This window comes from Bos taurus, chromosome 12 (assembly GCF_002263795.3).
Source record: "Bos taurus isolate L1 Dominette 01449 registration number 42190680 breed Hereford chromosome 12, ARS-UCD2.0, whole genome shotgun sequence".
NCBI lineage: Eukaryota > Metazoa > Chordata > Mammalia > Artiodactyla > Bovidae > Bos > Bos taurus.
Genome location: NC_037339.1, coordinates 15,079,675 through 15,223,853, shown reverse-complemented (window position 1 = coordinate 15,223,853; position 144,179 = coordinate 15,079,675). Strand labels below are relative to the sequence as shown.

Sequence of the window (144,179 nt, the reverse complement as noted above, 5' to 3'; positions counted from 1 at the left end):
GGAAAATTGGCGTGGGAAAAGAACTTAGACCTTTGGTGTCAGAATTGTGAGTCCAGAAATTCTTTTTCTCCTTTTAGATGCTCAGGAGATATCTAAGGGGAGATACTGTAGGTAACTGTAAATTAGCCTGAAGCTCAGAAAATAGATTTAGGCTAAATAGTTAAATTATAATTTGCTAATATTTCAATGCAAAGATGGGCTCGATAAAGGACAGAAATGGTATGGACCTAACAGAAGCAGAAGATATTAAGAAGAGGTGGCAAGAATACACAGAAGAATTGCACAAAAAAGATCTTCATGACCCAGATAATCATGATGGTGTGATCAATCACCTAGAGCCAGACATCCTGAAATGTGAAGTCAAGTGGGCCTTAGAAAGCATCAATACGAACTAAGCTAGTGGAGATGATGGAATTCCAGTTGAGCTATTTCAAATCCTGAAAGATGATGCTGTGAAAGTGCTGCGCTCAATATGCCAGCAAATTTGGAAAACTCAGCAGCGGCCACAGGACTGGAAAAGGTCAATTTTCATTCTAATCCCAAAGAAAGGCAACGCCAAAGAATGTTCAAACTACCGCCCAATTGCACTCATCTCACACGCTAGTAAAAGAATGCTCAAAATTCTCCAAGCCAGGCTTCAACAATACGTGAACCGTGAACTTCCAGATGTTCAAGCTGGTTTTAGAAAAGGCAGAGGAACCAGAGAGCAAATTGCCAACATCCTCTGGATCATCGAAAAAGCAAGAGAGTTCCAGAAAAACATCTATTTCTGCTTTATTGACTATGTCAAAGCCTTTGACTGTGCGGATCACAATAAACTATGGACAATTCTGAAAGAGATGGGGATCCCAGACCACCTGACTTGCCTCTTGAGAAACCTGTATGCAGGTCAGGAAGCAACAGTTAGAACTGGACATGGAACAACAGACTGGTTCCAAATAGGAAAAGGAGTCCGTCAAGGCTGTATATTGTCACCCTGTTTATTTAACTTCTATGCAGAGTTCATCATGAGAAACGCTGGGCTGGAAGAAGCACAAGCTGGAATCAAAATTGCCGGGAGAAATATCAATAACTTCACATATGCAGATGACATCACCCTTACAGCAGAAAGTGAAGAGGAACTAAAAAGCCTCTTGATGAAAGTGAAAGTGGAGAGTGAAAAAGTTGGCTTAAAGCTCAACATTCAGAAAACCAAGATCATGGCATCTGGTCCCATCACTTCATGGGAAATAGATGGGGAAACAGTGGAAACAGTGTCAGACTTTATTTTTTTGGGCTCCAAAATCACTGCAGATGGTGATTGCAGCCATGAAATTAAAAGACGCTTACTCTTTGGAAGGAAAGTTATGACCAACCCAGATAGCATATTGAAAAGCAGAGACATTACTTTGCCAACAAAGGTCCGTCTAGTCAAGGCTATGGTTTTTCCAGTGGTCATGTATGGATATGAGAGTTGGGCTGTGAAGAAGGCTGAGCGCCAAAGAATTGATGCTTTTGAACTGTGGTGTTGGAGAAGACTCTTGAGAGTCCCATGGACTGCAAGGAGATCCAACTGGTCCATTCTAAAGGAGATCAGTCCTGGGATTTCTTTGGAAGGTATGATGCTAAAGCTGAAACTCCAGTACTTTGGCCACCTCATGGGAAGAGTTGCCTCATTGGAAAAGACTCTGATGCTGGGAGGGGTTGGGGGCAGGAGGAGAAGGGGACGACAAAGGATGAGATGGCTGGATGGCATCACTGACTCGATGGACGTGAGTCTGAGTGAACTCCTGGTGTTGGTAATGGACAGGGAGGCCTGGTGTGCTGCAGTTCATGGGGTCGCAAAGAGTCAGACATGACTGAGGGACTGAACTGAACTGAAAATTTCAATAAAAATTTATTAAAATTATATTAATAGTAACTGAAAAAAATCACTGGTGGGTATTGAGAAATTAATTACCCACATTTTGTGTCTACTCTAACCAGGGGGGAAAATATCTGAGTGTGCCTTTAATTTAGTCTTATTTTCCTTAAAAAAACAAAGCTTATTCTAGTGATTAACATTCTTAAAGCCTCCAGGAGTCCCAGCTGGCAGCCATAGTAGCTGTTTCAAAGCCAAACAGGAGAAGTGTTTGTGTCTGCTTAAAAATGGAGCAATTAATGATGTGGGAAAAATATTTTTCCTTTATTTGCTTTTCAACATGATGGCTTTGCATGATAAAGGATAGAGGAGTGTTAAGATTGAATACGAATGCCGCAGGGGGAAAAATATGTGAGCTGATAGGTCTGTATTATATAAAGAATGCTCAGATGTTTAGCAGATATGCTGCAAAGACCAAGATGGCATCTTAAAGCATTAGAGAATTCTCGAATTAAAACTCCTGGAAAATGATAACATTCACGAGGAGCTTTGGACATCTCAACAATACTATTAATAATAAGAATTGGGAAACTAGGTTGTTGCAAGGTGATGTGCTGGAAAAATTTTCCTGGTAACAAAGCAATGGTGAGATTTTTTTTTTTCCTAGGTAGGGAACATGGGAATATGGGGTCTAGCAGGATTGAAGATAAGAAGTGCTTGACCCATATCCATTTTACTTTTTAAATTTATTAAAAAAATTTTTTTTTCACATCCTCTTTAAATACTTCCTATTCAATCTTGAGCTCTCAGCTAAACTTCAAGGAAACCTAACTTGATCACCAGCCATCCCCTTTCCCTCATTCAGATGAGGCCTCTGTCATAGGTGTTCAAAGAACCCAGTCGTTCTTTCACAGCATGTGATACCATTGTAATTAAATCTTCCATTGTGGGGACTTCCTTGGTGGTCCAGTGGTTAAAACCCCACCTTGCAATATAGGGGACTGCGGACGGATCCCTGGTCTGAAAACTAAGGGCCCCGCACAGGCGCAACTAGAGAAGCCTCTGCACTGCGACTAGAGAAAATCCTGCACGCCGAAACAAAGAACCAGGGCAGCCACAGTTGTAAAAATAGATAAATTTAAAAAAATTAATCATTCATTGTGTATAGGTGTAGAGATAGTCCACGGCTCAAGTGAGCCAGAAATATGACTTAATGTCTATTTCAAGATCCCATTCAACCATGGTGGTAGAAATACAGTTGCAGTCAACTTGGGGGTCCCCAAAGTTTCAGTAGTTCTGAAGGGCTAAAGGGCTATAGGGCTTCCTTGCTGGCTCAGCGATAAAGAATCTGCCTGCAATGCAGGAGCTGTGAGTATGATCATCGGGTTGGGAAGATCTCTTGGAGAATGAAATGGCAACCCACTCCAGTATTCTTGGCTGGAGAGTCCCATGGACAGAGGAGCCTGATGGGTTTCAGTCCATGGGGTCACAAAGAGTCTGACACAACTGAGCACATGCAAAGGCCTATAGTTGGAGAGAGGAGGGCGGGGAAAGGAAGTGCTGAGGGTGGTTATTTTGCCTTGAGTTTCATCTGTCCCTGAAGCTCTCTGCTAAGATACCCAGAGTCCTGCCTGGTTCTGTTTCCTTAGGCCCCTCGGTGTTGAACAATAGCCATCAGAGAGAGCCTTGGAAATGTGGTGTCCAGGGGCAATGAATACAGCCTGACCTTTTCAAACAGAGAAAACAAGGAGAGGCAAGGAAATCACTAGAGAGAGAAAACATTGGTAAATATTTTAAAAACAGTAGTTCAAACATATATTTACTCTTTGGGAATGTGTAGTGAAAGTTATGTGGGAGATATAATTTGCCAGTCCTTACTGGCTCTGTAAGTCTAGTGTGGGAGCTTAAATTTCTTTAAAAAAAAAAAGTCAAGAAGTCAAGGGAAACAAATTTAAAAATATTATCCCAAAGGTGGAAGCAGCCCAAGGGTCCACTGGGGAATAAATAAAATATTTACACATACAATAAGGTATTGTTTGGCCTTCTGAAGGAAGGAAATTCTATCACACGATACAATATGGATGGACCCTGAGGACATTATGATCAGTCAAATGTCACTCATAAAAACACTTACTGTACCATTTCACTTACAGTGTTTGAATTTGAGTGTAGTAAAATTCATAGAAACAGACAGCAGAGTGGTGGTTTCCAGGGGTTGGGGGAGAAGGGAGTGGGAAGTCGTTTAATGGGTATGGATTTGCAGTTCTGCAAGATAAAAAGCCTCTTGATGAAAGTGACAGTGGAGAGTGAAAAAGTTGGCATAAAGCTCAACATTCAGAAAATGAAGATCATGGCATCTGGTCCCATCACTTCATGGGAAATAGATGGGGAAACAGTGGAAACAGTGTCAAACTTGATTTTGGGGCTCCAAAATCACTGCAGATGGTGACTGCAGCCATGAAATTTAAAGACGCTTACTCCTTGGAAGGAAAGTTATGACCAACCTAGATAGCATATTGAAAAGTAGACATTACTTTGCCAACAAAGGTCCATCTAGTCAAGGCTATGGTTTTTCCTGTGGTCATGTATGGATGTGAGAGTTGGACTGTGAAGAAGGCTGAGCGCCGAAGAATTGAATGCCTTTGAACTATGGTGTTGAAGAAGACTCTTGAGAGTCCCATGGACTGCAAGGAGATCCAACCAGTCCATTCTGAAGGAGATCAGCCCTGGGATTTCTTTGGAAGGAATGATGCTAAAGCTGAAACTCCAGTACTTTGGCCACCTCATGCAAAGAGTTGACTCACTGGAAAAGACTCTGATGCTGGGAGGGATTGGGGGCAGGAGGAGAAGGGGCCGACAGAGGATGAGATGGCTGGATGGCATCACTGACTCGATGGACGTGAGTCTGAGTGAACTCCGGGAGTTGGTGATGGACAGGGAGGCCTGGCGTGCTGCGATTCGTGGGGTGGCAAAGAGTCGGACACGACTGAGCGACTGAACTGAACTGAACTGAATAGAAGAGTTATGAAGATGGATGTTGTTGATAGTTAAACCACATTGTGGATGTACATAATACCACTGAATTGTACACTTAGAAATGGTTAACTACACTCCTGCATACAGGCTGCTTCATTAAGACACACAAGGCAGTGGCTTAAACAAGTTTTACATTATATGTATTTTAATCACAATAAAAAAAAAAGCCCAAACACACCTGTAATTAGTTGTTAATATCTTTCCCTAGAGCTAGAGTGGTTTCTCCTCCGTCTTGTTTACCACTGTGTGTTCACCATCTAGAATGGTGCGTAGCATACTGGAGTCACTCCATAAATATTTGCCAAGTGAATAAATGGTCTTGGGAGTGGGATTTGGGGGCAGAGTATGCCTCAGGAAAGCAGTATTCCATATAATGAGCCACCTAGAAAAAACTGACAGGGGACTGAGAAATTTGCTACTGATACTATTCAGTTGCCATAGTGCCTGGTGTTTGTGAACATGTATCTTGATTAAAAATATTACATATTAAAAAGAAGAGACATTACTTTTACAGACAGAGATCTGTCGAGTCAAAGCTATGGTTTTTCCAGTAGTCATATACGGATGTGGGAATTGGACTGTAAAGAAAGCTGAGCGCCAAAGAATTGATGCTTTTGAACTGTGGTGTTGGAGAAGACTCTTGAGAGTCCCTTGTACTGCAAGGAGGTCCAACCAGTCCATCCTAAAGGAGATCAGTCCTGGGTGTTCATTGGAAAGACTAATGCCAAAGATGAAACTCCAATACTTTGATGACTTGATGCGAAGAACTGACTCATCAGGGAAAAGACCCTGATGCTGGGAAAGATTGAAGGCAGGAGGAGAAGGGGATGACAGAGGATGCGATGGTTGGATGGCGTCACTGACTCGATGGACATGAGTTTGAGCAAGCTGGTGTTGGTGATGGACAGGGAGGCCTGGTGTGCTGTGGTCCATGGGTTCTCAAAGAGTTGGGCACGACTGAGCGACTGAACTGACTGATTGATCTTGATTAAATATAGAAATAGGAAAAAACAAGTATGTTACATTCCTGTAGTCACATTCTTAATCATTTGGTCCCTTGCAGAATAGGGCTTCTTTCTCATGAAACTTTTAAATTGACTATGATTTTTCCCCCCAGTTTTGTACTACTTATTTTATTTTCACAGCTAAGTACAAATGACTGACATTTTAGCACGTCAGACCTAAAATGATCACCCGTGTGTGTACGCTCCATTGTGTCCGACTCTTTGTGACCCCATGGACTGTAGCCCACCAGGCTCCTCTGGTAAAATGTAGTCTGGACTGCAGGGAGATGGGGTGTTGCAACGAGAGGAGAAGGACTTGCCCTCTGTGTTTGCTCCCTTTTCCCGTCAGTATCAGTATCAGTATCGGGCTTCCCTGGTGGCTCAGACGGTAAAGCATCTGCCTACAATGCGGAGGACCCAGGTTTGATATCTGGGTAGGAAAGATGCCCTGGAGAAGGAAATGGCAACCCACTCCAGTATTCTTGCCTGGAAAATCCCATGGACCGAGGAGCCTGGTAGGCTACATACAGTCCATGGGGTTGCAAAGAGTCGGACACGACTAAGCGACTTCACTTCACCCCATGACAAAACCCCTCCAAATCTCTGTATGTGATTCTGTGAGCATGGAGGAAAATGTGGGAGGATGGGTACTTGGTTGGTGATCTGTTTTGTGTGTGTCTTAGTGAAGGAATGGCTGGTGTTACAAGGGAGGGAGAAAAAGGGGAAAGGAAGGCGGAAACCAGGTAGAAAAGAAAAAAGAGCATTGTACCAAAATACTAATAATAGCACATGATACACATTGATGTAAAATTATATGCGCTATAGACTAAATTAAGTTTAAAAAATTGTGCGGGGACTTCCCTGGTGGTCCAGTGGTTAAGATTCCTGGCTTCCACCACAGGGGGCACGGACGGGCTGGATTCCTGGTCAGGGAGCTAAGATCCTGAGTGCCAAACAGCGTGGCCAAAAAAAATTATGCATGTCTTTCCCCAGGTCAAGTGCTGCTCTTTAGCTTTGAGCCATCATTTCTGAAATGTTCATATTAGTGACAGATGGAAAGACAACCTTAAGCTATCTCTAAGAGAAGTCAAGACTCTTGATCATGCCTGGCTTTCCCCTCTCCCAGCTGTGATGGGGGAAGGGCCTGCTGCCTGGCATGGGGAAAGTCAAATTACTTATTTATAATAATAGAAATTAAGGTGGTCCTGAGGACCTTACAAGAAGCTCCCAGAGGTAAAAACATGAAAATGGAGTGAGAGGAAGAAGTATGAAAAAAAAAAACAAACCAAACTCCTGGAGGGTACTATCTTTTATTTACTCTGAGATCTAACACAGATCCAGGGAGTATGACACTTTCATCGGTGTTCCTCTACATGATCTGTGATATACGATGTAAGGGGTATAGAGAAGAGGTGGATGGTGTGAGCAAACATCATGGGGTGGTGTTTCCAGGCTTGCAACCTGGGGTCACAGAACCTTGGGTTCAAATCTGCATTTGCTGGATAGAGGCTGCTTTCAAAAGAAACACAGCACAGTGGCTTAAGCAAGCACATAGCGTCAGTGTTTCTGAAGTAATGGTCCTGATCACTGGTGAGGGCTGATCTGGTGGTTCTGGGGGCAATGCTTGCCATTTTCATCCTGCTTCCATCCTTTTCATCCCTGCACCAGTAAAGACCGTTCATCATTATGTTTGCCTTCCAGTTTGCCAGAGGGAGGAAGAAGAATGGGGAAAGTGTGCTCCATTCCTTCTAAGGGCTACACTCAGGCCGAACACATCCCATTGGTCACACTCAGGTCGTATGGTCACACCTAGCGGCAAGGGAGCCTGGAAGATGTGGTCTCTGGCTGACATGCACACAGCCAAAACTTTCGAAAGACCACAGGGAGACAGACGTGAAGCCCAAACCCACACAGCTATGGACTTATAAAGCCTACGAAGGAATGGTAGAGTGGACTCTGAGGATAAGAAAGGAGTCCTGCTCTAGTCTCGGGCATCACGGAATTGACATTTTCCAGCAGAAATCTAAAGGACTTGATTAGATGGAACAAGGAAGAATGTTCTATGAGTAGAGAATTGCGTGTACTAAGGACAGGCACAAGGCATATCTGAGGAACTGAAAAAAGGCATAATTGAAGCAAATATATCAATCAGTTCTCTTCCCAAGGATCGGAGTGAAATATATTCTAACATGCATGCCTAATGGCCTAAAAGACACTGTTTATTTTCTGTGGTTTGGAAATGTCCCACTGTGGTTTGTCTGGCAGCCCAGAGAAATCTGATGCTGGTTTGGGAAGGTCTAATTATTTCTCACAGACGACCGAAGCTAATGAGTGAAGTCTTTGTGTGTGTTCCCTAGAAAAATTTGACAAAATTGTGTGCCTGGTTTGTGTTATTTAGGACTTTAAGTAACATTAGGACATGGTATAATAGGACATGTCTATAGTGTATTGAAATTCGGTGCTTTGAAAATCATTTGCCTTTTTTCATGAAGGGAACACATTGGCATTTGGGTAACGAATCCACCTTGCCACGTGGGAGGTGAGAGCAGCAATAATCTTTGACTCACAGAAACTCATTTCCATACACTGCTCAGGAAAATCGGTTTCATTTACTTTATAATTTCACCTCCAATGAAAGCCTTGTTAAGTGTGAGTCATAGTAAACGCAAGGTCCTAGAATTTCAGAGAGCCCAGTATAAAAAATTCATGGAATCTTTCTGCACTGTTTACTCCACTTCTTCTTATTGCAACCGGGTAATTGGTCTTTTTTTTTTTTTTTCCAGTTTTAATGTGCTTTCTATCCTTTGCTTTCCAAAGGACATAACCTTCCCCTTGCAAAGGTGTGTATCTGATTTGGAGGAGATGAAAATCTGTTATGGGAGGAAAGCTGAGAGAAAGACAGGATAGTTTCCAGTTTTGGGAATTCAAAACAAGGATTGGGATTTGCCTGGTGGTCCAGTGGTTAAGACTCCATGCTTTCAATGCAGGGGATGCAGGTGTGATGCCTGGTCAGGCAACTAAGATCCCACATGCCCTGAGGTGAGGCTAGACACACACACACACACACACACAAACACACAGGGAAAAATCCAGGATTTGTCAGCTAAAACTATTGTTTTAAATATGGATTTTGTATGTTAGCATGTTTAGCAAACCTAGGAAGCAGGCCTTGGTATAGTGTAGAAGAGTGTGAAAAGTGAGAGTGTTAGTCACTCACTCGTGTCTGACTCTCTGTGATCCCATGGACTGTAGCCTGCCAGGCTCCTCTGTCCATGGAATTCTCCAGGAAAGAGTACTGGAGTGGGTAGCCACTCCCTTCTTCAGAGGATCTTCCTGACCCAGGGGTTGAACCCAGGTCTCCTGCATTGCAGGCAGATTTACCATCAGAGCCACTAGGGAAGCCAGAAAATATAAAAAAGATATCCCTAGGGAGAATCACTGGATAAGACACAGTACATTTAATTTAAATTTCCTATTAAATTTGAATTTCGGATAAACAACGAATACTTATTTTAGTATAAAGTATGTGCCAAATATTGCATGGGACATACTTATACTAAAAGATTATTCACTGTTATTCTGAAATTCAGATTTGACTGGGGATCTTGTATTTTTATTTGCTAAAACTGACAATTGTACCTCTAAGGTTAGGACAGCAAGGCAAGTACTGCTCTACAGTTCAGTTCAGTTCAGTTCAGTCGCCCAGTTGTGTCTGATTCTTTGCGACCCCATGAATCGCAGCACGCCAGGCCTCCCTGTCCATCACCAACTCCCGGAGTTCACTCAGACTCACGTCCATCGAGTCAGTGATGCCATCCAGCCATCTCATCCTCTGTCGGCCCCTTCTCCTCCTGCCCCCAATCCCTCCCAGCATCAAAGTCTTTTCCAATGAGTCAACTCTTCGCGTGAGGTGGCCAAAGTACTGGAGTTTCAGCTTCAGCATCATTCCCTTCAAAGAAATCCCAGGGCTGATCTCCTTCAGAATGGACTGGTTGGATCTCCTTGCAGTCCAAGGGACTCTCAAGAGTCTTCTCCAACACCATAGTTCAAAGGCATTCAATTCTTCGGCGCTCAGCCTTCTTCACAGTCCAACTCTCACATCCATACATGACCACAGGAAAAACCATAGCCTTGACTAGATGGACCTTTGTTGGCAAAGTAATGTCTCTGCTTTTGAATATGCTATCTAGGTTGGTCATAACTTTCCTTCCAAGGAGGAAGCGTCTTTTAATTTCATGGCTGCAGTCACCATCTGCTGTGATTTTGGAGCCCCCAAAAATAAAGTCTGACACTGTTTCCACTGTTTCTCCATCTATTTCCTATGAAGTGATGGGACCGGATGCCATGATCTTCGTTTTCTGAATGTTGAGTTTTAAGCCAACTTTTTGACTCTCCACTTTCACTTTCATCAAGAGGCTTTTTCGTTCCTCTTCACTTTCTGCCATAAGAGTGGTGCTCTACAGAAACAGAAAAATAAGAGGTGAGGGAAATTCAGGGCATGCCATTCATACTGACCATCCAAACTTTGCAGCCCTTTTCTCTGAGCAGAGCATGTACTCCGTGTAGAATCAGAAAGCACGAGAGGCTTGATTTCACAGGCTTCCTTAAATATATATGAGGGCACTTGCCAGGGAGCTACATCTACCCTGACTCTGATTTGAAAGCTGGTATTCAGAAGTAGCAGGCGCTACGCAGAGTCCGTTCTGGTGTTGGGTGATAACAGTGACCTTGGCTGCTCCCAATGGCCAGTGTTGTCAGTGGAGGAAGCTGTGGTGTCCAGCGTCCATAGCAACAGCAGAGTCTCTAAGGCCTTATCCTGAGCACCATCCCTGGCTCCAGAGCCTTCGGTGCCTGGTGCAGAGTTCTGGTGCCCCCTGGGGCCCTGCAAGGTGCCAACATTCTTCTGATGAGTGCTTTCTGCTCCTTAACTATGTCAGAGTCAGTTCTGTCCCTTGCATGTAAAAAGCATGCATGCATAGTCCATGCAGGGTGAAATATAAGCCTTTTCAGAACTGAGAAATTGTGGAGAGAAGAATAAAGAGGAGCGAGAAGAGAATGGCCTGAGAGAGAACAGAGTGGGCAGAACTGTGTCTGGAGATGAGACGGCACATAGTAAGTTGGGGCGGGTGGAGGCCTGGGAGGGTACTCTTGTGCCAGTCTTCACTTGGGGAGCTGTCCTGGGTGTTTGCAGCCAGTTCTGACAGCCGTATGGGGATTGTGAGGATGGGTGTCCATTTGGACTGCATCGTGCCTGCGCTCTTTAAGCATTCAAATATTTTCGTTTTATTTTTCCTTTCTAAAACTGTAGTTAAAAAAACACATAACATAAAAGCTGCCATGTTAACCATGATTAGGTTGAAAGTGAAAGTCGCCCAGACTTTTTGGGATCTGTACAGTCCATGGAATTCTCCAGGCCAGAATACTGGAGTGGGTAGCCTTTCCCTTCTCCAGGGGATCTTCCCAACCCAGGGATCAAACCCAGGTCTACCCACTTTGCAGGCGGATTCTTTACAAGCTGAGCCACAAGGGAAGCCCATTATTATTAGGTTGAGTTCAGCAGTATCCAGAGCCTTCACACTGTTGTAAAGCAGATCTCCAAAACTTAGTGGTCTTGGAAATCTGAAACTCTCCCCATGAGACAAAACTCCTCCCACCCTCCAGCCCCTTTCTGTTTCTATGAATTTGACTCACACACTATTTGTCCTTTCGTGTCTGGCTTATTTCACTCAACATAAACTCCTCAAAGTTCATCCACATTTGTAGCCTGTGACGGGATCTCCTTCTTTTGAAGCCTAAATAATCTCCCCTTGCACGTGCAGACCACATTTTCTTCCCTCATTCACCCATCAGTGGACACTTGGGTTGCTTCCATCTCTTGGCCACTGCGTATGAACAGGACAGTGCAGACAGCTCTTCGAGGGCTCGTAAATATCTTGAAATTGCTCTTGAGTGCCAGCGTTTCATCTTGGTGAGGCAGAAGGAGTTGTGGAGGTTGAGCTGTCCAAAGCCTCCCTCGACTCCCGGGTGGCCCAGATATCATCTAGAGTGTAGCTGAGGAGCTTGATGAGTGGAAAAGAGGTGGTTTTGCAGCTAAGACGTGTGCAGGGAAGAGCACCCAAGCCTGGGTTGATGGAGAGTCACAGAACGACCTCAGAACAATGGGTCAGTGAGGGCTCATCATCCAGGGCTTGCTGCTGGGCTGGGTTCACCTGAGTTAGACTAGAGTCAGCATGGATTTCCAGACTCAGATACCAGCATGGCAGGCAGCACCCCAGGGAAAAGAGCTGCTGTGCCAGGTTCCTGAAGTCCCCTGCTCTTCCTGATCGTGACAAGTTTGCAAAAACCGTGGAACTCAACACTCTTTGAGGAAGAGAAGGAGAGAGCAAGAGGAGCTATCTGGGAACCACAGGTTACCTACATGGATGGTCAAATTGTTGCATTAGCTATAGAGTTACGTCTGTATCTGACAAAGGTGTGGATAAGGCAGAGAAGGAAGGCTGGATCAGTGGTAGTTGTTGTTCAGTCGCTAAGTCGTGTCTGACTCTTTGTGACCCCATGGACTGCAGCACGCCAGGCTCCTCTGTCCTCAACTATTACCCAGAATTTGCTCAGATTCATGTCCATTGAGTCAGTGATGCTATCTAACCATCTCATCCTCTGCCTTCCCCTTCTTCTGCCCTCAATCTTTCCCAGCATCAGGGTCTTTTCCAACGAGTTGGCTCTTCGCATCAGGTGGCCAAAGTATGGGAGCTTCAGCTTCAATATTAGTCCTTCCAATGAATATTCATGGTTGGTTTCCTTTAGGATTGACTGGTTTGATCTCCTTGCTGTCCCAAGGGGCTCTCAAGAGTCTTCACCAGCACCGCAATTCAAAAACATCAATTCTTGGGCACTCAGCTTTCCTTGTGGTCCAGCTCTTAAACAGTTAACTTTTTGTTACCTTGCTCTATTTCCCTACCTCCTGACTCACATGGTGTGCTTCAGCCCCAGGGCACTGCTCATCACTCCCCCAAGCCACCCACGCATCATCCCTCAGGCTCTGGAATGCCCCATGTTGTTCTGAGCAAGCAGCTCGGCTGTTGCTGTCTGTGTCCTGGAGAAAAATCAATGGTTTCCAAGGTGCCTCAGCCTCAAACCCTGAGGGTTTCTGTTCATTCAGTTCCCTTGGTGTGGATCTCTCCCATCGCCACTTGAAAAAACACATTTGCCCCTCGAAAGCCAGACCAAATGCCACATCTGGGATATTTATTGAGACCTGTGTTCCCTCTCCAGGCAGAATCAATCACAGCAGTTTCTCCCTGCCTGATGGTTACATGTCTGTCTGCCTCGCTGGGCCATGAGCAAGCTGACGGCAGAGAACACGCGATTCCATCGCTATACCCCAGCTCCTGACACGAAACTGAGCAGAGCACTCTGGGGCCTTCCTGGGAACAGACTCTCCCAACTCCCCCGGGCCATATCCCCCATCTCTTGTTTGTAGAAAAGCTTTAGTCTCCTAGGCTTTCACTGAGTTCCAAAGAGCAAATTTAACTAGAGAAGGGAGAAAATGCAGAAACAAAGGGAAAGAGACAAGCAAGACAAAACGGGAGTTTAGCCATAAAACAAAGTCAAGGACCTTCAGTTCCTCTTCCAGGGAAATAGATAATATTCTGAACCATACCCTTGAATTGTTGTGTAGATATTAAAACCCCCACCAGGTGGAAGAAGTTAACTGCATGTTGACCACAAGCAAGAAGGCCCCAGATCAGATCAGATCAGATCAGTCACTCAGTCGTGTCCGACTCTTTGCGACCCCATGAATCGCAGCACGCCAGGCCTCCCTGTCCATCACCAACTCCCAGAGTTCACTCAAATTCATGTCCATCGAGTCAGTGATGCCATCCAGCCATCTCATCCTCTGTCGGCCCCTTCTCCTCCTGCCCCCAATCCCTCCCAGCATCAGAGTCTTTTCCAATCGGTCAACTCTTCGCATGAGGTAGCCAAAGTACTGGAGTTTCAGCTTTAGCATCATTCCTTCCAAAGAAATCCCAGGGCTGATCTCCTTCAGAATGGACTGGTTGGATCTCCTTGCAGTCCAAGGAACTCTCAAGAGTCTTCTTCAACACCACAGTTCAAAAACATCAATTCTTCAGCGCTCAGCCTTCACAGTCCAACTCTCACATCCATACATGACCACAGGAAAAACCATAGCCTTGACTAGACGAACCTTTGTTGGCAAAGTAATGTCTCTACTTTTGAATATGCTATCTAGGTTGGTCATAACTTTCCTTCCAAGGAGTAAGCATCTTTTAATTTCATGGCTGCAGTCACCATCTGCAGTGATTTTGGAGCCCAAAAAAATAAAGTTTGACACTGTTTCCACTGTTTCCCCATCTATTTCCCATGAAGTGATGGGACTGGATGCCATGATCTTTGTTTTCTGAATGTTGAGCTTTAAGCCAACTTTTTCACTTTCCACTTTCACCTTCATCAAGAGGCTTTTTAGTTCCTCTTCACTTTCTGCCGTAAGGGTGGTGTCATCTGCATATCTGAGGTTATTGATATTTCTCCCGGCAATCTTGATTCCAGCTTGTGCTTCTTCCAGTCCAGAGTTTCTCATGATGTACTCTGCATATAAGTTAAATAAGCTGGGTGACAATATACAGCCTTGACGTACTCCTTTTCTTATTTGGAACCAGTCTCTTGTTCCATGTCCAGTTCTAACTATTGCTTCCTGACCTGCATACAAATTTCTCAAGAGGCAGATCAGGTGGTCTGGTATTCCCATCTCTTTCAGAATTTTCCACAGTTTATTGTGATCCACACAGTCAAAGGCTTTGGCATAGTCAATAAAGCAGAAATAGATGTTTTTCTGGAACTCTCTTGCTTTTTCCATGATCCAGCAGATGTTGGCAATTTGATCTCTGGTTCCTCTGCCTTTTCTAAAACCAGCTTGAAAATCAGGAAGTTCACGGTTCACATATTGCTGAAGCCTGGCTTGGAGAATTTTAACCGACAAGAATCAGAAGACTGATGAAGTTAACACCGGACATACGACCTTTTCCCCTTTACCACCAGCCAGTCAGAAGAATGTCCAGAAGCTGACTGTGTACGGAACCCTCTCCCTCATCTGCTGTGGAGGAGAGTCAGGAAGCCCAAGGACAAAGGTAGAAGACTTTTTCTAGGAACTGGGTTGTGAAAAGGAAAGAGAAGAAGATGATCAGAGAGAGTATTAAAAAAAAAATTTCAGGGACTTCCCTGATGATCCAGTGGTTAAGACTCCATGCTCCCAACGCGGGGCAGTAGGGGAGCGGGGGGCACAGGTTTGATCGATCACTGGTCAAGAAACTAAGATTCCACACGCTATGCAGCCAGAAAAAAAAAACCCAAAACTTATTTTCTAAATAGTTATTTTTTGGCTGTGCCACATGGCAAGTGGGATCTTCCTCAACTAGGGATTGAACCCACGGCCCCTGCTGCATTGGGAGCGCAGAGTCTTAACCACTGGACCACCAGGAAGCAAAAAATTAAAAAAAAAATTTTTTTAAATAAGAGAAAATAGACTTGGACCTGCTTGTGTGTTGAGAGGAAAATGCCAACTGAGAGGGTGGACTGAGGATCAAGAAAGAAGACGGGAAGATGAAGCTTGCCAGCTGTGTAAATCTTCCCAGCTGTGCAAAGTTATCACTGAAGACCCTGTAATAGGGGCTTCCCAGATGGTGCAGGTGGTTAAGAACCCGCCTGCCAATGCAGGAGAGACTTAAGAGATCTGGGTTTGATTCCTGCATTGGGAAGATGCCCTGGAGGAGGGCATGGCAACCCACTCCAGTATTCTTGCCTGGAGAATCCCACTGACAGAGGAGCCTTGTAGGCTACTGTCTGTAGGGTCGCAAAGAGTTGGACACGACTGAAGCGACTTAGCACATACACACAACCTGTAAGACGGGGTTTACTTCCCTTTTCTAGAGGCAAACTTGTGGTTTAGAAAGTTTCAGGCATTTGCTGGTGAGTGGCAGACACGAGGGGTGTGACTCCAGCGGTCCACCTTTTAACCCCCTGGTGTAAAAAATACGCTACAAAGCAGCTCACAAACCAAACCGTCATCAGGCCTTCGAAGCTGTGGTTGCAGGGGTGCTAATGGGGTTGTGACACACACAGGGAAAGAACAGAAGAGACGGATAAACAGAATGTTTATGAACTGTGCGAAGCGTGGCTATGACACTGACTAGTGACAGTTTCCTCCAACATGAAAATAGGCTAGTTCACAACTCACTTCCTGGAAACACAAAAGTCCAATTCTGTGGCTCAGATGGCAAAGAGTCTGCCTGCAATGCAAGGGACTAAAGCTTTTGATTCCAGGATCGGGACGACCCCCCGGGAAAAGCAAATGGCAACCCACTTGAGGATTCTTGCCTGGAGAATCCCATGGACAGAGGAGCCTTGTGAGCTACAGTCCTTGGGTCACAAAGAGTCGGACACGACTGAACGACTAACACTGGTGTGTCTGTGTGTGTTAGTCGCTCAGTCGTGTCCGACTCCGTGATTCCATGGACTGTAGCCCGCCAGGCTCCTTTGTCCATGGGATTCTCCAGGCAAGAATCCTGGAGTGGGTTGCCATTTCCTTCTCCAACAATGGTATCGGAGCTCTTTGGTAAATGCATCCTTTATTCAAGGACTTGGCTCAACGTTAAGGCAGATGTGACAGATCCTCTGGGATACATACATGGTGGGTCCAGCAGTGCCTGGCACACCAAGGTGATTAATGTTTGCTTGCTGATAAAGTGATGGCTCAGGAGGGTGAGGGAAAAATATTTGGGAGACCCATCAGAAATTGGCGTAGGGACTTCCCTGATGGGCCAGTGGTTAAGACTCCACACGTCCACTGAAGTGGGCACGAGTTTGAAAAAAGTAAGAAAACCTAACAGAGGAAAATCTCTCAAAAAGCCACATTTGAGGGAGAGTGACAGGGGCTCCCTGTTACTCTCCTTATACCTAATTGTCCCCTCCCTATACCCAGATTTCCACTTCTGTGAAGGAAATAGTATTTATTTCTTATTAGTGTTATTCTGGGGCCTAGCTGAAATATAATAGGTAGATGGTAAAGTTTGTAGGAGAGAGAGGGTTGGGTGGAAGGATGGATGGATGCACGGATGGATGGATACATTAATAGATGGAAAAAGAGTACCCAGAAATTACTTAAATGTCTGTAAAACACTCACCTAAACTGAAATCATCCAACCATATTAACTGTCCTTCTAACAGTCAAAGCCCTACCAGCTTCTAGACGGTAATGGCCCAGCTGGCTTAAATGGGTCTCCATGGTTACAGGCATGCTCTGGTTTCCATGGTTACGTTTCCCAGTCCCTCACAGGAGTTAGAGATATATACTTGAAATTTAAAAGGATTTTTTTTTTCTTTTCTTTTGTCAGCCTACACAGAAATCCAGGGTTCTACAGTCTGGGGTGAACATCTCAGTGACCTCTTAGGAAGAAAAGGGGGGAAATGGCGATAATATTTGTGACAGTTCTATTTTCCTCATTCGCACTGAGTGAGGAAGAGAGGATTCAACAGGGAAATATCATGGCAGTAGAATGAAATTGCTGTATCACGAGCCTGAGTGTTTTGCTTAATTAGTGGAGGAGGAAAATGGGAGAGGCAAGAACATCTGATACGGCTTCAGGGGGAGGAGGGGGATGTTTTCCAAAGGTGGAGGGGAGTCCTTCTGTGTCAGAGTCCGTTTAACGTGATCATCCCTCTTTGCTATAGCTGTGCTGTAATCACTTTGCATTAATTTCCCCCACAGTCCTCATTTCAAGCAACCCCTCCTGGCCCATTTTGGCTTCATCAGACATCTGTCAGAAGGCATCAGCCCGGGTCAAGATCCTTGGTTGGATCTGGCTTTTCTTGGCAGAAGGAACCCATGTGGAACTCTAGTGCCTCCTTGTGGTAGGTCTAACATTTCCATCTCTACTTCACTCCGGAAAAAGCTGTTTTTACTTGCTATCATTTAGGAAGCAAAAATATTCTTTTCCCATGTATTAATGTATCTATCCATCTATCCTTCCACCCAACCCTCTCTTTCTCACAAACTTTACTGTGTATCTATTATATTTAAGCTAGACCCTAGCAATAATACTAATAAGAAATATAGGCTATTTCCTTCACAGAATTCACAATCTGCGTATAGTTATTCAGTCGCTCAGTTGTGTCTGACTCTTTGCGACCCCATGGACTGCAGCAGCCAGGCTTCCCTGTCCTTCACTCCCTTTGGAATCTGCTCAAACTCATGTCCATTGCGTCAATGATGCCATCCAACTATCTCATCCTCTGTCACCCCCCTTTTCCTCCTGCCTTCAATCTTTTCCCAGCATAAGAGTCTTTTCAATGAGTCAGTTCTTCACCTCAGGGGCCAAAGTATTGAGCTTCAATCTCAGCATCAGTACTTCTAATGAACATCCAGGACTGGTCTCCTTTAGGATGGACTGGTTGGATCTCCTTGCAGTCTAAGGGACTCTCAAGAGGCTTCTCCAACACCACAGTTCAAAAGCATCAATTGTTCGGCACTCACCCTTCTTTATGGTCCAACTCTCACATCCCTCTGGAAAAACCATAGCCTTGACTATCTGGACCTTTGTCGGCAAAGTGATGGGTAGGGAGGGGACCAAATAATCGAACAGCTCCTAAGAGTACAAAGAACTATGGGAGAAAGACAGAGGGAGGGACCCGCTGGCTGGGGAAGCTGTGTCAGCTATGGGGCTAGAAGACATTGTAAAGCTGGATGTTCAAGGTTGCAAGATTTTAAAAAATGACAGTGTTTCATCCAAGAGGGGTTTCTGTCATCAAAATAAACCGGAGTATAAATCATAGTAACAGCTGTCTTTATCCGAGTTCATGTATTTGCTACCTCAAAGCAGCTCTGTTGACAGAGGCAGGTACAAAGACTCAGTGCTGTTGAAAAAGAGGTGAGAAGAAGCTGCCAATATCAGACCCAGCGCAACACAGCATCAGCACAGCATCAGTTATGGGGCATCCGGGGCAGAGGCGACAGGTGCCTCCTGGAGGGTCCAGGCTGTTCACTGGGCAGAAGGTGCTGTGTGTGCCCGTGTGCGTGTGTGTGCATGGGTGTGCGCGTGAGCATGTGCTTGTGCGTGCGCATGTGTGTGAGAAGAGTGGCACAAACGCAGGTGAGGAGGAAGGCACAGATAACCCTTGTCTTCCCCTCAACAATGAGCCCATCAGAAGAGATGGCGCCTTAATCTGAAGGCTGTGGAGTCATTGAAAGATTTAAGTAGGGCAGGGATAGAATCAAGCTTGCATATTATAGAGGTCATTTCTATGGCATTATATTCATAACCGAGCTCAAGAATGACTCTCAGGCTCTGGGTTGGGTGACTTCATTGATGGTGGTGCCGTCCACAGAGAGGGATAACGGTCTAGGAGAGGAGGTTGGAACACAGCAACCGCAGACGGGTTTCTCGTGTGTTCTCTCAAAGACTTCAAGTGGATAATGAAATTCTGTGTTGGTATGGGTTTGAGGCACCTGTGGAACTTCTAAGTGGAGACGGCTGGCAAGCAGGGGACAGAAAGTGGAAGTGTTAGTTGCTCAGTCGTGTCTGACTTTTTGCGACACCACAGACCGTAGCCCACCAGGCTCCTCTGTCCATGGGATTCTCCAGGCAAGAATACTGTAGTGGGTAGCCATTTCCTTCTCCAGGGATCTTCCCGACCCAAGGATCAAACCTGGGTCTCCTGCATTAGCGGTCAGCTTCTTTACCATCTGAGCCACTAGGGAAGCCTGGTGGGCCCCCTGCAAACCAGAACAAGAGTGCCCCTTCTGTTCCAGCTTCAGTTCATTGACCCAGGCGTGGGCGGCTGAGCTGGCCCAAGCCAAGCCTGTCTTCTGTTCCAGCTTCAGTTCATTGACCCAGGCGTGGGCGGCTGAGCTGACCCAAGCCAAGCCTGAGTTCTCCCAAGGAGTTTTTTTAACAAAACACTCAATACACAGCTGGAGCACTCACACACCCTGACCTGGGGACGGAGCAGGGTGTACCTAGCTTGCCCTGTCCCCATGGAGGGGGTGAAGAGCTGACTCACCCCTTCATTCCCAGCACAGACTCTCAGAAGGACAGATGCTGAGTTCCAAATATCAGGATCCAGATACCAGGGCTCACCCTGCCCCAAAGAAGCTCAAATGACCTGCTGCCAGGAAGGCAAGCCTTCTGCTCCTTTATCTTCCCTGAGACAAGAAGCCCTCTCTCTGGCCACGGCTGGCAGTCTGCTGGTGAACCCCAGGAGAAAGCAGTCATCTTTCCATGTGGAGCCACTGTGCTGACACCCCATTTTTGAGCACCCCTGTGGTCAGTGTCTGGGGTGCTGTTGATGCCCAGGGGACATCTGGGGACAAGCTCAGAGCCCTGTGGGAGGGTGGAGTTAAGGAGTTAATACTGGATGAGGGGTGATATCCTGCCCTCCTGAAGCCCAGCGCCCTGCAGCACGCTCCAACAGGCTGCTGGCTCAGGTCTTGGAGTCCTGGGAGGGGAAGGGGTTGACAAGCGCGAGGGCCATAGCACAGAGCATGGGTCACCAGCGTGGATGGAGCACGCAGTAATCAGGGCCCGGGGAGAGCCGAAAGAGGGCCAGGTTGAACTCCCCGGGAATTTTCATGCCCAAATGAAAAAAGAGCCAGTCTCCCTGGTGTGGTTGAAACTGTAAAAGTCAAGTTCAGCAGCTGCGCTCTCCAGCACGTGGAGAAGATTAACCTGCAGGGACTGAGACTGATGACACAGAAACTCAAAGGGGAGCAGACTGAGAACACAACCAGTCTTGGGACTTTACTGGTGGTCCAGGGGTTACGACTCCATGCGTCCAAAGCAGCGGGCGTGTGTTTGACCCCTGGTCAGGGAACTAAGATTCCATATTCCACACAGGGTGCTCCCCTGCTCCCAAAGAAGAACAAAACCAGTCCTAAGGGCTGGAGTTTCAGGTTCCAGTGACCCAGGAAGCCCAGAGCCTCCTTGTCTTTCCTGAGCTCTGTGTTTACCATCTTCCAGCCTACAAATGGCTCAGGGTTTCCCCAACAAAACTCTCGTAGTCCGACTTGGATTTCTGCCCTTTGCTAACAAGACTATTGACTAATACTATAAAGAGACTTAAACCAAGCGTAACCTGTAAGACAAATCTACAGAGTGGGGTCACAGAAGGGAAAGGGGTTCAAGAAGGGAGTCATCACTCCGAAACTGCAGAAAAGTTGAAAAAGACCATTAGATTTAGTTTCAAAAAGGTCACTGAAAATCTTAATGACAACAGTTTTAATGGACTAATTAGGGATGGCAAATTGAAGCAGGTTTATTAGAACATTATGAAAGTTTCATGAGAGTACAGGGCTCATCCACTAAGATATATGAGTTTCTATTTTTATTATAATTAAAAAATTATAAAATTGAAAAGTACAAAAAATATGTAGTGAAAAATAAATCTCTCATTTTAGTACCCTGGTTATTAAAGTTTCTTCTCTACAGGCCCAGAAGCAACACTATATGGGTTCCTTGATTACCCTTACAGAGGTATTCTAAGTAACATACACACACACACACACACACACACACACACACACACACACATATGGACATTGTTTTTCCTCCCTTCTTTCCTTTTTTTTTTTTTTTTTGTAGTCTACCATTATGCTCTTTAGTATTTTCACTTAATACCTCTTGGAGATGGTTCCATGTCAGAATATACAGAACTGACTGAATCTTTTAAACAACAGCCTCATGCTCCATAGAATGAAGGTAACAATTTATTTATAAGCAGTCCTCCATGGACATTAATTTCTTGCTATTAGAAACAATGCTCAATTGAAAATGACTTGCCATTCTACACTTATGTGAGCATACTTGTAGAATTAAATTTCTAACAGTGGAATTAAGGTTCTGTTGTATGCAATTTTCACGAATATTGACAAATTACAAAAAGGCCACATTAAATTCCATTCTTCCCAAGGATGTATGACAGAATGAATTTCCCACCCCCCTTGCCAACACAGGGTATTTTAACTTTTGCTAATCAGTTGAAAAATGATTTCTCATTGTAGTTTTAATTTGCATTTCTTTTTTATGAGTAAGGTTGAATTTCTTTTCATGTATTTAAGAACTATTTTATTTCTTAGGCTTAGATCAAGCATAACCCATAGGTTATGGGTAGGTTTTGAACTCATGGGTTCATATCCTTTGCTAGCTGATAATTTTTTCTTGTTTGAACTTTTCTTATGGACTTTTGTCAGTTATTCAAATGCTAAAATAAGGCTTTTGTGATGTGAGTTGCAAAGATTCATTTGTCTTCTGACTGAGTCTTCTATGCAGAAATTTTCTTTAATATAGTCCAATTTATCAATGTTTTATTTTAGGGCTTCTGGATGTTATGTTATCCTTAAGCAATCTTTGCCCATTCTGAGAGTACCAAAATAAATCATCTCACATTTTCTTCTGGTGTGTTTAAGGTTTCATTTTTTTACATATAAATATTTGATATTTCTGGGATTCGTTTTGATCTACAGTGTGAAAGGTCCAACTTATCTTTTCTCCCACATGTCTACCCAGGAATCTAGACATCTTTTATTGAGTAATCTATTCACCCACCCAGGTGATTTGAAAAGCTTTCTATGCATTTGTGTCTGTTTCAAAACTTTCTATGACAGGTGAGCTTGAATTCTATTTGAGACCTTGTCCTTGAAGGAAGAATTCTTTTGTTGTTGTTGTTGTTTTAACTTTTTGTCTGCAACCCACAGCATATGGGATCTTAGTCTCACCTCCCCCACCCCAACCAGGGATTGAACCCACTCCCCCAGCACTGGAAGGCAGAGTCTTAACCAGTAGACCTCCAGGAAATCCTCATTGCTGTTGTTTTGCTTTCAATTATGGGAGAGGCTTGAGCAAGTTTGTATGTGGAGGGAGAAGCAGGCGGTGCAGACGTTCAGTGGAATCACAAGCGGGCCGAGAGGGGATCAGGGCAATTCAGAGCAGCTCCAAAGAGCTGGCGGTGCCCACTTCTGGCAGGGAGTGCGTGCTGGGAACTTTCCCAGCACGACTGGAGGCAGCTTCCTTTCCAGCTCACAGAGCACCCCCTCCAGCTTGTCAGTCTCCTTATGGCCTCTCTTCCTTCCCACTCAGTCTGGAATGTGTTTTTCAAGATTTATTTTATTTATTTTTGGCTGCACGGGGTCTTCATTGCTGCACAAGGGCTTGCTCTAGTTGTGGTGAGGAGGTTGTGTTGCTTGGTCTCATTGCGGAGGTTTCTCTGGTTGTGGAGCACAGGCTCTAAGCGCGCGGGCTTCCGTAGTTGCGGCACACGGGCTTAGTTGCTTCTCAGCGTGTGCGATCTTCCAGGACCAGGGATCGAACCCACATCCCCTGCATTGACAGGCAGATTCTTAACCATTAGACCACCAGGGAAGCCCTGAAATGTGTATTCATTGCTTATGTTTCCTCCTGGGATTCCACTTCTCTTAACCTAATCCCAACCTGGATCAAGGCTACAACTCATCTTTTGCTGGTTTCTGAGTAGGGCTATCTCCCTTGCCCTCAGGGTTGATTCCAAATCTGCAAGCCCCTGACCCCTTCCTCTCAGCAAATGACCGGTCTCTTCTGGGTGGAGTGCAGCTTCTCTCTCCAGAGCTCGTGGTTGGAATTCGAAGGCTGGGAAACTAAAATTCTAGGTAAGAATCTGGGTAATGTGCATTTTTAAGAGATAAAACGTCCAGAGTGTTCATCACATTCTCAACAGAGCCCAAGGTTAAAAAAACAAATTTCAATTTCAGCAAATTGAGTATGCCAGGAATAATCTTCCTTATCCTTCTGAACTTTACCTAAAACCTATTGATACCCACCCTCGTTTCCTCCTCCCCACTTTCAGAGGGTGTGGATTTCTCTTCCTCTTCATCCCCGGCTAATCCCTGTTCATCATCCTTTTATTAATTTATTTGGCTGTGCTGGGTCCTAGCTGCAGCATGTGGGACCTAGTTCCCGGACCAGGGATCAAACCCGGGCCCCCAGCACCAGGCAAGTCCCCACCATCCTCCAGCTCCAGCCTTTCAGCGAGATCATTTCCCCTTAGTTCCGCATGTCTCCCCTCCACTGTCTTGCCTTTCAGACCGGGCCCTCTCGCTCCTGAACACACGCAGCAGCACCATCACTGCCTGAGCGCCCGTGTTGCCCTCTGTCTGCTTTGCTCTCAGCTCCGCCCTGTGGGTCCAGCTGGCCTCCTCTGTGATCTCCTGGTGTTCTCCGTGTATCTCTGTCTTGTATTTGGCGAGCTGTGTTATCACGGCTATTTCTGTCTCTCTCTCCTTTAGGCTGTGAAGTTGAGGACCACGTCTTAATCATTTTTGCATCCTAAGAACAGGGGCTCCAACATTGTGGGAGCTCAAAAAATATTTGTTAACAGGACTTCATCAATACAATTCTCCTTCTGTAGACTTCCTGCTTCTCTATTATGTCTTTCCTTGAGTTATAGAAACTAGAACAGGGAGCAGTACAACTATTTCCCTCGTATTTCTTTTATTTCTTATATGATCCAATACTCTACTAGCTTTGGGGGCTATAACTACGCACTGAGTTGGTCTGAATGAGTCCTGAACCCTTTTCTGCCTTATAACTGAGAACTCAAAGCTCATATTCTAATAACTATAATCTGTATTATTATCGCCTAAATTAACGTCATTACTGCCCACACTGAAGCTTAACTGCTTGTGAGGCAGTACAAACAAAACTATTTAGAAATAGTTACCCATGTAAGGAAAAATACTCCACCTTTTGTCTCTTTAGAGTGACACATTTACACATGATCTAACTGCCATGTATGGGAGGCCAGCAGCACTATGGCAACATATCCGATTGCTAATTTTAAACAGCAATTTATTAACGAACTACCTTCGTTTGACAACACTTATTTTTAAAAAAATCCATATTTAACTATTTCATATCAGGCCTTTTATTAACTGTGGCGCTTTTCATTTTTTCAAATTTTTACCTGCCCAGAATTCATTTTCTTTTCTAACAGTCCCTCCAGTTTCTCTTAGGGAGCCATCAATATCAGAGGCCAGCATCTTTAGTGCAACTGACAAATCTACTGACCACCAGGCCCTCAACCAATGAGGGCTGCTGAGAAGTTGCTAACACTAGGCTTCACCTTGGGCTTGAGGATGTGAAGGCAAATTTGTTTCTCCTTTTTTTTTTTAATTTATTTAGCTGTGTCAGGTCTTAGCTGTGGCTCGTGGGATCTTTCATTGCCTCACATGACTCTTTAGTTGTGGCACATGGGGTTAGTTGATCCAACATACCCAGCAGGTTGGATCTTAGTTCCCCAACCAGGGATCAAACCCATGTCCCCTGCACTGCAAGGTGGATTCTTAACCACTGGACCACCAGCGAAGCCCCCTATCTTGTTATATTAGTTTCCTAGTTGCTGCTGCCAAAAAACTACCAGACTTGGCAACTTAGAATTCGTCTCCCCAAATTGCATAGGCCAGAAGTCTAAAATCAAGGAGTCAGAAGGCTCCAGGGGACAGTTTTTCTTGGCCTCTTCCAGCTTCTAGCAGCTTGTAGAGCTCCTTGGCTTGTGGCAACATAACTTCAGTCTCTGTCTCCATCTTCTCGTAACCTTCCTCTCAATGTGTCTTGCTGTCTTAAATCACTCTTTCTCTTCTAAGGACACTGGTCATTGGATGTAGGGACCATCTGATCTCATCTTGAGATCCTTCATGTAATTATATCCACAAAGACCCTTCTTCTAAATAAGGTCACACTCTGAGGTGACACTCCAGACACAGCTCTCCAGGTGCTCAAGAGAGAAATCTGAGCATCTCCTATTTCCCTTCCTGCTTTCCTCTAGTTTGGTGATTTGGAAGTCTGGGGCCCCAGCTTTGGCTAACCTCTTTCAAGGGCTGCCTCAGATATTGGATGCCTTCTATCAAGATACATGATAAATTGGCAACGTCAGGCAAGCTTTCTCACTTGGGTTGAGGGTGGCAATTCCTCACATTTTTTCATTGCCTTCTCATCTTTTTTCTTGCCTTGTTTGTAAATGGAAGGGCTAGATCAATCATTTGGAATTGTACTGGGGTTTATATGCAGCAGCAAAATGTGGTGAATAAACTGTGACAGCCATATATTTCTTATCTTCTTTGTGCTAAATGTACTTCTTGATGCCAGATTTCACGGATGCCAATAAAGAGGGGATAAGCAGTGCTGACTGACTGGGCAGAACCTACCCAGGCTAAGTCATCTCTGAAGCAGGTCAGTGTGTGCTTGCTCTTACTCTTTAGCCCCCACAAAAAACTCATAACCACTGGAACTGAAAAAAACAGACACCTAATGAAGAGGGATTCACGATGGTGAACACAGGTGAATAGATGGGTAGATGAGTGATATCCCATTTTGGTAAACAGAAAATTGATCTTCTTATTAATGAATCAGTGAGAATAAAAAATAAGATGGCTATTGCAAGCATCAGTTTTTTAAAAAAACTGGAGTATAATTGCTATACAAGGTTGTGTTGGTTGCCACTGTACAAGGAAATGAATCAATATGGATACTGTGCTCTGTGGCATGGGTTATCTCGTCGCCAGTTATAGCACTTTCACTTTCTTTTAGGGAACTACCCTCACACGTTCTCAGAAGTTCTCAGCCTCTGTGGTTTAGATCAGGTTTAACTCACCCTTTGGTTTCATAGGTGGAAATGTGAACCAGCCTGGGCTACTGGGTGACTGACCTCCTGACAATATATGATTGATTCAGGGGTAAACAAGTGACCAAAATTGATCCCTAGAGCCAATTAGCATCAGTCCTTGGGAATTATTGGCTGGAACTAGTAGGAAAGAGGATTTTTTTTTATTCGTTGCTAAGCTGGCAGGTGATGGACAGGGAAGCCTGGTGTGCGCGGTCCATGGGATCGCAAAGAGCTGGACATGACTGAGCGACGGAACTGAACTGAGGTTGCCAGTTTAGAGGGGGTGCTATCTGTGTCAACACCTCAGCCCACCTAAAGATGAAGTCCACGCAAGGGAAGCAGGCTGAGGGACAGGGACAGAATCCTGCTGACGTGACCTGGGTGTCCATATCCAGTCGTACCTCAAGCCCAGCTACCTTCTGAACTTTTCATTACATGACTGAATAAATTGTTTATTTATTTTTTGCCTAAGCCAGTTTGAATTAAAGTTTCTCTCACTTGCTGCCAAGACTCCTGATAAATGTAGGAATTTTCTGAGGTCCTAAGGAATGACTAGGGCTATTACCCAGGAATAATGATAACCATCATTTATCGTTGGATTTTGTGCTAATTGTTTAGATCTGTCTTCTCATGTAATTCTCATAACACTCTGTGAGGTGTGCGTGTGTGTGCTAAGTCGCTTCAGTCGTGTCCAACTCTGCAACCCTATAGACTGTAGCCCACCAGGCTCCTCTGTCCTTGGGGATTCTCCAGGCAAGAATACTGGGGTGGATTGCCATGCCCTCCTCCAGGAGATCTTCCCGACCTAGGGATTGAACCCATGTCTCTTATGTATCCTGCATTGGCAGAGGGTTCTTTACACTAGCGACACCTGTGAGGTTATCAGTGCAGTTGAGTTCAGTCGCTCAGTTGCGTCCGACTCTCTGCGACTCCATGGACTGCAGCACGCCAGGCTTCCCTGCCCATCACCAACTCCTGGAGCTTGCTCAAACCCATGTCCATTGAATCGGTGATGCCATCCAACCATCTCATCCTCTGTTGTCCCCTTCTCCTCCTGCCTTCAATCTTTCCCAGCATCAGGGTCTTTTCCAATGAGTCAGTTCTTCACATCAGGTGGCTGAAGTATTGGAGTTATCAGTGTCCCCTATTTTAAGACAAATTACAGCTGAGATAGTTTAAGAAACTTTCTCAAGTTTACAGTTAAACTTTCTCAAGTTACAAGGCCAGGATTTGATTTCAAGTTGTTTCCAAAATTTATGCTCTTAACTAGCAGAGCATAATGCCCTTGTGTTACTCAGAGCTCTTAGTTGCAAACAAAATAATATATCTGGCCAGTTTATGTAGGTCCAGACGCTATATAACCAGGGATATGTCCAATCTCACTGCGACGCTCCAGTGTCTCCACCGCTTCATACCACATCACAGGCCTCCAACATGTCAGGCTATCTAGCCCCCACCAGCATAAGATCATTCTGGGAACACGTGCTTCTTTACTTTTGACTTTTCTCTTCTTGGAGTCCGGATCCTACGTGGGTGCCCCTAATTGGCAGAGCCCAAGACACACACACACTTGTGCTCCAGCAGCAGGGGAGGCTGGGAAATGAGTCCTGCCTTCTACCTCTCTCCTCCTCATCATCACTATTCATTTATTTGGCTTAGTTGCTCCACAGCCTGTGGGGTCCTAGTTCCCTGACCAGGGATCAAACTTGCATTCCCCACATGGCAAGATGGATTCTTAACCACTGGACCACCAGGGAAGTCCTGTTGTCTATCCTTTGAATCAAGAGGCTCAGTGGCCACAGCATGACAGCAAGCTGACGTTTTTGATTCTAGAAATCTTAATGTGCCATCTTTGGACCAAACCAGTCTTTGAAGTGCGTTAGAACTGCTTGGGAAGCTTGTCAAAAACAGATGCCTGAGCTCCAACCAAAATCTCCGACAATGATGCTAGGGCGTCTATATTTTTAATGAGCTCTCAGGGGATTCTGATGAACGCTGAAGCTTCAAACACATGGACCCAGAGGTTTTTGTTGTCTAAATTGGTCCACATCATGCTTGTTCAACTACCACCCCTCATTCCCCTAAACGCAGGTATTACTCAGTTCTGATAAATGCTGAACTGAAGATGCAGTCCTTCTGGGTATTGATATGCACTAATTAACAAGAATATAAATGTGATTTTTTTTTTAAAAAAAAAGCTCTTTATGATTAGCTGGTAAAAGGAAATTCTCTGAACCCATCTTTTCACATTATTATCTTAGAAGCACCACCGTATAACGAGTGGGTCAACTAACACAAGCTGATGGGGTTGACAAAACGTTTGTCAACATTTGTCTTTATTGACAAACACGTTTGACTGGCAAACATTTTTAACTCTAAGAGTCTCATTTTCCAACTATGACAATTTTTATTACCAGTGTATAAGGCTGTTGGAAAGAAAAAAAGATTAATTTAAAAGACCATAAAATATCTAGTTAACATGAAGACTGAAAAATGGCCACAATTTCTAGATTGATTTTTTGGGCCAGTTTCATAGAACCTGCTGTCAGAAGTAGCAAGCTTAGGTTAATGAATTGCTTTCTTAGAGCGTGTTGTGTGTGGCTGAGGTATTAGAGTATTATGTACTCTCAGGGGAGCAAGACACGTTGCTTTCAGCCATTACTCAAAAAGATAAAAATCATCTTAAGTTATATACATTGGCAGCTCCATTTCTGCTTTTGTGTCCAGTGATAAAAGGAACAAGCTAATTTTTATCTCAGAGGGCTGATTATATAAAAGGAAAATTTTAGTACTGAATACCTGATCATATGACCTGATCAGCCAACATCAACCCATCCTGAGGAAACGGAATGGAAGTTCTATAAAAGGTCGCACAGTGGAAAGGAGGTGATTAGAGAGACTTGAAAATGAGCTTCAGAATGCTTTCCAATATTCTAGCATAGGTTCTTGACATTTTTCAGGCTTAAAGTAATCACGTACCTTTGCTGGTTGCCATTCTTTTATCTATAGCTCTCTTTTATTAGCAAAGCAGAAATTGATAGCTAAATGTAACCTGGCTAGCTTAGTTAAAATAATACTTAAGTTGCCAAAGCAGTTACCTAAGACCTCAAAGTACTTCAATAACATTCACTAATTCCCCTGAGGAAAATAGTCACAAGGCACCCACTCTGAATTTCATCCTTAGCATCCTGCTGAGCCCACTTACCCTCTCAACGTTCTGTACTGCCAGGGTGTTCAGTGATCTCCTGGGCCCCCTAGGCAGCCAAGGACAGAGTTCTTATAACCTAACTATTGCTCCCAGGGACTTTCTCATTTTCAAAGGTGCCCAAGATTACACAAAATCTAATGAAACTGAATTCCCATTGATAGTATAATCTTAAACCCTGCAGCAGCTGGCTGGTAAAGATATTTGAAGAATGAAAATGTTTAAGCATCAATTTACTCAGTCGAAATGATATTCCACTCTTCATAATGCAAGTATTATCAGTACTGGTGATTATAGCCATGTAACATAAAATGACTGTGTTTTAAAGAATATTTAATATAGGAAAGTGACTGTATCAGGGAGAGGGGAAGGTTTACAGGGACATACATAATAAGTGCAGTGATTCTCAAACTTGACAAAGAATCATTAGAGATAATTGTTAAAAACAGAGACTTCTGACTTTAACCTCAGGTTCCCCTTCAGTAGAGGTGGCTTTGGGAATATGCATTTAAACAAGCTCCCTAGGTGACTCTGATGGAGGTGGTTCAAGGATTACAAATTAAGGCACAGATCTAACTGTATTCTCCAGTGCTTAAATGAAAACATTCTGTCATGTCCTGGAATTCTAAAGATTAATTGCTATCAACTGATATCTGTTGAATTAATCTAGTGCTATTTAGCTCTTAAAAAGGATGCATATAATCCTCAATAATTAGGCCTAAGAGGAGGAAAGGAACAATAATTTATAACAAATTCTGAGAAAACAAAAACAAAAATCCCAGACAGCTCTATTTAAATAATGGCAATTTTGGTAATATAGACAGGAGTTCAATGGACTAATATTCTGATAACTGATGACCATTATTAGCGAAGTTTCATACAGGTTTTCTTAGACCATACAGAGCAAGGTCTTAAACTCACCATACAGCGCAAGGGTCTAAGGCATGAACACAGACATGTTTATAGAGAATTCTCGAAGGCCAGTACGGTAGACCTTTGGTGTCAGGATCCATCAGGCCAATTCCTATGTGATGTTTATGACATGACCAAGAGCCACTCTCTTCTGTAAGGCTCCATTTAGCTTCTAAAACCGGGGTAAGTGCAGTTCCCTGGACTTCCTAGTATCTACTGATTCAGGGACCAATCCTGATTATATTTCTCACTGTACACCACCATGCTGGTGCGATTCTTCAAACACCACGTAACTAATGCTTCAGGGTTTTGGAATGTGTGGTCAGGCTGTAAGCAGCTTTAGACAGGAAAGAACTCTCTGCAGGAGGCCTCTTTTGTCTTGTCACTAACCTTAAACCAGGCACCCCTATGCTCTGCTCATCTCTGCCCCTAGCACATCTTTCAAATCTTTTGATCACACAGTACTCTGCCTAACCTGTTCTTCCCATAGGTCAAAGTAGTAGAAATGAAAACTAAGCAATTAACAAGATGACCTGATCTCTTCCCTAGCTTCCCCTTCAGTAATCTCAAGAACCAACTGGGTGAACAAGATAACATCGACAAGCCTGCACACAGTCTGTACGCAGTGGGGGATGGCAACAACCCTGACTCCCAGTCTAAATCATCAACTGAGGTTACTTCCCTTTTTCCTTTTAAAAACTTTCATGACTGAGTAGAATATTCAGAGGTGGTTTTAGAGGGGCACTGATTCCACTGTCTGCTCAGATCACCAGCATTCTGAGTCAAAGCAACTTTCCTGAGTATTTATTTTTGACTGATGAGCAGCCAGACTTGATTTAGTAACAGGTCATTTTTTGAACTGCTAGCTTGAAACGACCCTGATGCTGGGAAAGATTGAAGGCAGGAGGAGAAGGGAACGACAGAGGATAAGATGGTTGGACGGCATCATCGACTCGATGGACAGGAGTTTGGGTAAACTCCAGGAGTTGGTGATGGACAGGGAGGCCTGGTGTGCTGTGGTCCATGGGGTCACAGAGAGTCGGACACAACTGAGCAACTGAACTGAACTGAGCTTGTCATTTTTTTAGGTTTCAGCTTAAATAACATCTCTTCAGACTTCCCTTCTCTTTACTCAGGTAGGATTTTCATCCTCAGTTACCTGTTGGGAGTGTCCCACAGCCTGTCTTTATAACACTTACTACAGTATGTGACTCCCCCACCCAGTTTTATTGAGTAGTTGACATATGTCACCGTATGCGTTTATGGTGGACAGCACGATGCTTTGATTTACGTATTGTGAAATGACACAATATGATCAGCTAACACCCATCTTCTCATATAGGCACAATAACATGAAAACAAGGATTCTCCTTGTGAAGATAACATCTAGGATTTACTCTCTTTACTTTCCTATCTACCACACAGCAGTTGTTAGCAATCGGCACCTGTCATCTACCTCTACAAAGATTAGATCAGGTGCTGCTGCAGCTGCTGACCTTCAACACCCCCTGGAAGCTCAGGGTGAAGAGCAGAAATGAGGCCCTCTGTGCTCTGGGAAAAACTGCCAGAACAGGTCTTCAGATAGTTATTTTTAGGAGCTGGTTTTATGAACCCAATTCTTTTATCTCCTCATATCTAGAAAAGCACAAAAATACTTCATGGTTTTTTCCTTCATCCTCCACTGCTGCTCATGACTGGAAGTAACCTTCATTAGACTTGCAGAAACCTGCTGCAAAAATATGTGCTTTAGTTGCATGTACTCCCCCATCATCAAAATCACCTACGTACTGACCTTCCCCTCTACCTTATTGGAGCAGTTTCTCAGAGCTATCTGAAATACTGTCTCCCGGGCTATAGTCCTCATTTTGCCCCAAATAAAACTTAACTCAAAACTCTCATGTTATGCTTTTTTTTTTAAGTCGATATCATGTGCACTTATTTTTTAAATGACATCTTCTGCTCTCCCACTTATCACGAGGCAGGGAATCTGGGTTACGTACCTGTGAACACTCTGTAGTGACTAGCACAGAACCTCCTTTCATGGACAAGGGCTACGAATGTCTGGTTCACCACTGTGTTCTTAGCACCTAGAATACACCCGGGTATTTAACAAATGTTTACTGAATGAACAAGTGCAGTATTTCCTCAAGAAATATTTACTATAGGAAAATGATCTGAAAATTCAAAGGCTCTCTTTCCTTGATACTCTATGTCCAGATTCCTATCATTTAATGCTTAGCTTTTGTATTGCCAAGTATCTCCTTTGGTCACTTCCCCAGTTAAGGAAGAGAGAAATCCTGAGTCCTGTCTCCCTAGTCATTTAGTTTCTGACACTGTGTAATACAAAATTAGAACTTAAAAACAAAAAACTCATTTCTCCCTGGGACTATAAAAGAATATATGCTTTCTGGAACAATCTGAAAACTAGAAAAGCCAAACAAAACAAAGCAAAAAACTCCCTCAAAACAAAAAGCAAAACCCAAAGAATCTCATAATCAACCAACCCAGGAAAAACCCACCACTGTCATATAATCTTTCAATATGTAGAACAATGAAATTTTGGTTATAAAGCTAGTGTCAGCCCTTCTTGTGCCATGGTGCTCTTAAGAGCATTTCCAAATTGTCTTTCTTATGTTTTTAAATAAATAGTTAATTTTTTATTTAAGGCTAAGCTATGTGGCATGAGGAATATTATTTCCCCAATCAGGGCTCAAACCAATGCCCCTTGCATTGGGAGTATGAGTCTTAACCACTGAACCACCAGGGAAGTCCCAAATACTTAATATTTGCAGTTATATTGGGATAATGAAAATCTGGCAAGTGAGTTGGGTTGAAAGACTTTACCCCCACAATGATCTGACTGGTTAGAATAAATCTTTACAGGACATTCTCTTTAAAAACATTGCCTGCTTCAGATAAGCTAATTAACATTAAAATAAAGCAAAAATAAAAGGCCACAACTTCAGATATAGATGCATCTTTATTTATACATAAAAAATAACACCTCAGAAATTCTTCTTTTCTAAAAACAGTCTTTTAATCATAAAATCAAAATGAAAAGATTGAAAGACAGTGTATAGCTTTTTAATTTTGCACACACTATAGTCACGGTAAATATTTAAGCTGCAAAAAAATATACCTCTCCAAGAACAGGAAATGCATGACCTTCTGAAGCTGTAGACCAAACTTACATGATGGTTTCAGAAGTCAAACAACAACAACAAAAAATTAACATTCTCAAGTAGAAGACTTGGCGTTGCTGTTTTATGGGTGACTCTCTCTAGCGACTTTCCCCATGTTGATTCTTCCTTTTAGGTATACAACTCAAGAGAGAATTTTCCTTTCCCTAATAATACCTATCACTGCCACGGAAAACAGGGAAGTGAAGTGATATGGGCTCCTGTAAATAGTCTAAAAACTATCTCCCATGATCATATGTTTCTAAGCAATAATGTTAACATTATCCACCCTATATAAGAGACAGAAGGTACCAAGATGTTTCAGGATCAATTAATTTATATATAATGACTGATTATCTCTTCTGGAGCATGGAGCATGTAGGCCTTGGTACCATGTAAAGATCAACCTTATTTCTAAAAAATATCATTACTTCAAAGAACCATAAAACGTTCAAGTGACAAATGTCAAGAAGCTGCTACACCCAAACAAGATAAAAACTTCTTAGTAAAACTGTAGCTTTTCTTTTTCTTTGGGCATAGAGATAATAATTTATGATATTTTTCCCAATACAAAAAAAAAATGTTATCTGATGAGACAGCTTTATTATGGGTGTAGCTACCACCTCTCACCTTTTGTTTCTTCTGCCAATTCCCCCACTTGCTAGAGCCATTGATTTACTGGTAATGTTGGTATTATTTGAAGCATCAAAATCTGAGATGACAATTTAGAGAGTGGAACAAAAATCGTATAATTTCAGGGACAATGAACTTAAAACATCACCTTCACCAAACAGTAAAAAATGTTAAAAGTGTCTGCTTCACTCTTTGAACTTGAGTTGTTCTTTTTTCTTATTTTTAGGTTTCAAAAGAGGTCACAGTTCTACAAAATTGGGCCAAGAAGTAAAGAAAATTAAAAGTTCTTAGAAAATGTCAACAATCCCAATTTTCTGCCAGGTGGAGCACAGACTTGATTTTTCAGGCCTTGGGCAGCTTTGAAGAGGGGAGGAGATGAAATGAAGACCACTTTTCCATCCTGTGCAAACAGCTGTTTTGTTCTTTTATTGTCAGTGTTGTTATATTGGGTTTAGTGTCTCCACAGGGCAAAAAAACTCTGGTTTGGCCTCACATTTTGTAAAACTGTCCTCAGGGCGGTGTGAAATAGCATTAGACCTGTGGAGAAATCTGTATGCAGGTCAGGAAGCAACAGAACTGGACATGGAACAACAGACTGGTTCCAAATAGGAAAAGGAGTACGTCAAAGCTGTATATTATCACCCTGCTTGTTTAACTTATATGCAGAGTACATCATGAGAAACGCTGGACTGGAAGAAACACAAGCTGGAATCAAGATTGCCGGGAGAAATATCAATAACCTCAGATACGCAGATGACACCACCCTTATGGCAGAAAGTGAAGAGGAACTCAAAAGCCTCTTGATGAAAGTGAAAGAGGAGAGTCAAAAAGTTGGCTTGAAGCTCAACATTCAGAAAACCAAGATCATGGCATCCGGTCCCATCACTTTATGGGAAATAGATGGGGAAATAGTGGAAACAGTGTCAGACTTTACTTTTTTGGGCTCCAAAATCACAGCAGATGGTGACTGCAGCCATGAAATTAAAAGACGCTTACTCCTTGGAAGGAAAGTTATGTCCAACCTAGATAGCATATTCAAAAGCAGAGACATTACTTTGCCAACAAAGGTCCGGCTAGTCAAGGCTATGGTTTTTCCTGTGGTCATGTACGGATGTGAGAGTTGGACTGTGAAGAAGGCTGAGCGCCGAAGAATTGATGCTTTTGAACTGTGGTGTTGGAGAAGACTCTTGAGAGTCCCCTGAACTGCAAGGAGATCCAACTGGTCCATTCTGAAGGAGATCAGCCCTGGGATTTCTTTGGAAGGAATGATGCTGAAGCTGAAACTCTAGTACTTTGGCCACCTCACGCGAAGAGTTGACTCATTGGAAAAGACTCTGATGCTGGGAGGGATTGGGGGCAGGAGGAGAAGGGGATGATAGAGGATGAGATGGCTGGATGGCATCACTGACTCGATGGACGTGAGTCTGAGTGAACTCCGGGAGTTGGTGATGGACAGAGAGGCCTGGCATGCTGCGACTCATGGGGTCGCGAAGAGTCGGACATGACTGAGCGACTGAACTGAACTGAACCAGTGATGTGGTCACTCATGGAAAGTATCAGTATTTTCTCCCTGTTGGTGAGGTTACAGACATTCCAAGCATTATGGGAGAAACAATAAATACATACTATAGGAATATCTCTCTATTTTACAGTGAGGAAAGCAAAGCAAAAATAAGTATTCAAAGACCACATTTTTATCTTAAAAATGCCAAAAGCTTCTCAAAAAATATATATATTAGGAATTTACATGAGGATGAGGAACTAGAAAACATCTCATCAGAAGAAAAAACATTATAACAAAATCAGTGAAAGTAATAGATACTCTTCTACAAAGTTTTGTGTTCAGAAAATATCACCCACTAAAAATGACATCTTCAATCAAAAGGCAGCTCTGTTCAATTCTGCTTAGACTAGGAACCTTTCCAATTTGCTCAGGAGAAAAAAATTCATCTTTTAAACAGGAACATTCTTGAGTGGGTTACTCTTATGGAAGGTATCATTGTATTTGTATAGTCTAAGAAGTCTAAGAAGAAGAATCTGGCTCATAATCTGACTGAACACTCAGTTTTATACTCAATTTTCATGAAGCCTAAATGAACTAGGACTCAGAATCTTTCCCCATTAAAACCATGTGCATCAAAACTAGAACACAGAACTAGCAGAACAATTGGGATTAATCTGTAAGAAAGTGTAACTTCCAGAATTTGAATTTAGGCCTAACTGTTGAGAATTTTCTGTTTAACATCTTCAGAGGCAATGCTTGAAGCATCACAGACTTACCATCCTCCATCACGGTGGCTTTGATTACTTTCCATTTTTATATCTGGGGAATATGAGTTTGATTTTTTTAAAAAAAGTTATTCATGGTTGATTGCAGAGATCTGTCCACAATGAATTAGCTAAAACATGTTACATATAAAAATGGGCCAAGTCAGATCATCCCAAAGCAGTTTAAAGACTTACAAAGCTTTGGTGAAGAACACAGAGCCCAGGTCTCAGACTTCACACCATTAAAAGTTAATGGTGTGACCTCTGAAGGCATCCTCTAGGATTACTTACTAAGGTTCGAAAAATCAAAATGGTTTTTCCTTAGCACACGAAATAATGCACAGGTCCCACTTCGTGACACCAACCAACCAAAAAACCCAAACCACAAAGAAAAAGCTCTGATAGCCCAAACAAGCAAACTGCTAACAAAATAGAAAAAACCTTCACACCCTCTGTTTTCAAGTAAATGTTGTCTGTTCACTGACTGCAGTTTAGAGGGAAACCAAAATAGCTTCAAATTCATGGATTTACTGGGAGGATCCCACTCAGTCTCTCAGGGCAGGCTGGTGACATCTGATGGTGGGTTCGGGCTGTGGGAGAGACGCCCTGGATCGGCCTGAGCAGATCTTATGGAGCACTTGTGAAGGTGGGTGGAAGGATCCTAAAAATGATTATTTGAAGAAAAGCCCACACGTCCTCAGAAGCCAAAGACACATAAATAAAATTCTCCTCTAAAAGACACACCAATTTTATGTTTTCACGTGACTTTAAAGGATGCACAGAACAAGGTAAATCTTTTTGGTTTTTTTAGACTAAAGTCATCCTCTAATCTTAAGAAACTCAAAAGAAAGGAATAAAGTTGGACAGACAGAAAAAAAGAGTATTCTTCAACTCTTCTTCATTGCACAGGGAAATCCCCCTGAAGTAAGAATAAGAAAATTCAGTAAGTCGGAAAATAATTCTCATCTGAACAGTATTTTCCCTTAAAGCCACACTTTAATACTGATGTAGGTTTCATCCAATTAAAAATCACAAAGATTTTACGAAGCAACCTTAGCTTTTATGCAATCACAATTATGAACCCTTGTCAGTTTGGGCTATGTACGAGTGATGTAATGGCTTTGAACCTTAACTTGCACAGAATTTCTCAAAAGCAATGAACATCTTCTGTGATCTTATTTAATAACATAAGAAAATTGCTAAGAAACCTCATTCTTTAATAAAGCATGCATATTTACTCAAGCTTCAAATCACACTTTTCTTTGCTGCTTCTGACAAATGAAAAGCTTTTATTTTAGCATTCTGAATAGTAATGCCCCGTTAGGTTATTATCAGGACAAGTCTACTTTCCCAGGATAACATATTTTTTATTCCACAAGGCTGAATTTTCAAAATTCACACTTATTTAGAAAAAAAAAAATCTGCAGGTTTATAATCTACTTTATTATAAAAGGAAATCAATTTTTACAGTTATAGGTAACTATTGAGAAAAAAAGTTCAAAATTTATCAATATGAAAATATGCCTTACTGACAGATACTTACTTATAAAAACATATTGCCTTTGCCATGTGAAAACCTGCTGTTTAGTTCTCTAGATTTCTTTATCAAGGCTTTTTTCTGAGCTTCATCAAACCGATGAACTTTGAGATCTGTATCACGGTCAAATGGTATTCTCTCTTGGGGCTTATTTTTATCTTCAGCAGCCTTATTCTTTAATTTTTTATGATGAATGTCCATAAGAGATTCTGACCTTTTTGATTCCTGGGGAGAGCAAGACAGCAGAAATAAAAATCTTAGTTGGGATACGTCACTGGCAGAATATAATAATCAGGAAACAAAGGAATGAAGTGGTAATGGTGAACATTAAGGGAGGCTATTTACAAACCCCAACTGTTTTTCTTCTTTTTTAAAAAAAATTTTATTACTTTTATTTATTTGGCTGTGCTGGGTATTAGTTGCGGCATGTGGGATCTGGTTTCCTGATCAGGGACTGAAGCCAGGCCCCCTGCATTGGGAGCATAGAGTCTTAGCCCTGGGACCACCAGGGAAGTCCCCTTCTTTTTTTTAATACTTAAAAAAATTTTATTTATTTTGGCTGTGCCGGGTCTTCTTCACTGCACGAGGACTTTCTCTAGTTCTGGCGAGCGGGGGGCTACTCCCGACTTGCAGTGTGAGGGCTTCTGAAGTGGCCTCTCCTGCTGCAGAGCACAGGCTGCAGTATAGGCTTCAGGAGTTGCGGCTCTCGGGCTCTAAAACATGGGTTCAGCAGCTGTGGTGCACAGGCTTAGCTGCTCTGCGGCTTGCAGCATCTTCCTGGGCCACGGACTGAACCCATGTCCCCTGCATTGGCAGGTGGATTCTTAACCCCTGGACCACCAGGGAAGTCCCTCAATGGTTTTTCTAAATCTGAGACAGCATCTCTGAAGAAAATATGTATCAGAGGCAAATTCAATTCAACCAAAATAAAGGTATCTATGAACTCATGCCACGTGATCAAAAAAGAACAAGATGGACATGAAACTAATGTTTAAATAACCATCATGCAAAGCATCGTATGATGAGTCAGTGTTAATGGGAGAGAAAGGAGCAATTACTTTCTCTCTTGGGAGCCTGATTAAAGCTTCATGGACGCGCTGGTCCACGAAGCCTTTGTAGGTGGAATGGAAAAGACAGGCACCGCCAGGCTGAAGCGAAAGCACATTCAAAGCAGAAAAACAACGGCACAGAGAAGACAAAATCCAAGGCTGGTGCAGGTCACGTCTGCATGGTCCTGGCATAGACTGTGTGCCAAGAGGATTTCTGTCCCTTTCAGCTTTCCTTATTGCCCTCATTCTCTTTCTTTTCAGCTGGGGAAGGTGCTCACATTTTCTTTTTTAAAAAAATCGAAGTATAGCTGATTTATAGTATGATATTAGTTTCACATTTTCAAATATATCTAGGAGGATGAGGTTCGAGCAGAGGCAACTGGTTTTTATAAATTAGAGATTCATCACAGACCTTTCAGTATTAGTTAAAGGATAAGACAGAATAGGATAAGACAGAATAGCCCTGGTTTGGAGGAGCAGGGCGTGAGATGCAGGAGTACGTGCGGGCAGTACAGACCAGCAGCCATCCAACTGCTGTGTGTGTGTGTGTGTGTGTGTGTGTGTGTGTGAGAGAGAGAGAGAGAGAGAGAGAGAGCAGGGTGTGAGATGTGGGAGTAGGTGCAGGCAGTACAGACCAGCTGTGTGTGTATCCATCCCTGGGGGCCACACAGAGTGGATTCCAAGGGGTATTGAAGGCACAGGGAATTTCAACATTCTCTACCCGTGATTCTCAGCTTCTTCATGTAGCCTCACTTAAAATGGACTCGCCTGATAATGCATCTTGTGAGGATATCTACCCTTTTATTACAGCCCTTTTCCATTTAATGAAGAAGAGGCCTTTCAGAATCTTATTAGAGAACACTGTCTTGGGGAGCAAGGCTCCAGAGCATCAAATAAAAAAACCTGCAATACTGGTATGAACGAAACTTCTAATCAAGGAACGGTAAACCTAGGAGGCTTTGAGCTATTATTCTGTGTCTCAAACATAATTTCTCTTAAAGAGTGTAATATCCTTTTGGAATGGTATTTCTGCTGCTGTTGGAATGTTTCTGAATTCAGATACACTGCAGAATGGGACAATGAAAGACGGTAAGTTTTGCTTAACAACCACATCTCTTCCACACCCTGTCTCCTGTCAGAGAACATATTTGAGAGCAAAGACATGAAGAGAGCTCAGTGAAAGCAAAATAACTGGTAAGAAATGTTGAAGGCGGCAGCATCTTATTTCATTAGAAGACAAATTCATGGCACCTACCCACCTACGGTACAATTCAGAAGTGTCATAGAAATGATCATAATCATATTTATTTGAACAGAGAAATGAAGTCAGACTTTTTCACAGAAAGCCAGCCTCACCTGTCTGATGTGACAATGAGATCTGACTTTGTCAACTAGGTTATGTGGTTATTTCCTATAAACTTAGCTCTAGCTGGATGCTGTAATAGTTAAGAATTTATTTAAATTAGCACTATTTCCAACTTCTCAATCCCTCTCATTTCATACACTGATCATTTCATACATCTTTAGGAAACAAATTGATTTGCAAGTTAAGTGCTTTCTAAATCTTTATTTTTAATGAAAGTGGAGGTAAAAAGAATCAAATATTGTTAAGAAAAAATAACCTATCAATACACAGGGCATGGAGAAACAGTTAAGAACATAAGCGCTGAATTTGGAGAAACCAGAGTAGCAATGATGGTGCTGACATTTTCAACACTTGCTGATCACAGGCAAGTAATTTATGCCTACGTTTCTCAGCTGTAAAATAATAAACCCTAGTAGCAGTAATGTCCAAATATTTGGATGAGGTAGGAGTTAGGTCATCTAAAGAATACAAAGGATTTAGTACCATATCGGGGTACATAAGAATCAGTCAATAAATGTTAAGTATTCAATTTACTGAGCATTTACTATGTTGTAATCTGGACAACATCTAAATTTATAATCAATATAAATTAAATGTTATTATTGCCATTATGCGGATTTGGAAAGTGAGACTGAGAAATACACGCTGTTCAGGGGGCTGGAATCGGGGCACTACAGTCCTTCCTGTCCCTGTTCGCCCCGCCCTTCAGTAGCCAGTAGGGGGCAATGCTGCCAACTTGTACCCTTTGGAAAAAGATGGAAACAGCCCTCAGCTGAGAAGTTACTAAATGTCAAGCTGTTCTAATTGCAAAACAAAAAACAGAGACTGATGTGAAAGAAAAAATCAAAGTTGAGACAGAGTGAAAGTTGGGATATCATTAATAATAGTAATTTTTTGTTAATAGATCATTCTGAGGTTTAAGTACATAAATAGAAACTGTTTAAAGAACTGAATGACATCATGATAATGAACCATGTTCCTTTCTTACCCACTGCTGTATGTGAACATGGTTTCCTAACTCTTAACCATATGACTCTTAACTATACAAATGAACTAAATAAAGAACATATTTGATGCTGAAATCTGTCTTATTCTAGCAGTAACATTCATTGAAAGACCAGAAAGTAACTGGAGAAAAGGTCTTTCATTAAGATATAAGGTTTACATTTTACTTTTGACATTTAATAATTATCAAAATCTGAGACATGTTTATATTGTTTTTATCAACTGATTTTACAACTTAATCCAAAAGGAAGAAAAGTGTAAACATTTAGACTTTAGATACAGGAAATTAAAACCTTTTGGTTTCAATTTATGTGCATAGATTTGCTGAAGTGAAATATGACTTTTCAAATATAATCATAAAAGACTTTCAAGCGTAAAAGTGGATTCCATTAAGATAAAATTTGTGGCATAAGAGAAATGAAATTATGTATTCAAGGAGAAAAAAGGATGAAATAAAATTTCCAACTGTTAAGGAAGAGCTTGTTCATACATATTTTTAAAGGATAATAATAGATAATATGTTGCTAAGGCATTTAGATTCCATCTGAAACACTGAAAAGAATAATAAAACAAGCTATAAATTGTATCTCTGCAAACTATTGAAACTTATAATGACATGTCCAGGAGAAGTTTTCTGAGGGGACAATACTCAGTAAATACTGAGTAAAAACACTTGAAAGGCCATCTCTCTCCACCCTTGACTGGTTGAAAAGAAAAACAGCTTCCTGAGCCCCATGACAGATGCAGTGAATCAAAGCTGCCACCATGGATCTCAGGAACCTGTGCTGTGAAGATCCACCCAGGTTCTCACACAGGTGTCCCGTAAAACAGATGGTTCTGTCTGGTAGTTTGGTATAAACAGAGGGGGAAAGAGAATGGAAAGCACAGGAGTAGGGTTAATCTGGGATGGAGAACTATAATGGAGAATATAATTATATGTGTACATATAAATGTAAAACATTTATACTGTAAAATTTAACCTTTTAGTGCAATTTCTCCACATTTTCCCTCCCTTCTTCCACTAATGAGATAATAATTCACTAATGAGACAATAAGGATGAAGGCAGACAGGCTATCAAGAGTTGGATGGGAAAGGCTGAAGATTTAAGAAAGAGCTGGAGGAAACAGAGAGCAGAGTTTGGAGAAACTGTGAGAAGCGGTAGAAGTCCTGCTTGCACTTCCTAGATCTGGTGCTGAGGAAGACGGTCTACGCTGATGGGCCAAACTGCAGAAGGTAACAAAAAGTGAGCACCAGTGGACAAAGAAAAATGGTCAGTTTCCACTGACTGACCCCCTGAAGTAGTAAACTGAACACCAAGAAAGACAGAGGAATACGTTAAACCAGTAGACTATTATAGTCAATCCACACAATTCAAGTGGACTGTTGTTATGATAAAAGAAATGAGCTGTTGTATCAGTTTGTTTCAGGTGTGCCGTCTACCTGGTTTAGCACATTTGCATTCTGTGACTGACACAGAGGACCAAACTTATAAGTGAGTAATAAAAACATCTAGAAGCAGTTAGTTCACAGAAAATCACACCAAAAGCCAACTCATGTGAGATCAATTTGCTAAACGACCAGTTTGTTGATTTACCAAATTTAATAATTTAACAAAACGTGTATGTTTTATACTAATTTGTAAAAAACAAGGGCAATTAATTTTGAATGTGATAGTTTCTCAGAAGCTTTAGAAAATTCATGCTAAGATTCTAATTGTTTGGTTTTTCTTTTGCCTTCCTGTGCTTAGTCGCTCAGTCGTGTCCAACTCTTTTGCCTTCATGGTCATATTTTATAAAGATTGTTCAATTTATCAATACTAGGAGGTGGTTCAGTCTGAAAACAACATTAATATTTTGAAAAGTAGGTCTCATAAGTAACCAAAATTTCACCATAAGACTCAAACCCTAATTTTTTGGAAGCATTTTAAAGTAAATTGCAGACATCATTACATGTTCTATATTTGTTTACACTGTTTTCTTTTAAAGTAATTTACATAGAATGAAATGTGCAAATCTTAACACTGCATCCACTGAGCTTTGCAACTTGAACTCCCAGCAATATGTGGGATGTACTTCCATCACTGCAGAAGCTCTGCATGTTCCTTTCTTGTCCATCTCCACACTCCTGCTCCAACAACGACTATTCTGATTTTTTCCCACCACAGACACATTTTGCTTACTGTGGAGCTTCATATAAATGGAATCATACAGTGGTACATGTGTATGAAATCTTGGGTACGACTTCCTGCACTCAGCATAATGACTTTGAGATTAATCCACAATGTTGCATGTATTTGCAATTTGTTCCTGTTTATTGCCAAGTAGTATTTCATCATATATATACTCCCCCTTGGCCCCCTGCTTACTGATAGATACCTGGGCTTATCAAAGAAATTAGCTGTTATGAATAAAGCTCCTATGAAGATTCCTACAGAAGTCTTTTTAAGGCTGTTGTGAGTGAAGCACTCTCAAGTCTGTGAAAACTTTGCTAACTATATTTTTAATGCTTATAGAACTTTTTATAAACTAATACACTGGGAATAGAAGGTAGTTTTCCTGAACACCTAAATACCTTTCAGGAGCTGAAGGGTTCAGTGGTTTATTTATTCTTTGAGTGAAATACTAGGTTTTTTTTGCTGTTTTTTTTTCTTTTTTTAATGAGTAAGAGACAATTACAAAAATAATAGTTTGCCCAATGAATCCTGACTGTTTTCAAATTTAAATTGAACTGTATTTTAAAGTTTCATACTTTTATTTAAATCTTTACATCAAAATTCCATATTGGCTTATATTTAGAAATGTTTGAATTGGGATCTCTAGGAGTTAATAGGGCTCTTTACTTTCTGATCATGTGCTACCCATCTCCAGGAATTGAATTTCTGATATATGATTCAAGTAAAAAATGAACTGGGGTGGGATGATTTGGGAGAATGGCATTGAAACATGTATATTATCATCTGTGTAATGAATCGCCAGTACAGGTTCAATGCATGAGACAGGGTGCTTGGGGCTGGTGCACTGGGATGACCTAGAGGGATGGGATGGGGAGGGAGATGGGAGGGGGGTTCAGGATGGGGAACACATGTACACCCATGGTGGATTCATGTCAGTGTATGGCAAAACTAATACAATATTGTAAAGTAATTAGCCTCCAATTAAAATAAATTAATTAAAAAAAAATAAAAAAACAAAACTAAAAAACCCCCCAAAACCTGAAAATATTATGAGATGCATTAAAAAAGCCCACAACATGAGGATTATACACATATGTTTGTATACATATATGTACACACGAGAGTATTTTTCAGAACAGATGTATAGAAAAAGACTGAGATGAAAAGAAAAACATAAAAGAAAGAGAAACAAGAAAAAGAGAAAAAATGAGAAGAGCATTAAAAGATGTAAAAAAAAAAAAAAAAGCAAGGTCATGCATTTTACTCTCTGACTTACATTGTATGAGGATACTTGCTCAGCCAATCTCTTATCCCTTCCTGATGGTATATATTCTTCATCCTTCTTACTGAATGACTTTCTTGCTTCTTGCATCTCCTGAGGAATGAACAGATAACACATTACGGAACCACATTATCAGGAAAAAATGAACAAGAAATACTATCATTTTAATTCAGATTAACAGGAGACTAGACAAAGCCAGGCCTGTTGATTCTCTTCCCACTAGAAATGGTAATATTCTTGGTAAGGGATCTGTTAGTCTCCTACTCTAACATTTTCCTGAAAACAAGAAAAAAAGCCCACAAAACCTCCATCCAATCAACTAACTGGATTTTATCAAACTCAGAGATGAGTCTGACAAACGGTAATAAAATGCAGTTGAGAAAATAAGGCTTAAGAAGAAATCTTACATTACTGTTTTCAAAACCAGGAAAAGCACTTTTGAGGGAAAAAAATTAAGAGAAAGAAACAAAAGGGGTATAGAAAAATAAAAATAAAACTATCTTTATTCACAGAAGACATATGAGTGTCAATGTAGAAAACTCCACGATCTATTAAACAACTCTTAGCATTAATAAGCAAGTATAGCAAAGCTGGGGCTTCCCAGGCGGCTCAGTGGTAAAGAATCCGCCTGCTATGCTGGAGACAGAGAAGTGTGGATTTGATCCCTGGGTCAGGAAGATTCCCTGGAGAAGGAAAGGGCAACCCACTCTAGTATTCTTGCCTGGAAAATCCCATGGACAGAGGAGCCCAATGGGCTACTGACCATGGGGTTGCAAAGAGTTGGACACGACTGAGCACACACAGATGCACGGCAAAGCTGTAGGATACCAGGCCAACAAACAAAACATACCAGCAAGGAACAATTAGAATTTGAAATTTAAAAAGATATACCATTTACTATAGCACACACACTGATGAAATACTTAGGTAAATTTCCAATAAATTTTGGTTAGAAAAAAAAAATATTCAGCAAAATACAGCCCCAACCAGGAATGAATAAGGCTCAGACAAAAACAACTGAAAACTATTTTTCTCAAAGCATGTTTTTATACTGTTGCTATTTGCTTAAGAAAGTCAGGTGAAGTGAAGTCGCTCAGTCGTGTCTGACTCTTTGCGACCCCATGGACTGTAGCCTACCAGGCTCCTCAGTCCATGGAATTTTCTAGGCAAAAGTACTGGAGTCGGTTGCCATTTCCTTCTCCAGGGGATCTTCCCAACCCAGGGATCAAACCCAGGTCTCTCACATTGTAGGCAGACGCTTTACCATCTGAGCCCAATTTTTATCTAAATAATGGACTAAAACAACACTGTACTTAATAAAGTATGTTAAAAAACATAGGAGTAGCTCATTTCTCATTTTTCCATAACAATTTTCCCAGAAACAGATTCTTTACTTGTAATATTAAGAGAAAAATGATGTTCTGATAAGATGGAGGTGAAGACCTGACCTTCTAAGAGTAAATCTAGTCAAGACTGGGAGGTGAGATTATAACAGATCTTATTCAATTAGTTTATGCATAACACTTTCATTTCTTTCTAATCTTACTTCATTTAGGCCATGTTGGCATTAGTGGTAGGGAGATGAACGCTGGGGAATCAAATATAACAAGTAAGATGATAAAATAAATTTTTAAAAAAAGGAGGGAAATGATGGAAAAAACACACAAAAAGGATATTTGGAGAGAGAGTAAAAAAGGAAACTTGACGAAGATCCATTACAAAAATCAAAAATTAGTCATGACCTTTATAAAGGATTTCCCTGGTGGCTCAGACGGTAAGGCGTCTGCCTACAATGTGGGAGACCGAGGTTTGATCCCTGGGTCGAGGAGATCCTTTTGAGAAGGAAATGGCAACCCACTCCAGTACTCTTGCCTGGAAAGTTCCATGGACAGAGGAGCATGGTAGGCCCATGGGGTTGCAGAGTCGGACATGACTGAGCAACTTCACGTTATAAAGGACAGCTCTGTGATACTTTCTGTGATAAATTCTACCACAAATATAAGTCTGCAGTATTACATGCTGTGATATAGAACCACATAAGATCTAAGGGGTATTAATAATCCCTTTGTTAGTCTGTTGTAAATATACAACAAAACATTTTCAACCGTAAAAAGAATGACTAGATCTAAAGAACTCAGTCACAGGACCTAAAATCTTAAGTTCAAATTGTACTGGTTACTTTCTCTTCGTTCCATTTTTCTGTGTTATTTTCCTTTGAGGAAGACTTCTTGCATATCTAGCTGTAGGCTAGACATGTACTCACACACAATGAGGAACAGGAGGTCTGAAAAAAGCACAAATAAAAAGTCCATGTAAGGGATTTTCCCGGTGGTCAAGAATCCGCCTTGCAATGCAGGGGACACAGGTTCAATCCCAGGTCGGGGAATTGTGATGCCACAGGCCACGGGGCAGCTGAGCCTGCACGCTACAACTGGAGAGTCTGTGTGCTGCAATCAAAGATTCCACACGCCACAATGGAAGATTCTCCATGCGGCAAGTAAGACCTGAGTAAGCCAAATAAATAAATATTTAAAAAATATTAAAAAAAAATCCATGTAAGCAAGGGTATTAAGTTGTCTTTTTGGAGACAATTTTAAAGGTGAAATTATAAAAATGCCAGTAAGTTATTTTTATAAAAGACCAGTTAAGAAAGAGCAGCCAGGCATTCCAACACTAGTCATTCACAGTGTGTGGCTCACATCTTTTTTAAAATTTATTTATTAATTGGAGGATAATCGGTTTACAATACTGTGTTGGCTTCTGTCATATGGCAACACGAATCAACCGTAGGTATATATATATCCGCTCCACCCCTCCAGGTTGTCACAGAGCCCCGGTGTGAGCTCCCTGAGTCATACAGCGAATCCCGACTGGCTCCCTATTTGACACGTGGTAATGTGTGCTTCCAAACTATGCTCTCAATCTGTCTCACCCTTCCCTTCCCCCGCTGTGTCCACAAGTCTGTTCTGTCTGCGTCTCCACTGCTGCCCTGCAAATAGGTTCATCAGGACCATCTTTCTAGATTCGGTATGTATGTGTTAATATACAGTATTAATTTTACTCTTTCTGACTTACTTCACTCTGTGTAACAGGCTCTAGGTTCATCTACTTCATTAGAACTGACTCAAATGCATTCCTTTCTATGGCTGAGTAATATTCCATTATGTATATGTATTAATACCACAAATTCTTTATTCATTCATCTGTCGACGGACATCTAGGTTACCTCCATGTCCTAGCTAATGTAAACAGTGCTGCAGTGAACACTGATGTCTTTCTCAATGGCGGTTTCCTCAGGGCACGTGCCCAGCAGTGGGGCTGTGGGGTGTGGCTCACTTCTACCCCCCATCTTCCGTTGCCTCTCCCCCCAGGTGTGGTGGTTCACCTCACCTGTCCATTATAACTCTCGGATTTCCTTGAGTCTTCAGGGTAAAAGAGAACGTATGGTTTTGCCACATATTCTGCTAAAATGAGGTGATTTCCACACATCACCCACATTTTAAGAACAACACTATTTCACAACCAATTCTTCATGAAAATCAAAGTGTCTTAAGGAGCTTTCTCTGTCACTTGTGACCAAACATGATGCTTGCCAGAGGAGACATTCAATTTTTGGTTATAGAATGAAAATAGAAATCTTCATAATTCCAGGTACTAATGAACAAGACAAACAGAGTTAGGGGCATGAATTAAGTAAGGAACTGTTTAATTTAAAACTGATAAGTTATAATCATAAGGCGCCAATTAGTCAAGCATTTAAGACCACACTCACAACTCAAGGAAATTGGAATTTCTGATGAAGTGAATTTAAGGAGTTAGTACTGGCTGGATTCTTAACAATGGAATATTTCATAATACGTGTAGAAATCCAAGAAAAGAAAATCTAATAATAATGATGTATTTTATGCATAGTTTTTCCTTTTTCTTTTTTTGGTAAATTATTCAATGTATTAAGGAAAGGGCTTTTTGCCTGTCTTGACAGTAATGTGAAGTTAGTTTAGTGCACTGGAGCTACTGCTACTTTCAGAGACACTCACTACTATCACTTAACTCGCTAGGTTAATCTGTGCTTTGGTTTTTTCCAAGATATTTTAAAAGAAACTTTCATGGAGACATTTTGACTGGGGGATTTGGAATCAGAAAGGTCTAGAACGGAATTACTGTTCATCACTTACCAGCATTTCATTCCAGAAAAAATGACCTCATAGGGCACAGTATCTCCTTTCATAAAATGAGGTTAATAAACTTATGTCTCCAGGTTCTCTTGAGGTTTAATGAGACAATTTGTTGGGAAACAGTATAAATGAATACACAGGAAGCAACTGGTGTCGCTTTCTTTTCTTATAACTTTCCTTCAGGGGAAATCTTTTCCCTTGGGAATCATAAGCTAAGAAACAGTACCCTGGAATAATTCTGCCTTCTATTTTTTTCAAAATAGAGCCAACGTGGACAGAAATACAGGAACACACAAGCCCTCTCACCTTAGCTTTCCTTTCCCTGTCGGCTGGCGTGTCGGTCCAGACTGATCGGTCTCCAGATTTGCCATCAGCTCTTCTCTTAAAAGTTCTGGGCCCGAGACCAAAGTCTTTCATTTCTGGAGGAAGTTCAGTCATCCAAGATTCTCTCGTAATTGGTTTAGATGAATCCTTTAAGAGAAATAAAAAGTTAAACAAAAAAAAAGTATCCTGGAAAGTGTGGACGTGTTTGCATACATGTATAGAATACTACCTAAGTGACTATGCTTCTCAGCTGAGGCAGATGTTAAGAGAAAAAGACATTAGGAGAAAGACAAAGGCCCGTCTAGTCAAAGCTATGGTTTTTCCAGTAGTCATGTATGGATGTTGAGAGTTGGACTATAAAGAAAGCTGAGTGCTGAAGAATTGATGCTTTTGAACTGTCATGTTGGAGAAAGACTCTTGAGAGTCCCTTGGACTGCAAGGAGATCCAACCAGTCCATCCTAAAGGAGATCAGTCCTGAATATTCATTGGAAGGACTGATGTTGAAGCTGAAGCTCCTTTTAAAACTATGGCCATGTGATGTAAAGAACTGACTCCTTAGAAAAGACTCTGATGCTGGGAAAGACTGAAGGCAGAAGCAGAAGGAGAAGGGGACGACAGAGGATGAGATGGTTGGATCGAGTCGGCATCACCGACTCAAAGGACGTGAGTTTGAGTAAGCTCTGGGAGTTGGTGATGAACAGGGAAACCTGGCATGCTGCAGTCCATGGGGTCGCAGAGTCAGACACAACTGAGCAACTGAACTGAACTGAAGAGAAAATGATTTAATAGATGGATGATTTTTCTTGTCAAATATGTTATACTTTCATCTAATTTATTGTTCTTTGGACTTAATGTTATCTTTTGCCATACTGTCATTTTTAATTGTGCAAATCTGTCAGTTTTCTCCTTTTATGGCTTCTGAGTTACCCTAGAGACCAAATTTTTATATACATACACATGCAGAAGGACATTTTTAAAATGTCTGTTATCAAAATTGAGATTTTTGATCTATGTGGTCGATTTCTCAGAGTAAAGTGTTCTGTGTATTTGAAACTTACGTCATCTCCTTTGGTCAGTTTTTCTTTCATTCTCTGGGCCCTCTTTTCAAACTCTGCTGTTACACTGGAGTTAACTGGTCCTTTGGCAGGCATCGGCCCGACAATGTCTTCCTCCTCACTGCTATCCGTTTCCTTCTGAAACAAGACAGGACCTTTAAACCAAGAGTGGAGTGACACATTACAGAAAATGATCCTAAATTACTCAAAATTTAACTGAGACCGATAACCTGGAAACAGAACGAAGGAGCAAACACCGTGTCACTGGCTAATCACTGAGCACCTTTCCTGTGCCTTCGTCAAGCGCACCCAACAGAGATCACAAACCCAGGGCGTGGGATCTGTCCCACCTCAGCCCCTGTGTCCATGGCAGAGCTCATTAACTCACTCAGCTCTATTCCTGATGGACACAGATGTGGCCTCACAATTCCTCTGAAATACTCCAAGGAAGTGGTCAGAGAAGACAGAGTTGAAGCCATTCTCTTTCCTGGTACAGAAAGAGCTCTTTGGAAGAAGAAACACATGAATATGACGTTCTTGGAAGCTATATTCGCCTCCATGATTTAGTATGGTCCACTGAAACAGAAGTGCTGTGCAGTGCCTTCCAAAATGCTGGCCCAAACGGGTGCATTTGGTGCCCAAAGTACTCCAGAGACACATTATTGCAAAAATGGAATTCAAATTGTTTTTGGTAAATCATTTTAACAAAGGGTTTTCATGTAAGACTCTGTGTTAGATGCTATATACACTAGGGTTTAAAATAGTCCTTGACCTCGAGAAGGAGAGAGGGTAAGATAAACAACAAGATGAATCACAATAAGATGTTTGTACTCCCACTGGGACCGGTAGTTTCTTCCTCTTATTTTTTCAACTACCAGGACCAGGCGAGTTAATTTGTGTTGTTTACACTTTCCCTGTTAACCACTCAATGTTAACTCTCTGTGGTTTCTTCTCTGAACTTCTATAGCAATTGTTCTCAGTACAAATAACTGGATAATTATACCTTGTCTTATGGCTGACTCTAAGCCACACACTCTCTCAATAACTGGATTTTGTCTCATTTGAACCTCATAATAAAACTGGGAAATAGCATCATTATTCCTATTTTCTTTCTGAGGAAACCTAGGTTTAGAGAAATATACTTGGAAAGATTAAACAACTTGTCTGAGGTTGTAAAACTTGTACCTAAGACTTAAATATTCTAAGATCAAAGCCAGTATTTTTTCTACTTATACTACAGCAGACTATTATTTCCTTTATTTCAACTGCTAAAGATTTAACTGTAAATGTTTTAGCTTTTCTCAACAACAGTAAGCTCTTTGATGGCAAAGACATTATCTTAAACATATTTATAGCCCCCTACAAACTTAATACTTGGTGATATAAAACGAGCAGATGTATAATAAACTTTAAAAATTACAAGAAACATAGTATCAATAGAGTGTTGACATTTAGGATGATGGGATAAGCTAATGATATTTACACTTTCTTCCAATAAGAGATAGTTTTATAAAGGTAGAGGCCTGAAATATGTAGGAACTGTAACAGCTCCAACCAATAACTATTGCTAAGACAACCCAGTGTTTGTTCATGATGGTTGGAATCATGCTTTCTTCAGGAAACTAAAACCTTCTCTAATTCCTGGGGAAAACTGATAATTCTAAGCCAATCACTTTGGTCTCACTCCTCGTGCCCAACTGATGGCTTGAGCATAGGCATATGATTCAGTGTGGGCCACAGAAATATGAGGAGAGGTCTATGGGAAACCTGGAGAGGTTTTCCTCCCCCTAAGAAGGGGATACAAGACAGGGTTCATTCCTCTGTCTGGACATTGCCACCTGCGTGTCAATCTAAGGACTCTGGCAGGCTTCCTGGTATAAGGAAGGGGTCAGCCTAAGAGGAATTAACATGCTGCAAGTGACAGAGGAGACATTCAAACCTGGGGTCCTGGGTGATCTCGTGAGGCTAAGTTAACCAGCCGTGGAGTGTTCCTATCTCTAGACCTCGTCTTAGGTATGAAACACATTTTCCTTAATTTGGGAATACAGATTCTAGATCATTCAGGAAGTTATACAAACAACCCATTTGCTAACTAGGAAGGTTGAGACTAAGCTTCATTGTAAGTTGGACTTTCTGCTATTAGCAGCTAAAAGTGCTCTAGCTGGTGGCAAGCCAGCCACATAAATATCTGGGGGAGATGTGGATAGCAGGTATCAAGGCTCAGGGGTAGGAGCCTGCCTGGCATATTTAAGGTGCAAGAAGCCCAGTGTGGTCAGATCAAAGTAAGAGGAAACCAGGGAGTTAATGGGAGCCAGACTGTAGAGGGCCCTGTAAGGACTCTGACTTTTACACAGAGAGGGGAGCAGCAAATTAGTTCTGAGTGTGACTGATGCGATCTGACTTTCTCTGGGCCACTCTAGCTGCTGTGTTGAGAAGAGGCAGCAGAGCATCGAGGGCTAAGACAAGGAGACCAACAATAACACAGGTCAAACAGGGTGATGGCTTGGGGCAGGGTGGCAGCCGAAGTGGCTGGATTCTGGGCGTTTTGGAAGGTGGGAACAGAACTTGTCAGATCGATTTCTGTGACTAATGCCTGACACACTTATGTGTTCTACAATCATCTGTAGGTATTCTACATCATTCATTGAAAGAATGAGTAAATGCTGGAGTTCATGAGCTTAACCACTGAATTACATTTCCTTCAGTAACAACCTCTGTGGAACTGATGAATTCTCAGTGGAGATGCACAGGAATCTATGAATTCACATATAGGATGGTACTGCAGAAGAGCAGACTGAACAGTGATTTAAAGTCCTAAGAATTGGGCTCTGAGTTTCGGCTTTGCTAAGCAGAAACTGTGCTATTTGGAGTAAGTTACCCAATTTCTCTGGCCTTTAGCATCTCTAAGATACAGATCGTAATTATTTCATAAGGCTTTGGAGAAGCTGAAAATAGTATCCATATATAGAGAAAATGCATTATAAATTATATTCTTTAAATCTCAGCCATTGTTAAGGACTAGGCTTCTAATATGGAGAAGGCAATGGCACGCCACTCCACTATTCCTGACTGGAAAATCCCATGGACAGAGGAGCCTGGTGGGCTGCAGTCCATGGGGTCGCTAAGAGTCAGACATGACTGAGCGACTTCATTTTCACTTTTCACTTTCATGCATTGGAGAAGGAAATGGCAACCCACTCCAATGTTCTTGCCTGGAGAATCCCAGGGATGGGGGAGCCTGGTGGGCTGCCGTCTATGGGGTCGCACAGAGTCGGACATGACTGAAGCGACTTAGCAGCAGCAGCAGCAGCAGCAGCCCTCTGATAAGAAAACAGATTTCCTCCTTGATTTCGGAATCACTGGCTCTTTCTTTTCAAAACATCATGTACCCACGAGTGACCCTGTTAAATAATGGTACCAGAACTGGGTGGGACAAAGTTAATTTCAATATTTTATAATAATTATTTCACTATTTAAACATTTCTCAGCTTGCTCTCTTTTGCATCAAATCACAGCGATTCCTTAAACTGTTTACTGTATTCTACTTTCTAGGACGCAAAAGCTTCCTTTAAGGATGAGAAGCATGAATAGATCACACCCTGTCAACACGTGACTGCCTCGTCATTTTCCTAACAGAATCTCAGGTCTGAGATAGCTTTTGATTTCATCTACCTATGCTACAGTCCTAAATTAGTATGACTATGACACATCTTACATTACATTTGAGTCAAATGACTATAGTTACTACCATGTAAAGTCTTGAGTTTCTTACATCTTGTTCTTTAATAGAAAAATCCCCAAACCTCAGAGTTGAAATCTGATGACACTTGTCCTGGATCACTTCTGCCTTCGTCACTTTTCTGTGTAGATTTAAGAAAACCGGGCGGTAGTGCAGGACCTATCATAGGCCTGAAAAAGAAAACATACCTTTAAAAAGTCAGCTTTCAGTTGGCTTTTACTTTTCAGTAAAAGCTCACACAAAGAATAAAAAGCCAGGTGATAATAACAAATGTGGAAAATGAGAATCTTATTCAATGTATGCTTTTTACTCTGTAACTTAGTATTCATGTATGGATGTGAGAGTTGAACCATAAAGAAGGCTGAGAGCTGACAAACTGATATTTCTGAACTGTGGTGTTGGAGAAGACTCTTGGGAGTCCCCTGGACTGCAAGGAGATCCAATGAGTCCATCCTAAAGGAAATCAACCCTGAATATTCACTGGAAGGACTGATGCTGAAGCTCCAATACTTTGGTCACCTGATGCGAAGAGCCAACTCATTGGAAAAGACCCTGATGCTGGGAAAGGTAGAAGGCAGGAGGAAAAGAGAGAGAGAGGACGAGATGGTTAGACGGCATCACCACTGGACTTGATGGACGCGAGTCTGAGCAAGCTCCGGGACCGGTGATGGACAGAGAGGCCTGGCGTGCTGCAGTCTCTGGGGTTGCAGAGAGTCGGACACGACTGAGGCATTGAACAACAAACCTAGCATTTTTTCACCAAGTATCATAAAAAAATTTAATTTCTACACTTTAATTTTCTACTTATTAGTTAATGATTAGATGCTAAACCAGTAATTCTCAACCTTTGTGGCAGTGGTGTAAACCCACTTCCTAAAAGAAGTACGGTAAATAAAAATAATGAACAAAAAAAAAGAATCCTTATTATGTATTATGGACTAAAGTCTGTGAAGATCTTTTTATCTCGTGCCTTGGCTTTCAGTTTTGATAGTCACTGTCCACTGAAAAAAACCTTAGTGGCATTTTAATTACAGTCAGAACTACTTAAGTACAAATGGAGTCTTAAGGACATATGTAGCGAATGCATACAACAGCTGTTAGTAATTTATTTATGGTTACATGTGTCAAGGCAGTATAAAAACCAACATTTCCTCCTCACTAACAACCCCATTATGATGTGGAAATGTGTTACAAAGAAAAGAGTTCCTCTGAGACCCAGAGAGAAAGGAAAAGGTGGTATGCTAACCTCATTTCAAGCAGAGAGTGCATTTTTCTGTTTCCCTAAAAAAGTCCTGGTTGGTATAAGTTGCTCCATTTTCTACCTAAGCAAAATGATGCCCAAGGACAACACAAACTCGTAAGCGGCAGACTGGAGCTTTTGCGTTGTTTGTTTTGTCCTCTTTTTGGCCACGCTGCATGGCATATGGATCTTAGTTCCCCAACCAGGAATCAAACCTGTATCCCCTGCATTGGAAGCATGGAGGCTTAACCACTGGACTGCCAGGGAAGTCCCCAGAGCTGGAGTTTGAACCCCGGTCTATGTGATGTTAGAGTTCATTTTCTTTCAAGTTGCCCTATTGCCACAGTCTGAGGCAAGTAACACTGTTCAAAAGAGAAAACCTGCTGAAATTCTGGGTCTTCGAAAGAGAAAGTGCTACTTTTTGTATGGAAAAAACAAAAAGAGGAATGATATTTTCTACTCTCTTTCATACTGTTAAGTTTCTCCATTCTATTTTTGCTCTTTTCCAGAGATGTCCCTGTGTTAGTGGAACCAACCAAGAGGGCAGTGATGTCCTAAGCTGAATTTTCCAGATGGCACTATGTTCAGAGTCTTACACACAGGTTTCCCAGCAGGGCAAAAACAGCACTAGAGTCTCAGGGTCTGGGTTCTGATCTCGGCCACGTAGTTACCTCTTGTCTTGGTTCATAAAACTGCTATGAACCGAAACAACTGTACATATGAAAAATGCGGAAGTGTGGTATTAAGAGAGATCAAATCAGTTGTCATTTATATAAGGAAGTACTGTAAGAGTGTTTTCTGAGTTTTTAGCAGATCTACAAATTCAAGTACAGCTCAACTCTCTGGCCTCGGGGAATTTTGTGAGGATAAAATTACTAATACATACAATCTTAAAATATAGTAAAGGAACATAACCATGGCATGCTATAGGCTTATGGAAGGTTTTGCTTCCAATATATACTACCATCTGTTTATTTCAAACATATATTATCGTCAAGATAGAATTCTCAAGAAACTGCTATGCCTCTAATAACTGTTTTCTTGAAAGGAATATTACATCCCAGCAGTCAGAAAGTTTCCCATAAAAAGCCAGGCAGAAAATGTTAGGCTCTGAGGGCCACATTCGGTCTCTGCCACATATTTGTCTTTGCATTTTAATGGCACCTAATGATCATTCTTAGCTTGGGGGCCATACAAAAGCAGCCATGGATTGCCCAGCCCTCTTATTTCTTTTTTTTAATAATAAGCTCCCTTTTATTTGCAGACACCATTACAAAAACTGTTTTATATTCATAACAAAAAGTGTTTTTTTGAGTTGTAGTCAGAGGCAATTACTTTCAGAAAGTTATATGAAAATTAGAAGCTGACAATTGTGATTACAACCTCTGAATATAAAATGTACAACAGCCTTTCCTACTTGTTCTTGCACACTGGGATATAGTGTTAAGAATTATAAACAATTTGATGTGCAATTTCATATTCAGCATTTAAAAATTTTTTAATTTTGAGAAGACAATATTTACTATATGTTTATTCTGTGCAAGGCACTACAGAAGAATCAAACGTTTATATATGTATACAGATATGACATCTCAAGCACCATGACAATTCTGTAAGGGGTGTGCTGCTATCTTAATCCATGGATAATACATTTGAGGTTAGGTTAACTGTGTAATTTGGTACATAGGGATTTGCCTGTTCTTTCAATAAATAATTAAGATGTCTGACTTATATCCCTGGTTGGGGAACCAGGATCTCATATGTCAAGTGGTGTAGCCAAAAAAAGAAAGAAAGAAAAAAAAAGATCAAATACCAGGATTCTACTCATTGGCTATATGTGAAACTTTGTCAAAAAAAAGGGGGGGGGAAAGGGTTATGTTTCACCCAGCCTATCACAAAACGCTGTTGTGAGTATCAAATAAGAGATGTGAGTGTTTTTCATGAATTGTTAAGTGTCATAAACATGTAAATAATTACTTTTCTTATGTGGATTTTAAATTTTTTTTTCATTTCAAATTTATTTCAAATGTTATATAAACATGTAAGTTAAAAAACAATTTCAGGGACTTCTCTGGTGGTCCAGTGGTTAAGACTTTGAGCTCACAATGCAGGTGGCCCAGGCTTGATCCTGTGTCAGGGAACTAGATCACATATCACAACTAATAAGACCCAACGCAGCCAAAAAAATACAATTAAAAAACACAACAAACAAACAAACAATTTCAGACAACTCTTTAATGAATTAACAGACTTGAGAAAAGACTGTCCTGAAAGGGTACACATTCTTACCGTGGAGGAGAATCATCTTGCTTTTTAAATCCAGGAGGAAGAGCTGGTCCAAAAAACCCTTCATCATCATCATCATCATCGTCATCTTGATTTCTCCTTAGTTTTCTGAAAACAGTGTAATTTTATGCATGTATGTCAGAAACTTTTTCATACGGAAATTTTAATTTTTTAAATTAAAATTTTATTAACTTCATTTATTAACATTTAATGACTTCATTTATTAACTTCAAAACATATTAACTTCAACTTTGGAGAAGGCAATGGCAACCCACTCCAGTGTTCTTGCCTGGAAAATCCCATGGACGGAGGAGCCTGGTGGGCTGCCGTCTATGGGGTCGCACAGAGTCGGACACGACTGAAAAGACTTAGCAGTAGCAGCAGCAGCAACTTCAACTTAGTTGTATAAACTCTGAAATAATAAATTTATCTTGCTAAGTAAAAAAGAAAAGCTACCACAGATCTTATACTAATCTTTTTCGGGAATTCACTTGAGGTCTAAAATAGAGACTGGTTACTTCTTTACACAGCAGTAACGTATCAATTTTCTGTATTTTCTGTGTTGATAAAGACTCTTATCAGTGAAGTTTCAAATATTCTACTTGTGAGATATTTTTAAGCATAGAATTTATGACATTGGCTTTTAAATTCACTTTTGTAAGGGTTGCTATTTTTGTCCCTTAGTCATTAAAATGCATTAAAAAAAAAACCCTTGCTATCCAATAATAAAGATTTGATTTCTTATCTACATGGGCCACTGGTGAGGAAGGCTAGGTCAGAGGGAATTCTTCATTTACTTAAACAAAAAGCACACACTGCACACACAAATTTTAAAAGAAGATGTATGGTTTATTCAGAATATTTAATCACTTCAATAATACCTTATGGAAAAATCCTTTATATAAGATGTTTATTGAAATTCTAGATATCTCTGGAGCTATATACTACTAAGATACATTTTTCTATAAAAGGTATAGTTCATGAGGAAATGAAATATGAAGTGATTTTTTCTTGTGCTGTATAAATGCAGGTTATGATAGCTCCTTGAGAAAGTAAAGTGTTAGTCGCTCAGTCGTGTCTGACTCTTTTCGACTCCATGGACGGTAGCCCACCAGGCTCCTCTGTTCATGGGATTCTCCAGGCAAGAATACCGGAATGGGTTGCCATTTCCTTCTCCAGGGTATGTTCCCGACCCTGGGATTGAACCTGGGTCTCCTGTACTGCAGGCAGATTCTTAACCATCTGAGCCACAAGGGAAGCCCCTTACCAGCTATCTACTCTAACCAATAAGTACCAGATTTGGAGCTTGGTTTACCATTTAATGTAAAAACGGACTGACCGTGCCGGTGGACCAGTGTCGTCTTCTTCAGATTCTTGATTTCCTTCTTCGGACAAAGAACTACTGTCCTCGTCGCTGTCTGATGATTCTGAACTACTGCTTTTATAATTAGGAGGCAGAGCCGGTCCTGCAACTGTAAAAGATGTCTTGTGTTTGTCATAAGTAGTCACAACTGTTTCAGTGAATCTCTTAGCTCAGGGGTCGTCAACCTTCAGGATGGAATGTCTGATGATCTGGGGTGGGGTACATGTAATAATAATAAAGTGCAGAATAAATGCAATGTGCTTGAAATCACTCCAAGATCACCCCCTACCCCATCTGTGGAGAAACTGTCTTCCCCAAAACGGGTCCCTGGTGCCAGAAAGGCTGCGGACTGCTGCCTGAGCTGCCATTTCACACTTTACTTTCTGAAATTCACAGCACTGGCGGGCTGTCATTTATTACGGACTTTAATCTCCTTTGCTCTTGTTCTGCGTATAGCAGTTTAGTCTTTCCAACTCCAGGAAGGCAGAGATCATGTCTTATACAGCGTTAACTACGAGAGTCACAAAACTTTAAAACCTGAACTTACAGCAACAGCATGTAATTTCCCTGATATCTTACATTTTTTGCATTGGTTGTAATTTTGGTTGGTGCAACTGCCAAATGGTTTCATGTTTTTTTTTTTTTAACTAACAGACAGCATATGGTAGATAATACATCACAGAGCTAACCAAACAACAAATCTGCCATTTTATACTTTAATATGTTAAAAATAAAAATTCTTCATTCTGGTTTCTGACTAAGAATCACCACTTTAAAAAATATCTTTACTAGCATTATCATACTTCTCAGTTAGTTTTCTGTTCAAGATGATGTCCAAGCAGAGATAAGGGCAGACACACTCTATCTTTCCTGACAGAGACCCAGAGAGGAGATTGAAGCTGCACTGGGGTGGGGATGCTGAGGGAGGGATAATGGTCTTCTGGGCCCACTAACAGAGCCACTGCTCTTACTTTATGGCTCAGCAAAAATTATTATTGCATGACGTTACCCAACATAAAATTGTCTCTGTCGATTCTGAGCAGTGATGCCAAAACTCTACTGCTGTAGTTCTCAAGCCTGGATGTTTAATAAATTCACCAAAATATTTTTTTTAAAAAGAGATTCCTGGGCACTTGCACCAGAGATTTTGACTCAGTTGTCCTGGCGGAGGACTTGGAAATATGATTTTCCAAAAAGCTTTCCAGGTATGTTATTCACTCAATATTAACAAAAACTTAAGAGAGACTTCTGTGCATTTACCTATTTAATTCTGCCAACAACCTTATTAGGACAGTAGTATGAATTCTATCTTGCAGACAAGGAAACTGAGGTAAAGAGATAGTGTCTCGCCCAATTTTACACAACTAAACAGAGGAGTTCTGATATGACCCTCCTAACCACTACACCAAACAACATTCAACAAAGGGTCAATGTTCAACAAATATTTATTGAGTAAATACTTCTAGAGACATAACTTAGAAAATAAATTAAAAAGCTGACTGTGAACATGTGGGAGGGCAATTTTAAAGACATAGGTCAGGGAAGGACCCCCTCAGAAGACATTTGTACGGAGACTTAAATGATGACAGTGGCCATGGAACAATCTGAGGGGAGAACCATCTGGGGGAATCACTGCTGCGAAGGTGCTATGGAAAGAACAAGCCTGAAGTGCTTGAGGGACAAAAAGGCCTGTGTAGCTAAAGCAAAGTAAGCAAAGTGACAAGACAGAACCTGAGAGTAGAAAGGTGTTAGTTACACTGCACGCTTTGGGGTCAGACTCTAGCCATCAATTCCAGCTCAGCTGCTTATTAGCTGTGTGATTTGAATGTTATTTAACCTTCCCATGCCATGCCCTCCCTTTTTTCTTTTAAATAAGATTGACTGATTTTTGGCTGTGCTGCGCTGCATGTGAGATCTCAGTTTTCCCACCCTGGATTGAACTTGTGCCCGCAGCGGTGGGAAGTATGGAGTCTTAACCGCTGGACTGCCAGGGAAGTCCCTATCTTAACAAATTGGATGTTTTCCAACTTGTTCCATTTTCTTCTATATATCACTAAATAAAGGAAGGACTTTTAGAAAAAAAAAAAAGCTAAACTTGTAACACAGCATGCCTAGAAAAGAACAATCAAGCAGCAAAAGGCAGAAAACATTAAGAATTAAGGGACAGAACTCGTGTCTCCCACTGCTGTTTAAGATTGCAGAACAGTTAATGTCTTAGTATGTAAATGTTCCTCAACCATAAATGGAGATTACATATGACTTCTGATTGTGATGAATAATGCCTTTACTGATTTCTGGTTTATCTCTGTATGTAGTACTAATCCCAGAGAAAGCACCTTTTAGAATATAGCAAGAAGGGGAGAACACCACCTTCCACAAATAATCCTTTCTTCAAAATTCTAGGGGGTCATAGTTTAACATGAAAGAGATTAAAGTTAAAAGTTAAAGTGAAGTCGCTTAGTTGTGTCTGAACTCTGTGTGACCCTGCGGACTGTAGCCTACCAGGCTCCTCCATCCACGGGATTTTCCAGGCAAGAGTCCTGGAGTGGGCTGCCATTTCCTTCTCCAGGGGGTCTTCCTGCCCCAGGGATCGAACCCAGGTCCCCCACACTGCAGGCAGACACTTTACAGTCTGAGCCACAGGGGAATCCCTTGAAAGAGATTAAGAGATTACATTTCATTCCCATGATTGGTTCTTTCCATCTTCTTGTTTCTAAATATTAAGGAGGGAATTTTTTTTCTTTTTTCCTTAATTTTTTTTCTCTTTTGCTCCTTTCTTTTCTTATATATGGGTGTTATCAATGTAATTTGTCGATTTGGCTAATTTTGGGTTGGTTCCAATCAAGATGAGGTTTTAACACTCTTTTGTAAAGTTCAAATGATTAAAAGGTTAAATGGGTTAAACATGTGCTGTATTATAACCAAGGGATAAATCTGCCTTGAATTTTTAAAGAAACACGTGGGATATATGTTTAAAGATGGGAATAAACAGATGAAGACAAAACTCCTCTGAGAAGAATGTAAGGCCTTATTTTTTTTAAAAATGATGCCAGGAAAAAGTAACATTCAGAATATAATTATTTATTTTCCCTTTGGGTTGTGTCAAAATAAATAATTATTACACAATAAAATAATACTAAGAAATGGTAATATCTAAAAAAAAGAATATTGAAAACATAAGTTGGTACAATATAAGGCCCATTACAGATTTTCTAATAAAACTGAGGATATGCCTGGCTTCACTTTTTTATAGGTATCATTCTTCAGAACCATAGAACGTGTCTCAAAATACTGTTTTAGGTGCCTGTAATGAACAATTCCATCTCACACCTAGAGCAGTGATGCATGTGATGAAGGCAGCTCTCCCACTGCAGTGGTAATTTTACCAATAGATTACAACTTCCGTAAGAATACAGATTATGCCTTACATATTCCATTATGTTCCCCTTGTAATATATATCAGACAGAATTATGCAGACACAAAAAGAAGTACTCAGTATATAGCACATCAAACCTCTTTACAGATCAGCGATTGATTATAACAGGAAACACGGACTGTGAACCCCAATTAAGCAAATGTTATTCCCTCTAAAGCAATTCCATTCTTCTCACTAGTACATTTATACTACAAAAGAATTATATTATGTTTTCAATTTCAACAATAAAAATTTAGGAACTTGCCTAGTGGTCCCAAGCTTAAGACTGCACCTTCCGATGAAGGGGGTTCAATCCCTGGTAAGGGAGCGAAGATCCCATGTGCCTCTCAGCCAAAAAACCAAAACATAAAACAGAAGCTATACTGTAATAAATCCAATGAAGACTTAAAAAAATTCGTGGAAATTTGTTTTCTCTTTTGTTTCATACACACTTTCACAATAATCTTGATTTTGCCTGTTGATGAACAAAGTCTAAAATATTTACCGTCTGGTCCAGGAAAAGCTTGTTGATCCTGTGACAGGCTTAAGTCACGGAAATATCAAGAAGGAGCATCCAAGTGTCTTTTGATGGGAGTAGGTAGTGACATCAGAGAAAGCTGCCTAGAAAGAGCGATGGGTGGGCTGAGGTCAAAGGACGAGACTGAGTTAGCTGGGGAAAGGGAGTGTGGGTTGGGGCAAACGTGGTCCACGCAGAGGGAAAAGCACCCACAATGCACTGCAAGCCGAAGGGTCTGACGCATCCAGAAATGTGCTCAGAGTGGCTGGAGCCAAGAGAGGAGAGAAGGCGGGATCATGGAAGTGGGAGTGGGGTAGGGGATGCTGCTGTGAGGTCAAGCAAGGTCAGGACTGAAAAGAGTGCCTTGAATTTAGCAACAAGTTCCTGAGAAGGACTTCCTGAGTGGTTCAGTGGTTAAGAATCTGCCTGCCGATGCAGGGGACCTGGGTTCAATCTCTGGTCTGGGAAGACCCCACATGCCACCGAGTAACTAAGCCTGTGCACCAGAGCTACTGAGTCCGTACTCTAGAGGCCATGAACCACAACGACTGAGTCCATGTGCAGCAACTACTGAAGTCATGTACCCTAGAGCCAGTGCTCAACAATGAGAGAAGCCACCGCAGTGAGAAGCCCATGCACCGCAACTATAGTAGGCCCAGCTTGTCACAACTAGAGAAAGCCTGCAAGCTGCAATGACGACCCAGTGCATCCAAAAATAAATAAATAAACAGAAAAAGCTATTAAAAAAAAAGGTGCTGAGAGACAACTGGTGGATTGTCTATTTTCACAGTGAAATTGGTGAGAGCAGTCTCAGTGGACTGGGAAGAACAGAAGCCAGGATGCAGTGGGTTAAGAAGAAAATGGTGAAGGTCCACAGTTGGTCAGAGAGACAGCAGCAGCTACAGGGGGATGTGGAGTAGTCTTCATGAAGATGGGAACAATCTGAACATTCCAGTTAAATGTCAAAAGCAAAGAACCTCCAGGAGAAGTGAGGGAAGGGGTTTTGAGTAAAAATGGAATGATTAGCCTTGGAAGGAGGTAGTTCCCCTCTTCCACTACAATCAAAGAGAAGCTGAAAGAGCCAGGCAGAGATGCAGGAGAGTTTTTAGGCATAGTACCAGAAAAGTGAGGAAGTTTTTTAAAGATGGTATCTACTTTTTCTGTGATGGAGAGAGAGGCTAAAGAAGAAAGAGTAGGCTTTAAAAAGTTAAAGTTGATCGCTGGGGCGGAGAGCTGTGTGGGAAAACATCACAGGATGGCAGGGCAGAGCTGAGGACCCAGCCAGGGAGGAGATTATGGTTTGCAGCAGCATTACCCTGTGGAGGGGTGAGGTTTCATTTAGCAGCATGTGGAAGCCTGGGTGTGGTTCACTAGAGGTGAACATCTGGACTGAGCCAGGGTGGAAGTTTTGTCAGATGGATTTACAGAATTACTGGATGGGAAAAGGCAGTGGAAGACACTGACAAGAGAAGGGATGAATGGATGGACCACAGAGGCTAAGTTAAGCAGGGACAGAAACAATAAAAGGAAGAAGGCCCATCAGGACTGAGGCAGAGAGGCTCAATGAGACTAAAACCCAAAAAAAAAAAAAAAAATGTGATGAGAGTAACTAAGCATATTAAAAAGCAGAGATATCACTTTGCTGACAAAGGTCTGTACAGTCAAAGCTATGGTTCTTCCAGTAGTCATTTGTGGACTAAGAGCTGGACCATAAAAAGACTGAGCACTGAAAAACTGATGCTTTCGAACTGCAGTGCTGGAGAAGACTCTTAAGAGTCCCGCAGACAGCAAGGTGATCAAACCAGTTAATTCTAAAGGAAATCAACCCTGAATATTCACTGGAAGGATCGATGCTGAAGCTGAAGCTCCAATCCTTTGGCCACCTGATGCAAAGAGCTGACTCACTGGAAAAGACCCTGAAGCTGGGAAAGATTGAAGGCAAAAGAAAAGGGCAGTAGAGAATGAGATGGTTAGATAGAATCACTGACTCAATGGACATGAATTTGAGCAAACTCTAGGAGATAGCAGAGGACAGGGGAGCCTGGCATGCTGCAGTCCATGGGGTTGCAAAGAGTCGGACACAACTTAGCGACTGAACAATGAGAGTAACCAAGGAAGAATGATGTATGAACGAGGGCTGAGAATGAGACTGAATTTTTCAGAGATGTGGAAAATCCCTGGTGGTCCAGTGGTTAGCACTCCGAATCCGTGGTCTCACTGTGGAGGGCCTGGGTTCAATTCCTGGTCGTGGAAATAAGATCCCACAAGCTACGAGGTGCCTTCCTCCCTCCCCTCAAAAGTTTTCAGGAATGTAATAAGGCCCAATGTGTGACTGCAAATGTAGCTGAGATGAGTGGTATGAAGGTCAGTGAAGATGAAGAGAATAAAGTCAGAGTAAGAAAGGCTCAGGTTCCACTCAGCTTCCACAAAGCAGTATCTGGATTTTGGGACTTGTCTCAAGAAAACATCTGCACCCAGTTTTAAAACATGATCTCAGGGGACATTTCTCAACATTCAGTTTTCCAGAGTAGTCAAATAAAATTAATCTGGTCCATCTCAAACCTTAACCCCACTTTTCTTCAATCATCGTTGAAGGGAACTTTCCTTGCTAAAATAAACACCTAACTTTTTTTTTTTTTTTTTTAACACCTAACTTTTTAAAAACCATAGCGAAAACAAGATCTGGAAAGAAACCTCTAGGTGGAAACATGGCCTCTGGGTTGTCAAGAGTGCAAATTAGATTCAGGAATGGGAGGGTTATTCTTTCAGCTTTACTGTTTTCTAACTTCGGTCAGCCCCAGGCTACACATTAGAAAAAACACGAAAGGAGATGGATGCTCAGGGAAGGGTCTGAGAATCTTTTTTTTTTTTGGCAAATACGAGGTACCAGTTATGTGTTAAGACTAGAAGACTACTGAGTAATGGGTGGAGACAGCTATATCAACACGTTATTTCGAAAGTGTATTAAATACCTGTTGTATTTAAGTAGGGAAAACAAACAAACAAACAAAAACCCCCAAAGGTAGAGAGGGGGCGTGACAGTTTGGAAAGGCTTCACTGAGCTGACGTTGAAGTTAGGGCCAAAGGATGAGGGAGGGCCTGGCGAGCGGGTAAGTCGCCGCCGCTTACCGGGGCTGGAGTCCCGCTCCTCGTCCTCCGCCGACCCGCCGGCCTTGAAGCCGGGCGGCAGGGCCGGCCCAATCAGATCCCTCGCCATCCGCGGGGTCAGACACTGCAGACGCACACAAGTGTCTCCAAGCCGAGTCAGAACTCCACGACGGGCAGCCAGCGAGCCGCCGAACGCGAGGGAAACTCTTCCGGCGCCGGCCGATGACATATCAGCTTGTGATTGGCTGATCCTTGCTATTGGCGATAACGGAAGTGACGCCTAAGGCTTGCTGCGCACTCGCACGCAGGGTTGACTACCAGGCGGGTGGCGATGGGCGAGCCGGCTGGTGGTGCCGTTCCTCCCGCCGCGTGGTTCCCAGCCCCCGAGCTGACCCCCACGCTGGGGCCTCTACGTGACCGAGCCTCGCGGCCGAACAACTGGATGCTGTGGGCGATGCCGCCGCCGCCGCCTTCGTCGCTTCCCGCAGCAGGGTCCGAGCCTGCCTTAGAGGCACAGCCCCACGAGGAAGCCCGCACTTTCCCCGGGGCACCTCCCCCCTTCGACGCCCACATTCTTCCCGGGGCGCAGCCCCCCTTTGACGCCCAGTCCCCCCTAGATTCTCAGCCTCAACCCAATGGCCAGCCTTCCTGGAATTTCCAGGCTTCAGCGTCACGGTACTGGACGCAGTCTCCTGGTGGTTTTCCTTGGCATCAGCAGCCCCACAGCACTCCAGGTAGGTTGTTAACGCCTCTGCGTACCACCCCTTATCTTTCTTTTCCATCCCTACTTCCTCCTCCTTTTCCACCCTTGTTCCCCTCTTCTCTTCTGATACTGCCTTGCACTCTTGGAGTCCGGTCATTAATGTCTCACAGTTTGTTCCACAGTTACGTTTTCCTGACTTGTTCATTTAGTTCAGCAATTATTTGGTGAATTCCAACTATGAATCAGGACGTGAGGGTACAGCAGTGAGCAAAACATTCAGAAATCCTTATCTTAGGCCTTGACATCGCCTGGTGTAAGATGACAGAGACAATAAACAAAATAAAGCAGTGCGTATTAGAAGGCAGTGAGTGCTGTGGAGAGAGAAAGCAGAGTCACAAGCAGTGCAGATTTAAATTTCAGTGTCAGTCATGAGTAAGGTGACATTGGAGCAGAGACTTAAGGGAGGTGAGGGATCAGTTGTTGTTTGGTAGCTAAGTCATGTCTGACTCTTTGCAGCGCCATGGACTGTAGCCCACCAGGCTCATCTGTCCATGGGATTTCCCAGGCGTGAATACTGGACTGGGTTGCCATTTCCTTCTCCAGGGGATCCTGACACAGGGATGGAACCCGAGTCTCTTGCAGTGCATATGTCTGGGGGTTAGCCATGCAGGCAGAGGGACTTGTGAGTGCAGAGCCTTGAGGCAGGAACTGTGTGAATCACTATTCTTCCTAGAAAGGGTGAAAGTGAAAGTCGCTCAGTCGTGTCGGACTCTTTATGACCCCATGGATTGTAGCCTGACAGGGTCCTCTGTCCCTGGCATTCTCCAGGCGAGAATTCTGGAGTTGGTTGCCATTCCCTTCGCCAGGGGATCTTCCTGACCCAGGGATCGAACCTGGGTCTCCTGCATTGCAGGAGGATTCTAGAAATGGTGACTGCCACTGTTTTAACTCAAGTATTTATGACGTGCTCTAGCAAAATATTAAATAATCGTATAGTTTTTAACATTTATGAATCTCTTTGTTTTCCAGTTAAACATACTTACTTTCCACGAAAGCATGATGCAAGGGTCAATGACTTCAGCGTCTCTCCCAGAAGAAAACAGAAAAAAAAGGTAGTTTTAAAGATGTTCTTAAATGTGACACTTTGGTCCCTATGTCACTGCTTCATATCTCATCTTTCATAACTGTTTCTGTTTTGCCTTCATCATTGACACACCATAGCTTTGCTGTAAAAGTATCTTTAAGGGTCTTGGCTGTAAGTAAAAACTCAAGCAAAATCTTCTTGTGAAAAAGTGGAGAAATTGTACAAAAGAAAACAGTCAATCCATTTACATATAGTATTAGGAGTAAATATGGGGAATTATGGTTACAGATAAATGTAAATGTGATTGAACTTCAATGAAGTAAAAAATATATGCTGCTGCTGCTGCTGCTGCTAAGTCGCTTCAGTCGTGTCTGGCTCTGTGTGACCCCATAGACGGCAGCCCACTAGGCTCCTCTGTCCCTGGGATTCTCCAGGCAAGAACACTGGAGTGGGTTGCCATCTCCTTCTCCAATGCATGAAAGTGAAAAGTGAAAGTGAAGTCACTCAGTCGTGCCCGACTCCACTAGCAGCTTGGGAGGGGAAGGATGAAATGAAAAGTTTTTGTGTATTTTCAACCCTTGATTCTATTCAGAAACTGAGCCTTAAAATAGACTTCCTTTATTCTGATGTAGCTTAACAATCTGGTCTTTTGACTTTTAAGATGTATAAATAATGTCATTATAATAAATTGAATAAGATCCATATCGTGAAATTACTACCCTTCATTTTGGTATCAAAACTGTGTTGCTGATATTTACAAAATACTGTGAATATGTAATATATTTAATAACATAATCTCAACATTGAACAATGGGAGTTTACTTCCTATATAGTCTTATCATTGTAATAATCTTTTTTGTTTTATGTTTAAACATAAAAATAGTAAATTGGGAATAAGAAAATAACTAATATTTGCCTAGTTATTTTTTCTCATTTAGTAGTTTTATATATACACACACACATTGTTTTATTTATCCTAAAGGAAGAAATGCTGTTTTTACCCTGAATGTTTATATGTCTCTACTGCATTTTAATTGCCAATTTGAAATCTATTCATGGTTTATATTAACTCTGTTCAGATTTAAATTTTTTTTTTTTTGGCCATGCCTTCTGGCATGTGGGATCTTAGTTCCCTGTGTGCCTGCTCAGTCACTCAGTCATGTCTGACTCTTTGTGACCCCATGGACTGTAGCCCACCAGGCACCTCTGTCCATGGGATTTCCTAGGTAAAAAACGAGGAGTGGGTTGCCATTTCCTCCTCCTGTGGATGTTCCTGACTCAGGGATCAAACTTTTATCTCTTGCCTCTCCTGTATTGTCAGGCAGATTCTCTACCACTAAGCCACCTGGGTAGCCCTGAACAGGCATCAGACCTTGCCCACTGCATTGGAAGCACAGAATCTTAACTGCTGGACCTCCAGGGAAGTCTTAAAATTTTTATTAACAAACCAGGCTTTTTCTCATGAATGTGTTAAACAGAATCACCCCTTCATTAGAAATATATTCAGAAGTTTCTTCCACTAAGAGTGTGTGAAAAATCAAAACCTGCATATTTTTACTGCTGATTGAGTTCTCACCCAAAGCCTAATGCCTCTTCATTTTTATTTGCAGAAAAGAAAGGAACCCGTTTTTCACTATTTTTGTGATACCTGTGATCGTGGTTTTAAAAATCAAGAGAAGTATGATACACACATGTCCGAACATACAGAAGTAGGTTTCTTGGTTATCCTGATTTTATTTCACAAAATGGGTATATTTGGTAGAAATTCTGAGCTTTCTTCTTGTAAAAGTTTAGACTTATCATAGAAATGTTGTTTGAAGACAAGTTGAGACAGTAGCCCTGGGATTTGCAGTTTGAGGGTGGGAGGCCTCCACTTCAGGAGTTGGTGAGATGGCAGCAGAAGAGAAGGGGGGTCTGGCAGCTGTTGAGAAGTAAAAAAGCTAGAAGTTCTTGGTTGGGTAAGTGCTCTTCAGTTTGTAGGAGTCACGCTCAACTTTAGGAAATAAGAACATTTTACAACATTGCTGATGTCCTGCGTTCACTCAAATGGAGAAGCGAGTGCTATGTATTATTGTACTATATACTTTTAGAGCACAACTTGGTTTTGGAGTGAGTTTTGTCTTGCTATTGACTGAACTGAATTGAACTGATTGTTGTACATATTCATGGATAACACCACATAGACAGGATACTAGGTAATAATGCCAGAATATGTCTGTATGTATAGTAGAAGGGTACATTTTTTATGGGAAATGTTGAATTGAGTCTTTTTTTTTTAAAAAACTCCTTACAGTGCCCTGAGGTAGATTGCTCTTTTAGTGCACATGAGAAGATTGTCCAGTTCCATTGGAGGAATGTAAGTTGTTTTTCTTTTTGATACACGCTCTTTTTACTTCGTTGATCTGTTATCTTCATAGCACTTTATCTACACAGCCTAATAATAAGCAACATTCATGAGCCTTTGTACTTGATAAGGCATTTTTATCATCCATTATTCAGTTTCGTCCTCAGCATCCACTGTGGACTAGATAAGCCTTGGCCCTGTTTCACAGATTTATAAAATGATTTGCCCAGGGCCTCAGAACTGATTCTTGCACTTGGGTTTCTTAGCTGCAAATTCTGTGCTTGTTTTACTAAACTGTGCTGTTTCAGATTGTTCTGTGTACTCATCATTTCTCTAGCTAACTCCCTCAATTATAGTCGGTCAGTCATATGAATATCTAATAGTACTCAAGAAATTGATGACATTTGCTTTATAACCAAGATAATATCATGGCTTGCTTTTCTTTTTAATCAGTAGCACTAAAGACATGAAAAAAATTACTCTCTTTTCTTTAAAGGAAAAGTCATAATAAGGATGGATAAAACCTGCTTGCTTAGTTTTAAAATTGTCTCTGCTAGTAAATGTATTGTTAGGTACAGCGTCTTCATTATCCCCTGTAGTTCTTGAGATCTAGTCAAAAGCGTACAGTATGCTTCCTGATATTCAGCAGGCCTTTTCCCCTCAGATGCATGCTCCTGGTATGAAGAAAATCAAGTTAGACACTCCAGAGGAGATTGCAAGATGGAGGGAAGAAAGAAGAAAGTGAGTAAAGAGTTCAGAACTTGTGCAGCATCTTTCTTTTACCCTGGCAGGGCTGAGGACTTCAAAATAAAGACCATCTGGCCCTAAGGAACAATTTGAAAAAGGAAATTTGGTCTTTTATAACATTGCAGATGTTCAGCTCAAAATGGCCAGTCCTAACTTTTGTTGTTGTTCTTTAGAATTGGCTTACAGTGACTTTGAGAGTATTGTTACTTGATGTATGATAATCATACAATTTTTATTATTGTAGTTTTGATTCATTGCATTCCCTTATAATCTTGCTGCTAGGAAATGGAACTGTCAGCTGTATTATATGAGGCTATTATTAAATGTAGCTTTTGGTAGACCTAATAGGAACTCTTAATGAATAACTGATGTCATAATGGGACTTTGCTCTTTGAGGGGGGCCACTATGTGCCCCCTCAGTTTGATGTTCAATACAAGGCAGTGATGGGTGGTGCTATGTTAAAAAAAAAAAAAAAAGCATAATATTTTGCTATGTTTATTGTTTTTATTGTTTTTTAAAAAGTTGTTGAATGCTTGCAGTATGCTAGGCAGAGGGAGTATAGTGACAGGATAATCCAAGTGCCTGTCCTTACCTATAAAAAGACAGGGGACTTCCCTGGCAGTCCAGTAGTTAAGACTCCACGATCCCAATGCAGGCGTCATGGGTTCAATCCCTGGTTGGCGAACTAAGATCCGGCATGCCACATGGCATGGCCTAAAAAAAAAAAAAGGCAAAGACAAGAAATGTTTTCCTGTAATTAAAGTCTAAGAAATTTGAGCCTACCATGATGACCTGTAGTTTTATACTTACCAAGGAGGAAAGCTTAGTAGATATCTAATCAGAAATGGCAACCCATTCCAGTATTCTTGCCTGGAGAATCCCATGGACAGAGGAGACTGGTGGGCTGTGGTTTATGGGGTCGCAAAGGGCTGGACATGACTGAAGTGACTTAACCACCATCTCCAACTGGAATCTACCAGTGAAAAATCCCATGAAGACGCTATTATATTGTTTTCTCAGGAAGGACCAGGATACCTAATCCTGAAGCACAAGACCAAATCAGAACTATTAGGGGATGATCAGCTGCACTTTTAGGTCAATAGCTGTTTTTCTGGAATTAAAAAATGAGAGCTTGAGATAGAAGGTTGTTGTTTACTGCTGTTTAGTTGCTAAGTCATGTGCAACTCTTTTGTGACCCCGTGGACTGTAGCCTGCCAGGCTCCTCTGTCCGTGGGATTCTCCAGGCAAGAATACTGGAATGAGTTGCCATTTCCTTCTCCAGGGATCTTCCCAACCCAGGGATCGAACCTGCGTCTCCTGCATCCCCTGCACTCTTTACCACCGAGCCACCAGGGAAGCCCTAGTTAGGAAGAGTTATTCTCAAAGGTCAAAATACTTAAAAACTTTTGACCAGCTGATTAAGCTTGTTCTTAGTTCAGCTTTAAGTTTTCAACTTAAATCCACTGTATGTATGCATACATAGTGCTATGTCAGGTGTTACACTATTATGTGAAAAAGTGAGTTACTGCCCTTTAAAGCTTTACAGGCAATTCTGAGGAAAACCAGCAAAAAGATTTAGAACCAACTGAGAACAAATAGCTTTCAGTAAATGCGTGTATAGATATCAGTTATTAATATTGTACACAGAGTTGGATGAGTCTGGACAACCAGAGGAAGTAAACCTGGATCCATCCAGTCAGCATGGACTCAATGGATTTAATAGAATTTCAAGAGCATTTTTGGCCAACAAATGTAAGAACCTTGGCCACCAGGAGTAGGATGTACTAAAATGCTTTTTTCCTCATTATCTCCTGGCAGAATCTTATTTACCTTGTAAGACTTGCTTAACTGTCACTTCATTTGTCATTGTCTTCTTACTGTTCATTTCCTCTTAGCTCAGTGCTGTTGGAGCACCAGTCTGTAATGAGATAAGGAGCTTGTACCAGAATGTAAATCTATACTTGACTCCCTTGATTGAGAAAGTCTTGGTAAGAAGAGGTAGTCAGCTAACCTAAGTATTTTGCTTAGGGGCATAGTTGATTTATACCCTGACCTAGGTGTATGGCTAGACTGCCAGTCCATGGACCAACCTACCGTAAAGTATTGTTCACTACTTTCTGTATGAATACATAGCTCATTAATAGAAACAAAACAGCATTTTTTTGCATTATAAGTGGCCCTAGTCTTCAGTCAGTTCAGTTCAGTCGCTCAGTCGTGTCCGACTCTTTGCGACCCCATGAATCGCAGCACGCCAGGCCTCCCTGTCCATCACCAACTCCCGGAGTTCACTCAGACTCACATCCATCAAGTCAGTGATGCCATCCAGCCATCTCATCCTCTGTCGTCCCCTTCTCCTCCTGCCCCCAATCCCTCCCAGGATCAGAGTCTTTTCCAATGAGTCAACTCTTCGCATGAGGTGGCCAAAGTACTGGAGTTTCAGCTTTAGCATCATTCCTTCCAAAGAAATCCCAGGGCTGATCTCCTTCAGAATGGACCGGTTGGATCTCCTTGCAGTCCAAGGGACTCTCAAGAGTCTTCTCCAACACCACACTTCAAAAGCATCAATTCTTCGGCACTCAGCTTTCTTCACAGTCCAACTCTCACATCCATACATGACCACAGGAAAAACCATAGCCTTGACTAGACGAACCTTTGTTGGCAAAGTAATGTCTCTGCTTTTGAATATGCTATCTAGATTGGTCATAACTTTCCTTCCAAGGAGTAAGCGTCTTTTAATTTCATGGCTGCAGTCACCATCTGCAGTGATTTTGGAGCCCAAAAAAGTAAAGTCTGACACTGTTTCCACTGTTTCCCCGTCTATTTCCCATGAAGTGATGGGACCAGATGCCATGATCTTTGTTTTCTGAATGTTGAGCTTTAAGCCAACTTTTTCACTCTCCACTTTCACTTTCATCAAGAGGCTTTTGAGTTCCTCTTCACTTTCTGCCATAAGGGTGGTGTCATCTACATATCTGAGTTTATTGATATTTCTCCCGGCAATCTTGATTCCAGCTTGTGCTTCTTCCAGCCCAGCATATCTCATGATGTACTCTGCATATAAGTTAACACCTTTGGTTCTGCTACCCTTTGTACAGTACCTGGAATTGAGTATGTAGAAAATAAGTATTTGTGGACTGAATGATTGTTAAAAGGTACTGTATGGGAAGAATCTGGTGGCTCAGATGGTAAAGAATCTTCCTGTAATGCAGGAGACCCAGGTTCAGTCCCTAGGTTAGGAAGATCCCCTGTAGATGGGAAAAGCTGCCCCCTCCAGGTTTCTGGTCTGGAGAATTCAGAGGGGCCTGGTGGGCTACAGCCATGGATTCACAAAGACTCGGACTCGACTGAGCAACTAACTTCAGCTTAGCATGAGAGGAACCCGTCTTGGCATTGATAAGAAGCCTTAGCCATGGCATAGTCAGACTTAGAAATCAAAGGAGTCAGGACCATGCCTTGATTTGACTTAGTGAAGAATTAGAAGCAGTGCATGTAAAGTGTCTTATTTCCTCTAGGTGGCTTCTTTACACGTATAATGTTTTTCTCCTCGTGATTCCACTTCACTCTGGTTTTTTGTTTGTTCTTGATCTGTTGGTTGTATCTTTTTCTCATTATTTTGCATGGAGGAGTGCTCACTTCAGCAGCACATACATGCTAAAAAATTATTTTCTACAGAGGAATAATCAAACAGGAAGAGTTAGCTCCACTTCCTGATACTTAGTATTTGAGGCCCTGGTGATGATGGTATTGATGATATCCTGTTAGATGGATCAGAAGTGTCCTACCTGCAAAAGTTTTTCCCCACTGACTTTCTCCCACTGACTTTCCTCTGACTTTGGTCAGTAGGAAGTTGTTGCAGCTCAGTGGTGCTAGCCAGTGTTGTGCTGATAGATGTTTAATTCTTTTGAGGAGAATGATGATAGTTACTAGTTGGCAATGATTATGAAGCAATTACCGGCTTCCCTGGTGGCTCAGAGAGTAAAGAATCTGCTTGCAGTTCTGGAGACCCAGGTTTGATTCCTAGGTTGGGAAGATCCCCTGGAGAAGGAAATGGCAACCTACTCCAGTATTCTTGCCTGGAAAATCCCATGGACAGAGAAGCCTGGTGGGTTACAGTCCATGGGGTTGCAGAGAGTCGGACACGACTGAGCGACCAACACACTACACTACACAGAAAGCAACTAAAAAGTTAACTGTGTAAGCTGTTTACTCTCTCAAGTTTGGAGTCACTTAAGACAATAGGGAAGGTCTGAAATGAGTCACTGATTTGCCATCTTTGGTTCTTTTATCTCTAGCAGTTGTTTAAATTAAATCACGTAAAACTGAGAAAGTTGTACCTATTATTAAACTTCTCCCCTGTCTGTAGCTGTATTACTCTCCCCAAATTCTCCACTCCACCTTCCTCCTCAGCGCATAAGAGGAAGGGCCTCATCTAGTCTGGAGGAGGGGCGTGTTCCTTGACGAAGGGAGGTTGAGCTGAACTTAGACCTAGTTGGGAAGAAATAAGGGGGGGGTAGGGACTAGCGTTCAGACAGGTTGGCATGGGCATCGGTAAGAGACGATAGCAGCCTTTGAGAGATGGTAGTTGTAGGGACAGAGAGAAGGAGGTGGATAGAGAACACTTGGGAGATGAAGATCGGCACTGTTTGGCAATTGAATGATTGTGAGGTTGAGGAAAGAGGCTTGGAGGATACATCCAAGTTCCTGGGGTGAGGTGGTGCCTGTGACTGGGACAGGGACCCTGGAAGAGGATGGGGTGCGGGGGTGTTGCTCTGAGATATCACTGAGTATGAGGACATTCCAAGACATCTATTTGAAGATGCTGTGTAGGCACTGTGACTCAGACCAGACTGGCTAGAGAGACGTTTGAAAATCACGAAGCCATGAATTCTGAAGACTTTAGAAACTAAGTTCCCAATCAGGTCCAGGTTCAATTCAACCTCGCTTTGTCAAGGAACATCCCACCCTTCCAGACTAGATGAGGGCCTCCTCCTTAAAGGCTGAAAAGGAGGGTGGAGTGGAGGACTGTGGGAGAGTCAAACAGCTACAGAGTAGAAATTGAAAAGTGGGTCCAGTTTTCTCAGTGTATATGAAAACTGGTTGGTTTTACTCTCTGTCAAGTTATCTTCCCTTTCTACTCCACCTACAGAGAGAGGGCAGATAGTCTGACGGAGTAAAGCCAAGCCTGCTGAGCAAGAGCCAGAGAAGTAGAAGAAAACTCAGAATGTGACCTGTCTTGAAAGCCAGGAGAGGGGGGGATTTCAAGATAGGAAATGTGGAGACAGTGCAGATTGCTGTGGAAAGGTCAAATAAAACAAGCCCCCAGAGTGACTGGTTTTGCAACCTGTAGGGCCGCCTTGACGCGGATTCCAGACGATTGCTCCTTGGCCCTTCTTGGGGTTTCCCGCCATCTGTCTCTACAGCTTTCTGCAGCTCTCACACCCTTCCGCATGATTCTTAACAAGAGGGATTGCCATTGTGGCCACTGGGGTGGTGGTTCCACCGGAAGTGTGTATACTTTGAATTCCACTGACTTTTTGAAACTCACAGTTTACCGTAGAGTTCATCCGGCATCTTTTTACCTTCCAGTTTACAGGGTCCTTCATCTCCATGCAGTTTCTGCCGCTTACTTTCACGGTCGCACCATGGATCTGATCTTCTGGACGTTCTGCCCCAGAAGTCCTAAAGTTGGGCTCGCTCCTCTTTGGGCCTAACTTCTGTTCTGTGCAGCTCTCTCCCTATCCCTTCTGCCTCTGTGAACAGCACCGGTCCTGGACGAGTTGAGACCTCTCATCTCTTACCCCTCTTCCATCTTGGCCTCCTGCCAAGTTGAAATCACTTCCACTCCTCTCAGAAGCTCAGCTCCCTCATTCTGTTGCCCTTCATCACACCCACTGGCAAAAATCTCAGCTCTGCCTCAGTTGCTCAGTGTTGTTGAAGAAAACCACACAGCTTAAGTGTGCTCTGCAGGTGAACATTCAGCAGTGTTATCACACTTAAGGAATTGACTTGACCAACAAGGTTAGTTTATTCTCTTTGCATTTGCTGTTTTTTTCCACGCAAAATTAGATGCTAATATGCATGTATTTCTTAGTTATATAGGTGACTATGTAGAATAAAATTTAAATATAAATTTGTTAACCTGATTTTATTTTAGCCAACTCAAATGCCAGTGAAAACAGAATGCCTTGGAACTGACAGAATAGTATAAGGTGGGCTTCATACGTCTTATCTTTTCTGATTACCGCACATTGCTTGCTTATATGAACTCTTTGTCCCAGCCAGACTTTTTTTTTCCTTTTATCATATCCCAAACAGGTTCTTTGAACTTGTAGCTTCAGTTTTGATCATGCTGCTGCTTCTAGAAATATCTTACCTTTTCCAGCTTGAAGTTCTGCTCACTGCTTTAGTCCAGCTGAAATCCTGCCAGCCTAAATTTGGGCAAATATTTTTCCTCATCTGTTTAGAGTAATATCTTGCCCTTCTTTGAATATGTATCCCCTCTGCTTATTTGGTGTAGATGCCCCTTATTCTGGTCCTGTTGATGAACTATTTGCTTCAGATCAGATCAGATCAGTCGCTCAGTCATGTCCAACTCTTTGCAACCCCATGAATCGCAGCACGTCAGGCCTCCCTGTCCATCACCAACTCCCGGAGTTCACTCAGACTCACGTCCATCGAGTCAGTGATGCCATCCAGCCATCTCATCCTCTGTCGTCCCCTTCTCCTCCTGCCCCCAATCCCTCCCAGCATCAGAGTCTTTCCAGTGAGTCAACTCTTCGCATGAGGTGGCCAAAGTACTGGAGTTTCAGCTTTAGCATCATTCCTTCCAAAGAAATCCCAGGGCTGATCTCCTTCAGAATGGACTGGTTGGATCTCCTTGCAGTCCAAGGAACTCTCAAGAGTCTTCTCCAACACCACAGTTCAAAAGCATCAATTCTTCGGTGCTCAGCCTTCTTCACAGTCCAACTCTCACATCCATACATGACCACAGGAAAAACCATAGCCTGACTAGATGGACCTTTGTTGGCAAAATAATGTCTCTGCTTTTGAATATGCTGTCTAGATTGGTCATAACTTTCCTTCCAAGGAGTAAGAATCTCTTAATTTCATGGCTGCAATCACCATCTTTAGTGATTTCGGAGCCCAGAAAAATAAAGTCTGACACTGTTTCCACTGTTTCCCCATCTATTTCCCATGAAGTGATGGGACCGGACGCCATGATCTTTGTTTTCTGAATGTTGAGCTTTAAGCCAACTTTTTCACTCTCCACTTTCACTTTCATCAAGAGGCTTTTGAGTTCCTCTTCACTTTCTGCCATAAGGGTGGTGTCATCTGCATATCTGAGGTTATTGATATTTCTCCCGGCAATCTTTATTCCAGCTTGTGTTTCTTCCAGTCCAGCGTTTCTCATGATGTACTCTGCATATAAGTTAAATAAACAGGGTGACAGTATACAGCCTTGACGAACTCCTTTTCTTATTTGGAACCAGTCTGTTGTGCCATGTCCAGTTCTAACTGTTGCTTCCTGACCTGCATATAGGTTTCTCAAGAGGCAGGTCAGGTGGTCTGGTATTTCCATCTCTTGAATTTTCCAGAGTTTATTGTGATCCACATAGTCAAAGGCTTTGGCATAGTCAATAAAGCAGAAATAGATGTTTTTCTGGAACTCTCTTGCTTTTTCTATGATCCAGAGGATGTTGGCAATTTGATCTCTGGTTCCTCTGCCTTTTCGAAAACCAGCTTGAACATCAGGAAGTTCACGGTTCACATATTGCTGAAGCCTGGCTTGGAGAATTTTGAGTATTACTTTACTAGCGTGTGAGATGAGTGCAATTGTGCGGTAGTTTGAGCATTCTTTGGCATTGCCTTTCTTTGGATTGGAATGAAAACTGACCTTTTGCAGTCCTTTGGCCACTGCTGAGTTTTCCAAATTTGCTGGCATATTGAGTGCAGCACTTTCACAGCATCATCTTTCAGGATTTGGAATAGCTCAACTGGAATTTCATCACCTCCACTAGCTTTGTTCATAGTGATGCTTTCTAAGGCCCACTTGACTTCACATTCCAGGATGTCTGGCTCTAGGTGAGTGATCACAGCATTGTGATTATCTTGGTCATGAAGATCTTTTTTGTACAGTTCTTCTGTGTATTCTTGCCATCTCTTCTTAATATCTTCTGCTTCTGTTTGGTCCATACCATTTCTGTCCTTTATCGAGCTCATCTTTGCATGAAATGTTCCTTTGGTATCTCTGATTTTCTTGAAGAGATCCCTAGTCTTTCCCATTCTGTTATTTTCCTCCATTTCTTTGCATTGATCGCTGAAGAAAGCTTTCATATCTCTTCTTGCTATTCTTTGGAACTCTGCATTCAGATGTTTATATCTTTCCTTTTCTCCTTTGCTTTTCGCTTCTCTTCTTTTCACAGATATTTGTAAGGCCTCCCCAGACAGCCATTTTGCTTTTTTGCATTTCTTTTCCATGGGGATGGTCTTGATCCCTGTCTCCTGTACAGTGTCACAAACCTCATTCCATAGTTCATCAGGCACTCTATCTATCAGATCTAGTCCCTTAAATCTATTTCTCACTCCCACTGTATAATCATAAGGGATTTGATTTAGGTCATACCTGAATGGTCTAGTGGTTTTCCCTACTTTCTTCAATTTAAGTCTGAATTTGGCAATAAGGAGTTCATGGTCTGAGCCACAGTCAGCTCCTGGTCTTGTTTTTGCTGACTATATAGAGCTTGTCCATCTTTGGCTGCATAGAATATAATCAATCTGATTTCGGTGTTGACCATCTGGTGATGTCCATGTATAGAGTCTTCTCTTGTGTTGTTGGAAGAGGGTGTTTGTATGACCAGTGCATTTTCTTGGCAAAACTTTATCAGTCTTTGCCCTGCTTCATTCCTATTCCAAGGCCAAATTTGCCTGTTACTCCAGGTGTTTCTTGACTTCCTACTTTTGCATTCCAGTCCCCTATCATGAAAAGGACATCTTTTTTGGGTGTTAGTTCTAAAAGGTCTTATAGGTCTTCATAGAACCGCTCAACTTCAGCTTCTTCAGTGTTACTGGTTGGGGCATAGACTTGGATTACTGTGATATTGAATGGTTTGCTTTGGAAACAAACAGAGATCATTCTGTCGTTTTTGAGATTGCATCCAAGTACTGCATTTCGGACTCTTGTTGACCATGATGGCTACTCCATTTCTTCTGAGGGATTCCTGCCCGCAGTAGTAGATATAATGGTCATCTGAGTTAAATTCACCCATTGCAGTCCATTTCAGTTCGCTGATTCCTAGAATGTCGACATTCACTCTTGCCATCTCTTGTTTGACCACTTCCAATTGCCTTTATTCATGGACCTGACATTCCAGGTTCCTATGCAATATTGCTCTTTATAGCATCGAAGCTTGATTCTATCACCAGTCACATCCACAGCTGGGTATTGTTTTTGCTTTGGCTACATCCCTTCATTCTTTCTGGAGTCATTTGTCCACTGATCTCCAGTAGCATATTGGGCACCTACTGACCTGGGGAGTTCCTCTTTCAGTATCCTATCATTTTGCCTTTTCATACTGTTCATGGGGTTCTCAAGGCAAGAATACTGAAGTGGTTTGCCATTCCCTTCTCCAGTGGACCACATTCTGTCAAATCTCTCCACCATGACCCGCCTGTGTTGGGTTGCCCCATGGGCATGGCTTAGTTTCATTGAGTTAGCCAAGGCTGTGGTCCTAGTGTGATTAGATTGACTAGTTTTCTGTGAGTATGGTTTCAGTGTGTTTGCCCTCTGATGCCCTCTTGCAACACCTACCGTCTTATTTGGGTTTCTCTTACCTTGGGCGTGGGGTGTCTCTTCAGGGCTGCTCCAGCAAAGCACAGCCATTGCTCCTTACCTTGGACGAGGGGTATCTCCTCACCACCGCCCTTCCTGACCTTCAATGTGGGATAGCTCCTTAAGCCCTCCTGCACCCGGGCAGCCACAGGTCTGGGTAACTCCTCTTGTCGCAGCCCCTGGCCTCGGGCGTGGGTTGCTCCTCCCGGCCACTGCCTCTGGCCTCGGGTGTGGGGGCGTTGGGTAGCTCCTCCCGGCCACCGCCCCTGACCTCAGACCCGGGGTTGTTCCTCTCGGCTGTTCCTGCGTCGTTGCAGTCTGGCACTCTCGGCTGCTGCTTCTGACCTCGGACGTGGGGTAACTCCTCTTGGCCACCGCCCTTCGGGCATGGGGTCCTCCCGGCTTCTGCACCTGACCTTGGACGTGGGGTGGCTCCTCTAGGCTTATGAGTCTTTAAAAAAAAATTACAATCTTTAGAAATGTTAATACCCACACTGTATGTGACTGTTTATATCCCTGGGTGGCATAGATACAAGGGATGGTTATAGATGTTAATGCTGGGAAAGATTGTAAGGCAGAAGGAGAAAAGGGCAGCAGAGGATGAGATGGTTAGGTAGCATTATCGACTCGGTGGACGTGAATTTTAGCAAATTCTGGGAGATAGTCAAGGCCTGGAAAGAAGCCTGGTGTGCTGGTAAGAGGTGGACAGGACTTAGCAACTGAACAATAAGAACATAAATGTTGATATATGTAAATGAGATTTGAAAATATTTTTATTGTGGCTGTAATTCTGTTTTGATACTTCAGAGTAAGTGGTTGGAGAAGTTATACCGAGATTCATATTTTTAATTTATGTTATAAATTGTATATCATTGCTAAAGAAACTGGACAGTGTTGATCTGATTAGTAATGCTAATTGGAATTAATATAATTAGTGGTACTTAAGCCACTGTGGTTTTGAACAGTAAATCCTCATCTCACAGGACAAGTTGTCGCTGAGACAAACCAGACTGATGTGTGTTTGGATGCGTTCCTTTCTGCAGTAGCTCCTCATGTGAAGCTGAGCTCTGCCACCTGTGGTTTTTGTGCAGCAAGTGCTTTAGAGGAAAAAATTCACTGGCTCGAGAAACTTACGGAATAGTAACACGTGAACTAGCTTAGGTAGTGTATGCTTATGTAAAGTCCCTGGTGGAAGACCAGTTTGGTTTGCTAATATAATCAAGAAATCTCAGCCGCCTTTGAATTTATGTTAATATACATTATAGCTTTGAGTAACTTCCTGACAAGAGTTTAGTTTGAAATTAGAGGTAAATCTTCAGTATTTGGGGCTTCCCAAGAAAACTAAGATCATGGCATCCGGTCCCATCACTTCATGGCAAATAGATAGGGAAACAGTGGAAACAGTGGCTGACTTTATTTTCTGGGGCTCCAAAATCACTGCCGATGGTGATTGCAGCCATGAAATTAAATGACACTTACTCCTTGGAAGGAAAGTTATGACCAACCTAGACAGCATATTAAAAAGCAGAGACATTACTTTGTCAACAAAAGTCCGTCTAGTCAAGGCTGTGGTTATTCCAGTGGTCATGTATGGATGTGAGAGTTGGACTATAAACAAAGCTGAGTGCCAAAGAATTGATGCTTTTGAACTGTGGTGTTGGAGAAGACTCTTGAGAGTCCGTTGGACTGCAAGGAGATCCAACCAGTCCATCCTAAAGGATATCAGTCCTGGGTGTTCATTGGAAGGACTGATGTTGAAGCTGAAACTCCAATACTTTGGCCACCTGATGCGAAGAGCTGACTCTTTTGAATAAAGCCTCTGATGCTGGGAAAGATTGAGGGCGGGAGGAGAAAGGGACGACAGATGATGAGATGGTTGGATGGCCTCACTGACTCAATGGACCTGAGTTTGAGTGAACTCCGGGAGTTGGTGCTGGACAGGGAGGCCTGGTGTGCTGTGGTTCATGGGGTCGCAAAGAGTTGGACACGACTGAGCAACTGAACTTAAGTGGTGCTGGTGGTTAAGAGTCCACCTGCCAATGCAGGAGACATGAGAGAGACAGGTTTGATCCCTGGGTCAGAAAGATCCCCTGGAGGAGGGCATGGCAACCCACTCTAGTATTCTTGCCTGGAGAATCCCATGGACAAAGGAGCCTGGTGGGTTGTAGTCCATAGAGTTGCAAAGAGTTGGACACAACTGAGGTGACTTAGCACAGCATAGCATTCAGTATTAGAAAAGGCAAAGATTGTTTATATATGACCAAAGTTACTGAAAAACAGGAGTAGACTCTTGCCCTTAAGATCCTCGCTCTAGTAGGAGACATAAGAAGGTCTATAAATTGCCAGGAGACCACAGGCACCAGAAGTCTTCATTTTTGTCACGTGGGGCTAACACGTCAGTCAAGGGATACCTGGTGTCTTTGGAAGGCAGAGCAATCAGATCGTTTTGTAAGACTTTTTGTAAGAGGGGTCATGCCACCCCTCTCCCCACCTCAATATGTTTTAAGGTGTTATTTATTCTTTTTAAATGTGTAGTTCTGACCAACATACGGAGTTCTGTTCAATTAAAAACCTTAAGGCTTTCCACTAATAATCTGCAAAAAAAGACATCACAGCCAAAAAAACTCAAAGTGATTCTTTCTTCATTCCCATCTTCTGGGGTTACAAACGCTGTATGATTTGGCATTAGGGAAAATTGAGTGAGAGAGGTTCATTTCCCAAATCTGGCTTTTCAAGACTGAAACCCACTTCACAGCAGATGGGGTGTCCACTAGGTGGAGTAGTTGTGTGTTGTTTATTTGAAGCAGTTAACTGGCTCTGAGGAAACGCTTAACAGTTGCACCCCCAGTTCTTGCAGAATTCCAGCAGCGGGGGTGTGCTCCTGAAGAATGCTACATCTTTTTGAAGTTTGAAAAGACTTTGAAATAAAAATGTAGTCTGGTTGAAGCAGCTGTGGTTCAGTGAGAGTCCAGAGGGATTTTGTTTTTCTAGAAAATAGGCTTAAGGGAAAAGCCAGTGAGTGGGTGGAGGTTTGAGAAGGAAAGGGTAAGATGTAACCAGAATGAGATATGTGAAGATAATGATTGGTTCCCTGTTGCCCATTTATTGACTCTGGGGCTTAAGAGCTGTCATTGGAGGCTTGTGGCTTAGGCAAAGGGAAGGCAAAGAGGAGTTAAGAAGTGAAAGAAAGAAAAAAAGTGTTGTAGTTTCAGGGTCAGTTCCTTTTGGGGTGTTGGGGAAAGATGGAAGTAGGGAGAAAAGTGATAAAAATAGAGAAACCAACTGTGAAAATATCACTTCTCACAGTCTTTATAGCTTCATAACATCCGTTCTTTACCGGGAGATATTGAACTAAGCTTTATCATGATGTAACTATACAGTCAGTGTAAGACCGTTCGTGATATTTTTTCCAACAGTTTGCTGTGTGTTTGTGTACTTTAGAAACCTGAGCTGTGTCTGTGTCCAAGATCAGACTTTTCCTTAATCTTGTATCTCAGTAGTATGTTGCTGGAAGGAGCTTCCTGATGATCGTATATATAACTAGGTCTTATGTTCCTAGATTCCCGTTTTGGGGAAAAATTTGCTTTCTAGTACCCTTGTTTTCTGTAGTTTTTAGTCTCTTGTGTACAGAAGAGTGGCATAATTTTGGGGAAGAAAGTTTTATTTAAGCACTGAAAAACAGAATCTTAAAACTTTGGGAGGGTTAGAAACAGCCACTACCTTTAGGGAAGTGATAACTTTAATCAGCCAGAAAGAAAAAGTGAGCTGTTATAAAAGACTTCCAGCAAAGGCATTGCCACAACATTCTTGATGTCTCATTTATGGGGTTCTTTCTTGTATCTCACCTAAAATCCATTTGCTGTAACAAATTCTGTATATTCCTTATCACTGAGAAGCGCTTCACACCGTCTGCTTGCTTATTCAGGCAGCACTGTAGGGCCAAGTCCTTGGGTTTAGCATATAGCCCAAGATGTTAAGTCAGGGTTGGTCTGCAGTACTCAGAAGAGAAGTGTTATGGAAATACAAGCAGTAAGAATAAGTGAATTTCAGAGATGTGAGAAGTGTTGAGCAGCTGTGCGTTACGTGTGTAGACGCTGTGGGGCCTGTGAAAGTCATCACCTTTTCCCTCATCATCGCTGCTTGTGTGGAGTTTGTCTTCAGATGGCGAACAGCTGTCGGCCGTCTTCTCTGTAAGATTGCGGTGTTTTTGTCACTTCTTCTCCTTTTAAAGGCTGCGAGTTGTTCCAGTTCCTTTCATCTTTCTTTGGAGGTTTTTATTTTTCATCCTGTTAATCATCTGTGAGTCCCTTCTGAATCCCTTCCAAGTTTGATTTTTCCTCAACATTCCTTTTCAGTTCAGCAGTACAAAGCTGGCTGTATCTCCCTGAGAGTTTCTGATCACTTTTGAGTGTCGTGAGAGGAGGACTTCACACTCGTACCTGCGCTGGAGTCCTTGTATTTGCTTTCTGAAAGTGGAGTCATGTGGTGCTGACTGGCTGTCAGATTTTTATCTCCTGTGACCTTGGTCTTTTCCTCTTATGTTTATTTATAGCTTGTACATTAATCATGTTTTATTTATGAAGTTTATTTTTCTTGGCTGGGTAGATTGCTTTGTCCTGTCCTCGCTGAAATCCATTGCTTTTTTTTTCTAATTACTTCACCGCTTACTCAATGTCATTTCCATTCTTATCCTCCAATGTGCCCAGCCCATGAGCTTCATGTTGTCTGAGCTGTGCACGTCAGTGATGCAGATGTTGTAAAAAGAAGGGTGGAAACAGAATCCTCGAAATAATGGCAGAACACGGTGTGTTGATGTTTCTCAGAATTCATTCTGATGAGCAGCCAGGCCGAGTGGTAGGAGAGCTGTCTGTGTTCACCCTCCTAGGAGCTGTTCCTCTCGCCACCAAGGTTTGGTGCCTCCATTTCCACACAGCTGTGCCAAGGAACAAAGAAAGCTTTGTCGGAGCAATTCATCTTGCACGCTGCTGTCAGATTTAATCTCACTCACTGCCTTGTTCATCTCTCTCCCTGTTCATAACTTTCAGTGGCTCCCCATCACCCCTGAATTAAAAATAGGCTTTCTAGTCTGGCATTCAAGGCACATTTGGGCCCCAGCCTCCCTTTCTGGTCTGATTGCCTGTATCTGTTTCATCCAAAATGAACCACTTGCCACTCCCTGGATATCTCTCTCACTTTGAAACCTTGGTTTGTCTGCATTGTCTGCTCTGCTTGGAGCACTGACACTCTCCCATTGGATTTGTGTCTGTTGACACCATTTAAGGCCAGTGTCTTTCGTGTTCCTTTCTTTGTGGATTTCTTCATCTAGATAATGATCTTTCCTCCCAACCCTCCAATCTTTATGCTCCCAAGGGGGTGCTTATTTTATTTTGTACCTTGTTATAGTTGTTCTTTAGAAATAACCATGCTTTTCTTGTCCTTCCTGGTAGACTGTTCATTTTTTGAGAAGTGTCTCTTCCTTATCTTGGTAACTTTGCATATACCTACTAATTGTGTTTGCGTAAGTACATGTCTAAGAAAATACATTTTTTTCTTACGGTATTTATGGATATGTGCCAAATATGTGAATTATATCCATTTCAGCACATTATATATTTGACTGGCATTCTGTTGTAAGTTCCTTACCTGGTAGCAGATGGACTGGCCACTGGTCTACATCACTGTAGACCTACTATTTTTTACCCTTGAAAAAATCTAGAGTAGCATTGTTGTAGTCTACTTTTGTTACCCTTAAAAATATCTAGAAGGAATTACAAGTTTATATTAATTTACTGTGTTAGTCATTTTTACTTAAACCAAAACTGTTAAATGCAGCAATTGCTTGACTACATAATTAAAACTGTACTCTAAAAGCCCTTTTATAATGGATTCTTATTGTTTTCTAGAAACTACCCAACTCTAGCCAATATTGAAAGGAAGAAAAAGTTAAAACTTGAAAAGGAAAAGAGAGGAGCAGTGTTGACGACGACACAGTATGGGTAAGTTCCTGAAAATTGCTTGCACTCTCAATGCTCATTTTAAATGAATGTACATTCTTACAAATAATAAAAAGAGGACACACCCAAATCCTAAAACCTCTATATTTTCAATTCTGAAATTTTTGCTTTTGTAACTCTTTTGCTGAATTTTTAAAATTATAATTTAAAATAATATACCTATACTCATAGGTATCAGTTCAGTTCAGTCGCTCAGTCATGTCTGAGTCTTTGCAATCCCATGAATTACAGCACACCAGGCCTCCCTGTCCATCACCAACTCCTAGAGTTCACCCAAACTCATGTCCATTGAGTCGGTGATGCCATCCAGCCATCTCATCCTCTGTCGTCCCCTTCTCCTCCTGCCCCCAATCCCTCCCAGCATCAGAGTCTTTTCCAATGAGTCAGCTCTTCACATGAGATGGCCAAAGTACTGGAGTTTCAGCTTTAGCATCATTCCTTCCAAAAAACACCCAGGACTGATGATCTCCTTTAGAATGGATTGGTTGGATCTCCTTGCAGTCTATGGGACTCTCAAGAGTCTTCTCCAACACCACAGTTCAAAAGCATCAATTCTTCGGCACTCAGCTTTCTTCACAGTCCAACTTTCACATCCATACATGACCACTGGAAAAACCATAGCCTTGACTAGACGGACCTTTGTTGGCAAAGTAATGTCTCTGCTTTTGAATATGCTATCTAGGTTGATCATAACTTTCCTTCCAAGGAGTAAGCGTCTTTTAATTTCATGGCTGCAATCACCATCTGCAGTGAGTTTGGAGCCCAAAAAAATAAAGTCTGACACTGTTTACACTGTTTCCCCATCTATTCCCCATGAAGTGATGGGACCAGATGCCATGATCTTAATTTTCTGAATGTTGAGCTTTAAGCCAACTTTTTCACTTTCCTCTTTCACTTTCATCAAGAGGCTTTTGAGTTCCTCTTCACTTTCTGCCATAAGGGTGGTGTCATCTGCATATCTGAGGTTATTGATATTTCTCCTGGCAATCTTGATTCCAGCTTGCGCTTCTTCCAGCCCAGCGTTTCTCATGATGTACTCTGCATATAAGTTAAATAAGCTAGGTGACAATATACAGCCTTGACGTACTCCTTTTCCTGTTTGGAACCAGTCTCTTGTTCCATGTCCAGTTCTAACTGTTGCTTCCTGACCTGCATATAGGTTTCTCAAGAGGCAGGTCAGGTGGTCTGGTATTCCCATCTCTTGAAGAATTGTCCGCAGTTTATTGTGATCCACACAGTCAAAGGCTTTGGCATAGTCAATAAAGCAGAAATAGATGTTTTTCTGGAACTCTCTTGCTTTTCCATGATCCAGCAGATGTTGGCAATTTGATTTCTGGTTCCTCTGCCTTTTCTAAAACCAGCTTGAACATCAGGAAGTTCACAGTTCACGTATTGCTGAAGCCGGGCTTGGAGAATTTTGAGCATTACTTTACTAGCGTGCGAGATGAGTGCAATTGTTCAGTAGTTTGAGCATTCTTTGGCATTGCCTTTTCTTTGGGATTGGAATGAAAACTGACCTTTTGCAGTCCTGTGGCCACTGCTGAGTTTTCCAAATTTGCTGGCATATTGAGTGCAGCACTTTCACAGCATCATCTTTCAGGATTTGGAATAGCTCAACTGGAATTCCATCACCTCCACTAGCTTTGTTTGTAGTGATGCTTTCTAAGGCCCACTTGACTTCACATTCCAGGATGTCTGGCTCTAGGTGAGTGATCACAGCATTGTGATTATCTTGGTCATGAAGATCTTTTTTGGTACAGTTCTTCTGTGTATCCTTGCCATCTCTTCTTAATATCTTCTGCTTCTGTTTGGTCCATACCATTTCTGTCCTTTATCGAGCCCATCTTTGCATGAAATGTTCCCTTGGTTTCTCTAATTTTCTTGAAGAGATCTCTAGTCTTTCCCATTCTGTTATTTTCCTCTATTTCTTTGCATTGATTGCTGAAGAAGGCTTTCTTATCTTTCCTTGATATTCTTTGGAACTCTGCATTCAGATGCTTATATCTTTCCTTTTCTCCTTTGCTTTTCACTTCTCTTCTTTTCACAGATATTTGTAAGGCCTCCCCAGACAGCCATTTTGCTTTTTTGCATTTCTTTTCCATGGGGATGGTCTTGATCCCTGTCTCCTGTACAGTGTCACGAACCTCAGTCCATAGTTCATCAGGCACTCTGTCTATCAGATCTAGGCCCTTAAATCTATTTCTCACTTCCACTGTATAATCATAAGGGATTTGATGTAGGTCATACCTGAATGGTCTAGTGGTTTTCCCTACTTTCTTCAATTTGAGTCTGAATTTGGCAATAAGGAGTTCATGATCTGAGCCACAGTCAGCTCCCAGTCTCGTTTTTGCTTCTCCATCTTTGGCTGCATAGAATATAATCAGTCTGATTTTGGTGTTGACCATCTGGTGATGTCCACGTATAGAGTCTTCTCTTGTGTTGTTGGAAGAGGGTGTTTGCTATGACCAGTGCGTTCTCTTGGCAAAACTCTATTAGCCTTTGCCCTGCTTCATTCCATATTCCAAGGCCAAATTTGCCTGTTACTCCAGGTGTTCCTTGACTTCCTACTTTTGCAATCTAGTCCCCTGTAATGAAAAGGACATCTTTTTTGGGTGTTAGTTCTAAAAGGTCTGGTAGGTCTTCATAGAACCGTTCAACTTCAGCTTCTTCAGCGTTACTGGTTGGGGCATAGACTTGGATTACTGTGATATTGAATGGTTTGCTTTGGAAACGAACAGAGATCATTCTTTCGTTTTTGAGATTGCATCCAAGTACTGCATCTTGGACTCCTGTTGACCATGATGGCTACTCCATTTCTTTTAAGGGATTCCTGCCCGCAGTAGTAGATATAATGATCATCTGAGTTAAATTCACCCATTGCAGTCCATTTTAGTTCGCTGATTCCTAGAATGTCAATGTTCACTCTTGCCATCTCCTGTTTGACCACTTCCAATTTGCCTTGATTCATGGACCTAACATTCCAGGTTCTTTGGAAGGAATGATGCTAAAGCTGAAACTTCAGTACTTTGGCCACCTCATGTGAAGAGTTGACTCATTGGAAAAGACTCTGATGCTGGGAGGGATTGGGGGCAGGATGAGAAGGGGACGACAGAGGATGAGATGGCTGGATGGCATCACTGACTCGATGGACGTGAGTCTGAGTGAACTCCGGGAGCTGGTGATGGACAGGGAGGCCTGGTGTGCTGCGATTCATGGGGTCGCAAAGAGTTGGACACGACTGAGCGACTGATCTGATCTGATCCAATGCATAGTATAGTATGAGTATAATAATACCCTATACTCATGTGGTTTTCAGAATGATTTATATTAACAGGTCTTTTCTATCTTTGTACCCTAGCTGAGCAGTTCTCCTTCCCAGAGGCAACCCATTTTATCTTTCTAGAGATATCTCATTTGTATACAGCACATAGATAATAGTCTTTTTTATTCTTTTCCTTTTTCGATATGGTCCTCCATCTTGCTTTTTTTAGCCAAATGATAAATAGTCCTGTATTAATATATAAACAAGACTCCTCATTCTCTGAGGGTGTGTAGGAAGTGTAGGAATATCCCCACAAGGTCGTCTTTTTTTTTCCCTTTAAACCAGTTCTCTATTGACAGACATTCGTTTTCAATCTTTTATTAATAAAAAGTTGCCCTTATTGCTCTGTACATATATTTTACACGTGCAGATATTTCTGAGGGTGGGTTCCTAGAGGTGGATTTGCTGAGTCAAAGACATGTATTCATAATATTGATAGCTAACTGCCAAATATCTGTCATAGAAGCTATCCCAGTTTACTCTCTCAGTAGCAGTGTATGAGACGTCCCATTTCCCCAGTACTTCACCTTCATAGAACTTTTCACATTTTGTTTTGTATTGTGTACAACTCGATGAATTTCTCCATGCATACATACCTACATACCCGTGTAACTTCCACATAGATTAATAATGTATAGAATATATTTACCTCACAGAGCTTTTCTCTCTTAGGCCTTCCCACCTAGTTTTATGCCTCCTCACAAAGGTAACCTCTTTTGATTTCTGTCATCATAGATTTATTTTACCTGTTCTTGGAAACTTGTATGAAAGTGAAAGTGGAATTCGCTCAGTTGTGTCCAACTCTTTGCGACCCCCTTGGAATTCTCCAGGCCAGAATACTGGAGTGGGTAACCTTTCTTCTTCAGGGGATCTTCCCAACCCAGAGATTGAACCCAGGCCTCCCGCACTGCAGGAGGATTCTTTAGCAGTTGAGCCACAGGGAAGTGGAACCCTGTAGTATATCTTCTTTGGTGTAGTTTCTATGGCTGAACGTTATTTTGTGCTATTCATCCATATTGTTGTATACAGCTGTAAATCCATTCTTAATCCATTCTGCTGTATAGAACTCAGTTGTGAGAATATATCTGGGTTGGCCAAAAAGTTAATTCTGGTTTTCCTGTAAGATGGTTCGGAAAAAAAAATGGAACAAACTTTTGGCCATGCCAATATACTCATTCTGCTATTGGACGCTTGGGTGGTTTCCACTTTGGGCTGTTATGAGTAAAGCTGCTATGAACATTCTTTTAAGTGTCTTTTGTGGACATAAGTACTTGCTTACTGTGTGTTTAGTTATGATAGACACAAGCAGTTTTCTGAAATGGTTGTCCTGATTTATATGCCTACTGACTCTGCATCTAATTTCTCTGTGTCCTGTTCAATATGGGGTGTTGTTACACGTTATACCTTTTCCTCATGTCATGCCATTTCCCTCATGACTAATGATGTTGGGCATCTTTTTATATGCTTATTGGTCATTTTGATAATTCTCTTGTGAAGTGCCAGTTCAAGTCTTTGACTGTTTTTTAATAGAGTTGCTTTTCTTGATTTGTAGGCGTTACTTACTTAGATACAAGTCATTTTTTGTATAGAGTATAGGTGGTGCAGATACAATCTTGCAACTTGTGGTTTGCCTTTTTGCTCTTAATAGGTGTCTTGTTTTTTGTTTTTTCCTCTCGTATGTTAGTCTCAATAGCACACGTATCTGGGGTCAGGTGGGGGATATCTGCTGATCTTGACAGAGTCACAGCCAGGGGTTGGTTAGCTGATGGCTAGGGTGCCTGTGTAGTTAACCATTTCTCGTAGCCTTCATTCTTGAGTGTAGATCATCTTTCTATCTGATACTATTTTTCTTTTGCCTAAAAGACTTCCTTTAACATTTCTTATAGTGAGGGCGTGCTGAAGATGACTTCTTTCAGCTTTATGTGTCTGAAGAGATCTTTATTTTACCTTCTTATTTGAAAGATAATTTTGCTAGATATGCAGTTCGAGGTTAATGGTGTTTTTGATATTTGCAGTACTTTAAAGATGTTGCCCCACTGTTTTCTTAGTGGCATGGTTTCCAAGAGAAATCTGCTGTTACCATTACCTTGTTCATCTGTGTAAATACCTTTTATCTCTGGTTGCTTTTAAGATTTTCTTTTCATCACTACCTTTAAGTTTATTATTATATGCCTTAGTATTATTTTCTTACCTTGTATTATTGTCCATTGAGGGTATATGTAGTGAACCTTTTCTCAAAAGATCTTTTTTCTTTTTCCTGTGCATAGTTTACATAAGCATGTGCTCACATAATTATTTGTTTTCCTCTTAAGTGTAGTAATTAAGGTGGTTTGAGAGGGCACTTGATTTGAGCTAGCTGTGAAATTGTGCTTGGTCTATGATCTTTTAAGTTTAAACCCCCTGTAACATGAAGAGAATAATACATGAGTTGGCCAAAATGTTTGTTAGGGTTTTTCCGTAAGATGTTATGGAAAAACCAGAACCTTTTTGCCACCCCAATACCTGTCTAATCTATTTCAAGGAGTTATCAAACAAGAAACAAGGTAGCATATTTATAAAATTGTCAGAAACTTCAAGGCTCCTTAAAATTAAGTAGATAAGAGTTTACACACTTTGTAAAGTCTGAGGAATATTTTGTGTGCTAAGTCGCTTCAGTCTTTCCAGCTCTTTGCAGCCCTGTGGACTGTAGCCTGCCGGGCTCCTCTGTCCATGGGATTCTCCAGACAAGAATACTGGAGTGGGTTGCCGTGCCCTCCTCCCGGGGACCTTCCCGACCCAGGGCTGGAACCCACACCCGCACTGGCAGGCGGGTTCTTTACTGCTAGGGCCACCTGGGAAGCCCCAAGGAACATTTTATCTTATGTATAATAGGAGTGAAAGAACGCTGCCAATTAAACTCACTTGCTGTTGATTGTACAACAGAGCCCAATTTAGAGAGATTAAATTATGGGAAGGAAACGTGCAATTTGGAATTGATGAAGTATGATGTATTGTGTATGCTCAGTTAACGCTCTGCCTTTGGAAGCCATTGAGTGTATTTTTTCTGATCTCTTTAGTGTAGTACGTGACAAGTGATTGATCTGACAGCTAAGTTTCTTTTGCATTGAGTGATCTTTTTCAAATTTTTCTTGAAAGGTCAGTGCCTTTTATATTAAGAACTTCATTTTTCTTACTGCAGCAAGATGAAGGGGATGACCAGACATTCGCAGATGGCAAAAATCCAAAGTCCTGGCAAACATCACAAATGGAAAAATGGCCATGCTGAGCAGAGAACAGCTGCTGGGTCAGGGCATCACTTGGGTGATTTGAAGCCTGAAAGTCCACTTGAGGCAAATTCAGACCCCCTGGGTGTTTTGGTAAACACTGATTCTGGTAAGCTAAATAGGAAAACACCGTGTTTTTAAGAGTATAGACAATGATGCAGAAGTTGATTCTTCACATCCTTGTGCATGGAAAGTTTAATGGCAAAAATGTAAAAAAGTAGAATGATGCTTTTGTTTCTAATAGGAGTGTCTTATTTAAAACCTCACTTTAAGAAACTTTTTATGAATCTTGGAAATGAATGCATGAAGCAGGCAGAATGTGGGAGAAAGATTATATTTATTGTGTAATTTGCATAGTATCATATAATCTTGGAAATATCTTAAGATTGTTTTGAATGTATTGATGCTGTGAATTCAGATTTACACCATTAGATGAATTTTCCCACCTAGAAAGCAGTAATTCCAAGGGAAGCCAGTATTTATGCTGCTCAGCATGAACTTGGTCTCTTTGGGTAAATAACATTAATTCAGTATATTAAATAATACTGTTCTTCCTCACAGCATAGAATATATTTATATGTTTATTATTTATTCTTGAGTTCCCTCTAGAATTTAGGAGATATGTTTACTCTTGCTTACAAGTTGAAAAATTAAAGGACAGAAATGTTGCTGTCACAGAAAGATATCATTCAGCCTCTAAGGCTTCATTTCTCTTCTGAAAAATGAAAACATCAGTGTAAATATTTTACCATCTTTCCTTCTAGTAACAAGGTGTGAGGCTTTATCTAGTTGCTAGTGCTTCTTCTTCTGCAAAGGCGTGTTACCAGTGAGTGGACTGATGAGTGATTGTGGTAGCTTTGCCAGCAGGCCCTGCTCAGCTTGGGGGAAGGTGGCTTCTGCGATAATCACACAGCAGATTATTGAACGTAAATGATGGGAAGAAATGGGCGGGGACGTGGCAACTGCTTCACTGACTAAATCAGGATGGAAAAAGATCTTGGCATAAAGAGATGTTGGGCTAAGAATGACAAGATAAAATTCAGTAGGAATAGTAATAATAAATGTTTTAACACCAACTAAGGAGAAAGCAATGGCACCCCACTCCAGTACTCTTGCCTGGAAAATCCCATGGACAGAGGAGCCTCGTAGGCTGCAGTCCATGGGGTCACTAAGAGTCGGACACGACTGAGCGACTTCACTTTCATTTTTCACTTTTCACTTTCATGCATTGGAGAAGGAAATGGCAACCCACTCCAGTGTTCTTGCCTGGAGAATCCCAGGGACGGCAGAGCCCGGTGGGCTGCTGTCTATGGTGTTGCACAGAGTCGGACATGACTGAAGCGACTTAGCAGCAGCAGCAGCAGCAGCAGCAGCAGCAGCAGCAGCAACACTTATTAAGTAAGGTACTTAACTGTGCTCTAAGTGCTTTGTGTATAGTAGCTCTTTGCTTCATAACAACCTTTCACGTACATGCAGTTGCTGCTTCCATTTTTGAACCGAGGCACTTAGAGTCGTGTACCTTCGTCACGCTGCTAGTTAGTGACAGAGTCAGAGTTAGGGGTCTTAGTCCTAGTACACGGCACTACCTCCAAATGTGAAGTCTGAATCTGGCCCTCAAAAGCAAATCCGTGTTGTATGGGTCTAGGAGAGTTGAGATGTGAAAGAAAAAGCATCTTCTTATCCTTGCTGATAGCGAGGAAAAGGCAGAAGGCATTTGGGGCCAGGGCTCAGTTTACTCTTGGGTACTGATTTTTTTTTTTCCTTCAAAAAGTGTTGGAGAGTGCCCACATAGTTATTCAGGCTTACAGCTTGTGACCTTGATGATGAAATACAGTCTGTGCCTAAATAGAAACTTCCACGTCATTAAAATACTTGAAACACAAATACAAAGATTACTGTTATAAACATTAACTAACTTGAAAATTACATAATTCTTTGCTTTATGCAACTTTCTAAATGAACATTTGAAGGGTTCTTTAATGTTGAATAGTCTTTGCCTTCGTATTGTTAGCTCTGGTTGGGCAATTCTGTTTTCCCATTTTTTTAAAGAAGTGTTTCAGTGTGTGCTAGTCTGGTGAAGCATTAACGGAAAGATGACCGTTTTACACGTGCCTGTATTTAAGCCTGTATCTAGATCTTCGAGAGACACTTTAGACCTGAGAGACAGTAGTTAAATGCCTTTCCTCCTAATAATAGAAAGCATTCAGTCAGGTTCCTAGGAGCAGTTGAGTGAGAGATATCAAGTCATTTTGTTGTGGCTTAATGGTGAAACCCTTATTTTTGTGAAGGTCAGAGAGGAACATGTAAGGCATGAATACAAAAATCCTAAGAGTAAGCTATAAACTTTTGATGTTCCTTGAGGAAATCAGAATACCAACAATCAAATTATGGTTGCTGGATTTTATAGGAAAGGTTCCATTAAACTCCTGTTATCCTTTACTTGGGATTTCTTCTGGACTTTTACGCTTTACAAATCTAAGTTTCCGAGCACTGGTCTTTCAACTGTCCACTCCCAAGTATAGCTCCAGGGAACCACGTGTGCCCTTGTTTCACATACCGTAAGCGTTCTCAGTGTCTCAACTCTCCAGTTATCAGTTTTCCCTTGTTTAGAGAAGCTTCGTTTTTCACATACCCTAAGCGTTCTCAGTGTCTCAACTCTCCAGTTATCAGTTTTCCCTTGTTTAGAGAAGCTTCGTTTCGCATGAGCCAGAGTCACATGTGGTGTGTCCCCAGAACATAACTGAAGGTAATGAAATGGGAAAAGAGCTGTTCATTTGTGTGAGCTCCTAGCTCTTGCCCTTAGGAAGGCAGTTAGCAATAGTGAGCTGTAGGGCACTCCTAGTGCTGAGTACACCAGCCACCCAGGCTGTGGTTTTAACATCTGTCTAAAATTCTTTGCTATTCCTTATTCCAAGAGATAGAGCCTCATTTCCTTCCCCTTGAATGTGGGCTGGACTTAGTGACTTGTTTCTAGAAATAGAGTAAGAAAAGAGAAGAAGAGTAACTTTATGGTGGGGACCCCCAAGTGGTCACGGCTGACGTCACCAGTAATAAGTCGGGTTGATGTGTACCGCCTGATACATGACGAGAAGGACACTACCTAGAATCCATAACCTCAGTCTAATCATCAGAAAACATCAGACCCACCTACGGGATATTCTGCAGTAATTGACCAGTAGTCTTTAAAAACAGTCAAGTTCGTGAAAGGCAAGGAAATACTGAAGAATTGTCACGGATTGGAAGAGGACACAGATCAAGGAGTCCGGAGACTGAACGTGATGTGCTATGGTGGATTGACTCCTAGAACAGAAAAAGGACAGTAGTGGAAAAACGGGTGAAATTACAGCACAGTCTGTGGTTCAGGTGGTAGTACTATCCCAGCGTTCATTTGTTAGCTGTGGTAAATGCACTGTGGTTATGTAAGATGTTAATATTAGGGGAAGCTAGGGTTTATGGAAAATCTTGGCACTAGCTTTGCAACGCCTGTGTAAATCTAAAATGGATTTAAAATATAAAGTCTAGAGAAAAAGGAAGGCAGGAAGAAGGGTTGATATGTAGGCCAATTAAAGCTGTGCAGTCCACTTCTTGAATTGGGGGGAAATACTTGCCTCCAGGTTTCATTTTCCTGTGTTTTCTTTATAATTCATTTTCTGATTATAAAAATGATGCAAAAAATGGGGGGGAAAAAGGAAAAGCATAAGATAAAAAGCAATATACTTCCTTAACTTATGGAGACAGCCACTGCTCACATTTTATATCCCTCAGTATTTTTCTTAGATACATATATGTGATTTTTTTAAGAAAAATAGAATCATTTTATTGAAAAAAAGAAATAGTCTCTGAATGCAGATGAAGCCAGGTTTCTGTTTTGGCCCCACCTTGGCACAGTTCTGTCATTCTGTTCTAGTTACCCGTTTTGAACTTGTCCTTATTTAACTCATTCATGCAACAGTTTGTTCTTCAAATATTTATTGAGCATTTATGTACTGTTCTAGGCTTGGAGGATATAGTATACTGAACAAAGCCAAACCCCTTCTCTCCTGTACCTTATGTTCTTTTTGGGGAAGCTACAGTAAATAAATATGGGTTGATATCGGTTGATATCCTTCATGAGGACGAGTAACGCCAAGGGAAAGGACTGAGAATGGCAGCTGGAGAAAGCAGTGTGCTATTTAGTATAATTAGCAAAGGCATCTCTGATAAGGGGATACTAAGAATTCTGAGTGAAATTAGGAGCTGAGACTTGAGAGTTTTCCAAGCAGAGAAAGCAACAATTGCAAACACCCCATGGGGAGAGCATGCTTTGTGTACTTGGGGAACAACAGGGTTGGAGTGGAGTAAGGCAGGAAGAAGGTGGTGAAGGATCAGCTCAAATAGGGTCTTGTCTAAGGCAGGAAAGGACTTGGGACTTTACTCTGAGGTTGAGCAGAGAGGATGTGATGTGTTAAAGTGGCGAATGGACTGCAGAGGTGGGCAGATCATATCAGGCTGTTCTTTTAGTAGGATGCTAGAACTGTCTGGGTAAGAAATGTTGACTTGGATTGCGGTTGTAGGAGTGAAGTAATTTGTGTGATTCTGGATATATGTTCAAAACAGAGCTGACAGTATTTGTTGCTGGATTGGATATGGTATGTGAGAAAGTGAAGAGTCAGGGTGATTGCTAGGTTTTGCTGTAACCATTGAAAAAAGCTGGCATTTACTGAGATGGAGGCCAACTGGTAGGCATGTTTGCAGGAGAAATCAAGTGTTTTTTGTTTTGTTTTGGGGCATGCTAACCTTTGAGATGCCTGTTTGATATCTAAGTAGAGATGTTGAACAGTTAGTTTATTCTGGGCTTTAGGGGAAAACTGAAGGTATACAGTTGTGATTTATTGGCCTCCAAATAGTACTTTAAGATTTGAGATAAAGTGAAATCATAAGAGGAGAAAGAGGCACAGAGGGAAAGCTTGCTGAGGATTGGACCCAGGGACAACTCAAGAATTTTGAAGTTGGTCAATGAAGAGAATTTAGTAGGGAGACTAAATTCTGGGAAAGGAGAGCCAAGTGAAAGGGTTCTGGAAGTCACATGAAGGTCTCCCGTTGACCTTGAACAATTTCAGGGGTTAGGAGCGCCAGCCCCCCACGTGCTTGAAAACTCGGGTCTAACCTGTAGTTTGCCTTTCGTGTAATGTGGTTCTTCTGCATCCACAGCCCTGAATCCATGGATTCAGCTAATTGCAGGTTGGTTTCAGTAGTATTTCGTATTGAAAAATAGCTGTGTGTAAGTGGACCTGTGAGCTTCAAGCCTGCGTTGTTCAAGGGTCGGTCGCACTATCAGATGTTGTCACTAGGTTAAGTAAGATGAACACCAGCAACTGACCTTTAGACGTGGCAACACAGAAGAATCCGGTGACCTTGGAAGAAAAAGTTCACTGGTGTGGTGAGCCTGAAAGACAGATTGAAGTAGATTCTAGAGGGTCAGATAGTTGTAGGAAATTTCAGGCCCAAGCGACTTCCCTGGTGAATTATATAAATAGTTGGGGTTTTGCTGTGAAAGGGAACAGAGAAATGGGCTGTAGCTGAAAGACATTTCTTGGCATTATTCTTGACCGTAGAGAGAGTTTGGTAGGATGACTTAATTTTCAGAGGACTTTATATATCTGTAGGAGATATTCTAGCCCACTAGTTAATACTTGGGATTTAGAGTCAGGTAGCCAGGATTTAAATTTGACCTGGCTGTTGTATTGTTCTGTTACCTGAGGGATCATCCAGTTCAGATTCTCTTGAATTTTGGTATTATCACCTGTAATTAATAATGAAGGTGATACTTCAAAAGCGTTAAATGAGCTCATGCTTCTAAAGAGCATTATTTAGTCATCTGTATTGTACTTTTTGGTGCTTCTACATTTTGGCATATCATCGTTTAAACAATGAGATGAACAGTCTCCACACTAATATTGTTGCAGATTCTGTTTTATCCACTAGTCATTTATAAATAAAACTGCATATTTTCAATTCCCCTTTATTAATTCAGGAGAAAAGATAAGAAGTTAGCTCGGAATTGACGAGGAGCAGTTTTTGGAGTGGGTGCTGGGCAGTGTGGATTGGTGGAGAGGGGCTCTCACTTCATCGACCGGAAGGTGGTCGTTCCATGCTCACTTCCTTTTTCCTGCGGGCGTGCTTCGGTTTCCCTTGGACCGACTTGGTGAATGTTCAGTACTGTCTTGAAACATTTTCTCTTGGTTGTGGGGTTGAGCTGGTTCATTACACAAGCAAGTTATTGTCTTCATTCTTCCGTCAGGCACTACTGACTTGTTCAGAATAAATGTAATACACTTTCAGAGGTGCCAAAAATAAACGCAATAGGTGGTGTCCTGGGGCTACAACTAAACTTGCTGGGCTCTGATCAAACACTTCACCTTTGGCAGGCTCTTAGTACTCGCTAAATTCTCGTGCTTGGCTTGTTTACTTAAGTTCTTAGAAGTTCTCAACAATAAAAATTTAGGGCAGATTCAGTGAGGCGTTATGTTTATGCCTTTAACTGTAGAAAGGTTGAAATACTACTTGTACCCTCTAAACCAGTCTTGAAAAGAGTGGCCATTTATATTTTATTTACTCCAAATCTAATTTTCAGAGTCTATGATCCTAGTCCAGTGATGTTAAAAATACATTTATGGCTTTCCTGGTACTGTAATAAAATGAATTAATATCATGAAATAAAATAATAACAAAGACTGTATAATTCATTTAGAGAAGACTCAAGTTCCATAACCAGTGAAGCATGGTAAGAGACTTGAGTTGCATATAGCTTCCATTTGCCCCTCTGTTTTCTCTTTGGGGCAGATAGCTTCTCTGACTGTGAAGATTTAAACCAAGGGGAAAATTTTCAAGTCTCCTGGGTTTCGTTTTCAGGAAGATTGAGGACATGATCAGAAAGTGCTTTCTTTTCACTAACATGAGGGGGTGGGGGGCTGTCAGCTTTCATTTTTATGCTGGTAGATATTTTTGATGTACAGTTTCATTCTCAGTGCTTCCTGTTTCAGAGTCTGACAAAGAGGAGAAACCGCAGAGTGCTGTCATACCCAAGGAAGTGACCCCAGCGCTGTGCTCCCTGATGAGCAGCTACGGCGGCCTCTCGGGGTCAGAGAGTGAGCCGGAAGGTGAGCCTGGCTCCGGGTGGTAACAGTGGGTGTGGCTCGCTCCACTGTTGCCTCTGATGTACACTGTGCATCAGTAGCATCCTTTCACGTGTATGTATCTGAGGACGAGATGTGTCATGCACATTCTTAAGTTGAGCCTCAAATTCCTTTCTCATTTGATTCCGAAGTTAACATGGGATGAAGGGACGTGGGAGAGATGGAGAACTGTGTTGCTCCTCTAGGAGAAAGGGGCAAAAATAACATAATGAAAGAAGAGGAAGGGGAAGAGATATCCACTAGTGAAATCAGAGAAAATTCTAAAAGATAAAGCAAAGGAAGTTAATACTCCTTCCCACTCTCAAGAACCCTTGTCTTAACACGTTTCGCACCTTTTGAAGCTGGAGAGGGGTCCTTTATGACAAAGAGGATGGTAAAATTCCTTACCTGTATATGGGGCATCGCTCCTTATAGAGCACATGTACCTAAGCTGTCTCCTTCGGAGAACACGGGAATCGTATGTGCTTGTGTTGCATTAGCCTGTGTATTTTAAAGGTTGGGAGACATGGAATCCTTTTGATAGTGTTTCTGAGAAGTTAATGTTATTCAGGATACATGTTTTAACCTTAAAAGGTGATGACAAACTCCCCCTCCCCCCAAAAAAAGCAATGGTGATAAACCAACTCAATGTCTGGCATCTCTTCTAGGGCCTCCTAACAGGGCTACGAGTAGGCTTGGCAGTATGGGCAACTCGAGCCAAGGTTCACACCAGTAACCCAGCGTTGGTTTCGTGAATAACCGTGTGTCCTGTCGCGCCTCTGACCCTGGCTCTGCATGGTCTTTACATCTGGGCTTCACCAGCCACGAGAGAATTCTGAGTGTGTGTCTCACATGCATCATCACAGTAGGGGCTCTACCGAAGACAGGAATAGAGGGTCTTCAAAGTGAAAATGTAGGATGAAAGGGAGGTTTAAATGTAATTGGATGAAGATGGCAGGACTTTTAATGTTGACTAAGCTAGAGAAAATCAATGTTTATGTAGTTGGAAAATGCTGAAGAAGAAAGAGTTGGGCTTTAATATGAAAGTTAAGGTTTAGATCTGGGTATCTATAACATACAGGTTTTTTTTTTCCTCTTTTTGAAAGGCCAAGCTTTACCATGTTAACTGGTTAAAGGCTGCTTGAATTTTGAAATATAATCTGCTTTGGGTTTATCAGAGGAGTCCTTTACAGATGGTTGCCTCTTCTTCTTTTTTTTTTTTTTTTTGAATTTTAAGAAAAACAGTATTTAGTTCCTTACTCTTGTTTCTAGTACACTGATATGAAGATGAAGTTATTCTTTAAACACATATTACGTTTCCTGCTTATCTTGTGTATTTATGACAGGTGATAGCAAAGAACACTATTACCAGATTACTGAATCCCATAAAAACAAGCCATACAAATGCTTTCCTCTCTCATTCCTAAGATAAGATATTTAATAGTTTTATACTCATGTCTTCATTTTGAGACTGCCACTTTGAGGAGGCAGAGAGGAAACTGGAAGGGATCAAGTTTTCAGCCCTTTATTTTATAGACGCTGAAGCTTCAAGAGGACACACTGGCAAAACTAGTATGTGGCAAAGCTGACGTAAAGCTTAGGTCTAAAGGAGCCAACTGCATTGCCTTCCGTTACATCTTTCTTTGTGTGGCAATAGGTGGTGCATAGCTATTCTTTTGACTTTGTATGAATTCAGTTTGACTGATTGTCTAAAATGTCTTGCCTTCAGGAAAAAGTCCTTGCTTCACATTCCTAAGCCTTAGGAATTATTTTATGTAATTTGAATTTGCTTTTATTAAGCCATCCAGGTCACTAGCAGATTTCTAGCTTGCAGTGTTACTGGGCTATAGATTGGGATAGGCTATTGACACAACAGGACTTTGCAATAAGTGAAACAAGGAAATAAAGTGAGCCTTCTCTGAACCATGAAATAGCATCTCTGTTGTTTTTGTTTTAGTCTCTAAGTCATGTCCTACTTTTGTGACCCCATGGACTATAGCCTGCTGGGCTTCTCTCTCCATAGGATCTCACAGGCAAGAAAATTGGAGTGGGTTGCTATTTGCTACTCAAGGGGATCCTCCTGACCCAGGGATCGAACCCACGTCTCCTGGAGCTCCTGCATTTCAGGCGGATTCTTTACAGCTGACCCACTGAGGAAGCCTGTGGTTATCAACCATTAGTATGGTTATTAACCGTGTACTATTTTCAGTATGATGTCTCAGGGAATAGGGAGGCCTGAGGAGGAAGAGAGAGAGAGGAGCATGGCAGGTAGGGGGAGCAGGCAGAACATAACATTGATAAGTTGACTGTCTTATATGGACATGGTTTATGGTGACCCCAAACAGTTATAATAGTAGTATCAAAGATCAGAGATTACACATGCCCATAACATAATAACAGTGAAAGTTTGAGACATTGAGCAAAAATCATCAGAATATGATGCAGAGACACGAACAAACAGTGTTGGAGAAATGGTGCTAACAGACTTGATCAGTGTTGCCACAGACCTTCAATTTGTACAAAATGCTTTGTCTCTGAAGACCATTAAATCAAAGCACAGTAAAACGAGGTGTTCCTGTAATTTAAGAATTTTACAGCAGTATGCTTAGGTTTTCCTCTTCCCTCCCTTTGTGCTGTGCTCTCAGGTTTTAGTTCTGCAGATGCTGATAAGCCCCACAGACATTGTTGTTATGCATTTTTGCTTTCAGTTGTCAATTATCTTTACAAAATTTTTTCAAATGAAAAAGGTCGTTTGTATTTATCCACATATCGACTGTCTCTGGCCCTCTTCACTCCTATGTGTAGATCCAAGTTTCCATCTGGTATTACTTCTTTCATAGGGATCATTTTCCATAGCTCTTGACAGTAATCTCCTCAGTTATTGGCAGTCATAGTTCCCAATTTGAAAAATTTTGTAATACACTGTACATGCTCAGTTTTAAGTAAGTAACTGTTATGGCTGGGGAAGGAGATTATTGTGGGGGGTGTTTTTATTGGTTATTTTTGGAAGTTTTACCTGTTTTTTAATTTGTTATTTTTGTGTTTATTTTTCATCACATGTAGAAGCTCCCATCAGGACTGAAGCAGACATTCTGGCAGAAGACCAGGTTCTTCATAGCAATACTCCTAAGAAACCAAGTCAAGATGTTAAAGCAACTGTTAAAAATTCCTCAGAAGCCAAGTGTGAGAGCCAAAAGAGAAGTTTTAAAAACACAAATCCTAAGAGGAAAAAGAATGATCTCAACTATCGAACATTATTTGAACCAAGAACACACCATCCATATCTCCTGGAAATGGTAAGTGGTCTTTGTGTTCTCGTGTCCTGAGAATAGAGCTGCTGGGCTTGTGTGTGTGTGTGTGTGTGTGTCCATCCCTGTGTGTTTTAAGGTTACCAGAGACATATGCTCCTTGAAGAATTATGTATGTATCTTAGTTCTGAAACTGCCTTTGGAATATAGCTGATACTCAGTAAATGTGGAATAATTACAGTTTTCAAAACTGCTTAAAATAAAGGAACCCAGGCTTAGGTAGTTGGTAAAGTATATCGAAGTGTACTGACCTTTTTTCAAATTTTCATTGAAAGCACAACTAAATACAGTGCAGGCTAAAGGGAGAAAAAGGGTATTGTGTGTTTGTTTTGTGTTTTGTTGACTTTATTCTCAGTGTGATGTGCTCAAAAGCTTACAATTTTTCTTTAAATTATAAAGAAATAGTGCCTCTTTTGATTCTGGGTAATGGACATTAAGCTGTTCAAAGATCTGAGCCTTTCATGTCTAAGAGTGATGGAGATACCCTGGAATCTCTAGTGGGGTTGTGAAACTGCCTGGTGACGCTCTGTGCAGAGTTGGGTTTCTGCCTGGTTAGGGAGGTGCCTGTACTACAGCTCGAGGGCTCTGTGACTGCAGACCCGCATGGTGCATACAGGCACAGTTGCTTCTTAATAAAATCGATCTGAAATGTACTATTTCGTAAATTTTGGTGCTATGTAAAGGAAACTGCATTTTTAAAATGTTTTCCTTGTAAGTGGTATATTAAATCATCTGTTTACTGAAAGTTCCTCTGTGGGTGTTTCTGAACTACAATGACAGCAGAAATAAGATGAGTGTTACATTATTCTTTTTGGCAAATCACATGTGATTCCTTGGTTATGTATTCTAGATACCAGGGATTTTCAGTTTTCTTTCAATTACAGTAAGCACAAAAGTGGGAAGTCCTGAAAGACCAGGAATGTTGGGATTATTTACTGCTAGTTTCATTATTACTGTATTTACTATAGCTTCATACCAGTTTCTATACTGTTTATAGATTTGGGTTTGGGAGGATCCTGTTTAACACAGTTTTTAGATGTAAAGAATTGTAAGCTTCTAAACCTAGTTTTCCCATCACTTTCTTGATACTCCTGGAGAGGACCTTGGATACTAGTGTTTAAATCTCGATAGTTTTGGTTAAAAGGAGATATTCTTACATTGTTTTTTAGTGAAATAATTAGTAAATATAATACAAATCTTTATTATTCCGTGTTCTTCATATAGAGAAGGCACACAGAATATCTTAGATGCTGTTTCTTGTATGTATTTTATTTAAAAGCTAATCTTTTTCTTTATTATTTTTTAGCTGTTAGCTCCGGACATTCGACATGAAAGAAATGTGATTTTGCAGTGTGTTCGGTACATCATCAAAAAAGACTTTTTTGGACTTAATACTACTACTGTGAACACTAAAGATGAATAGGTACCCGGTGTTTCAGCACACACATCTGAAGCATGTAGGATAGTAACAAACTCAAGTTTGTGGGTGAAAAGTCTTCTTTTTTCAACTGGATTTAGTAATTAAATTGTAAGCCTCATGGGCTATTGTGTAGGATTTTCAAGTCTTTGACGCTATATAAATAAATAGCTAATTGATTTTTAAGACTGTCTGTATTGTTGGGATCATATGTAATATTTGCTGGCAGAATTCTACTTTGTATTTATTGCTGTTGTATAAGGAAGTCTACTCTTGGGCCAGATAAGAATTGAAGATGCTGGTTTACTGGTAAGGAAAAAAACTTAAAAAATTTTTAAATTAAGCTGAGGAGAACTGTAGGTTGAGGAGAGAAATACAGTCATTTTGTTTTTAATAAATGGGAGAGGAAAGTCATTCTTTAACCCCTGCAAAAGGAGGGTATTTTAAAATAAACCAGAATGAATTAATACGATGAGAACATCTTGAAATTTAAATTTCTGCTGTTTATTTCAAAGGACATGTTGACATTCACCTATTGGCAGCTCAGGTATTGATCATTTGAAATAGTACAGATATGGCTTCTGTTTATGTTCAGTTCAGTAGAAGTGCTTCTTTTTGGTATGGTTCAGAATTGGACGTTTTAAAATTTTTTTCCTGTGAAAAAGTATGTAAAGTATAGTACTTGATGAGGTTCAGTTAATTTTTTACAGCATAAACAGTAATTTGTAAAATATCATATGAGATTTAAAGAATAAAATTTGCTTATAAAGGTAATCATTGAACCTTAAAATATGTTTTAAATAAATAACAGCTACTAAGGTTTTTTTTATCTCCTGTAATGCCAGAGGTTCCGGTCTTTTATGTTCTGGTCGTTTGTGCTAGCTAGTGCTAGAGCTCTACTCTTTTTTTTAATGCATTTATTTTTAATTGAAGAATAATTCCTTCACAATATTGTGTTGGTTTCTGCCCTATTATCCACATGAGTTAGTCACAGGTACACATATGTCCCCTCTTTCCTAAGGCTCCCTCCCGCCTCCCACCCCGTCGCACCCCTCCAGGTTGTCCCAGAGCCTGGGTTTGAGTTCCCCGAGTCATACAACAGCAGATCCCCACTGGCTGGCTGTTTCACACGTGGTTGCGTGTGTTTCCATGCTCCTCTCTCCGTCCGTCCCAGCCTCTCCCTCCTCTGCCCGCCGGGTCCGTGTCTGTTCGCTGTGTCTGTGTCCAGTGCTGCCGTGCAAGCAGGTCCGTCAGCGCCACCTTTCTAGATTCCATATAGATGCATTGATCCATGATACCTGTGTTTCTCTTTATGGCTGATTTCTCTCTGTATGATAGGCTCTGGGTTCATCCATCTCATCAGAACTGACTCAAATGCATTCCTTAAAGCTCCTCTCTTGACATTCAGCCAAAGGAGCTAGATTTTTAAAATTTAGTCTCTTGTAGTTGGAAAATTAATTTTATTTGACATCGTGATTATTGAAATCCAGGAATCTTGACTTCAAGAAGTAGGACAAGAGAGCTGATAGCAGCCCTCTGCCCCTTTTGCTCCTCTATGTATATAAGATCTCATCCCGAATCCTGGAACATCTGGTACCTAACACCGTGACATCACAGACCTGAGATTAACAGTCATATTGACGTCAATGTTTCCCATCCTGGTAACAACCATGCAGACCTTTTTATTCTATTTTACTCTCTTTCTCCAAAGAGCCCTGTATTTTGGAAAATTACCAACTAGTTCATTCATTAATTCAGTTCATATAATACTTTAATGGAGTAAAAGAAAAATGAATAAAACCTTGCATTATTCAAAGATGTTACTCTTAACCCAGTTCATCTCAACAGGACAGAGAAGTAACCAATATTACAAACTGATTTGATATTCAAATTTTGACTAGTCTGCAGTTTTATCTCAGGTTAGCATGCAATTTCCGTAGGTTTCAAATATATAAATGAATTCACAGACTCCTAGTCTATTTTCGAAGAACCATCATGTCTCCAGGGGCTTTGACAATCACTGCTCTAAGGTAAATTGTGCCATGTTTTATTTTCAGTCTTTCTTGTTTTCTAATAAATGTGGTAAAGACTGAAAATGCCCCACTGAGTACTGCCCTGGCTGTGTCCAACAGTGTTAAGCTGTGGTGACTGTTAAGCTGTGTTTATTTCTAGGGGGTAATTTCAGATTCAGTTCACTTTATATTTAACCCAGGAATTGCTTAAGTATGTTTACAATTCCCAAGCAGGTAGAGTGTAACCTGTATGGTTTCTGCTTTATGGAATGCATGGTCAATATTTGTAAATATTCTTGAGTTCTGAGGGGAGACGGGTGCCTTGCCTGTTCTTTTTTGGATTTACCTTGTTAATTGTCAGAACTTCTACATTCTTGATGTCCATTTAATGAATTGATTTCAGAGATGTGAAAGCATTATGTGACTCTTGGTGAGTTGTGCTTTTTACAACTATGAGATATTCTTTTTTGTCCTTAATACTCTCTCCATTGGCTTCTATTTTCAAAACAGGTTTAGGGGAGTTCAATGTAAGAGTCTCTGGGAAATTTAATCCATTCATATTAATTGAAACAGTTGAAATGTTTGGACTGTTTCTGCCATTGTATTTTCTGAATATTGTGCCTGTTTTTATTTCACCATTTTATTGGCTTGATTGATTGTTGTTTTTTCTCCTAGTGCTTTGAAATTAATTCAACATATTGCTGTTTCTTTAGGGGTTACCTTTTTTCTCTATACTTATTAATCAGCAGCCATATTTTGCACTCACCTCCTAATTAAGTCAGTTACCTTAGCATTCTTTCACTTCCCCACCTGGATCCTCTTCTGGTGCAATCCTGTTAGTATTTTTAGATTCATCTCTGTTATCTTTGTGTGTATGCGTTTGTGTCTTGACATTATGCATCATTACTTAGAAAACTGTTAGTTCACTGTTTCCTTCTCACTGCCTTTCCCTTTATCCCAGGGTTAGTTGTTTTGGTTTATTGCAGCATATCATCAAATAATTCAATGCTGTATCCTCGTTTCAATTAAAAAAAAAAAAACTAGTTTAGGGTATTGCTAAGTCGCTTCAGTCGTGTCCAACTCTGTGTGACCCCATAGACGGCGGCCCACCAGGCTCCCCCGTCCCTGGGAGTCTCCAGGCAAGAACACTGGAGTGGGTTGCCATTTCCTTCTCCAATGCATGAAAGTGAAAAGTGAAAGTGAAGTCACTCAGTCGTGTCCGACTCTTAGTGACCCCATGGACTGCAGCCTACCAGGCTCCTCCGTCCATGGGATTTTCCAGGCAAGAGTTCTGGAGTGGGCTGCCGTTGCCTTCTCCGAGTTTAGGGTATTAGGTTCAAAATTGAACACATGATCGCTAGTATCCAGTATTGCTTATTAAAAGGCAGACAGCAGTCCGATTCTGTCTGTATTGGCAAAAACTTATTTTTCACCTTCATGAAAAACCTTGGGTTTTTTTTTTATGCTTGGAGTCCTAAAATTTCACCAATAATGCCCAGGTATGTGGGATATAGTATATGTCATTCATTCTACTTACCTTACGGTCCTTTCACTCTGAAGAATTGTACCATTCTTGGACTAAGGACAATTTCTAAAATGATTTATTTTCTTTCCGTTTTTTCTTTTGTTTTTCTGGACTTAACCAGTGAATATGGAACTTCGTGACCTGATCTTTTCACTGGACTTATATAATTTGTCTTGGTCTTTTTGTTCTATTCTGAAAGATTTCTCTAGATGTTATCTTCCAAGGACTTGCTCTGTAGTCCAGTGGTTAAGACTCCAAGCTTCTACCGCAGGGGCAAGGGTTCATTCATTCCCTGGTCATGGAACTGAGAGCCTGCATGCTGTGCGTGGTGCAGCATCCCCCCCACCCCCCCACCCCCGCCCAAATGTTATCTTCCAAATCACTAATTCCCTCTTCAGGGAATTCCCAATTCATTTTTTTGAATTGAAATGAGGATTCAACATTTAATTACTTGATGATATGCTGTGATATGCTACAATCATTTAGCTTTTCTGTTTAGTTTTTAATATTTAGTAATTTGTTTTCAAATATTTAAGACTGCTTTCTTATTCTGATTGCTTTTTTCATAAGTGTAGTACCCTTATATTTCTAAGGATACCAGTGAGAATTTTCATGTTATTTTCTATTCCTTGAATTATTTGCTTCCCCATTGATTGTCAGTTGTTCTGTTTGTTCAGTTTACTGAACAATTATCTTACTGCTAATTGTTGAAAGAATCACTTTTACATATGAAAGAGAGTCTCTTGATTAATGGGTTGGCATGGATTTTTCCCAGATTTGTATAAAGCCTTCTTTGCTCCAAAAGATGTTTACCTTGACTGAGAAAAGGAAGCTTTGTTCACACAGATTTTTTAGAATAGAGGGGGAGTGGGCAAAAAAATCTAGGCTCTTGGCGTCACTCCTACCTCTTTGCCAAAATACCAAGAGTTTTAATCTGAGGATGGAGCTTTTCTCCGGGGCAGAACTCTTATCTGCCACTCCCACCAACTGCTTGGTTTTGGACGTGGGCAGGTTTAGGACTTAACTGTTGGAGCTAGTCCCCAGCTTTCTGTCATTTGTTGACTTGGCTTAGAGTGCCTCTGGACTAACTTTACCTTTCCTGTGGTTGTCTCTGGGGCTGGTTTGGGCGGAGGCCTTCCTTTTGTTTCTTGTCAACCTGGTCAGGTTTATTCAGTTCAGTGCAGCCGCTCAGTCGTGTCCGACTCTTTGTGACCCCATGAATTGCAGCATGCCAGGCCTCCTTATCCATCACCAACTCCCGGAGTTTAGCCAAACTCGTGCATCGAGTCGGTGATGCCATCCAGCCATTTCGTCCTCTGTTGTCCCCTTCTCCTCCTGCTCCCAATCCCTCCCAGCATCAGGGTCTTTTCCAGTGAGTCAACTCTTCGCATGAGGTGGCCAAAGTATTGGAGTTTCAGCCTCAATATAGTCCTTCCAATGAATACCCAGGACTGGTCTCCTTTAGGACGGACTGGTTGGATCTCCTTGCAGTCCAAGGGACTCTCAAGAGTCTTCTCCAACACCACAGTTCAAAAGCATCAATTCTTCGGCACTCAGCTTTCTTCATAGTCCCAACTCTCACATCCATACATGACCACAGGAAAAACCATAGCCTTGACTAGATGGACCTTTGTTGGCAAAGTAATATCTCTGCTTTTGAATATGCTATCTAGGTTGGTCATAACTTTCCTTCCAAGTTTCCTGGTCAGCTTTATAGTGGTTCTCAGACTTTGGTTCATCAGAATCAGTTGGGGGCCTCGTTAAAACCAGATTGCAGGGCTCTGCCCCCAAAGGTTATAATTAAGAAGAACTGGGATGTGGCCTGAGAATTTGCACGTATGGCAGGTTTCAGGTAGCGCTGGTGTTTTTTTTTTTGGAGGGGGGGTGCATTTTGAGAACCACTTTGAGGAATTTAGGAGTTTCTCAAGCCACTGGTTTCCTGATGCCGTCCTTTATCTTATATTTCTTCCCTGTTGTAAGTATTCATTTGTTTTTAAAAATGATCATTTCAAGGAATTTGGAACATAGGGAGAGAGTAGTTGATTGTTTTAATAAAGACTTTTACCTGAGTCTCTTTTTTCACTCTGCAGTTTTTTGGGTAAGTATCTTTGTTTTATTTTTTTCTCTCTCTCCTTTTTGTGGCTTTTTTTTTTTTTTTAAGTAATTTTTACTTGTTTCACCATGTGGCACGTGGGATCTTAGTTCCTGGACCAAGGATCAAACCCTCACCCTCTGCATTGGAAGCATGGAGTTTTAACCACGGAACAGCCAGGGAAGTCCCTGTGGCTTTTTTAAAAAGCATTTTCTTTTGGAAAATTTCAAGCACACGTAAAAGTATGTGACGTATAGAAAGAGAGTGATGTAGTGATGCCCTTCTTCCCACCCGCCCTGCAGCGTCAGCACTTCATCTGTCCGTGGCCGGTCATGTTCAGTTACGCCTTAGCCATGCCAGCCCACCTTACGTCACCCCACCCCACTGGAGGCTAATATGAAGCTTGTGCTCAAGAATCTTACTATTTTATCCCTGTATATTTTAGTATACATCCCTAGAAGATAGGGATTTGAAAAAAAAAACAAAACTATCATTTATAAATTAACTCCTTACAATCAGATAAGCTTCTATAACTTTTTATGATAACATAGTTGAGATCATCCTGTATATTTCATATTGTGCCTCATTTTGTGTATGAGAAGTGGAAAATATATTTTGGATGTATTTAAAAGCTCAACCTATTTCTTGTATTTACTAACACCTTCCTCTTTTCCATTACAAAATGAGAGTTAAATTCTGAGGAGGACAGTGTGTTTGAATTTAAGTGTGAAGATGGTGGTGCTCTGTGGAGCTCTGCCCCACTGCTGGGTGCTAGGGTCAGTGAGTCCTCAGGGAGAGGGGAGGCAAGACCCCCACTGATGGACAGGCCAGGGCAGTCTTTCTTCTGAGGGTTTTCTAATTTTCACAGCCCACAGTCTGAATTAGCATTTGAAAGTTGCCTTATTCACTTCCTTTGTCTGGTGACTGCTTGATGTATAAGCCTGAAATGGACCGAGAGATCGCCAGAAGAGAAGCCACTTCTAATGGAAGCTGAGCTCTGGAGGGCAGACTTGCTCCTGAACAGTCTCTTGTTAGCAGACCTGGAGGCAGCTTGGAAGTGACCTAGCAAACGAAGGATTCTTTCTTTCTCAAAATTGGAAGAGGGGAAAATCAGTAAGTATGGTTAAACGGAATAATGAAGAAGACAAATACTCTGATGCACAGACAAAAGACCCCACCTCGAAGTTCTGTTCTTTAGAGCTGTACGCCTAGAGACTGTGTGTGCAGTGCAGTGTGTCCTGTGAAACACGCACTGGTGTGGCTAATGTTTGGGACACTTGCTGGGTCATCTCATAAAGAGATCAAGTGGGACTTCCCTGGTGGTACACTGGATACGAATCTGCCTGCCAATGCAGGGGACACGGGTTCTATCTCTAGTCTGGCAAGACCCCACCTGCCACAGAGTAACTGAGCCCCTGCACTCCAACTACTGAGCCTGTGCTCTCGAGCCTGGGAGCCACAACTGCTGAGCCTGTGTGTTGCAACTACTCAAGCCCGATCGCCTAGAGCTTGTCCTCTGGAACAAGAGAAGCCACCACAGTGAGAAGCCTCCACACCACAGCTAGAGAGTAGGTCCCACTCCTCGCAACTAGAGAATTCCTGTGCAGCAACGAAGACCCAGCACAGCCAGAAATAAATAATAATAAAAAAAAGCAAGTCTCTTCAATTGGTCCTCTGTATCCGGCTGACTTACCTAAGTCTGTACAAATCCTGGAAAAACTTTGACATCTTCGCTTCAGGATCTTGCAACCCTTGTATGAAGGTTTCCACATTCCAGTTTCTGGCAACTTGATTTCTGGTTATTAGGAGGGAATACCATCATTTCCTGGGTTCAATATTTGCAGTTCAGTATCCGCATGTTTTTCTGCTTATTTTTGTGCTTTAATTTGTAAAGCCAAACTACAGGCTTTATTTGAATTAATATCTTCAAAGGCACAGTTATTTGATCAAGGCTCCCTTTTTTTCCTTCCTATGCACTTTTCTCCAATTTCTTAAAACTACTGAAATTTCTTCCTTGTTTTTGGGGGGTTTCTTTGGCTGCATGGCATGCAGGATCTTAGTTCCCTGACCAGGGATCAAACCCGCACCCCTTGCAGTGGAAGCATGGAGTCTTAACCACTGGACTGGGCAAGTCCCACTTCCTTGTTTTATTGGAATGATAGCAGCAGCCACTTCACAAATTCTGGTTTTACACAATCAGAGATTGCTTCCCCTAACCATTAAACTATCTGAAGATAACTAATAATTGAGGCCTTTTTTTTTTAACGTTAGTGACCACTCATTTTTTTTTTGTCCCTTTTCACTGGCCTATGGCCTTATATCTTGAGTGAAGTAAGTCACCTCATGTTAAGAGTTGACTCACTGGAAAAGACCCTGATGCTGGGAGGGATTGGGGGCAGGAGGAGGAGGAGATGACAGAGGATGAGATGGCTGGATGGCATCACTGACTTGATGGACATGAGTTTGGGTGAACTCTGGGAGTTGGTGATGGACAGGGAGGCCTGGCGTGCTGCGATTCATGGGGTCACAAAGAGTTGGACAAGACTGAGCAACTGAACTGAAGTCATATATCATTATCTTGTTTGAGAGTTTCTGAGACATGTAAAATTACCTACAATAGACCAGTCAATGTTATTGGCAGATGAACTGCATAAATCCCAGGATATGGAAGAATTTAAAGATAGGAAAATTCTTAAAAATTCTGTTGCTTGAAAATAAATCTAGGATTACATTTATGGTTTCAACTCTGGAAATATTTTTTTTAGTTTTTGTTTTTAGACATCGTCTCAATTCTTCCCATATTTATTTGTATGTTTAAAACACTGCCAAATCACTGTGAAAGAAATCTATTTCCTTACAGAAGCAGGAAAAAGAAAAAACTGATTTAGATCCATACTTGTGTTACTAGGCTGGGCACTTTTCTTTTGAATATTTTGGAATGTTGGGGACGTTTTCAAGAAATAGTTTTTTGACCACAACTAAGGTAACAATGTTTGAATTTGGTAAGCGCCTATTAGATCTCATGTGGTTTTTGGTGGGTATGATGATGAGACAGACAAGGAGACATTCATCAAAAAGCATCAGAAGAAGCTCTCTGAAAGGTACTGTTTTAAAATCAAAGAGCTGAGAAGATAGAAGATACGAATCAAATTACGTACTGAGTTTGGCTTGTAGAGTTTGTGATACTTACTGCCCTTAATCACCTAGCAAGGAAAAGTGGCATATGAAGATTAATTGCTCACCATGCCAGATGCTGAATGACTTTGATGTCGACCAGTGGCTCCCACATCAGGCTGATCACCTGAATACAGGTTCCCACCCTGAGATTCTGGGTTTTGTAGATATGGGAATGTAGCCTAGGAATATTTTAACAAGTTCCTCAGATGATTTGGATGATTGGACAGGTTTGAAAATATCTCATGCAGACCTTTCTGTGTTTTAGAAGCCCCTGCAGGATGTCTTGCTTGTTCCAATACAGATTGCTGGATCCACCTCCCAAGTTTCTGACTCACAGGTCTTTGGTGGGTCCTGTGTGTGCGTGAGTTGCTCAGTCATGTCCGACTCTTTACAACCCCATGGACTGTAGTCTGCCAGGCTCCTTTGTCCATGGGATTCTCCAGGCAAGAATATCGGAGTGGGTTTCCATTCCCTTCTCCAAGGGATAATACCAACCTGGGGATCAGACTCGGGTCTCCCTCATTGCAGGCAGTTTCTTTGCCATCTGAGCCACCAGGGAAACCCGTTGGTGGGTCCTGAGGATTTGCAGTTCTAATAAGTTCCCAGGAGCTGCTGCTGCTAGTGGCCCAGGGACCACACTTTGAGTACCACTGACAGACTACTCCCCAGGGCTCCCCAGTCCCCGACTGGTCAAACTCAACAAGGAAACAACAAATTGAGTTCTGTGGCAAGGTTCTCAGTTTGTGTTCTACTTGGTCATTTGTATCCTTTTGTGTGAGTGTTAACTGATGAAACTTTGTCTCCATGAAAACTTTTGTGGTTTTTGTTTGGTTTTTGGCCAGGCTGTGGAATCTTAGTTCCCCCACCAGGGATCGAACCCACACCCCCTGCAGTGGAAGCACAGAGTCATAACCACTGAACTGCCAGGGAACTCCCTCTGTGGAAAGTTCTGAGTGGAGAGAAGGTGATGTTTGTTGGCTGGGATGGCTTGGTAGTAGAATGGAATGCGTGGCTCTGGGCTAAATTCCCCATTTTTGACCTTGGTTTTATTGTGACCTTCGGCCCCTGATCTCTCTGCTCTCCAGCCATGCTTCCTCCTGCCAGGAGGCCTTTACTCCTCTCCATGCCTGGAAAGTTCTTCCCTTTCTCCTATCATCTTATTATTGCTTGCTTTGACTTGGATCTCTGCTCAGCCCTCACTTCCTCAGGAAAGCCTTCCCTGGCCTCCCCAAGTAGGTCAAGTCCTCCTTTTTCACATACTCACACCATGTACCTGCCTTTCTCAGCATTGCCAAAGTTGTGGTTTTATATTTACTTGTGTGATTGATTTGTACCTCTCCACTAGACTGTAAGCTCTGGGACTTACACTGTAAAAAATTTTTTTAAAAATCCATTTGTGTTTCCTATTGTGTTCCAGCTGCAAACACTATGCGTGGTGTGTAGGAGCTGAATGAATGACAATGAATGGTTACATTATACAGAGAGGCAAAGGCAGGGTGGGCATTTCAAAATAGGCTGCATTCCTGCCTTGGGTTTCTAGAAGATGCCCTGTTTTAACAAATTCTTTATTTTGCACAATGTGCTGAGTTTCTGATACTTGCCAGAGTCATGACGGTACAACTACTATTTATCAAATGCTTCCTATATATGTCAGGCATCAGCTATGATCTCACACTTGACATTGATCTAGGAGGTCAAGAATCTTAGTCTATTACTATCTAGGGCATTACTTTCCTCTAAGGAAATGGCAACCACTCCAATATTCTTGCCTGGAGAATCCCATGGACCAAGGAGCCTGGGGGGCTACAGTCTATGGGGTCGCAAAAAGAGTAGGACATGACTGAGCGACTAAACAACAAGATTCTAAAAGCCAAAGTGTACTGGAAAGATATCTATAGACAGAAGATGGATTTCCTTAGCTCTATATTAAGGATAAACAGCAGAATTTTTTAACAGAAACAGAAACAGAAAGCAACTTCATGCTCAAACTAAATCTCTAAGGTGGTCTTTGAGGATGGGTGGTTTCCAGCTACAGTAGTCCCTCCTTTTCCACTTTCTGTGGTTTTGGTTACCTGTGGTCAACTGCAGTCCAAAAATATTAAATGAAAATTCTAGAAATAAACAATTCATATGTTTTAAGTTGTGCGCTACTCTGAGCAGCATGAAGTCCCACACCGTCCTACTCTGTCCTGCCTAGGACAGGACCCTCACATCACCACAAGAAGGAGGGCAAGTACAGGACAATATGATACTGTGAGAGAGGCCAAGTTCATATAACTTATTACAGTATGTTGTTAAGATTGTTATATTTTATTATTTAGTTACTGATGCTAATCTCTTACTGTCCCTAATTTATAAATTAAACTTCATCATGGGTATGTGTATATAGGAAAAAACAGTATTTATAAGTTTGGGTACTATCCATGCTTTCTGGTGTCCACTGGGGATCTTGGAACATAACCCCCAGGGATAAGTGAGGGCTACTTTACTTACAAATAATGACTGTCCCCTCTATATAGTTAAATCATATAATGGGTAACATTTGGACAGTGTAATCACTTTCTAGGGACAGGATGGTTTAGTTACTGGTCAGAAAAGACTTGACTAACATTTATTCAAATTACTTCCATGCTAATGAGAAAAGAGATTGATATCCTGTAATTTAGAAAATTTAATTTAGAAGCTGAAACTCCAGTTTTTTGGTCATCTGATGCGACCAGCTGACTCACTGGAAAAGTCCCTGACGCTGGGAAAAATTGAGGGCAGGAGAAGAGGGCGTCAGAGGATGAGATGGCTGGATGGCATCACTGATGCAATGGACATGAACTTGGGCAAACTTCAGGAGACAGTTAGGGACAGGGAGGCCTGGCGTGCTGCAGTCCATGAGGTGGCAAAGAGTTGGACATGATTGGGCAACTGAATAGCAACAACTTAGAAAAATCTAGATTCAGAGAGGCTGAATGGCACTAAAGAAGAAAGGGGAACCCTGGTCCAAAGACTCGACTATTCTAGGTCCTGATAGATCACTGGTGTGGAAACATAAGCAGTTCAGTTACCCAGCTGATTGTCCTTGCTCTGTGCTCACATGCAAGCTTCAGTAAATGTTGGGAGACCATTCTCCTAGGGCCTCTTGTGCTTCCTTTTTCAAGGATCTTTCAATAGCAGCCAGCCTTGAAAAGAGATGTTTCTCTAAAGCATGGGGCAGACGTGCTTACTGCACATTATAAAAATATCTAGGTTCCCTAAACTCATTGTCCCTCTGACTCAACCCACTGCTTGTACAGGCGTTGCCTGGCCCTGTTGTCAGTGCCTCGTGAGAACTGGGGCTTGAAAAAATAATGGGAATGCTGACACTTGGTTGTAGTGTTGCCATGAGCAGAAAGCCCTTTCTCTCCAACCCAGGAGTTTGGGGCTTCCGGCACCCATGAAACCTGGCCAGGCTAACTTGTGGTCATGCTGGCTCAGAGGTCCTTTTCCCCATGGAAGTGATAAAAGGAACTGATTTGCTTTTATTTTCTGACGTAGTTCTGATTCTTTCAAGTTGAGGGCCAGTCCCTGGCCTTGAAGGAGCACGAATTAACAGATAAATAAGGACCTCTTGGAAGATAGCAACCAGCATTTGTGTTCTTAAAGAAGTGTTGACATAAATCAGACTGAATGAGTTCCTTTATTGGACTTGTATCAGAGTCCACCAGGCTTCCCAAGTGGCACAGTGGTAAAGAATCTGCTGCCAGTGCAAGAGATACAAGAGACGTGGGTTTGATCCCTGGTTCGGGAAGATCCCCTGGAGTAGGAAATGGTGACCTACTCCAGTATTCTTGCCTGCAAAGTTCTATGGACAGAGGAGCCTGGCGGGCTACAGTCCATGGGGTCACAAAGAGTTGGACATGACTGAAGTGACTGAGCACACACATCAGAGTCCATCAGGAGACAGAAACCACAGCAGGTATTTTAGTAGTGAAAGTGAGAAAGAAAGTGAAGTCTCTCAGTCGTGTCTGACTCTGCGACCCCATGGATTGTAGCCTACCAGGCTCCTCTGTCCATGAGATTTCCCAGGCAATGATAGATAGCCATTCTACTGGAGTGGGTTGCCATTCCCTTCTCCAGGGGATCTTCCCAACCCAGGTCTCCCGCATTGCAGGCAGATGCTTTACTGTCTGAGCTTTAGTAGTAAACTTAATATAAAAAAAAATGGTTAGCCAGGTATTAGGAAAGAAAAAAGGCAAAGACAGGACATAGGTGCCGTAGAGGTAAGAATTATAGGAAATTCCTGACACTCCCACCTCTGCTGAGGGCATGCTGGCCAATCAGTGCTGGTATCTCTGAGCGAGGAAGGGAGGTGGTGTTGTGTTGGTTCTGGAAATGTTGGAAGCAACTGCTGCTACTGAAACCAGCAGTTGCTGCTAGGATGAATTACAGTGTGGTCATGGGGCTTACCTGGTGGCTCAGACGGTAAAGAATCTGCCTGCAGTGTGGGAGACCCAGGTTCCATCCCTGGGTTGGGAGGATCCCCTGGAGAAGGGAATGGCAACCCACTCCAGTAGATCGGCTACCCATCCTTGCCTGGGAAATTCCATGGACAGAGGAGCCTGGTAGGCTCCATGGGGTTGAGAGAGTGGGACACCATTGAGCAACTAACACTTTCACTTCTTCCATGGTCACCCTCAGAAACTGGAGGCAGTCTCCCTCTAGCGCCCCCTATTGGCAGAGCCAAACAGGGAGCCTGCTGGAGAGGGTAGCCTGGTTCCAGAGTGATGCCCCAGCATCACAGAGGGGTTTTGTTGTTCAATCTCTCAGTAGTGTTCAACTCTGCAACCCCATAGACTGCATCACACCAGGCTTCCCCGTCCTTCACCATCTCCTGGAGCTTGCTCAAACTGATGTCCATTGGAGTCATTGATGCCAACCAACCATTCTCATCCTCTGTCATCCCTTTTTCCTCTTGCCTTCAGTCTTTCACAGCATCAGGGTCTTTTCTAATGAGTCAGCTCTTTGTATCAGGTGGCCAAAGTACTGGAGCTTCAGCTTCAGCATCAATCTTCCAATGAATATCCAGGATTGATTTCCTTTAGGATTGACTGGTTTGATCTCCTTGCAGTCCAAGGGGACTCTTGAAAGGTCTTCTCCAACACCACAGTTCAAAAGCATCAATTATTTGGCACTCGGCCTTCTTTATGGTCCAACTTTCACATCCATACATGACTACTGGAAAAACCATAGCTTTGATTATACAGACCTTTGTTAGCAAAGTAATGTCTCTGCTTTTTAATATGCTGTCTAGGTTGGTCATAGCTTTTCTTCTAAGGAGCAAGCGTCTTTTAATTTCATGGCTGCAGTCACCATCTGCAGTGATTTTGGAGCCCAAGAAAATAAAGTCTGTCACTGTTTCCATCGTTTCCCCATCTATTTGCCATAAAGTTATGGGACCGGATGCCATGATCTTAGTTTTCTGAATGCTGAGTTTTGAGCGGAGGAGAGAGAACTAGCACAGGGATTTTAAAAGCCTGTTTGACTAGTGGTTAGGTGGGGGGAGGAGGGGACGATTCATTTCCTGGGGACATCTGGGCAGTTGCCTCAGGAGTCTCCAGCATTACCTTGAACTTAATATTTTTCTCTAGGTCAGGGAAGGGAGCAGCCAAGGACAGCTGACTTGGAACTCCTGTATTATTACTTGGCAGCATGGGCCTATTTTGCGGCGTACATTAGGTGGAGGCAGGAGGAAACATATTCAGATGATCCAAGGAGATAAACCCATTGCAACTTTATTAGATTATATACGGTTTTATGGCCTTGTCACAAAGCTTGTGTAAATTCCCATGTCTGACCCACACCCTGATAATGACCGATATCTTTTAAGCTAGAACACCACAGATGTTTGATTATATCTCACCCTTAACTTGTGAGCCACATGAGTTCATTGTCTATGAGCTGATTTTATAACCTGTGAAGCATGATGTAAATGAGAAGTGGTTTTATTATTTGTATGCTTCCTGGTCCTTAACTGAGTTCCACAGAAGTGATGAATTTTTGTACCCAAGGGAGGATTTCAGAGGAGATAGAGAGAATCAAGAGCAAAGGCTCCGAATTTACAAAATTAACAGCAGTTTTATACTTTTAAGATTTGGTGTTTACAAATTATGGCCCCCCTGACCGTTCTTTTAGAAGCCAGAATTTGGATCCAGGTAAGTTGGGTAAATATCTCAGTAGAGAGCTCTGGTCCCCGAATTGCCACTTGTAAAGCAGCCGTGGCTGGGGCTCCACAGCGCTCCAGTGGTTACGAATCTGCATTTCTAGTTCAGGGGCTCGGGTTGGATCCCGGATCGGGGAACTACGATCCCACCTGCTCTGCAGTGTGGCCAAAATAAATAAATAAATAAATAAAATAAAAATAGAATAAAACAGCAGTGACTGACTTGGACCATGTATTTGGAAGTTTCCAATAATAGACTTTTTTTTTTCAGAATCCATTTATATTAATTGAATTTATTTATAGTTTGGTACCATGAACTGGATAAAAGCTCATAGCATACCAATCTTGCATGGTAGATAACTAAGTTTTAAGGTATTCCAGGAGTCAATCTAGATCTAGGTAAGGAGTACTGTCATATGAGATGCTGTTACACCAGCCTTTATTATACTTAACCAGTATATTTTGTTTGGATTGTGAATGTGGAAGGCTTATTTCATTCTAATCATTGCCATGTGACCTTTAGATTAGTAGTTATCATAAGTGAGAATTTAATCGGTATCTGAATAAATAAATATATATATAAAAAATAACTTTGGGTTTCCCAGATGGTGCTAGTGGTAAAGAACCCGCTGGCCAATGCAGGATATGTAAGAGACGCAGGTTCGATCCCTGAGTTGGGAAGATCTCCTGGAGGAGGGCATGGCAGCCCACTCCAGTATTCTTGCCTGGAGAATTCCATGGACAGAGGAGCCTGGTGGGCTACAGTTCATAGCCGGCCAGGGGTCGCAAAGAGTTAGATATGACTGAAGCGACTTAGCATAGCACAGCAGAACTTGTAGTCAGTTGCTTTGCCCCTTGGGTGCTGGGTTGAAACCAAGACTATTCCCCTGGGATTGAGTGATGGGTTGATTACTAAATGAATGAATGAATCAGGTAGGTGACCACTTAAACATTTGCTGAGTGTGGCTGATGTGGCAGGAAGGATACCACGCTGTGGAGGTATTTACCTGTATTACCTGTAAATACCTGTATTACAGGTATTTACCTGTCTGAGGGAGCTGCTGCTTGCCAAGCGCTGTGCCAAGAATCTGGGGAGACAACAGAGTGAGACCCAGACTGTGCCATCAGGAGCTTAACATCTGCCCTGGAGAGAGAGGCGGGGAAATTCATCCAGTCCACAGACTGAGGGGGTGGGCCCACAGAACAAGACCTAACCCAGTTTCGGGGGCTCAAGGGTACTTGTCCTGAGTCCTAGCATGAGTAGGAGATACTAGACTTGGGGTGGAGGTGAAGGGCAGGGTTATATAACCTAAAAAAAGCCCCGAGGAAGCTCTGTTATCCCAGTGGCCTCCTGAGTTCAAGTCCACTTTTAGAAACTGAACCAAGTGTTAGGCCATGAAGATTAACTCACCCCAATTGGTCAGCATGGGCAGGTGCTGTTACCCAAAAGAGCTTTGAGGTTAACTTAATGCCCTAGGCTGGGTCTGTGCCCGCCAGAGCTCTGCTTGGGAGAGTGGAACTTAATTGGCATTTATTTTCGATGCCCTTATAAAGGGTGACTCCTGGGCCCGCTGAAATGGAAACCATCTGAGCTCCTAAATGACTGGCAGGCAGGGGACCTGAATTGCACTCTCCGCTTTGGTTAATCTAGAATGTATTTGGGGCTTTTTTCCAGGATCAAATGTATCAAATGGTGGATGAAATGAGAGAGCTGCCCAGTGAGAGTCAGCCTTAGATGCATGGGAACAGGAATAGCGGTTCCTTCTGTCAACAAGGAGGCTTTTTTGTGTGTGTGTGTGTCTGGAACTAAAGAAATTCAGCTCACTTACTGGTCTGGCTAAACTTCAAAAATGTGTGTTTTTTCCCTTCTCCCAGGAACATTTTGTTCATACTGTTGGTTAAAAGGAGGCAGCTTTCACACAGAAGTACAGCAGGAAGTATTTAAGTTAGATAAAAGGAAGGACTCTTGGCAAAAGGAGTGACTGTGGGACTAGGTTCCCAGGGGGATTATGGAATCTGATTTTTATTCATGGGCTTTCCTATTAAATAACTTAAATAATAAGGGTGGCTAGGCATAAGCCTATGTCACCATTTTTTAGAGGCCTGTGCTTTGAGATTCAGAGGAAATGAACCCACAGCCCTGAGGTGGCTTTATGGGGGTTGAGCTGGCCTTGGAGTTGGGGTCAGATGTGGGAAGACGAGTAGGGAAGGTGCAGAGTGAAAGGGAACAAAGAGATCAGGGCAGGACATCATGAGGGGCAAGTGGGACAGAGAAAGCAGGGTGACCGGCACGTGACTGCTGAAGAGCAGGCATGAGAGGATAATATTAGCAGGTTATGTGAGGGCTGGGTTATAGAAAGCTGGGAAGGTTTGGGCAGGGAATTTATAGATTTTACTCAACAGGGGACTGGGCCTTCCCTGGTGGTTGAGTGGTAAAGAATCTGCCTGCCAATGCAGGAGACTCGAGTTCGACCCCAAGGCTGGGAAGATCTCCTGAAGACAAACGACAACCCACTCCAGTGTTCCTGCCTGAGAAATCCCATGGACAGAGCAGCCTGGCAGGTTACAGTCCATAGGGTCCCAAACAGTTGGACATGACTTAGCAACTAAACAACAAAAATGACAACTAGGGGTCATTTTTTCTCCCCCCAGGTTTTTCAGCAGGAAAAGGAAATGATGGAAATTGTGCTTCAGAGGTCATGGCCTTTTAGAGGTTGAAGGGAACTTGGGGTCACGTAAGGGTTTCTCAAGCTCTAGTGGCATCTGAGTCATTTGGGAGGAGCGGGGGTGGTGTGCTTGTTAAAATTCAGACTCCCAGGCCCTGCTCCTAGAAGCTCTCATTCGGGAGCTCTGGGTGGGGTCGGGAATCTGCAGTTAAACAAAGGCAGTGGTGCTCCTGGTGTCACAGATGTAAGACCTACACTGGGCGGCCACTGCCAGCCTTCTGGGAGACACCGTCCTAGGCGTCCACGAAAGGAAGCCTCCGGTGAACTCATAGAGAACCACTGAGAAAAGAGCCCTAAAACCTAAAGAGCCCTAAGAGCCCTAAAAGAGCGAAAAAGAGTTCAGGCCCAGAAAGCAAGAAGCTGACTTTTGGTGGCAGCAGGCCAGTAGGAAGTTTCAGTCTCCCTTTCTCATGCTCTCCACACACTCCAATCTTGGAGGGCCTTGAAGCACTGATGGGGGGAAGGCCGAAGAAAGAAATGAGAAACAGAACACACCCTTTCCTGGACAAACAGATCCTAAGCCCAGAGTCCATTTAACCAGCTCACTATTCTTAAATCAGTACAGCAGCTCTCCAAGGTAATAAGCCCTGCCTTGGAGCATCCGCCTATTTCTTTGGTGTAAATATTCTCCACCACCATAGCCATCTACCAATGTGATGTCAGGAATACAGGGTTAGAAAGAGAAGCTAAAATAAGATCTTGTGAGCTGGCAGGAGCCTAATCCAGTTCATCACTGTTCCTAACCTGAAGTCCTGCCCAAGCTGGGGTGGTGGGAAAGAACTATCTAGAATGAGGCGAGTTGCTAAACAGTATATTGTCCTGAACTGTGCTTTATTGTTTAAAGTGACCACAGGGGAACCTCCCTGTTAGTCCAGGGCTAAGATTGCTGCTCTACCCCAGCCAGGGCCAAGGTTGGCTCCCTGGTCAGGGAACTAGATCTCACATGTGGGAGACAGACATATAAATAAATATAAAAATAGTAAAAAAAAATAAAGTGACCATAGGGATTTTGGTAACTACTCAAGTTCTCATCCAATGACTAGGGGAAAACTGAACAAATTTCAGATTGAGGATAGTTTAAGAGGCCAGAGAAATTTACGGTTTGGTTATATCCTAAGGATGGTGCCTGTCTTATGGATTACTAGGGGAACTTTTATCTTTAAAACTGGTAAGATACTTTTCCAAAAGAATTACCACGTGGAAATACAAAATTGAAAGGTACATGTGAACTCTCAAACCTCAGATTGAGAACCACAGATGCGGGATGTTCGGTAGTTGATGAGGTTTGTTTTGGAGATTTTTCTTTACTGTTCCGAAACAGATGTCCGCCAGAGGAAGGCAGCTGTCTCACTGATTGCAAAACAAACAAGTGAAATTGTTCAAAGATACAAAAAATGGTACAGGAAGAACCCCCAAGACGTGCACGAGACCTGCCACATAGGAATACTATGAACGAGCAAACAGACTTGAACGTGCAAAGAGTTGGACACGACTGAGCGACTGAACTGAACTGAACTGAACACACACAGTAGGTTTGCAGCCAGTAGGTTGTGACTTTCCTTCGGCGCCTCATTGCATTTCCGTGGTGTTGGATGTTGACTCCCTCTGAGGGAGCATCCTCCGTGTTAATAAATCTAAGAATCATTTCTATTTCCCCTCTGACGAATGTCACAAGGGAAGCCTTAGGCAGCCTCAATGAAGGGGAGAGCGAAAACCTTCTAAGACCCTTTGGCAGGTGGGGGATGAGGAGGAAGTAAATGAGAACCAGAACCAGCTTTAAGTTGGGCTCCAAAAGTGTCGGGCGCTCGTGCAAACAACTTCTGGGTAGTTGAAGCCGCCTCGAGAACACCAGGACCGCAGCTCTCCCACGCGGGCTTCCTCATCCCGAGGCTGATGGAGGAAGAAAAACTGCACCCGGCGAGATGCTGCCGAGACCCGGCGGGGAGACCGCGGGGACCCTCCATCCTTCATGCCTGCTTGCAACGAGGGACTTTCTCCGGTTTTAAAAACTACGTTCACAAGCCACCACCTTGCACTTTCAACGGCACAAATAGACCTGGAATGTTCCAGGCAGCCCCGTGTCCTGTATCTTGAGAGGGGAAATTTCTGGGACGGGATGGGGCCTGAGTGCGGCCCTGCACGGCGCGGAGGGGAGAAAGGCAGACCCCCGGGTGCCGGGGACACTCGGGCTCGGCGGGCCAGGGGACGCAGCTCCGGCGCTTCCCCGGGCGCGCGGGCATGCCCGGAGCTCGGCGAGCAGGGCCAGAGGGCGGGCGGCACCAAGGCGCGTCGGCGGCGCTCCGGACGGCTGCCTCGCAGGGGCCCCGGCGTCCAGCACACGCCGGCCTCTGTGGAAGCGATTTTACGTCTTCACCCAAAGCAGTGCCAGCCTTCTGGTACTCTGCCGGCTTCTCCTGAGGAATTATGAATAATGACTCATCAATCTAGAATCTACACAGGCGAAGACGCGGTGTCTAGAATCAGGAGACCGGATGAGATCATAAAGGACGCGAACGTGCACAGAAGAGATCCGAGCGCCGAGGGCTGGGGCGCCGGCCGTAAAGCAGCTCCGCATGCGCAGAAATAGGTCTGCCAGCGGATGTCGGAAGAGGCGGGGCGGGAGGAAGCTGAGACTGAAGACTCAATTTGTCTAGGTTTGCACCAATACTCGTCGTCTCCCACATGGTCTAGCGGTTAGGATTCCTGGTTTTCACCCAGGCGGCCCGGGTTCGACTCCCGGTGTGGGAACGCCACCACCTTTTTGGACAGAAAACGAAAATAATTCAAACACCCCTAACCTAGGGGAACACTGGTGTTTTTAGAAAGAGCTATAACCCCATTTCAGAGCACCCAGAGGAAACTGAAGCTGAAGAGAATCGAGGTCTACCCTAGAGCGAATGGTCGTGCAGCCCACTCAAAGCCGGTCGACCGGCAGGAGCAAACGGAAAGGAAGTAACTCGAAAGAGTGCCAAGTTTGCTTTTGAAATAAGTCTTTAAATCCGAGGAGCAGGGAGTCAGCTGGTCCTATGCTAAGATAGATCTTTCAGTTGGTTTTCCTGCGTAATTTTTCCTTGTACCGTGAATATGGAACACATGATCAAAAAGTGCTCTTCTTTGGAAAAAAAAAAAAAAGACACATTGTAAGACATTATAGGCTTTTAAGTTGCCTAAAGCCATTCCTTTGAGAAGGACAGCAGGATTTTCAGAAAAGTCACATTATTGAGGGCACAGTAGTTCAGAGTACAGTCTACTGTGTTTTGTGATTCAAAAGCTCACTGAAGCAGTTATCGTGGGGGGGAGAAGGGGAGGAAGGAAAATAGAAAATTATATTATTACACATATTGAGGAGTGAGGCAATGGCAAAAAATAACACTTTCTTCTCACGCCCTGTTTGACACATTCTGTTGTAAAAAACTTCAGGAATTCATGATACACTCAATAAGCTCTCTAGAGTTAGAAATGTTAGTACTGATGTGTGACAAGACAGTTTCCAACTGTTACCCAAATAAGTGCATCTTCTGCTGTAATCGTTTATCTTGCTTGCTTCTCCAAACATTTGCTGCTAGGAAAAACCTCCAGGCATTTAGAAGCCACACTTCTGTCCCACTGGTGTTGAACTCTTTGAAGCTTCCCCAATTTGTTCTTAGACTACCATTAACCCTGAGAAACGACTGTGAAAAAGACTTGGCATCCACATAACTTTGTTTGAGATTTGCTCTCTTTTTAAAGTCCTTTGGGATTTTAAGGGGACACAAAAATATCACTTTCAATGAGAAACATACTAGGCTAAATATATGCTTATTCAAAATTTCTAATAAAAAGCCTGGAGGAGAAATTGATCATCAGCAGGTGAGCTGCATTTATTAAATCGAGTAGGACAGAACAGATAGGAAAATATAAAACCCTGTAATAATAACAACTATTTATTGAGCACGTACCATGAACTTGGATAAATGTTTTATATACTTTTTTTCAATTTAATCCTTATTTTGTTATCAGATAATATTATTATGTCTGTATCAACCAGGGGCCCAGTAGGAAACTGATGACATTCTTAACAGAGTTTAATAAAGGGACTACTTATGTTTTGTTGAGGTTCTAGAAAAGCAATAAAGGAATAATGCCGTCTCCAGGGCTCCTCAATCTAAAATGAGCAAGGGGAGGGAGGATGGCTGCCAAGGAGGAGCTGTGGTTTCTGTTTGTCTTAAAACTTGCTTTCTTATGGCAAGTGAGTTCCATTCACATGAAGACTGTTAAATCCACTCATCCCATGAATCATTCATTTTCCATAAAATAGATCTGTGGCCTCACAGATTTGACAAAAGCATCCTTTGGATGAATATGATACTTAAGAGACACAGAGCATAGTAGATGCCTCTATAAACATGTACTTAATTAAATGAAAACAGCTTAACTTTGTGGGGAAATATTTGCTTGAGTTTTATTTGCCATTTTTATAACTTTGTATTTTTTGCAAAACATTTTGCCATAGTTTTCATTAATCATCTTCCTTATTAGTCTTTATATTCATAGACTATTGTGAGCTACAAATGCCCTTTGCAATCATTTAATGGAGCCTTTCATTTTACCCATGAAGCACTGGGTCCTGGATCTTATGCTTCGAATTCCCCAGGTTTGGTTTTTAATTTATCTTTAAAATATTTATTGATTAAAAAACAAAATATTTATTTACTTATGGCTGCACTGGGTCTTCCTGACGCGCACAAGGTTTCTCCAGTTGAGGTGGGCGGACTTCTCATTGCAATAGCTTCTCTTGTCGCAGAGAACGGTCTCTAGATGTGCGGGCTTCAGTAGGTGCAGCGTGAGGGCTCAGAAGTTGTGGCTCATGGGCTCAGTTATTTGCGGCGCAGGGGCTCAGTTGTTTCCTGGTATGCCAGGGTCCAGCCCCGGCTGATCCAGGGTATTTGAAGGAGAGACGGCGTAGGCGAGGATCAGGAAACAACTGCTTAATTAAACGTTAATTAAGGATATAAAGAGTAATAGAATGAGGATAGCTCAGTAGGAAAATTCAGTGGGGAAAAGAGGCTGAGTAGCTTGGTTTACACGGGAGACCAATAAAACTTCAAGACAAGAAGTTTGCACCACTTACGTAGGCTGCAGGCATCCTTCCGTTCTCCTGAAGGAGAGGAGACACTGAGGCCTCCCCGGTCGGATCTTAGAAGCCCAGGCATAATTAGTAAGCATGGTGGGTTCTGTGCTCCAGATGGAGACTCAGCCAGAGTGAGAGAGAGCGCGACATGGGGAGACCAAGTTTCGGTGAACAAGGCTCGCACTTTATTTTCCAAAGTAGTTTTTATACCTTAAGTTATGCATAGAGGATAATGGGGGAAGGGGTAGAGTCATGCAAGGACAGCAGTTCCTGATCCTAATCGAAGCCAGACTTTCAAACTTATCATATGCAAAAGTTCAGGTGATTTACATCATCTTCTGGCCAGGAGGCCTGTTAACTTTTTAAGAAACTTATTTTTCTCTAAAGGTGATTATTCCAAAGTCAGGAGCCACCCTCCAAAAGCATTAGATAAAGTTGCATTCCTATAGGGCAAAGGTGTGGTGGGCTCAATCAAGAAAAGAATTAACTCAAGGGTCCAAGGTTACAAACATTAAAGCTACTACTTACACCAATTATATTAATCAATACACTGCCAGGGACACAGCAGGTAAGGGATACAGAGACTTAGCAGCAAATATTGGCCCAACAAGTGAAAAACCCTTCACCAATACAATTTCTAATCAATCTTTTAACTGCTCAAAGGACTCTGTATTTAGACACTTTAGAACATCTCATGCCTCTCACAGTTGGGAGGCTCTGAGCAATCACATGTGGCCGGAAAAACCTATTCAGGCAGGCTAGAGGATTTCCAAAGGAGTTTGTAGGTTGAAACACTGTCACACCCAGGAATTATTAACTGGAGCTGTAAGTTAACTCTTTTTTCAGAGAGAGGTATTGGGGGACAGCCCCCCGTAAAGTCAGAGGTGTAGGTGAAAGCACAAAGCAGAAAGTAGGCAGACTCTGGTTTTGGGGGTAGATGCTCGAGAATTTCCAGGGGGACTCCTGAGGCTCCATCCCGCCTTTGCGTATGCCGAGCCTCCTTCCTCATGACCTTTGTCATGGGTGGAGCTCCTCACGCTGGCTCCCGGCAGTGATAGAATTCTAGTTGAGCAGTGATAGAATTCTAGTTGAGCTATTCCAGATCCTGAAAGATGATGCTGTGGAAAGTGCTGCACTCAATATGCAATATGCCGGCTCCCGGCACTGGCATGTGGGATATTCCCTGACTGTGGATCGAACCTGTGTCCTCTGCATTGGCAGGCAGATTCTTAACCCCTGCTCCAGCAGGGAAGTCCTGGGTTTGGATTTTTAGATTATGTATCTCCCTAAATTGAATCTTTCATGGTGTCCTAGACAGACACCACTCCCTCTTGCACCACTGGGTGCAGAGAAGATAAATTTGAAGAATTTGGTTGTATCTTGCTTTTGGTACAGCTGTAACAACACAGTTGTAACATCTTTCTGTTTGAAGTTTTGAGTTATTAAATTTTTTTAATTCACCATATAAACATTTCTAGAGAGTGATGATCTTTGGGACATTTGAATTAGTTGTAGGTTCTCAGTATATGGTCATAAATTTTGGGGGAGTCTGCACAGATATCACTTTATGCCTACTCACATACATAGAGTCACATAGAGTCACATAGATTTGTATGAATGTTCCCTCAGAAATATATGTTACACATAAAAAATGTCCTAACGGATTGCAACATTAACACTTCATATTAATGCAGGAAAAGGAAGGCAAATGTGAATTTTAACTTACCCACGTTGTAAAATTGGAAAAACACTGAATACTTGGAAAATCACCGGAACAAATGATCAAAAAATCAATTTGCAAACACCTAGAAGACCACAGGGAACTGGGTAATCATCCCTCACAGTTTTGTGAAAAACAAAGCTGATCAGATGAATCTAATTTCCTCTTGTCACAGAGTGACAGGCATGGTGGACGGAGGAGCAGTCAAGATAATCTATCCTGATTTAAGAAACCTTGGCATGTTGTACTGTGTTGTACTCATGAAGAAAATGTAGGTAAAACTACTGCTGTCTGGCAGGGACACATTCAAGCTGAAGTTTGGGGCTCAGCTTCATCTATATAGGCAGCTTACCCTCATTCTATGCAGCAATGACTCTATCCTCCTTCCTGAATCTTTTCTGCCTGGATTCCATTAAAAAAAAAAAAAAAGTGTTAATTCAGATTTTCTGTGCAAATGACATCATCTCTCTGTTCCTCAGTTTCCTAGATGGTAAAATTGGGGGTAATAATCAGATCTATTTTATAGGGTTGTGAAGATTAGACGAGATAATGCATATAAAGGGCTCGGTCCAGTTTGGGGCCAATGACCACTGGTTACCATCACCACCATCATCAGTCATCATTATCGTGTTTAGTTCCTCTTTCTCTACTTCTAATCACAATGTTAAGTCTGATCTTTTCTACCTCTTCAGTGATGCCAAGGTATGTTCTTATCTATTTCTCCTGCCACTGTGCTGGGCAGATCGTCTTGTTCCCTGCGCTGTTAAATAAGCACCAAGTTGGTTTCTTTGACCCCCTATCTCATCCAACTTTTCTATCTCACATCCTACTGTGCATTGCAGCACAGAGCTGAGGGTGCTGCTCCTCTGCACATCGGGGCTTTGACCTGCTGTGTGCTCCCAACCTACCTTTACAACCTAAATCCTACCACTTCCCTCCGTGCATCCCAGTTTCCAGTTAACTTCTCAGTGAACCCGGTATCTGGCTTTTGCTCAACATTTCCTCTGCTGAGATGTTCTTGTGCCTTTTCCCTAAATATCTGCATCTTATCCATCCTTTAAGGCTTAATTCTAATGTCCTGCCCTTTGCGGAGCACCCCTTACCTCTCCTGCTGGGAGACTCCTGATGGGAATGTGTTCTCATTCCCCTTAGCATCTTATGTACCTCTCTTCTGATATTAATTCCTTTCTGACTTCAGGTCTTAGCTTAGATGTCATTTTTTCCCTAAGTCTCTGCTGCTTCACTGGCAGTGGGGGAGATGCTTTGCTCTGCATGTTTCTCTCTCAAAGCCCTGGCCACGCACCCCTCTAGAGCGCATGCTCCAAGACCAGTGCCCTGCAAGCAGTAAATACTTAATAAACATGTGTAGAGGGAATGTGTGAGCCAGACAAGAACTGTATTGTCTCAAGGAACATCTTAGGTTCCAAGTTACAGAAAACCACTGGCCGAAGAGAGAATGATTGGGTTATGTAAGCAAACTGTGGGAAGTGGGGTGGTGTGGTTGGCCTCAGGGACAACAAGAACCAGTGTTCCCTCTCTCTGTCTCTCTGGGTGTCAGATTTATTCCACCTATTAGGGACCAGCTATTTCCACATGGCAGGGATCTGGGCACCACCAGCTCCATATTCATTTCTCACAGCTCCTCCAACTAAGAGGGAAGCTCTTGGTTTTCTTAGTTTTTGTTGGAAAGTGCTGGGGAGGAGTGTGGCCTTCCCTGGGCTGTGTATCCTCCTGATGATTGATGTGCATAGGGTATTGTGATTGGCAGCCTTCCCAGGTGGCTCAAAGGGTAAAGAATCTGCCTGAAATGCAGAAGATTCTGGTTCGATCCCTGGATCAGGAAGATCCCCTGGAGAAGGGAATGGCTATCCACTCCAGTATCCTTGCCATGACGGAGGAGCCTGACGGCCTAGTCCACAGGGTCGCAAAGATTAGGACACAACTGAGTGACGAACACTTTCATTAGAACCACATGGTGGAGAGGAAGGACAAACAGGGACTAAAATTAAGCCAGAGAGGGACTTTCCTGGCGGTCCAGTGGTTAAGATTCTGTACTTCCAACGCAGGAGACATGGGTTCGATCCCTGCTCAGGGAGTTAGGATACCACCTGCCACATGGCCAAAAATGAGTTAATTAAAAAAAGAGACAGAGACAAAGCTACGATAAAAAATTAAGCCAGAGAAATTAAACACTGGTGATGGCTGTATAACTTTGTGGATACACTAAAACCCACAAATGTAAAGGCTGGTTTTTATGGTATATGAATTATATATCAATTAAAGAAGAAAACAGAAAAGAATTAAGCCAGAGATAAAATTCTGTTGGCAAAATGAGCACTTTTAATTCCTTTTACTTGAGCTACTCATTTATTCAGCAAATATTTGTGGGCATCTATTATGGCCCAGTACTCTGGCCACCTCATGCAAAGAGTTGACTCATTGGAAAAGACTCTGATGCTGGGAAGGATTGGGGGCAGGAGGAAAAGGGGACGACAGAGGATGAGATGGCTGGATGGCATCACCGACTTGATGGATGTGAGTTTGAATGAACTTCGGGAGTTGGTGATGGACAGGGAGGCCTGGCGTGCTGCAATTCATGGGGTTGCAAAGAGTCAGACAAGACTGAGCGACTGAACCAATTATGGCCCAGCACCCATTTAGATTTACATGTTAGTTGTGGAAGCTTCCAAACACACAAACACATGAACAGGGTTAGAAGTCTGGGTTTCATTCTAAATGTGATGGGAAACTTCTGGAGGCTTACACACAGAGTGGGTTCCACCCCCCAGGATGAGACTTTCTGGATTTGAGGGGCTTCGAGAATCTTCTGGCCAGTTTCTCTGTTTGTGGTCAGCATCAACCACACCTTTATGGAAAGATGAGAAATGTTTAACAGGTCTTTGAAATGGCTTATATCACCTCATTTTCAGAACCGGGCAACTTTGTCATAAAGTGTGCTTGTGGACCAACCTGGATCGCATTATACTTTGTTTTCAGCCCGTTTGCCTGTGAGCCAAACTGCAAAGTTTGGAGGCACAGTCGTCAAGACTACCCTCACTGTGGACACTGTCGTCAAGTTTGGGGCCTTGCCAAAACCACTCTCAGGTTTGATGATGTGCTAGAAGGACCCACGGAACTCAGGGAAAGCTGCAGCACTCTCAGTTGTGGTGTGTTACAGGAAAAGGAGACAGACTGAAATCAGCCAACGGGAGAGACAGGGCAGTCTGGGCCAGCTTTCTGGTGTCCTCTCTCCCCGTGGAGTCAGGATGGACTGTGTCCTCCCCCAAGTACTGATGTGTGACTCTATGCATGGAATATTGCCAATCAGGGGTGCTCACCTCAGTTTTTGTTGGGGCTTCATTATATAGACATGATTGAGGGGTTGATCTCCCATGTAGTTAAACTCACTCTCTAGGCTCCTTGATAACATGTGACCCAAAGCCCCCGTCCTAAATCCCATGGTTGGTCTTTCTGGCTTGGCCAACTCCCTAAGCCATCAGGTGTGGCCTGCCCTTGCCCTAAACAAAGACCCTCTTATCAGGTCCCTCCGTCCTAAGTCGCTTCAGTCATGTCTGACTCTTTGTGACCCTATGGACTGTAGCCTGTCAGGCTCCTCTGTCCATGGGATTCTCAAGGCAAGAATGCTGGAGTGGATTGCCATTTCTTTCTCCAGGGCATCTTCCAAACTTTGGGATTGAACACACGTCTCTTACGTCTCCTGCAGTGGCAGGCAGCTTCTTTACCACTAGCTCCACCTCGAGACAAAGATTACTTTCCAGAAGTCAAGGGCAAAGGTCAGGTATCTCTTTTGTTGTTCTTCAGTCGTTCAGTTGGGTCCAACTCTTGGCAACCCCATGGACTGTGGCACTCCAGGCTTCCCTGTCCTTCACTATCTCCTGGAGTTTGCTCAAACTCATGTCCACTGAGTCAATCTTTCCTAGCATCAGGGTCTTTTCCAGTGAGTTTGACTCTTCGAATCAGGTGGCCAAAGTATTGGAGCTTCAGCATCACTCCTGCCAATGAATATTCAGGGCTGATTTCCTTTCAGAAATCTCTTTGGGCAAGGCCAAATTTTTTACTATGAACCATTTTTTCCCTAGTTTTCTCCTCAATGGAAATGGAGGAGACAGGATTGGTTATGGCCATAAACTGTTTGCCAAAATGTAGGTAAGTGATCAGGGCACCAGCTCATGATGACTCTGCTTTCTCTATCTTTTTTCACAGTTTCCTAAGGGTAATTTTCCTATGCTCAGAAGGTAAAGAAACTGCCTGCAATGTGGAAGACCTGGGTTCAATCCCTGGGTTGGGAAGATCCCCCGGAGAAGAAAGGGCATGGCAACCCACTCCAGTATTCTTGGCTGGAGAATTCCATGGACAGAGGAGCCTGGCGGGCTGCAGTCCACAGGGTTGCAGAGTTGGACACAACTGAGCAACTAACATGAGGGGAAATTCCACACCAAGAGGTGAGGAGGGGCTTTGGGGAGTAGCAGGTTTTCTCTGAGGCATAATTGTTTGTCTGGCCACCTCACCTCATGCTCTGATCTTAAAATGAAAACAATGCCCCCTTGGGGAGTGTCTGATGCTGGGCGTTTCTGTCTCATCAGAACCACAGTGAGTCTGAGGGGTGTCACCTGCATTAGAATTTCCACTGGAAGCTCAAAAGCAAAACTGCATTCGCGTGCAGAAAATGGAGGTCTGTTAGGGTTCTGTCTGGAGCCTGCAGTGTCTGACAGTGGAGCTGGGGTGCTCACCTGGCTATTATCAAGGGACCCCACCCCCTCCCTTCAGTGGGTTTGAGCTATGTTTGCCCAACACCTAGAGCAGTCTGGTGGCATCATTGCCTTTGACCCTGACTCACTCACGTATAAACTTAAGTGAAATGGAGTATTTCCTGCCATATCAATAAACAAGGATGTCACAGTCATTAGGGATACCGGCCCTCCAAATGTGGATTTCTGAGCCTAGGAAGAACAATGTCTGTTATCTGGCAGCCACTGCACTGCTGCCACTCCCTACCATGAGCGATGAAGTAAGGATGTGAAAAATCAAATTGCAGGATGATTGCAGTAAGCCAAGATTTTTGTGCCGTCCCATACACAGAAAAGCGCTAAATTCCTTGAGATATCTGGTTTTCCTTCATTAATAATAATCTTCCGATGTTCAGACTACCTGCCCCTGGCTGCAAACTTCTGTATAATCTGACTCCTCCCACCCCCAACCCCATCCCCAGACTAGTTCTCCCAGGATCACTTGAGATGCTGTCTCCCAGGCTTGAAGTCCTAAAAATTCTCACTGAAAAGAACATAACTGTCAGCTTCCGGGTTGTGACTATTTTTTTTTTTTTAAGTTGACACTTCGAACGTCTATTTGCCAAAGGCAGAGAGCTCCATCATTTATTTCTTGCCTCTGGGTAACTCTGTTCGGTGCTGTTTTCCATTCTAGGCTCAGTACAGAAGTTTGGGGCTGCAGGGAGGGTTCAGAGGAAGGCAGGAGATTTCATAAGCATCAGTGTGTTCATTGAGTCTGAGGTGGGCACAGTGAAGCTGCCAGTTATCAGAAGCTGGAGTAATTTTCCATCACCGGGGCTCATTAATGTCCTGGGATTGGAGTTAATGGATTCAGGGGCATTGAAGAGAGTGGCGCATTAAGGGGAGTGAAGCAGGAATAATCAGAATTTGGCAACAGCTCAGCGGTGAGGTGTGAAGGGCAGGGGTGATTTGCTGACAACCCTAAGATGATAAGCATCCCAGGAGAGACCGAGAAGTGGGGCAGAGAGAATGAGATTTGTCTCCTCTCACAAATTTGAGGCACTGCGGGGACGTCTGAATGGAAGAAACAGCGCAGGCAAGCCAGGTTGGAACACCTATGAAAGCAGACACCTCGGGGGGCAATTATCGTGGTCAGGCAAACAGGAGGCTAGGAGGCTTTCTAATGAATGGTGCCTGGCTGTTGCAAGCAGCGGTGTGGTGGAGCGTGTGTGTGTGTGCTGGGGAAGAAGTGAGAGATGCTGTCGTGTATCTGGAGATATGTACACTTTTGTACATCAGCCTCTAGCCTGCAGGGACACATTGCTCAAGAGCACCAAGGGAGCCCTGCACAGCTCACAGGGCCTCCAGTCCCACTGCAGTCATCGTAAACTCTGGTAGCTTTCTGGCAGATGGCAGTAAAGGGTCTTGAGAAAGGTGTGAATTTTCCAATTTGAGCAAAGGTACTATGTACGCTTCCAGGGGCTCTGGGGTGTTTGTCAGCCTTCTTTTTTTCTGACTGCACCAAGTGGCTTGTGGGATCTTTGTTCCCTGACCAGGGTTCAAACCCATGCCCCCTGTGTTGGCAGCACAGAGTCTTAACCACTCGACCACCAGGGAAGTCCCCCCACCCTTTTTTATTCTTTGTGACCCCATGGACTGTAGCCTATCAGGCTCCTCCATCCATGGGATTCTCTAGGCAAGAATCCTGGAGTGGGTTGCCACTTCCTTCTCCAGGGGATCTTCCTCACCCAGAGATTGAACCCATGTCTCTTGCATTGCCTGCATTGGCAGGCAGATTCTTTACCACTGGTGCCATGTGGGAAGCCTTTTTAAGTTAAAATAAATAAAGCCTGCAGAATTTCTAATCCCTTCTGATCTTGTTACATGATGTGAAGAATCAAAGACCCTGAACTACTATTTTATAAAGTGGGCACTGTAATGTTGGCATGGTGTTTCTTGTACATGTTTTGTGTGTGATTGTGGGACATGCTGGAAAGTTGAGTTGGTACAGATTTCATGGAAAACTGTTTAGCATGCAATACGCATCAAGAGTCATAAATATGTTTCTTCCTTTTATCTGCTTATTATACTTTTAGAAGATCCCCTGGAGAAGGAAGTGGCAACCCACTCCAGTACTCTTACCTGGAGAATCCCATGGAGGGAGGAGCCTGGTAGGCTACAGTCTATGGGGTCGCAAAGAGTTGGACATGACTTCACTTTCACTTTCACTTTTCACTTTCATACTTTTAGAAATCTACATCCAGGGAAGAATCAGAGAAGAGCAAAGATACAGACTGGTGAACAAGGATGCTTTTTTTTTCCTTATAGCATCATCTATCATTAAAAAAAATACTTGAAACAATAAAAAAAAGTCCTGTAATAGAATGAATGAACAAATGGTATGCCCATCTGGTGGAATATTGTACAGCTGATTATTTACAGCCAATATTATCTAATGACATGGAAAGAAGCAGAATCCCAAACTCTATGTATACTTTGAGTCCAACTTTGTCTAGAAGGCAATACACACATACCTAAAAACAGGAAGGAAATACCAAACATTAACAGAGGCTATTTCTGGATGGCACAGTTACATTTAATTTTTTTCCTTTTATTTATTTCAATTCCCCAAATTGTTTTTGAAATGCATATATGATTGCTTTCGTAGTCAGGAGCTTTTCCCCAAAGTAATACCATACAGTTTGGGAGTCTGGGTTGAGTGCCATGAGATACCCCATGGTAAGCTCTCACCAACCCCCAGCACAAGGGCATTTCAGAGCCATCCAACACTTTGTGGGTCTCTACTTGGTGCTCTTACCCTTTAGATGGGGATCCTGGGCTGCCCGTGCAGTGGGCAATGCTGGCATTGAGGGACAAGGCTTCAAGCCCACTAAGGACCCCTTCGGGCTCTCATCCAGGCTGACGTGGGTGGTCCACCTTCTCATCAGAAAACGAAATCTGAATGCCCAGGGTCTTATGCGGGAAATGCCATTTTAGCTGCAAGTGCCTTCCCAGGGCCTGCCAAGCAGGCGATGCAAGAGTTCTGTGGGTGGGGAAGGGTTCGCTCTGTGGGTGGGGAAGATCCCCTGAAGTAGGAAATGGCAATCCACTCCAGTTTTCTTGCCTGGAAAATTCCTTGGACAGAGGAACTTGGCAGGATACGTCCATGGGGTCGCACTTGACATTCTTTTAGGAAACCAGGATTGAACCATTCACTGACAGCTCTTTGCAAGCGCTGAAAGATTTTAAAGCACAAACCTAGATCTCATTAGTCTTCTCCATCTGGTAACTTTCCTCCTGACAGAGTGCTCCCTTTCCTTACTGCTCTTTTGCAAATGAAAATCAGAGTGGCTTAAAAAAAATTATTTTCAGGTGGATTTTTGATCCATTGGGTGTAGAAATCCCTGAGATACTTATCAAAATGAAATTCTATATCAAGAATCGCAAAAATTGGAATTCTTATTTGAGGGTTAGCAGAAAAAAATGGGTAATTTCACAAGGTAGGGAGAGGCCAATGTCAGATAGAACAAATTAAAATAGCAAAAAGAGAAAATTGAATTCATTTGTATTAGGCTCAATAATCACGAAAGCATAATAACTTGGATATTTAGAGTGAGCTCTCTATCTTTTAAACATGCTCTTTTTTTTTAATGGATTAAAAAAAAATTATTTATTCAGTTGTGCCAGGCGTTAGTTGTGGATCTAAGCTGTGATTCCCGCTCTGGATCTTCCGTCTTTGTTGTGGCACGCAGGATCTTTCATTGCGGCAGGCGAACTCTTAGCTGTGGCCTGTGCGTTCTAGTTCCCCAACCAGGGATAGAACCCAGGCCCCCTGTACTGGTAGCTTAGAGTCTTAGCTACTGGATCACCAGGGAAGCCCCTTAAACATGATCTTTTGAGGGAACAAAACATTGACATGTATATGTAGAAAGTCATTCGGCTTCCAAGAAAGTTAGACCCCAAAAGTTCGTAACTCTCCAGTCTCCAAGGACTCTTGTCCTCAGGCTGAGACCCCAAAGAGCAGAGACCTAGAGGAAGGGGAACGTAGCGCGTGTGACTATAGCTCTCATCTCAGGTAAACAACTGTTAACATTCAAATGTTCTGCAGCTTCCTGTGTGTATGCAATTATTTCAAAATAGAAAGTTAAAAGAAATTAAGTGAGAACGAGAAACATTAGAAGCCTAAGGAGTGTAGCTTCATTATAGTAACTTTTGCCACCATCCCTAGGAATATGACATAAAGGTAAAGTTAGATGCTGGTAAGTGGAGGGTAACTGGCTTGGGGGTAAGGGGTACACAGGATGCAGGGAGACTAGAAGAAACGAGTTAGGGTCCCACTGTTCCACCACCACTACAGGACAGAGGGGCAGGAGTTGAATTTCTGTGAAAATTTTGGGAAAAGTGTTAGTCTCTAGTCATATCTGACTCTTTGCGACCCCATGGACTGTAGCCATCCAGGCTTCTCTGTCCATGGGATTCTCTAGGTAAGAATATTGGAGTGGTTTGCCATTTCCTTCTCCAAGGAACCTTCCCGACCCAGGGCTGGAACCTGGGCCTTCTTCATTAAGGGCAGTTTCTTTACCATCTGAGCTACCAGGGAAGCCCTGGTATTATGGAATGGAATATTATGGGAGGGGGGTATGTGAGTGTTTTGGGGGGAGGGGTAATGCTAGAGTTGGTTGTGTGGGTTTTGGGTTTGGTTTGGTTTTGGTTGGGTTGTTTACATTTAGATGACTGGGTGCAGACACGCGTCTCTGGCATTGCTGTTGAATTCCAGTGTAGACACACAAGGTCTTCTGTCCTTTTCTCACCACCAGCTGCTAGCTTGTTCCACCCAGGGCTGAGTTAGGTCAAACAAGTTCAACAATTCCTGGAGATGTTCTGAGGGATCAAGTGTGCAGCCAATGTAAGATTCTTTTTTCAGTTGGTGTCATGGATTCATTCTCCAACTTCTGCTTGAGCCACAAGCCACTGGTGGATAAAATGATCTCAGTGACTGGATGTGGTGCCCACGGGGTGCTCTTCCTTCACTGGTTCTGTTCGCCCTGGAAGCTGAAGCTAGACCCAACCTTTTCTGGCAAGATCCCCAACTGGCCTATATTTTTAAAAAGCCAGCAGGTCTGGTCAGAGAACCGTGGCTGCTTTCATGACACTTTTTCAGCACAGAAACTGGTTCCATGCACTTAGCGGTTGCCCAGCACACAGCTCTGAATGGAGCTCTTCCCCAGTCCTTCCCACTGGCAGCCGGAGCTCGCATTCCTTTTCTGGCAAGGATGCCCTGCACGACTGCCTGTACCCAGAGAGCTGGCTCCGCTCCCTAGCAATTCCACAAGGCTCCCGCTCTGTGATGGTAAACATGGAGCAGCCTAAACTTTCCCAAAGCGCTGGGATCGAAAACAGAAAGTACCTGGGGCCCCGGTGACAAGCAACAGAGTCCCCCCTGCCGCTCAGCAGAGAGCTTTTAGAATGTAGAATAAATCTGGCACTGAAGGTTTGGTCACAGTGATTGCTTCAATTTGGGGCACGGATATTTCAAATTTCTTCTCAAGGCTTGGGCAACTGCATAAGCTTTCTTTATTTTGTCATCTGTAATCATAGGCAAACAGCTAGTTTTATAGAGGAGTAAAGCTGGGCAGCGAATCAAACAGCCCTGGTGCACAGCTTCAACTTGACATAGACTTGGAACTGATTTTATTGCCAATGTGTGATATCTGGGGGAAATTCTGTATTTTCTTCAACTTACAATTCTTTATCTGAAAACCGATAGAAAATGCAGTGCCTGTGTGATAAGGTCAGTGAAAGAATAAGCAAATAAACGAATACAAAGGAACCCACTAAGCACTCCAAAATCTTCCCCCTACCTTCTCTCCTGCTCTCTATCCCCTTTTTCCATCTCTAGAGTGGTAATTTTCAAACTAGTTTAATGTCTGGAACTTCCTTTTTTTTTTTTGGCTTCCCTGCGCTGCATGCAGGATCTTAGTTACCCAACCAGGATGGAACCTGTGGCCCCTGCAGTGGGCATGTGAAGTCCTAACCACTGGACTGCCAGGGGGTTCCCATGTCTGGAACTTTAAAAGCATTTAAATGTATATGTATGTAGAAGCCAGGCATAGAAAATAGATAAAACCCCCAAGCTGCTACAGAAGTACCTGACTGGTCCTGTCTTTCCTCAGAAGTTTCTTGCAATTTAATCCTTGGGGATGGCCTTTCTCCTTTACTGGGAGACCCAGGGGGGAGTTGTTATTCAGTCACTAAGTTATGTCCGACTCTTTGTGACTCCGTGATCTGCAGCACGCCAGGTTTCCCTGTCCTTCACCATCTCCTGGAGTTCGCTAAAACTCATGTCCATTGAGTTGGTGATGCCATCCAACCATCTCATCCACTGTCACCCCCTTCTCCTCTTGCTCTCAATCTTTCCCAGCATCAGAGTCTTTTCCAGTGAGTTGGTTCTTCCCATTAGGTGGCCAAAGTATTGGAACTTCAGCTTCAGCATCAGTCCTTCCAAAGAATATCCAGGATTGATTTTCTTTAGGATTGACTGGTTTGATCTCCTTGCTGTCCCAGGGACTCTCAAGAGTCTTCTCCAACACCACAGTTCAAAAGCATCAATTCTTTAGTGCTCAGTCTTCTTTATGGTCCAACTCTCATATCCCTACATGCCTACTGGAAAACTATAGCTTTGACTATACAGATGTATGTCAGCAAAGTGATGTCTCTGCTTTTTAATATGCTGTCTAGGTTTGTCACAGCTTTTCTTCCAAGAAGCAAGAGTCTTTTAATTTCGCAGTTGCAGTCACCATCCACAGTGATTTTGGAGCCCAAGAAAATAAAGTCTGTCCTTGTTTCCATTACAGGGACAGAGTCGGATCACTGGTCCCTGCGATGCCCACCCTGCCTCCCCTGACCCTTTCTACAGTCTCCTCCCTTTCTTTAGATTCAGGCATCTGAAAACTTCCTAGGGAGGGCTCCATTGTGTTCTGGGTTAAAATTCATGCATTTGGGGTTTGAATTCTTTCCGCTTTGGTGTTTGCTCTGATGAACTCTCTATCTGGAGAGGAGGCACCACTGGCTGACCAAGGGCACTCAGCAAGGCCGAGACTTTATTGGTTCAGCTGCAGGGAGAGCTGTGTGAGCTCCAGTTTAGTGCCCAGGTAGCAGAAAGCAAGGAGGTGCTCAGTGAGCACAACTCTTTACTTGGGTTTGAGTGTTTATCTGATTTGTCGTTTGCCATTTGCATACATGCTCAGTCGTGTTAGATCTTCACGACTCTATAGACTGTAACCCACCAGGTTCCTCTGTCCATGGGATTCCCCAGGCAAGAATACTAAAGTGGGTTGCCATTTCCTCCTCCAGCGGATCTTCCCCACCCAGGGATGGAACCCACATCTCTGGCATCACCTGTACTGGCAGGTAAATTCTTTACCACTGGCGCCACCTGGGAAGTCAGTACCCGAATTGTATTGGCACCTAGAAAGGACTGATGGAATTAGGCCCGCTGGTGCAAGATGGGGGCATTAAAGAGTAACTCACAAAACGCTTGGCTGTGACCTGGGGACCTGAGCTCGGTAGGACCTGCTCTGATGGGTGTGTCTGCCTCCTAAGAGTGAGGTGGTCTCGGCAGGAGACCTGCTTCAGGGGGCCCGCAGCTAAGCAGGTCCCCGCCCACCCAGAGCCCGGAAGTCCTGGTGGGTGCCCCGCCCCATCCCACCCCAGGACCGTGCCCTGTCCCCGCCTCCTTCTCCTATTGGCTCAGGATTTCTTTTCCTGCAGGACCAAACCGGGCCTTTGGAGAAGTGTCCAGGGGCTGGGAAAAGAGCTTCTCCCCTTTATGTGGCTCCGATCATAGATCGCTTGGTCTGAAGGGTGAGGACTGCCTGGAGCCCTGCCCTCAGCCGGGAGTCGGAAAGTACAGTAGTGCTTTCAAGATCTCTGTCATCGGTAAACAGAGCCTTTAAACTCTGGGTCTGGCGTGTTCTTTCTTCTGCTGGGCCGCCTGTGGTTGCCATGGATATGGCTTTGTCTTTGGAGGCCTATAACCAAGGAGGATTTAAATCCTCGTGGGTCAATATTTCCATAAAACCCCCAAAAAAAGGAAAAAGGAAAAAGGAAAACTTTCTTGAACAGCTCTAACATACCCTTAAAGCATATGACCAAAAGAACAACAAAACCAGCAGGCTTTCCAGAACCCATAGGGACACACATTTAAAAAAACTACTCCAGATTATGAAGATGAAGCCCACTTAATGTCTCTCTGACTGCAACAAGTGAAAATGATGGTATTTAGTAGGTGTTTTGGACAATATAAAGCTACTTTTTTTTTTTTTTTTTCAATGCAAGTGCTTATATTTCAGAATGCCTCTAGAGTTGCCTTTTTTACAATGTGCCATATTCCAGCAATAAATGAACCTGTGTTTCAGGCCAACAGTAGTTGTTTCTGTCTGACACGGGAGGTTCAGTGACACTGGGAGATGACTATGGAACATGGGTAGATTGAAAAGGCTTAAAAAAAAAAAAAAAGGGTGGGGAGAAGAAGAAGAAAGACTGTGTCCTGCTCCGTAACTAAAGAACTCTGGAGTCTTTGAAAACACAGGCAACGTTCTCCTGGGATTCCTCATAAGTTACTTGGGAGAAAGCTGCTGTCGCCTGGTGAAACGGAGGTCAGGGAGCCGGGGAGCAGCCACAGTCCCGCCATGCCTTGGTTCTTTGCTCAAGAGCCTCATCCTTTTTAATGGGCCGCTCTTTGTGTATGTTTCTTTGTGTCTCCAGGGACCTCACTGCTTCGGCCAGGGAAGCAAGCTGTGGACTTTGGGCTGAGGACCTCGGCGGAGGTGCCCACAGCTGGGAAAGAGCTGTTTCCATAGCAGCATCCTCGCCAGCAGCACTCAGCTGCCCCCTACTCCTCATGGTAGCAACTCAGGGTCTTATCATCTGTCCCACTTGCTGCCCTGTTTATTGTCTTGCGGAGCAAGACACTTCCAATAAAGAAGTTGTGTCTGGGTTGCAATTACCCAGCGACCCTTTTTTTTTTTTTTTTTTAACTGAATTGGGGCAAAAAGTGACGTTCATTTCCTTTCCATGTACTTGGGTTTTCCCATGTTGGTACTTCGTAATATCCACAGTCTCCTTGCTTGCCTGCCTTAGGCGTTCTCCCCAAACCTTGCCCGTGCCGGTCACCTGGCAACCGTTGGGACTTCTCTAGTGAAGGTTAGGACCCTCTTGCTCTGACTCCAAGTGCCTGGATTGGAAAGGCCTTGGTGATGATTAGAAACAGAGAGGGCA

The 144,179-nt window shown here is 42.5% G+C and overlaps 2 protein-coding genes and 1 non-coding gene across 7 annotated transcripts; 2 read left to right on the top strand and 1 right to left on the bottom strand.

The window, feature by feature from the left end:
* Window positions 1–32,765: 32,765 nt before the first annotated feature.
* GPALPP1 (GPALPP motifs containing 1) lies at window positions 32,766–66,643 on the bottom strand. Of its 5 annotated transcripts, none has more exons than XM_059892062.1 (9): window positions 66,436–66,643; window positions 59,350–59,482; window positions 58,014–58,118; window positions 54,549–54,654; window positions 50,749–50,883; window positions 49,672–49,836; window positions 45,185–45,283; window positions 38,321–38,539; window positions 32,766–32,784 (listed from the first exon to the last, which is right to left on the bottom strand). In XM_059892062.1, the coding sequence occupies exons 1-8, from the start codon at window positions 66,641–66,643 to the stop codon at window positions 38,321–38,323; spliced, it is 1,170 nt and encodes a 389-aa protein (XP_059748045.1). In that variant the 3' UTR covers window positions 32,766–32,784. The 5 variants fall into 5 exon arrangements, with proteins under 5 accessions (XP_059748045.1, XP_010809017.2, XP_010809018.2 ...); XM_010810715.4 differs by lacking the exon at window positions 32,766–32,784 and adding an exon at window positions 33,659–37,696; XM_010810716.4 differs by lacking the exon at window positions 32,766–32,784 and adding an exon at window positions 33,659–36,079.
* Window positions 66,644–66,713: 70 nt separating this feature from the next.
* Window positions 66,714–105,847, top strand: NUFIP1 (nuclear FMR1 interacting protein 1). Its single transcript, NM_001192226.1, has 10 exons — window positions 66,714–67,148; window positions 68,147–68,229; window positions 69,812–69,910; window positions 70,495–70,557; window positions 71,210–71,286; window positions 87,026–87,118; window positions 93,637–93,830; window positions 100,744–100,860; window positions 103,939–104,171; window positions 105,490–105,847. Exons 1-10 carry the CDS (start codon window positions 66,746–66,748, stop codon window positions 105,604–105,606), a joined length of 1,479 nt encoding a protein of 492 aa, NP_001179155.1. The 5' UTR covers window positions 66,714–66,745; the 3' UTR covers window positions 105,607–105,847.
* Window positions 105,848–125,998: 20,151 nt separating this feature from the next.
* TRNAE-UUC (transfer RNA glutamic acid (anticodon UUC)) lies at window positions 125,999–126,070 on the top strand. Its single transcript has one exon. It is a non-coding gene; the product is annotated as a tRNA-Glu (tRNA).
* Window positions 126,071–144,179: the final 18,109 nt, after the last annotated feature.

Excerpts from the sequence above, each read along its gene's own strand:
- GPALPP1 (XM_059892062.1), bottom strand. The coding sequence starts at position 66,643 with ATGTCATCGGCCGGCGCCGGAAGAGTTTCCCTCGCGTTCGGCGGCTCG. Across the intron at positions 50,884-54,548 it reads CATCAGATTTCAACTCTGAG|AAGGAAACGGATAGCAGTGA; the intron begins GTTTGGGGATTT and ends GTCTTGTTTCAG. Across the intron at positions 45,284-49,671 it reads ACAGGGAAAGGAAAGCTAAG|GAGATGCAAGAAGCAAGAAA; the intron begins GTGAGAGGGCTT and ends TTCATTCCTCAG.
- NUFIP1 (NM_001192226.1), top strand. The coding sequence starts at position 66,746 with ATGGGCGAGCCGGCTGGTGGTGCCGTTCCTCCCGCCGCGTGGTTCCCA. Across the intron at positions 68,230-69,811 it reads GAAGAAAACAGAAAAAAAAG|AAAAGAAAGGAACCCGTTTT; the intron begins GTAGTTTTAAAG and ends TTTTATTTGCAG. Across the intron at positions 87,119-93,636 it reads TTGACGACGACACAGTATGG|CAAGATGAAGGGGATGACCA; the intron begins GTAAGTTCCTGA and ends TTCTTACTGCAG.